The sequence below is a fragment of the Dermacentor variabilis genome, chromosome 4 (assembly GCF_050947875.1).
Source record: "Dermacentor variabilis isolate Ectoservices chromosome 4, ASM5094787v1, whole genome shotgun sequence".
Lineage (NCBI taxonomy): Eukaryota > Metazoa > Arthropoda > Arachnida > Ixodida > Ixodidae > Dermacentor > Dermacentor variabilis.
The window spans coordinates 164,481,967-164,626,145 of record NC_134571.1 but is presented as its reverse complement, the minus strand read 5'-3'; the positions used below and the strand labels follow the sequence as shown (position 1 = coordinate 164,626,145).

The following is a 144,179-nucleotide window of genomic DNA, read 5'->3' as shown; positions in this document are numbered from 1 at the left end:
CTGCGCTGCTGATGGAGGCAAGGTTGCCGGACAATCTGCGTCTCTGCAAAATACTCCTCTGCCTATTGTGATGTTGAAGAACACGGTGCGTGTGTTTGGGCATAGTATGCCTGCAAATGTATTAGTGGATACTGGTGCCACCGCTTCTGTCAAGAGCGTGATTTGAAAGAAAGGTTGGGTCGAAAATTATGTTTCCATGGAATGATGGTGTGACGTGTCGTGGTGTTCGTGGACAGTGTCTTAATCTTCTTGGTATTCGTTGTGCCAGAGTGTTATCAAAGGAAGCCTTAAAACAGAATTTCTCGTACTGCCGCAGTGAACTCATGATGTGATTCTTGGTATTGACTTTCATGAGGTTGGTGGTGCTTCCGGCAACTTTAGCACAGACAAAAGTATGTTAAATAGCGCGCTTCCCTCCTCCCTCGCCAACACATCCTTGCAGAGAAAAACTATTTTGTGTTTCGAATAACTTGCTGCTATCGCCTTAATCGTGGTCGCGTGTCCCTGTCATTGTCGCTGCTACCGACCTCTTATCGTTTTAAGCGCAAATCCAACCATTTTCATCGACTTGCGCGAAGAAATATGTACTTGTGGCACGCTATCTGGGGACAGTAGTGAATGACGCCTCCAATTTGTGGACTTTCAATTGTTATTCTGTCCCTGCTGTTCTCCAGCACGATATGGAGCTCGCTCAATTTGACGAAAACACGTACAGCTCCATTAGAGTTCTAAGCGACGAGCACTCACCTACTAGCTATCCCCACCGAAGCACTTCTGGAGAGCGGATCCTACAGAGAATTAATAAGTCGCTGCCCTCACGTGAGGGCCACGCTCTCAGAAGTGTTTTCCCGGCACATATTTCTCTGTGCCATTTGACGCAAGATGACAAGCAGGCTTCGCTCCCGCGTTCTCCTGCTTACCGCAAAATTGACATCGGATGTGCCCATCCCATTGTGCAAAAGTCTTACCGCGTGTATTGTGCAGATAGGTCGATAATCCCTAAACAGGTGAAAGACATGCTACGGAAAAAGGTTTAAGAATCACCTAGTCCCGGGGCAGCACCACTAACCTTATTAAGAAAGAATGATGGATCGTGGCGGTGCTGTGCTATAACAGGAAGGCAAATGCAGTCACCAAAAAGGAGGCGTATCCGCTTCATTGCATTCATATCATCGCCGATTGCCTAAATTCCGCCGCCTATTTTCATCACAGTGTCTCCGATCAGGGTATTGGCAGACACCCATGCATCGAGACGATAAGGAGAAAACGGCCTTCGCGACACGGCACCGCCTTTATAAATTTAATGATACGCCGTTCGGCGTTTATAACGCGTCAGCAACATTCGAACGATTTATGGACACTGTCCTACGGTGAAATTAAAAAAAAATTCGATTGCACTACCTCGCTGACTCGGTGATTTTTGGCATCACTTCGAGTCACCATGCCAGACCTCTCAGTCGTGTTCTGTATTCTATCGAAAAAGCCAGCTTGATCCTAAATTCCAAGAACTGGTGATTCGTCGAAACAGGGGCGTTAGAACTTGGGCATCTGGTCAACAAAACCCGTATGAGGCCAAATCCACGAAATATTGAGCCAGTGAGCTCCTACGAAGCACCCAAAATAAGCGCGACAGCTGAGTAGTTTCATAGGCCTTTGCTCGTATTTTTGTTGTTTCGTTCTTCACTTGATTCCCTATGCTTATGAAACTGCAAAGCATGAGACGACTAGTGCGTCATTTTTATCTCCTTTGCGCCCGCTCACCTCCAAGCTGCATTGATACAACACTACTGTTTGACTTTCAAAGCGAATACTCTGTTCCCAAGACGCTGTGTTTTGCCGAAGAAGGCAAGCGTATTGCTCGTCTTCGTACTGTGGCATCGTAACACCGATCGAAAGAGCGATGTGACGGCCGACATCAGTCTGCTTCGTACGATAAAGCAGGCTGTTTGCGGTTGTGGACCCCGCAATGCGAACGTGGCTTATGCGAAAGGTTTTCGCCCCCTACCCGGGCCCTTTCATCACTGTAGATTGCTTGAGCGACTTCAGGTACGTGGTAGAACGCTTGAAGTTAACTGGTCGGCGTTCTACCGCACCCAATTGGTCCATGTTTCTCGTGTTAAGCGGTTTCACCCTCTAATTTCCCAGCGATTTGCACTTTCCCAGTGGCCTTCGTCTGGGAACTGTGGATTGCTACGCCATAAGCAGGGCAAGGCTGAGAGGACGAAGAGGTTAGCTCACGAAGCCTATTCACGAGATTTTTACTTGACCATCAACCTCGTCCTGGTAATAAACATATTTCAAACGTAACCATAACAGTATGATAGATGATAATTCCACGACTGCTAAAAATTATTACAATGTGTTGATAACCGCAGTCTATTTTCCGTGGTGATCTGGAAAATGTGGGACTATACATACAACTTACGCGTCAAGGGGCAACCAAATGTCTGGTCGCCAAAAATGTTTCTGAGATGCCTTCTTCATCTCTCCTCAATCCTAGTTATCAGAAAAATGAACCATTGCACTTTTTTCAAGAGTTTTGTAGATCGCTGGCTAATAGATGTCTTGAATAGCTGCTGAATATGAAAAGTATTAAATATCCCAGTTGTCGTAAGAACACTCAAAATGGGCCTAACTGTTGAAGTTATTTCATCGGTACCGAGAGTTGCGCTAGTAAAGTATTTTACTTTGCTGTTACCCGGCACTTTAGCTTAGTCCACACTGCCAAACACGGCTTACTATTGCCCTGTATATACAGTATTCTATAAATGTGAGTGCGGCGAGTTGTAGTTAGTGTCGACAAGGTGATACGCTGCCCTAAAAGCAGGTTTTCTTATAGTGAAGCGATAGAATCTTTTTCTGCTACATTGAAAAGGTGCGCTATAATGTAAAAATAATAGGCGCGTACTTATTGTTTACATTAGGGTGCCTAAGTGTGTCTGCCCTGCTAGGAGTCTCAAATGTTTCAACATGAATTTTTGCGTTAAGGAAACAAGCGTGCAACTTGTCAATCTGGCAAACCTTGTGAGAAAAGTTATTCCTGAAATCGGTGCAGAGACAATCTGACACAAGCGTGGAGAGGTGATTTTTTATGCGAAATAATCAAATGGCTCTTTGAGCGAAAAAGCCAGCGTTCGCAGCAGCGAAGCGACACCAAAATTCCCTTGGCTGCGACTCAACGTCAGGAGCCGGCCTCCACTGTGCAGAGCGGGTGATTCGGAACACCTTCGAGAATAGCGCGCCAGGTGTTGCGGCGTGAGGGAAAAGCGAATCGCTCTGACGCACGTCTCCAGCGCGCCTTGCCGCCACGGTGATGCGACGCCGCGGCGCGAGATAGGTTGTAATCGGCGAGGTACTCGAGTGACGCGCGCGTGGCTGCCGCCGTCTCTCTGGGGTCCTGCTGTCTCTTTCTCACCCACACTGGGCTGAGCTACTGCGCACACCTGCCGGCCTTCGTGGCCGCTCTTGCTTCCGAGGTTACTCATCATCCAAGACGTCAGTGGCATGTGCGCGCCTGATTTCCCATCAATATCGTCCAAATGATTCCGGTCTACAGTCAACGTGCTAATGTAGAAACAACGCAAAAAAGTAACCCGCCCCAATTTAAGGCCACAACTCGATTTGGTAGCCCGTTGCAAAACTCAATAACATTACTCACCGGGCAAAACACCAAAGGCCGCTCAGCGGCATTCAAGTGCACTTTGGTGGTTTTGCATTGTTTCGCTGCCGGCGAAAATGACAATGCTGGAGCGAGGCCGAATACTGACTTGTTCCTCAAGTATTATTCATAAAAAATCTTTAGGTGTCGTCGGATTTTATTTTCCGTTCCATTTGTGGTCTAGCTCTTAGTGACCTACTGCAATAAATTAGGTAAACCGACAGTTCGTGCTTCGGAGTAGAGATGTAAGAGGTTGAATGAAACGTTCAAAATTTACGGATCTCTTTCGTTTTTTTTTTTCAATTAGGATAAAATTGAAAAAATAAGGTTCCCCGCAGTGTTATTTTGTTGTGATGAGACACCTTTCCACGTATCTAACAGTTTGGTGAAAAGAAGAAGTTTGGGAGTCTGCAAAGAACCTGGGTCCAAGCACGTGGTGGTAATGACTTTTACTCAAGGAACCCTTGAGCCCCCTTACCTGTCCCGTACTTCTGATTCCCCCTTCTTCTGCAAAGTACAAAAAAACTTGTCCTAGTTTGGAAATGGGCACGCCAAGCTACACAAAAAGGCTCGCAGGTGATCACCTGCAAAAACTTTTGTGCGGAAGGCTTTGTCCGATGCACAGCAAAGCGTTTACGCGGAAAGCAGAAATGAAACGAGCACAAATTGATACAAATCGATCACAATGTCAACATATTCTTACATAAGAAAGCTTGCGACAAAGACAGAAACAGGTAAAAAACGCATTTGTCTTGCCTCTTTTCCGCAGTTCGAGACAGAAAGGGTAAATGGCTAAACAAGCTGCACCTTTTGAGGGTCTTTGTGGGCTGCTGATACGTCTTACGTGCATTTGGTTTATTTCTGAATGAAGTTAACTCCTGAGTAGCGCTTTCCCATTCTTCCGAGAGCTGCCTCCTATGTTTTCTCGTGCTCTTTTGCGCACTGATTTTCTAACATTGGTTGGCTTTCTTTTGTGTCTTTGTTTTATAATACGAAGAAGTTAAAGCTGTCTCGAGCGCCTCATGATGGAGGAAAAACTTCTTGGGTCCGCAGATGCTGACGTTTATGGCACCATGCTAGTTAGGTGGCAAACTTTTGAGCCATCCTACATGACGAATTCTTATACGAATGGAGCTCTATATCTTTTGAAGGTTGCTTTCAGGCGCTTGAGTAGCGTCCAATCTATTTCATATTTCGCGTATTTCGCTGGAATTGGCTTTTCCTTTGAAAAACAATCGGGCACACTTCAGCACAAAAAACTGCTTGACTCAAATGCTAGCTAAGGTGCCATCCAACTATGCAATTGACACGTTTGCGATTCGAGCAACATTTAAAAATTTCAGTAATTAAAAGCAATTATTCTTGATTTCTTGATGATAAAGAAATACTGGCTGTAACTGCAAACGAGAGCCATTACTATGCAGTCGGTACGACTTCTCTAAAGCTCATTTTTTAAATCTTGGTCGAAGTTAACTGGGACAGCCGGTATACTGCTTTTCTATCTTTGAAAATAAAGATGTGCGCCTGATCAATGTTGGATCCGCATTGCCTGGTATTTTTCTGTGCCACGATACGGATAAAAATACTTCAAGAAGCCGCTTGCCTTTCCAAGATACTTCGGCGTTCACTTATTGAGGACATCAATGACTTCTAAATGTGGAGGTGTGAAATCTACTTTTGCCCTTTGCACCATATGGTACAAACAAACACAAGGAGTCATGGCGAAGTGCTGTGTACCTCAACGACCAGGCAATAATCTCATTAGCTACCTGGCGCTTGTGTTCAGCTACCTTCACTACAGCGTCGGCATGACTGAACCTTTTATGAAGTAAATTATTAATTACGTCACCTATGTACTCCAATATATGATGACTCTGTAGACCTTCTTATGCAAACTGCTTCCTGTCGACATTGTGAAAGGCAACATTACGTAAAACGTTATCAGATGCAAGGATTAGGATGACTGAATTGGCTTAAGCCCACTTTCGTGCACACGTAACCACGCCGTGACTTGTTATTAATCTACACAGCAGAGAACGGGATGCTGTGTGGCTTTCATTCCGCAAAATTTTGACTTCGTATTCAATGGCGGTTTTTCTGCACTTTTACAATCTTAATGACCACATATTATTCGCCATGCCGCGTTCACGCCAATGGACACATTGGCTTTTAACTGTTATATTTTGGTCTGTTATTAGTAATGTGAATGACAACCCTTTCTTGTTTTTGCAGTTGTGTGAAGCGAAGAGCAACGCCACAGCTACGTAGTTCTACATCGCCGCTGCTGCAATCTCAGCTGAAGACCATGTTAACACGTGTGGATTCGGAGCGTTGAGACGGCTGCGCATGCTCTCAGCTCTCTCGCATTTATTTGCGTACAGCTACACCTCAGCTGCGCAAAAGTCAGTATGCCTCCTGGTCAACCCTTCGAGCAAGACTAACAAGTCCCTTCGCATTGTCTACAAGCTGCGCTGCCATTAGTTTTTTTTCTGCAATTGTTAAGAAAACCGGCTGCGGTTTTTCATGCCCAGATCGGTAAGCAATACAATTTCTTGAAGAGATACGAATCTTGTCAGCACTTATGGGAGCAGCCTTATTTGGCGAATGGCGCGACATGAGCTTCTGCGTTGCACCATCTCCTAGGAAAGTGCTTTTCGTCCTATATCACTGGTGCGTGCCAAGCCTCTTGCGATTAGAAGAGACGCTTTAGGATGCAACATACCGCTATTTCTTTGTAGTTATAGGTGAACAAAAACCACAACAAATGATTGCGAATCACTTCGAAAACGCAATCGAGTGTCATATCTACTGTGCATTGCAAGACGATTCCTAGTTAGTCAATTCTATATAATAATAATAATAATATTCGGGGTTTTACGTGCCAAAACCACTTTCTGATTATGAGGCACGCCGTAGTGAAGGACTCCGGAAAATTTTGACCACCTGGGGTTCTTTAACGTGCACCTAAATCTAAGTACACGGGTGTTTTCGCATTTCGCCCCCATCGAATTGCGGCCGCCGTGGCCGGGATACCATTCTATATAATGATGAATTAATGATAGTATTTAATACTAAGTGTGGTGGTTGTGGTATTTTAGTACTATCAGCATGCGACTGAGAAATAGAAAATAAGTCCGCTTCATACTAAAGCATCGTAAACAATATTAAACGTTAATTTTAAACCATCAAACTCGTAATGCCATAAATAGGCGAGTTTTACTGCCATATTACCTCGAATATAAGTCAATTACTATCTTGGAAACGTAGAGTGATAAAATTTGAATGTAAGTCAAGCCATATATTTTTTAGAAGAACAGAAAACTGGAAATAAAATGCACCTTTATTTACTGTAAACTCGGTCAACTAAACCTTTCTTCTCGATACCACAAGTGACATCCTCGTCGAATGCTTCAAAGGTGTCATCAGCACCCTAAACGACGTTGGCCTCTGCGCCGTCGATTGCATTAGACAGCTGCTGCTAGCTAGTGCGCATAAAGACGCGCACACGTGCGGAAACGATACATCTTCCTTCCTTACAGAAAATTGCTGAAGCTGGTTCAACGTATGTTAATTTGTTTAACGTTAGCGTCATAAGTTAATCGCTTGGGAGGTCTTGACTGCCGTTGGGAGCTTGTAAGCGCCGGGATGGGCGGGCTTTGTCCCGTTGTAGCTTCTGAGTATGTAGTCCCTGACGGTGCCGATGGAAGAACTTGGTTGTGATCACGCTCGTCGTCATTATCGCTGAGCGGCCCGTCTGGACATAGATTCCCTTGTTTCCAAATGGTGGCGCTCATTTTGTCCAATGGTCTTACCGTTATTCATTTGAACGAAAAAGGACAGTGGATCCGCTGGCAATACAGCCGCGGCTTTTTGCAGCCACGATTTTTTCTTTGACTCACGCGACACCGTCACGTTTGAGGGGTGGCAGTGGCTGGTGGTTTCTAATGGTCTGGCTGTGTTTCGTAGCTTAAATGGCTGGACGATACTTGAAATCGGGAAGCAGGGCCCGCAGCCGTCCCCCTTGGAACAATTCGTCAGGAGACCGCCCATGTACTAAAGGAGTTGTGGCTACTATTCAGCAGACGTAGCCAAAAGTGCTCTTTTGCGTCTGTGGTCTTTTAAGATTAATTTTTGTCAATTTTCCTGCCCTCCTCGGCTAAACCGTCTGATCACGGGTATTGCTTACTTGACGTCACGTGCTCGAAGACATACCGTACGGGAAACAGTAAATTCCTGACCTGCGAACTGTGGGCCGCTGTCGGTGCATACTTGTGATTCCATGCCATATCTTGCAAACATGGTGCTGATCTTATCGATGACGGATGTTTTAGACAGGTCACGCAGCTGATCCACATCTGGGAAATTGGACGTCGCATCATAAGCACGCAGATGGTGTTTTCCGCGCTACTGAACAATATCAGCTCCCATGCGATGCCACGCCTGCGATGGCGTTGCGATGGCGTTGACCGGAGCACCAGTGGCTCTGCTGATTGATTGTAGGCATGTCATCTACAGACAGCGTAGTTATGTACAAGTGATTCTATATCAAAGGTCATACTACGCTAGCAGACTAAGTGCATCGCCCTCGCCTTGCATTTTCCTGTGCTCAGAGGCCCTTCATGGGTTCTTTCTTAGTAACATTTCTGCTCGCATTGTTGCTGGCATTAGGACCTTCATGCCCTTGATAAGTGCACCATTTACTACTGACAGCTCAGAAGCCGTTGAAGCTAATGGCTTTTCCACCGATTCTCCTTGCACGACCCTTTGCAGCACTAATTCAAGACATGGGTCATTCGCCGTTTCACTTACAAGGCGTCGAGCAGTCCTCTCGGAGACGAGTGACGACACCACGCTGATGGCATGCAGCTCGACATCCGTAGTGTCGACAGCGGTACCACCTCCAGGAGCAGGCGATTTGGGAGCGTATCCGCCAAGACCAGCTGTTTCCCGGGAACGAAAGTTTGTAGTCATACCGCAAAAACCCCAGAAAAAATAGCTACTCCCGCGGAGGCTGATGACGAAATGATGAAATCTTTTGCGGCCGAACGCCAAAGCAAGCGCTTCTTTTTCGATTTGGTAATACCGTTGTTCGGACACTGCCCAAGCTTTAGAAGCATAGGCTACCGGCTTCCAACCATCATCATGTCGCCGCAACAGAGATGAACCTACGTCGTCCTGTGAAGCATCTGACGTCATCTTTGTTTCTCTATTTGGGTCGAAAATAGCCAAAAGTGGAGCTGCACTCAATGACGTGCATGCATCCCGTGATTCGTTTTCATGCTCGTGCGTCCATTTAAAGCGCACCTCGTGCTTAATCGGAGATCGCAAAAGCGTAGTTCGCCGGGAAAGGCTCGGCACCTATTTGCCGTAATAGTTCGAAGCACCGAACATTCTTTCGACAGCCTGTTTATTTCGTGGTGCCGCCAACAAAAATACGCTAGCAATTAATGATGGGTCTGGCTTGATGCCATAACCATTAATTATGTATTCCAATAACTTAATCTTTTGTACTGCAAACACCCACTTTGCGGGGTTAAATGTTAGACCCGCAGTTTCGGATGCGTTTAGAATGGCTTGCAGCTGCTGGTCGTGCTCTTGTCGCTCACCAGATAAGCACGCTGTCGACATACATTTGAGCACCCGACAGGCGATCAAATATTTCATTTAGAGCTTTCTGGAGCACCTCACTGGCCGATGCTATACAGAATTGTAGCCTAAGGAAGCAATAACGGCCAAACGGGGTCGAAAATTCGCAAAGTATGATGACTCCTCGCTTAGAGGATTTTGATGAAACCTTGCATTAGCGTCTAGACGAGAAAAGAACATTACGCCTGCTAAATCTGCTTCGATGTCCTAAAACCCCGGCATTTTTAATGTTCCCTTTTCAAGCTCTCGTTAATTTTTTGATGGGATCAAGATATATTCCGAGTCTCCTGGCTCTCTTTTTGTATATATGGTTGCTGACTAGGGGCCCAGCCCTTTTGGTCTGTCTTTCATGCGCTCACTGGCACCCAGATTTTCAGATCTTTGAAAGAGCACATGAGGATGGAGATAGATGGGAAGGAATGAAACAAAAGCGTTGTTCTCTCGCTGTCTTCTCTGTCTCGTCGTACTCATTCTATTGGTCCTTATCGTGCCTAACTGTCAGACACTTCAGCAACCACAGAACCCTGACTGGCCCAATGTCGCACCCATGGGCATTTTAGCGTCAAATTGTAGAATTTTTTTACGGAAATATTTTTCAATATGTGAATAATCACTCTGGGAGACCGTCGGTCCCTCAAGTTCAGAAAAACCTCTCTCGAACAGCTCTTCTTATTGAAATTGAGAAACAAATGTTTTATTGCTTAACTCCAGGTTGCATTCTTGTAACTGTAATAAAAACCCCAACGGTAAGTGTTAGTATTGTTTCTACAGTGATTACTGCAGTGATTCTCAGGAAGCAAGGAAGACGTGCGCTCTATCCTGTCACCTTCTTCCTTCCGTCCTACGAATTGAGTCTTAAAACGAGTTTTACTTTCATGTTTAAGCAATGCTTCACCACCCCACCCAAGCAACCACAGTTTCTAAGTATTAGTAATGCCGAGCCTTCTAAAGAAGAAAGGCAAAGAAATTTTAACGGAAATTTTGGGATTTCTATTGCAATATAAAATTGTTGTTATTCAGAAAGGAAAGAAAACTATGACTAGAAATGAACTAGAATATTACTCGCCAAAACTCGGATCCAAACCTAGACCTTATACATTGTGTGTGCGGTGCTTTACAATTAGGCCACGGGACGATGGCGTCTCTCCGAGTATGAATAATAAAACGCTAAGTGCGCCGCAAAGTACGTGTGTTATTCCATCTACGGAAATTTATCTTTACATGAGCTTTCATTTTCCTTTGGACATCATTTTCTTGTTTGGTATGCCCTACAATCAATTTTGCCTGTGCATTTTCTTGCTGAGTAATCTCTTTCACTGTATGATCGTGGCTATCCAAATATTAACCCTTTCTAACCCCCTTGTTCTCTCCATTTATAATATGTTTTAGCGTACAAGTAGCACTTCAATAAACTGTTCTCTTAAAAGCGAATACATCACGATCGTTAAACTTTTCTGACCACATAGCTAGGCAACAGTATATAGTCAGACGATGGGTATGAGTACGGTGACTGCCGAACGCTTCCTGATCGCAACGTGTTTCTGATACCTGTTACAGCCTAATATATCCCTGATTATATAACATGAACAGACCACAGGAAGAACGGGAACAGTTTCAGGAACTCAAAAACACAGTTTTATTGGCTTTTTTTTCTTGCGGGCAGCAACTTTCGACGTGTGGCATTTGAGACTACACTCGAGCAGTTCGGGATGAAACAAGCAACAAATTCTCAGGATGCGAATGAACGCGCGATAGTAGACAGAAGAGAGATGACAGAGCACTCTGGTGGCATAATTGTATGCGCTTCCTTTCGTGCTCTACTACGTACAGGCTGAAGGCGTCGTACCAATGACTGCCCGTTTATAGTTCCAAGAAACATCGTGGCCTCTTTCGGGAGCTAATGTGCCTCGTGAAAAATTTTACGAATTTGCGATCACAATATCTAATTTACCTAGTCTACCCAGCTATGTCATATCGCAGCTGCAGAAACCATCACGGCTTTCATTTCGTAAAGACTAATACTTTATGGGTTGGTGAACTTGAAATTCCAATTTCCAAGAAAGGCCAATACTGGCCTTTCTTTCGGAAAAATTGGTGTTGGATTCTCCGATAACAAAGGCTCATCCATTTTAAAGTCTCGTGGCAAAGACGATCTTGTACCTGGTCAATACTCCGAACAGTGGTTGCTACAATCCGATTCTGCAAAGCGCTTTTCAAGTCCAAGTAGTGTTCTGGCGGGAGTGAGACTGGAACCGTGACCAAACCCAAACAACCTCGTGACCCATACGTAGAAGGGCATCGGGAACGAAATTTCAAAAATGGATGCCTTCAAAAATGGGGGAGGTTATTGCAAATGTAGTGAAAAGAAGGACGAAAAAAAACGCTCTTGTGTCAGCTGTGTGCGCAATCAGCGTTCGTGTATGGCCGGTGCAACTAGCCTGTACCTAGTGTCTTATAATAAATCCTCATATTACATTTGGTGGCAGATGCTGCCCTCCCCGACCTCACCCTGGAACATCGCAGCCGAAGTTTGACAACTGCTCCAACGGCTACCATGAACGAGGCTCCCAATAATCCGGTTGGAGCATCCGCCGCTCCTATTATGTGCGACGCCGTCCAGCGGCAGCCGGACCATTCTGTTTTTAGCAGATCGGGTGAGATTGGCGTGCAAGATTGGCTCTCCACCTTCGAGCGCGTCATTCGCGGAAGTCATCGGTCGCCCGGCCTTGCGAAAACTCCGTGCTGAGCAGCGCATCTGCCAGCGCGCTCAACAGCCCGGCGAGACTTACACCAGCTACATAGAGGACGTCATGAAGATTTGCGCCTGCGTCGATTCCACCGTGAGTGAAGAGGAGAAATGTTATACAAGGCGTCGCTGCCTACCGCAGTGCCATGAGAAGGCGCGTGTTTGGAGCCGTCCAAGGGGGAGGAAAAAGGAGGATGGAATAAAGGCAGAGAATGAGTAATGCCTCCATTGCGGTCGTACTGAGATATGCACGATATAACATATTCGGTGACGAGGATTTAACAAACCATGTGCTACCGGCTAGCCCTTCATCTGTGCCCTCGATCACTGCATATCATCCTCTACGAGGAGTATTTAGGGGCTACAATCACCACCCCCGTTCTTGTCGTCACCTGGAGAACCGGTTATCCCTTGGGAGCAATGGATTCAAGCGTTTGAAAACTACATGGTGGCGTCAGGTGTCTCTGACCTACCTGCCAGGCGTCGGAAGGCTATTCTGCTCAACTGCTTGGGCTTGGAAGGGCAGCGTATCTTCCACAGTCTTACGTCGGAGGATGACCCGCGCTTTTTGGCTTCGAGTGCCACCGGAGGGACGTTAACGACTCCTGCCCCACATGAGTTCGACTGCGCCATTGCGACGCTTGAAGGTCACTACAAGAGCTCTGTCAATGTCACTGCAGCGCGTCACCGTTTCCGTCGACGTACACAAGCCCCTGGTGAGGCTGCGGTCGATTACGTCACCGCGCTGCGAGGTCTCGTAGGAGCGTGCAACTTCTGTAACTTGGCGCACGACATCATGCGCGACCAGCTTATAGAAAAAACTACTAGCGGATATTTGCGTGAACGTCTTTTACTGGAAGAGTCTCTTACGCTTTCCCGGGCCCTTACCATTGCGAGACAGCATGATCAGGCGACTAGAGAAGCGAGAGAACTTGCACGACATGAAGCACACGTGCATTACGTTAAAAACACAGACACTTTAAATATGAGAGAAAAGCACTGTGGCACGTGCACGAGCTGTACGACGCCAACTGATAGTCGTCGAGCTCTGAAAGAGTAAGAATGTGATCACTGTGGCTCTTTGGACTATCTGGCGAATATTGCTCACTGCAATGCTAAGACACATCAGTGTCGCAGATGAGGCAAGACTAGCCATCTGGAAAGGGTGTGCAAGTCTATTCGAAAGTCTGGCAAACAAATTCAGCATGTCATAGAAGGCGACACTGATACAGCTGATACAAACGATCACATAAGTGTTTGTCACATCTGGAGCCGTAAGAAGGGAATTTATGCAGTGTTGGAAATTGAAAGAATTGCCGTGTCGTTCCTGATTGACACTGGATCATTGGTTTCACTCCTAACCGAAGAGCTTGACCGACGTCATTTCGATACTGTTTTTCCTCTGACATCAACATCCGTCCAGCTCCTTGATTATTCTAAGCCAGCAATACCTATAAAAGGATGTTTCATTGCTCCAGTTTCATTTCACGGCCGATGCACTCCTGTCCTTCTGTACGTTGTGTCGGGAGGAAGAGCCATTCTTGGTTTATGCTCTGAATATGAAGATTCAAGGGTCACCTCTCAGGTGTCTGCCGATGACGCAAGGAACTCCTGTGCTCCCTCCTGAATTACGATCCGAGTTCAAGCACTTGTTTGAAAAACAGCTAAGAACTGTCAAAGGCTTCACTCACAAGGTCAGAGTTCGCGCATCTATTCAACCAGTGGCCAGCAAACTGAGACGACTACCACTCGTCATTCGTGAACAAGTCTGGGAAAAGTACAAAAATTAGAAGCTCAGGACATCATTGAGCGCGTCGATTCTTCAGAGTCGGTCTCACCAATTGTCGTAGCCAGAAAAAAGGATGGCTCGATCGAGCCATCCTTTTTTCTCCCAGGCCCCCGTCTTGGATCGAGTCATCCAAGACGGGGGCCTGGGAGCGCGTTGGGGAGGCGATAGGTTAGGAAGCATTCAGGAGTATCGTCGGTGGCATGTTCCTTTGGCATTAGAAGAGCCGGTCAGGCAGTCAGTGCGCGAGTAACGCAAAAGACAAAAAGAACATGAGTTGAAAGAGTCACTGGAGTAGCATAGCAGCAATACGTCGGGTAGTTTTTAAGTAGTTAAGTTGGCGACGAGGAGTCAGCGATGCAATGTATGGGGTGACTGATAGGCAGCGGCATGGTCTTTCAAGGGGCATTGCCCCAGTCGCTCAACGTAGGTGTCGTTACGGCGGCATCGAGTAGAATCTTTAAAAGCGGCAACTTAAATCTGAAATTCACATATCATCAACCAAAACACAAAACACGTTATGCCAAGAGCTAACCTTAATACTTAACCACAGCTACTCTTCCATTTCGAAAATTGTTTCCTGCCTACTACTCAATTTAATGTGCTATTTCAGGTTTTTACGTTTATATTATCTGTACGACCCCCTTCTCCCATGTACACTTGCCCCCGCCCGCTTCTGCGCACGTCACCCTCCTATTTGTTACTCCGGTTTTGGTTCCCCTCTTCTCTTTTCTCTTTTATATATATTTTTTGAAACACCTTCACCAACACTTGTTGTTTGTAGTTTGTTTGGAAGTTTGTTTGTAGTATATAGAGCTTTGCTTTGTCAAATATATGACCATCTTCATTAAAGTGGCTCGCTACTGCTTTAGGCAAATTGTATTTTGTGTCCGCGCCGTGATCGTTGAGTCTAGTATGAATTTGTTGTTCAGTCTCACCTATGTATTGTTTGCTACAAGCGGCGCATTCTAGACAGTAGACTACGTTGCTTGATGTGCAGGTGAAACCCGAAGTTACCTTGTGTGCGTAATTCGACGCTGTACATTTACTGTAGTAGTAAATTGAATATGTTTGCATGTAGAGCACCTGGGGCGCCCACAGGGACTGGTTCCCAACTTCCTCTTTGTCTTTAGTTTGGCGTTCACAAGAACATCTTTAACACAGGTGTTACGTCTGTAGGCTACTCTGGGAGCGTCGGCAAAAATCTTATTAAATTTCTGGTTGCTCGTGAGAATTGGGTAGTATTTGCTAAGGATGTTATTCACGTTTGGGAGTGCGTTTGAAAATTTAGTAGTAAGAAGAGAAGGTGTTGTTCCTGTGATCCTCGGGCGAGGCTTGAGGACTTCGGCTCGATCTAGTTCGGTTGAAGCGGTTTAGGCTGTTTGAAGGTCGCTGTTTGGGTGCTTCCTGTTTGATAGCGTTGCTTTAAAGTTATCGACTCTATCTATGTAATCTTGGTTTTCAACGCAAATGCGATGCAGTCGTGTGGCTTGGCCTTAAAGATGCCTTGTTTGCAATATCTCTGATGATGGCTGGTATATTCTAGGTATTGTTATCTGTCGAAAGGTTTCCTATACAGCGTTTCATCTAGACTGTCTTGACCATGACAAGGTATTATGAGCACGTTGTCCATGTATCGTAGGTATGTGTGGGGCTTGTCAGTAGAGTGCGATAGGAAATATGTTTCTAGAATCCCCATAAATATGTTCGCGTAGGTTGGGGCAATAGGCGTACCTATGCTATCCAGGCGTACTGAGGCGTACCCAAGGCTCTATATACTATAAACAAACTTCCGTGCGCCTCGCGAAAGGAAATACATGGAATCATACTTCATACACAAGTTTATTTGTCTACAGCCAACGGGAAATAATTTTGCACGTAGCAACTTAGAATCCTTAATAGCGGTAACTTAAATCTGAAAGTCTCATATCATCAACCAAGACACAAAACATATTATGCCACCAGCTAACCTTATTTCTTAACCTCACCTAATCTTCCATTTTGAAAATTTTTTCCTGCCTACTACTCAATTTAATATGCTATTTCAGGTTTTTACCTTTATATCATCTGTACGACCCCCCTCCCCCATGTAGACTTGCCCCCGCCCGCTTCTGCGCTCGTCACCCTCCTATTTGTTATTCCGGTTTCGGTCCCCCCCCCTTCTGTTTGCCCCTTTTATGAATATTTTTTGAAACGCCCTCAGCAACACATTCCGAAGTCAATAAGCCTTTCTCGGCGCCTCAACCCAGGGTATCGTCCTTTCTGGATGCCGCCGTAACGACACCTTCTTTCAGCGACAGGGGCAATGCCCCTTGAAAGACCATGCCGCTGCCTATCAGCCACCCCATACATTGCACCGCAGACTCGTCGTCGCCATCTTAACTGCTTCAAGGTTACTCGACGTATTGCTGTTATGTTACTCAAGTCACTCTTTCAACTGATGTTTTTTTTCTTTTGCGTACTCGCGCACTGACGGCCTGACCGGCAGTTCTAATGCCGCAAGAACATGCCGCCGACGACACCCCTGAGTGTTTCCTAACCGCTCGCCTCCCCAACGCGCTCTCAGGCCCCCGTCTTTCTTAAATTTTGTTCTCTTTCTTGTTCTTTCTCTCTTCTTTTTTATTGCCTTGGTGTGGCCCAGTATTTTTTCTCTGATTTTCTTTTCTTTTCTCCCAGCGTTTCCACTCTCCTGTTGTCCCCTCGTCTTGGGAACGAAGCTCATAGACGTCAGACGACAGCGCTCGTTACCTCTGAAGTCTCTCCCTTTAAATCCAGCCGCCAGCGACAACACCCGCACCTGACGTCACTGCACTAACACTTAAAAACTAACATGCCGAGGATGACGAGGCCGCCTTTGACGAAACGTTGGCCAGCCTTTCTGAGGCGCCTTATCCCTGTTTACAAACTTTATACCTAGTACAACAGGTGTGTCATCAAACTTATGCGACTAATCAAACGGCTTCGCAAGCGCCGGAACTCCCCACTGAACAGACAGCATCAGTTTTTTCTATGTGGTATGTGAATGCCACGCTTAAAGGACTTGTCGCAATCTGTTGATCCATCCGCAATTTCTGTGATCACTCAGCAGCAAAAAAAATTATTATCATTTGCAAGAACTCATTAGCACGTCACATTGTAATACTGCAGCTGTAACATGATAACTATGATGATTGCATAACTCTCACTTCGAGCTTACACGACGGCCTGAGGTGTTATGTTAAGATGTGGTTCTGACGCCACGAGGGTGAATTTATTTTGTTTATCAAGCAAGCCACATACCTTTGTCTTTTGACTCGCTGCTACTGTAGGAAAACTAAAATAGCGAAACATTAGGACCATATGTCACGGCAATCAGCAAACGCAGGGCGTCAGAATACTAAGCTGAAGGGCCGGTCGCAATAAGTTCCTATCGCTCAGCTGGACAGAAAGCAACGGTGAATATGTAAAGAGTATAGCCTCTTAAGTAATTTCTACTTAGCGTGTAACCATGCAATAGTATCTTTGTAGATAAATGACGCGTTTTCAGTCCTAGTGCGATAAAAATATTCTCATCTCAATCAACCTGGTAATTCTGCTAGAGTGCTGTCACTCACAGTAGCCTGGCTTGCCTAATTGAGCTCATTAACTCGGCGTTTCGCAGCGAAAAAAAAGCGGACGCTGATCCTTAGTCATGAAAATGTAAATTGCGCATTACCTTATTGTTCGTTGTACATAGATGCTGACATTTCTTTATGCCCACTTCAAGAGTCGCAGAGAGAGTGGTAATAGTTAAGTTGCACAGCAATTTTAGTACAGCAGATTGAGCGCCAGCGAATCATGCACAAAAAGCGACAAGAAAAAGCCGAAACACATTGTTTTGCTGACTGCCGGTCCCCGGTTCAATTAAGGAAGCCAATAGCGAGAGCGCAAATGTGGCAATGCAGTGCTTCCTTCGAAGTCACAGAAACGCAGAGCAAGATTACTTTTGACACGAATGAAAATAAATGGGTAGATGAAGTGCCGAACACAAGTATATCTACCTAATAAGCACGGGCACTAAATGCAGGAAAAGAAAAAGATAGATGGCAACTAAGTACGGCGTAAATGAAATTGTATATACACAACCAGAAGTCATCAAGAATGATGTGGAAGGCACAAAGACAGTGAATTCGATGTCAAGAATGGCAGCGAAAAACGCCATTGAGGTATAGAAGAATGGGAAGAAAGAAATTAGAAGGATAACATTTGTAACCTTACAGATAGGTTAATGCCTTGCTATTTCCGGATGGAGCTGTTGCCTAAGGACCAAAAGATACGAACGCAAATATTCGTAACAAGGTGAGGCCTGTGTCTGATGCACAAATATTTCGGAGACGACTCAGCACATCCTAATTGAATGCGAAAGTATTCACACAGTGAGTCCCTACACCTTTCGAAGCGCTTAGATTTAAAATGGTGGAAAGCACCAACTGATCTGGAGTGGAGATATGCAAGAGACCGCTAATATTTTGGTGGCCAAAAAAGCGCGGAAGAAATTGATGCGATCGAATCCGTTATAGGCATAGCTAGTGGTACACTGTAGATACAGAGGTGCTAATGAAGAGGGAATATTTTAGGGAGAACTATACACTCATGCTAGAATGGATAGCATCTACAGCATACCTGAATAACTCTAGCAGACTAAGTTACCATTTGCTTCGATGGGGATGCCAAGGAATCGTCATGATCAAAATTTTTCTTGTTAGGTCTTGCAGCGTTCGAAATTAAACTCCTACACGTTGTCCATATTGCACTGCCGTCGAAGCAGTTAGATACAAAGTGAAAGCGGTTCTACGCACTAATTTGCTGCGAACGAAGTGAATTCTCCAACAGCAACGCCAGATTCAGCTCGAAGCGGGTGGTCGAGATAGCAGCCAACTTGCCGCGCTTTGTTGTAAACCACGCAAAGGGGGTAACGCTTCCAGCTACCTCGTGTGCTCAAGTTTCCGAGCAAGGTCTGGGAAGAAGGCCATACTAGGTGTTCGTCATGGAGTAGTTTAGGAACTTCCGGTTTCCTGCAAAGCCTCTACCACTGGGAGGCTGCAGCTCCTGGTCTGCCGCATTTTTCCGAGTTGTACATCCGGGAAGCCAGGCAGGCTGTTGGACCTCAAGGTTCGTGGAATACCTTGGCGACTCCCCGTTCGGTGCAGTATGGTGCAAGGTTTAGTGCGCCTACGCCGGTGCTATGTCGACGCTATGCATGGCACCATTGACCAGCGCTATCATCGCCTTTGATCAGAGAGGGGCAATATGGGAGCGCCGCCGTCATCGATATCAAAGAGCCATTGGTGCGAGCAGTAGTGCAAGCCGCGGCTTGGCGTTCTTGTGTATGCCTGTCATGGGCACCCGAATGCGTGGGGCGCCGGTTCGTGCGAACGCTTGACAACTCGCCATGCGGCCACCTGGGTCCTTTCTCTCTCATTTCTGCACACGCAGTGAAAGCTAGTGACAGTGCTGAGAAGCTTATGTGGCCTCTGAGACAACAAGGGCTGCGCTCCGCAGGCTGCAAATGCTGAAAATTGTTTCCTCGCTCTGCTACATTTCGTAGCGCTTAATCAGTGGCCGATGTTGGCGAGACGTTGATTGTAGCGCACCATATACAAACTGATCGCGCAAGTCGCTGAAGCGCTGGCGTGAAGGAGTTCATTGAATGGCCAGTGCATTTGTTATGCCCACGGCTCATGCGTCGAGATGGTGTCCTTGAAGAACCCTTTTGACGTGGGTTTGATTAGAATAGAATTGGAGGGATTTAAGGGGATCTTTTTGGTCCTTCTAGAGCTGCACATTCCCAGTGGCCCCGACAATGTTAGTCATGTTGGCGTCAAAAACGTTCATTGCAGAGCGGAACACACCGACTTGATCTAGGTTGGTATCAGAGAGGTTCATTGGACGCCCAGCTCGGATCGAGTGGCAAATACCGGGTACTCCAAGTTGACGTCATTTTTTTAACAGCGGCATCTACCGAGCCACGCGTCTACGTTGACCTATGTCAGCGCGAAAGGAGTTCGTTCAAGGAAGGCACGTATATACTCATGGCCAGAAATTCAGTGACCCAAGTTGAGCCAAAGAGCGGTTTTGAATCCTGTTCACTCAGCGCAGGAGCACGTTGTGCTATTTATTTGACTACGGACTACCCAGTGACCCACGCAGGTCGGAAGATGGTTCGATACAAACAGTAGGGAGATAGGCCCTGCAAAGTGCTTGAGATACCCTAACAGTTCTGACGCATTTAAAAGATATTTCAAATTTATTCGGTGCTGCGCAGAATCAAGCCCACGTCACAAGATATGTGCGAGCGTCTCATCGCTTTTGCATGGGCCGCACATGGGGTGGTTGGCCGTTCTAGTAAGGAAAACATATGCGTTCGTAAACACAACGCCTAGCCACAGACGATACAGCATGGCCTGTTCACGTCGTTGTAACCCAGGCGATAAGTGCTTCCGTATCTCTGGAGACAACGAAAGCAAACGACATATGGTGAAAACGTTCGAGTGCCACATGGCAAAAGATCCCAGAAGGTATACTAACCTTTTCTGGGGGCGAAAGTGCAGAAATACAACGCAAGTGTTTGGGCATGATAGACGACGTGACCGTATTACAGTTACCTTGCCGTCTTCTTTCCGTGAGGTGTGACACAGAGTACAATGGGGAAGGCCTTGCCGAGCAGGTAATTACACTTTTTTTAACTCAAGGTGTTGCCAAACCCCGAATTTCGTCAAAGTAATGCATGGGCAAACAGGAATACTGCTGACAAACTACAGCAAGGAACGATCACACATTGCAGAAGACGGAGTAGTTGCTTACATCGACGACATTACGGAATTCGGCGAATGCTTTACATAACAACAGGGAGAGCAAGACTCTTCGGCACCGGTACCTATTCTTGATGTGAGCGCGAGCTTATCACAAGCGGAAAGGCAGGGCCTGATGCACCTGCTGCACGAGTTTCGCGATTGCTTCTCTTCGACATCCAGAGTTGATCAGACGCCACAGACGAAGCACTGGATTATAACGGAGGAGACAGCGGGACCAGTCCGACAAGACTCGTACCCTGTAGCACCAAAAGTACGCCAAGCGATCGAAAAGCACGTGGAGAAAATGCTCGACAACGGCCTTATCCAACCATCAAAAAGCCCATGGATATCACCGGTAGTGGTGGTCAAAGCGAAAGACGGCAGTCTACGTTGTTTTGTCGACTACCGTAAGCTGAAACAGGTGACAATGAAAGAGGTATACCCAACCATTACCGCGTATAGACGATTCTCTGGACAGGCTGAGACATGCGCGCTGCTTTTCGTCGATGGACCTAAAAAGTGGCTATTGGCAAATCGAGGTTGACGAGTGACACAGAGAAAAGACTGCTTTCGTGACGCCTGATGGCTTTATGAATTCAATGTCCTGCCATTCGGTTTACGCTCAGCTCAAGCAACTTTTCAGTGACTCATGGATACGGTTCTGTCAGGCCTGAAGTAGCATACATGCCTTGTATACCTCGACGACGTCAATGTTTTTCGGAAACGTTCGAGGAACACCTGAGGCGGCTGCTGGCGGTTCTAAAAACGATACCATCCACCGGCCTAACACTGAAAGCAGAAAAGTGTCACTTTGGTTTCGAGGAACTCCAGTTCGTAGGTAATGTTGTAAGTCATCAAGGTGTCCGCCCTGACCAGGACAATATACGGCCGTCGTAAAGATTCCGGCGCCAACGAACAAGAAGGCAGTGAGGCGTTTCCTAGGTCTGTGCGCGTATTACCGAAGCTTTATTGCCAAATTTTCACATATAGCTTCAACGTTAACGCGCCTTACAATAGAAGATGGTGTCTTCGTAAGGGGCGAAGATGATGAAGTAGTGTTTAATGATTTCCGACAGTGCCTGCAAACACCTCCTATACTGGCTCACTTTGACGAAGGCGCTCCTACCTTGATTTATTCGGACGCTAGCAGTAGGTCTAGGCGCTGTGCTCGTGCACTGGGAAGACATCCGAGAGAGCCATTGCATAGCAAGCAGGACGCTATCACGTGCTGCGCTAATTACTGTGGTATGGGCAGTCTTACGGTGGTATGGGCAGTCTTGAAGTTTAGCCCATATCTCTGCGGCCGTTCCTTCAGTGTTCTCAACGATTATCACTCACTTTGCTGGCTGACGAACTTGAAGCATCCGTCCAATCGACTAACGCATTGGAGGCTAAGGCTTCAAGAATTATATATGGAAGTGGTGTACAAGACTGGTCGACGGCACTGTGACGCCGACTGCCTTTCAGAGGACACCGATTGAGCACGAAGTCACAGAAGATGACGAACACATGGCTTTGTAAGAGTTCTAGACGCGGCCACCATTGTTCGTCAGCAGCAGGAAGACAGTGAACTAATTCGGCTAATTGATTCTTTAGAAGGCCGGATTACAAGCACGGTCAAAACATTTGCAAGAAGCTTGCATCATTCTGCTTCCGTAATGATGTTCTCTAGAAGAAGAACTCTGCTAGCGGAAGCGGCCGCTTACTGGTCGTCCCAACGTCGTTCCGTCATGAGGTCATGCAAGCCTGCCACGATGAACCGACATCTGGCCAACTCGGCTACACGCCAACACTGGCCCGAGTCAAAGAGAAATATTACTGCCCAGTGATTGCCACTTTTGTGAAACATTGCGTGTGCACGTGCCTCAATTGTCAACGACGCAAACCACCACATGTGAAACCAGCTGGCTACTACAACCAGTCTAAGAGCCCACCAACCCATTTGCCGAAACGGAATGAATCTTCTAGGACCATTCCCGACTTCACATACTCGCAATAAGTGGGTAATAGTTGCAACCGATTAACTTGACACGCTATGCAGAAACCAAGGCCCTTCGAAGCAGCAGCGCAATCGAAACAGCACGATTCTTTATTGAAAACGTGGTTCTGAGGTACGGTGCGCCAAGGGTGCTAATAACGGACAGAGGGACTCACTTTACGAATAGACTCCTAAAGACAGTGCTTAGCCTCAGCGTCAGGGCTCACTGAAAGACCTCAGCCTATTACCCGTAAACGAACGGCCTAACAGAACGCTTGAGCATTGCTGACATGCTGAGTATGTACGTAGGCGTGGAACACAAAAATCGGGATGATATTCTACTGTACACCTCATTGTACATTGTGAACCTCATTATCAGACATTGTTTGGGATATTATCTGCCTTAGTGAGACTAGAAGGACAGATCATGCTTACACATTGCTAAATAACGGCCATGTTCTCTGCTATAGAGGTGTCCCTGATAAAAGGCAATACGGGGTAGGATTCCTAATCCATAAGGACATAGCGAGCAACATTGACAAACTCTACAGCATTAACCAGAGGGTAGCAGTAGTTGTAATCAAATTTAATAAGAGGTATAGATGAAAGGTAGTGCAAGCCTACGCTCCAACATCCAGTCACAACGGTGAGGAAGTAGATCAGTTTTATAAAGCTATAGAATTAGCGATGAGAAAAGTGTAAACTTGGTATACACTAGTAATGGGTGACTTCAACGCAAAAATAGGGGAAAAGCAGGTGGGTGAACAGGCAATCGGCAACTATGGCTTCGATTCTAGAAGCGCTAGAGGAGAGATGGTGGTAGAATTCGCAGAAAGGAATAAGCTGAGAATAATGAACATCTTTTTCAGGAAACGGTACAACAGAAAGTGGACCTGGAAGAGTCCTAATTGTGAAACAAGAAAAAAGATGTTTTCATACATTCTGCCTATCCCAACATAGTGCAGCATGTAGAAGTGATAGGTCAGGTAAAGTGTTGTGACGATAGGTTAGGGCGGGTTAGGATTCACCTCAATTTGAAGAGACAGAGAGTAAAATTGGTCAAGAAAAAGCAGGTCAACTTAGAGGCAGTAATGGTAAAAGGAGACACATTTAGGCTGGTACTTGCAAACAAATGTGCAGCATTACAACAGAGAGATGATTATGATGACTTACAGGTAATGAATGAAACCGTAACGAGGCTGGTTTCAAAGGCAGCAATTGCAGTGGGAGGGAATGCACCAAGGCAACAAGTAGGCAAGCGCTCCCGAGTAACAATGTTCCTAATAAAGAAACGACAAAAAATGAAAGTGTACCACTCAAATGATAAGATATAATTCGCGGAACTGTCAAAACTGATCTACAAAGCGAAAATTAGTGATCTTATAATTTATAACGTGAGAAAGAGTGAAGAAGCCATAAAAAATCGACGCAGACTGAAATCAGTGAGACGAAAACTTGGCATAGAAAAAACCAAGATGTATGCACTGAAAGATAAGCAGGGTAATATCATGAGTAATCTGAAAGGTATATTAAAAGCAGCTGTAGTATTCTATACTGACTTGTACAGCACCCTGAGGACTCAGGAGTATTCTATTCGAAACAATAATGAACAGTATGCTATGATGCATAACTAGAAATGATCTATAGATCCTATAAGTAGATATGAGGTCAGAAGGGCCTTGCAAGGCATGAAACGGGGAAAGCTGCAGGAGGGCATGGAATAACGGTCGATTTAATCAAAGATGGAGAAGAAACAATGCCAGTAAAACTGTTTGCCTCTCTATACGAAGTGTCTCTCGACTGCAAGGGTCCCAGAAAACTTGAAGAATGCAAATATTATACTAAACCGCAAAAAAAGGTGACATTAAAGAACAGAGAAATTATAGGCCTCATTTACATAGCTTACTCCCAGTATTATATAAAGCATTTAGCAAAATAATCTCCAATAGAATAAGGGCAACATTACACTTTAGTCGACCAAGGGAACAGGCTGGCTTCAGGAAAGGATACTCTACAATGGATCACATTCATGTCATTATTCATGTTATCGAGAAATCCGTAGAATATAATGAGCCTCTCTATATGGCTTTCATCGATTACGAAGAAGCATTTGACTCAATAGAAATACCAGCAGTCATGGAGCCATTGCAAAATCAAGGAGTACATACCGCCAGCGTCAATACCCTGAAAAATATCTACAGAGATTACACAGCACCTTTATTCTACCCAAGAAAAGTAGGCAGATACCTATAAAGAAAGGGCTCAGACAAGGAGACACAATGTCTCCAATGCTGTTCACTGCGTGCTCGGAAGAAGTATTTCATGTATTAAACAGGGAAGGTTTAGGAGTAAGGGTCGTCGGCGAATACCTCAGTAACCTTCGGTTTGCCGGTGACATTGTTCTATAAAGCAACACTGCGGAAGAGTTACAACAAATGATTCAGGACCTTAACAGGGAGAGTGTAAGAGTGGGGCTGAAGGTTAATATGCAGAAGACAAAGCTAATGATAATTAACCGGGCAAAGGAACAAGAGTTCAAGATCGCAAGTCAGCTTCTAGAGTCTGTGAAGGAGTATGTTTACCTAGGTCAACTAATTACAGGGAAACCTGAAAATGAGAAGGAAATTCACAGAAGAATAAAAACGGGTTGCATCGCATACGGGAGACGTTGTCAGCTCCTGACTGGGAGCCTACCGTTATCGTTGAAATGGAAAGAATACAATCAGTGCATTTTACCGGCGCTGAAATATGGCGCAGAGACTTGAAGACTGACAAAGAAGCTTGAGAACAAGTTAAATACCGCTCAGAGTCCGATGGAACGAAGACTGCTAGGCATAACTGAAGGGACAGAAAGAGAGTGGTTTGGATGAGAGAGCGAACGGGTATAGACGGTATTCTAATAGACACTAGGAAAAAAATGGCGCTGGGCAGGTCATCTAATCCGCAGATTAGATAACCATATGGCCATTAGAGTGACAGAATGGGTATCAAGAGAAGGGAAGCGCAGCAGAGGACGGCAGAATACCAGGTGGTGCGACAAAATTAGGGAATTTGCGGGTGCTAGTCGGAATCGATTGGCGCAGGACAGGGGTAATTGGAGATCACAGGGAGAGGCCATCGTCCTGCAGCGGACATAAAGAGGCTGCTACTGATGAGGATGATGTGCCAAAATTACTGTAGCAACAAAGAGCAGATATAAAAAACTGGAGTTCTGCAAACTATACATTAGAAATGCGTTGATACAACGGAACATACAAATGCGAAGATACAGCTTGATAAAGGACAAGAAAGTGCCACTGGAAAGAAAGTTTATGGTATGTGTACAAAAGCTTCGCAACATATTAATATATGCGCATAAGTCTCCAATGAATCTACGCATCTAAGCAAAAATCTCTGCATATAATGTCTCAAACAAGGCGAATAAAGATGTTCCACGTTGACAGATCCGCAGACTGAAGAATCCTAAGGCCTGCCCTCCCCCCACTCACTGCACACCTTCCGATCCCTCGCGCCTGACGGAAGGCCGTGCGCTTCTTCCCCGTTTTTCTCCCTCGCGGGCACAAGACCAAGCCACCATAGTAGGCTCACACATCTACCCCCCCCCCCACTACGCTTTCACTCGTACGTACAGCATGTAGCGGCTGTGACGACGTTATCGCCTTTGGACTTTGGCGGAGCATGGTGCTGACGGTGAGGGCACGAATGCGGCTGTAGTGTCCATACAATTGTTATCGCAATAATATAATGAGAGAATGCGGCAACTGCAGAGTCCCGTGGCTCATTACTTTCCACCAAAGAAGAAGTAACAAAATGAAAATATTATGATCCAAGAATTTGCTGCGCCGCAACAATCTTTTTTTTTTCTTTTGCTGGGAGGGGGCACCGAAATGAAGAAACGCAAAGGAAAGCATGTTGGCTACAACCCAATGCCTTCTTTTGCCACCTAATGGGGCTACCGAAGGTATATCGAAGGTATACACTTTGGCGTGGAATGTTTATAAGAACATTTGGCCAACAAAGTTTAGGAATTGAAAATGTGAAGCACGACTTTGGAAATGTCAGTGCACCTTCTGCATCAAAATTTATGAGGACTTTGTACCTATATAGTTGCGAAATTAAAATTCATGAGCTATGTAGGTTCCGCGGCCTCCACGAGATGCCGCGACGAGCCCGCACACCATCGAAACGCCCTTGAAACTTTATGCTCGGATGGGGCTCCCTGCTTTATTTCACTCCAGATGCATGGGCGTTGCCGCGAAATACAGCCCCAGTTCCCATTCTTCCAGCCGAAATGTCTTTTGGAGCGTGAAAAAGACATTCTTGACAAAATCCAGAATTAGTTCCGGCGCCGGGGCTTGTTTTCGTCAGCAGTGCATGACAGCACGATAAAGATTTCGAGAAGGAGGGGTTGGGGCTGTAGCCCTATATGCCCCTGGTTGCCATCCTTGTGCTTCGAGTGTAACTTGCGGTTCTAGGCACAAGTTCAGCCAATAAAAAGTGAGTTTCGTCATTCGTAGCTTTGGTACTTAGTTCCTGACGTTCACTTCAATATGACGTATAAAGAAATCATGGTTGTGTTCAACTGTAGCCAAAGCATTCCAAACTCCCGGGTTGCCGAGATGATTTTCTACGCTCGGCAAAAAAGCGATAGAGGCCAGAAAACTTTAACGCCTACTTTATAGGTTGGTATATTCCTAATTGCAATAATTACAGGTATTTATAAACATAAGTTAAGTTCTTGTTGGATATAATTCTGGGCCTATCAAACACACGCCATATTAGGTTTGCCGGTTTTACTGCGGCAGGTGCTAAATGTTTCTTTGCCTTGCCTCTCAGTTTATTCTAAAACGCTGATGGACGGCTATTTTTACCATGTCGCCTCCTCATTTTTAGTTCCATAATCGCCAGAGGACAAAGCTTTATTCAGAATCACCGTCACAAAGATTAGAGCAAATATCACTATACAAATGGCCATTTGGGAGCTGACCATGCTCACCACTGCACTACCACCTCGACAAGCAACCTTCTATAAAAACCATCTGTACCACCTGTTAGATGTGCTTGTTACGGGCTATGTTGTCTCTGGAATTGCTCAATCAAACTACTGAACAAACTGTAGCTATATATTCTTATTGCAAGAAATTTGAAATGCCTAATTCCTTGATTACAGTGGACATTTCTACACCTACATTTCCACCATTTCGTACGTTCGGTCGGTTGGCTTCTTGCTAAATATGGCAAGCCAATCCTGGATATAGTACAATGGTCAACTTGGGCGATTCTGAAGACGCTGTAATCCACACTCATGTGAATCACGTCAGTCGCTTGGTGGGTGGTTCCTCATTTTATCACACAATCTACACGTGCGCTTGTGGCGTCAATTTGGGGGTCTTTGTCCTTTTTCTCCTCCTTTCGTGGAGCTATTTCGAATTTTATATATATTCGCCAACTAGCCGAACTTTCAGAAGCATTTCCACCGACATGGAAAGCACACTAAACTCTGACCCTTTCGACTCTGTTTTGATCCCGGGAACTCGCCTCACGGGATAATTAACACGATCATTTATGTTCACAAAAGCACGAGCGGAAATGTTTCTACATTCCTTAGCGCACCTTCGGTGATCGACCATGATCACAATCTTCTGGTATTTTTCGCCACTGTGCGGTGCCTGTACTAGTGGTGTTTGACGAGTGCCTAACAGGAATCGGTCTCTGTAAAACGCTCCTGACGAAACGCTCGCAACGATACCGAGTTAGATATTACATGAACAGGAAGAATTAAGAGACATGTGGGCATTTCACGTAGCAAAGAACCCTGTGAGCGTGCTATAGGCGCAGAGTGTGGACATCACCAACCACGTTTAATTGTAAAACTAGTTTTACTACTTTCGTTGTGGCTATATCGCTCACTTTCCTCACATGCTGAGGTCGGCTAGTTATGGTCTCTAATAGAATAGTGTTATAGGTATAAATAACCGCTGTGGACAATCAAGTACCACATGTGGAGTTTCTTCCAGCCGCTCTTCTCAGGCGCAACAGTACTTCGGGTTAGCGATTACGCTTATCTGCCCCTCGTGTCGAGCATGCAAAGCGTCTTTGTCAATATACTGTTGTTAGTTTCATCTGTTACATCGCTGGTAAACTATTTAGGCACGCGTATTATTGCGATGCATGCATTTACTTCGACCGATTTCTTCCGCAATAGAGGCACAGGAATGCTGCGATACATTTGCCCACTTTCCTTTCTTTGCTTCCTATTTTTTGCTTACTATTTGCTTTCTTTTGTTTAAACATAACTGTCTCTTTTCATTCAAACATTATAACGGCTTGCGACAGTTCCATGCTGTGTTCAGGCATGTACACTGAGCTTCTGCATGGTATGGCATGTATTGCGGACACGCCCTGTCAACCTATATAGCGCATCAAACACATCGCTGTTGCATTGTTATTTTACATGTCATAGCATGCTTGCGAATTCCAAACAATTTTGCAGCCTTTCCACTTAAGGTACAAAAAGGCATGCCCTTACGGCAGCCAGCTTTTCAAGGTAAATTAAAGTTGCAGTTACACATTTCTACATAAGAGCTAAATTCGGAATTGGCCAAAGCTGTGTAAGTTCGACTTTTACATAAAGAATATATTACCCGGCAATGAGTTTGACGTCTAGTTGTTAGCTGAGGGAAACAACGTTAGCTTGCAATAAGAGCGAAGGACAACGTTCGCAACTAGAGTTCTTTTGCTTCGTTTTAGGCTTGTTGATTTCTGAAGTAATATTCAGCGGAATTTTCTCATTTTAGTTGGTGTGCTCTTGTTCGAAGATATGAATGTGAGAAAGAGCGTACATGCCAGAGAGTCGCCCAAGAAACGCCTCGTCAAAGTTAGCTTTGGTGGGCCAACGAGACAATGAGTCCATTAGGAAAATGCTGACTACGTGTTGTATGTGCTCGAGCCTTACCTTGTTGGGCGGTCTTGAAACTTGGGAACAACATTAGCATCCAATGCTGCTTCAGAATAATTCGTTGCAAAACTGCTGCAACAATGCATAGTCGATACACAACACTTTGTGGCAACTCGGCAAACAACTAGCCGTCCTTGCGGTCATTTGCCAAGACAATCTTTGGCCATACCTCTCCTTGCACCAATACACCACTTATATAATCATCATTATCATCGTTGGGTATTTATTTAGGTACAGTACCTCCTTTTCCAGAACGGATGGTATTATTCTAAATGCACGTTTTCCTCTTTAGATAGTAGAAAAATAAGCACTAAACAAACAATATTCCGAAATCTGTTGACCTTTCAAGAGTTATCCACTGATTGAGAGATCCATTTACGCTCGTACAAAACAATCGACAGAAAGTTCGAAGCTTCTTGCTAATCAAGGAAATGAGTTTGTTCATGCCAAATATACGGACAAGACTATTTCCCTGGAATTGTTTATTTACAGCTCCACCAAGGGGAAGAATCGCACTGTCATTACTCAGCACCACTTGAGTACGAAGAACAAGCTGGAAAATGTGCAGTGTCAAAACTTTAGAAAGGCGAATATATCGCCAAATGTTCTCAGAAAATGCGCCGGAAGATCGCAGTTCAACCAACAAATCACGTGTAGAAATTTTTTACGCCTAAGAACAGTTCTTTGTATGTTGTATTAGAATAAAAAAGCATTGACATGACATGACAATAACTTTATTTGAGTTCTGAGGACTGAGATCTGGGGAAGCTTAAGGCTCCCAACATCAAGTCGGTGGGTCCGCCCACGATGGCTCCGGCAGGTGAAGTTCCGCCGCAATGTCTTGAGCCCTCTGGACTGTCTGGAGTTGAATGTGGAGATTGGTGCTCTTGAGGAATTACTCCCATTGCTCTTTCGTGATGAGTGGAGAGGCGTTAAGGGCTGGGCACAGCCCGAGCATTTGATAAAAAGAGCGTGAATCATGACCCCGTTCGAGGCACGACGGCGAGTGGTCAGGGTCTATCCTGTTAAGGGACCGAGGAGTGGGATACGAACGGGTTTAGAGAAGTCTGAGTACGCCAGCCTAAGGTTTGTTCAATGTGCGGTAGGGGTGGAATTTTGCTCCTTCCCAGACTATACTGGGAAAGGATTTCGTGGAAAATACATAATGGATCTTTCTGGATGTTGACCTCGTTCCAAACCTGACTACCCGCGACAGCGCGGTACGTGAAATCGCGCTCTCTCCGGTGGGCTTGCTCGTTCGGAACAAGTATATGTGTTTGATATAAGGTTCTACGTGAAATATGTGTGCGTTATCATGAGCGTAAATGACAACTTTTGATGACGTTAGTGTGGATGGGAAGTCATAAACCTATAACGAGAAAACTATAGAGCCCAAGAGAGATCTTTGCGGTACGTCTGTAAGAATAGTGGTGTACTGATGTGAAAATGAGTCAACACGTACACATTTCTTTGGAGTACTTATAAGCTCAAAAGAGGTGAGCATAAGTTTCGCTAAAAGCCATGCATTTGCAATTTTTTTAGTAGTATGGAATGAGTTACTGCGTTGAAGGCTTTCTTTAAGTCTAAGAATACGGCTACTGAAAGTATTTTATACAGATATGTGTATATACATTAGGTTAGCTCAAACAATACTGATAACGTTGATCAATAGGCTCGGAAGCTATGATGTGACTCAGTTAAAAGCTTGTGTGCTTTTATGTACTGTTTCAAATGAGCCAGCATTGCCTTCTCAAATACGGTATTTAGAACGCTAAGCACAGGAATAAGCCGAAAGCTACAAGGGTTATTGATGTGCCAAGTTGTATACATCAAAATCTCTACACATTTTAAATATTAGGGGATGTAGGCCTCTCCTTAAACACCTATTTTTTTATTTTTGAATGTACTCGCGCAACAGTCTCAATCTTATCGCTCAATGCTTTTTTACGGTAATGCCATCATGACCAGCTGCATTGTTGAAAGGCAAATCCGATATAATCGCGGGTATATTGAGTTCGTTAGCAGCTGGAACCTAAAGGTACTAGGCATCACTGCACATTTGACATTACATTGACTAACAGGAATGCGGTCAGCTAGCTCTAGGCGAATGCTACCAAATACTTGTTAAAAGTGTCGGCACATTTGGCAATATACCTGTTCACGACTGATTTCCTCCCAAGCTTCCTCATTTTTAAGTGTTGCCTCGAGGATCTCCAATTAAAAAAATATTTTGCTAGCTTTACCGTCTTCTGAGAAGAGCTATTATACCACTGCAAGAGATCAAGAATTCTGGCAGGTAATAATAACTGGTATTCTTCTCGTTTTCCCATTTCGGTACCACCAATCCTTTTCCTTCATAGCTGTGAGCATGGCGCTTGTCATCCATGGGCATAAAGGTTTCTTGTAATTCCTGTGCCTGTATAGGGTAAATTTAAATATCATAATATCATAAACGTTAAGGCGTTCACCAAGTTTGCGCAGACGATGTGAGTGACATTGTTTAATACTGTTTTCTATCTGTCTGTGTATCTAACAGGTTATCTGCCAACTTGAATCACTGGGTAGTCCATGGTCTAATGGGCAACGCATCGGGGTGCTGTGTAGAGGGCCCAAACCAAATGGCAGAATAATTTAGGTCAGTGAGTATATGGCAGTAGATATGGGCCGCTTTTCAATGAATCTCTTTCACACCAACTTGGGCAACTCCTCGGTCACATGTCATTAAATATGCAGTGCTCTTTAATCACAATAATAATCCTTCAAAATATGTCCGGTTCTCGGTAGACTTGAACCCACGCCACAGGTAGGCTTCATGGTGGGGCCACTCGGTGGCGCAGCGTCTGCCGTGGGAAGCGCAAGAGGGTATCTGTGCTGCATACGCGTTTAGGCATTTGCATGCGGTGTGTCGTTGAATTGCGTTAATGGCAATCCCACAAATGCTGATATTCGTTGCGAGTTTTTCTGCGAGATATTATTTCAGATATGTGTAATTTGTTTTTATTGTAGTTAGAAAAATCTCCCTTGTTACAGGACTTCCTTAGCCCCAAAAACTGCAGTGCTTACTTTTACCTCTCAAGAAATATATACTTGCACTTCTTATATATAACTTGTAATTTGATGGCGCAGACGCCGAACAGCAAAAAGCAAATCCGCGGGGGGGAAACAACGATCACTTACCAGAGGAGTTGCAGGGGCGTACGCACCAAGGAAGCCGCGTTACAAATTCACATAGATGGGCTCGGCCAGAAACCGGATATGATCCCGTTGCAAGAGACACACGGCAGACCCAGACTCCCGGGTTACATGACCTACACGGATCCGACGGAAGGCGGGATGGAGTTACTGGTGCGCACCAACATAGCAGCCGGAGCAAAAAGGCTGCGAACACACATAGCAGACGGAGCAAAAAGGCTGCGAACACACGCTGGTCGAGGTCCACACAAGGACAATTGCCAGTGGCGGAAACCTGTTTGTGATGAGCGCATACTGCAGGCCGTTACAAAGGCAGTACAACTTTGAAACAACAGTGAGCCAGGCGTAGTGGTTGGCGGGAACAGGCCGCTCCTAGTCCTAGGCGACTTCAACGCCCCTCACACTACATGGGGTTACAAATACCAATCTAAACGCGGCAAGGCTCTAGCAAAATCAATGGAGGACCAAGAAATGGCGCTCCTTAATGAACCAGTCGTCGTCACCCGAAAGGGAAACAGCGTCAACAGGGACACCAACCCTGACTTGTCGTGGATGGCGGGCTTCCTAGAAGTGGCCTGGCGGAACGGAGACGTAGACCTGGGCTCCGACCATAGCATCATAAGTGTAACGATCAAGAGACCAAGGTTCCGGGGGGCCCTCGGCAAAGCCCGGATCACCGACTGGGACCGAATTCGCAAACACACGGACGAAGCAAACGAGACCTACGGAGAAAACGCGGAGGAGGGCAGACATTAAACGTACGCAGAATGGGCGCGAGAACAAAGGACCGCGCGCGACAGATTTACTCAAGAAGTTGTGACAATGATGCAGACGCCCTTCGTCGACGCCATGCTAGCACACATGTGGGCGGCGCGGCACTCGCTCACGCGAAGATGGAAGCGTCAACGTCGAAACAAGGAGCTCGTCAAACGCATCGCGCTCCTCAAAAAACAGATCGCTGAATACGCAACCAAGCTGTGCCGAGAGAACTGGATGAGTACGTGCGAGGTGCTGCAGGGAAAGCTGTCGGCGTGCAAGACCTGGTGCCTGCTCAGACACCTGATCGACCCGTTGAGCAGCAAGGCCGCAACCAACCGCAACCTCACCAAAGTTCTGAACGCTTACGGTGGCAACGGCCAAAGGCTCATTGAAGACCTCGAGGCGATCCAGCTCAAGACGGAGAGAGGGCAATTTTCGATACCGTAGGAGAACGGGGGACCGGATCATCCGCCATTGGATGCACCGTTCCCCATCACGGAGCTATTAACAACCATAGAGGAAAGTAATAAGACGAGCGCACCCGGAATGGTCGCCATTACATACAAGCTGCTCAATAACATGAGTGATGCGGCGGCACGCGGGTTCCTGGGTCACATCAACAAAACCTGGGAAAGCTCGAAGTTGTCCGCAGAATGGAAAGAAGCCGAGGTACCGTTCATACCTAAACCCGGCAAATCTCTGACGATCGAGAACGTGCGCCCTATCTCGCTCACGTCCTGTGTGGGCAAGGTCATAGAACGTACGGTTCTCAAAAGACTTCAAGCACACCTGGACGAGATGAATCAGATGCCGGGGACCATGTATGGATTCCGCCAGCACCTGAGCACCCAAGACATCCTGATCTAATTACACGAAATAGTGGTTAAAGAGCAACGAGGCACGCGCCCCGGGGTATACTGACTTGGGACCTCAAGGGGGCCTTCGACAACGTGTCCCTCGCCAGCGTGCTCGAGAACCTGTGCAGGACGGGGTGTGGCCGCAAGACCTACGGCTTTATTAAAGATTTCCTAACCAACAGAACGGCAACTATCCGGATATGAACGGAAGGGTCAGAGCCTGTGGAGCTCGGACACAGGGGTGCCCCACAGGGGTCGGTCCTGTCAGCTCTGCTTTTCAACCTGGCCCTCCTGCCCCTGCCCGAACTACTAAATCAGATCGAGGGCGTGGAGCACGCGTTCTATGCCGACGATATAACGGTGTGGACGAACCGCGCGGGGTCTGATGCCTGAGCGAAGGGAGCCCTGGAGAGAGCGGCAGTGACCGTCTCTGAGTATGCCAGGACCTGCGGCCTGAGCTGCGCTCCACAGAAATCGGAGCTGCTCATGGTACAGCCCGGAAGACCAAAGAAAGAGCCGCCGCCGAACATAATTATCACCATCGATGGCACAGAGATCAAGCCAACGCAGCAGATCCGGATACTGGGCCTGCTGTTGCGCAGCGACGGCAAGGCGCACGCAGTCGTGAACAAAATCAAGACCACATCAGAGCAGGTCCTGAGCATGATCCGGAGAGCCAGCAACTGGAACAGAGGAATCAAAGAAGAAGACGCACTGCGCCTGGTGCAGGCATTCGTCGTGTCACGCGTAACGTACTCCGCCCCGTACCTCCAGCTTGTGAAGGTGAACCGCGAGACGCTGAACACGACCATAAGGAAAGCAGTCAAACCCGCCATGAGCATCCCAGTCTACTCGTCAACGCAGAAGCTGCTGGAAATGGGGGCGCACAAAGCGTTGGAAGAGCTGGTGGAAGCACACCTATACCACCAGAGAGTAAGGCTGAGCCGGACAGAGCATGGTCGGGCCGTCCTACGCAACATAGGATGTCAAATTGAACAGCTACCGACAACGGGTCCACTCCCCACAACGTGGAGAGACATTATTAAGACCAAGCCCCTCCCCCGGAACATGCAGCCGGGGAGGAACGACGAGAGACGCTCTGCGCGGGCCAAGGCACTGGCTCGACAGCTGGAAGAGGACCCCGAGGTTCTCTACGCGGACGCCTCGCTTCCCAAGCACGGAATCAGAGCAACGGCGGTAGTCACCACCATCGATAAACTGGTCACAGACGCGTCGATACGGACGACGAATACAGCCGAAGCAGAAGAAATGGCCGTGGCCCTCGCACTCGTACAACCAGGAGTGAGAACCGTAGTCACAGACTCCAAGACCGCCTACGCAAGCTACCGCAAGGGGAACATCTCTCCCGCGGCACTTGCGATCCTCACCAAATGCAAATCACCGGGACGGGCCATTGAGCTCGTGTGGGTCCCCGCTCATTCGCAAGTGGAAGGCAACGAACTCGCCGACCACTATGCCCGAGAACTGTCAATCGGGGCCGAGGACGAGCCAGAGCTCCCGCACCTCGTGACAAGTTACAAGGAAATCACACAAATGTACAGAAGCGGCAGATGTAGGCTTCCCCGTCCGCATCCGCAACTCTGTCGAATGCAGCAAACGATCGTGCGACGTACGCAAGTGGGGTCGCTAGCGCATCCCGTGCTCTTGCAAAAGATGTTCCCAACAGAGCATGACACTTCATGCCCGTTTTGCAGACGATCAAAAGGCACTCTAGCACACATCCTTGGAGAGTGCACTAAGCCTAAGAACCCCCCACCATCCCAACCCCCACCCTCCCCAGCCCCAACCCACCCGAGCGATGGGAAACCTTGTTGTCCAGCCCCGACCTACCGACCCAGCTCGCGCTGGCGGCTAGGGGCCAGGAACTGTGGACACATGTGCGGCCTGAGAAGAAGGTTCCACCCTATCTGGTGCCAGCGCGCACCAACCGTTACTAAGGGCTCAGTATAAAAGTGGATTCTCTCTCTCTCTCTCGCTTAAGACCCGAACATATATTATTTCAAGACTCCTAGTATCTTACGTACACAAAAGTGTTGAGTTCCTGGTGGAAGAATTTCCAATACTGAGAGCGACGGCACTCTTCACAAGTTTGGCAATGCAGTCTTTGCTTGCTGCCTCAGCCTCTGTGCGGCTGCCAACAGGACTAAGTGCAAGAGCAGCAGACGTTGCATTCGTATGGTTCTAAGCCTGCAACTTTTAGCATACTTGAAGAAAAACAGCGCTAAGGAGACGAGGACGAAAATATGATGTACGATGGACAGGCGCCAACTTCGAAATAAATTTTGTTTCAAGAAATAGAGTTTGTATAGATCAAAAACACCAGTACCTCTGTGACGTCAAGAACTCTCTATCGCATCAGAAATTCAATCTCTTTGTTAGAAAGTGGCACTGACGGGCAACTAATGTACGTTCCCTAGACCCTAGCAATGTTGAAGGCTTCTAATATCTAGTTTTCTAGTCTGTCTCCAGAACGTGCCAGAAACTTGGTGTCATCATGGTACGGAGGGCATTTGCGACGTTGTCTTTGTTCAGCCAGATGACGCCCCTTATTATTCCACCGTCACTTTCGAAAACCAATAGTATGTACGCAAAAGGGTATTTGCATTCATCCATCACTACCTCCCATTCTATCGGTTATCTTTGCAGCATTGACAAAGCAGTAAATAACATTCTGCTTCAGTCGTGTGCTCCTACAATACTGAGGTACGTCGATGACTACATGGTGGTCGCTAGCGAAGTACCATGGTCGTGGCTAGATGACACAGCAGAAGTGTTTATGAGCACAAATAGAAATGCATCGCATGCTCCAAACTGTACGTGCGACGGGCCAAACAAGAATTGCATTCGTTTTCTGGACCTGAATCTCACTTTAATGATCACGCATGTTCGGAATGCCTGCCATGGTTGAGCAAGCACCTGGTAACATGTGACAGTGCCCACTCCATAATAGTAAGAAGAGTAAGAGTTGCACCGTTTTACGATGGGGTTTTACGTGCCAAAACCGATTTGTGATTGAGGCACGCAGTAGTGGGGGACTCCAGAAATTTCGACCACCTATGGTTTTTTATTGTTCACCTAAATCTAAGTTCACGAGTGTTTTCGCATTTCGCCCCCATCGAAATGCGGCCGCCATGGCCGGGATTCGAGCCCTCGACCTCGTGCTAAACCACTAAACCACTAAACCCTAGCCACTAAACAACCACGGTGGGCTAGAGGAGTTGTAATGACTTCACTATAGGAACCTCCAAATAAACCTTGCATCCACAAGGCCGAAAACAACTATCACAACGAGAGTACAGGATTGCACCTAGCTGGTTTTCCGTCTTATTTAGTTTCTAGCGCCTGCAATAAGCGTTTTCAAAAGATCAAATGACTAAGGAAGGGAATTCCCAAAGAGAAGCCAGACGACAGGAAGAGAATTCAAGTGATTCCATATTAGCACAAGGTGTCGCACAACATCAGGAAGGTTCCACATAGGCACAATGTCAATCTTGTCTTTAGCGCACCAAGTAAATTGGTCAAGATATGCCCTATGCTGACGAAAGCAAAACCAATCCCATGCTCTCAGAATCATGCAGCGCAGTCCATGCAATACGCAAGAAATGTTATGAAGTACCCGGTAGTTTCAACTAGGTATATGTGGGGTAAACGCGACGGCGTTGCAAGGAAAGGTCGCGGGAGAACAATCGGGCCGTAAATAACAATGTGAGGGGTCATCTGGCTGAACATTGTAAACGTAAGAAATGCCGTCCGTGCCTTCATGAAACCAAGTTTCTGGCACGTTCCGGGAGAAGACTAGAAACGGAGATATTAGGAGTGTTTTACATTGCTACGGCTGAAGATATGTGAATTAGTTCCCGTTAGTGGCACTCGCTGACAAAGAGAGTGCATTTCTGACGAGATAGAGAATTCTTGATGTCAAAGTGGTACTCGTGCTTTTACATGCATATAAATTCCGTTACTTCAAATAAAATTTACTTGGAAGTTAGCGCCTTCCTGTCGTACATCTCATTTTCGTCGTCGCATCTTTAGCGCTTTTTTCTTCAAGTATGTTACAGCAACTCGTCCAAATCGAGCTGATGCTCCAAGTTTTAAGACTTTCTTCAAGCTGTGCCTTACATCATTCCTTGGCGAAAGTAAAGATGAGAAGTTAGTCCACTAAGGTGTGCACTTCAGAAAAGCTGCCGTATCACTTTCAAAGTAAGCCCGCGATTCTAATCACATACACCTTCACTGGTAGTGTACAGGAGAAGGGCGGTGCTCAAATTAAGCAAGCTGCGAATTTTGGCAACCTCCTCAGGTGCGTTGAATTTACAAATTCACCAGGTGCGCAATGTTAAGTTAGTTTGACAAGTTCACGCGCTCGGGTAATTATTAGAAATATTGACAATTATGTGTTACACGTCGTGCGCTGTAAGTGGACTGAAATATCAATGGCGTGATTCGTCAACAGCAATCGGGACTCCAAGTAAGACAGCCGTGTGTAGCACGCGTGCGGGTGCCGCCGTCTCATACACTGTTTGTTTCTGAGCTGTCTGATTCCACGAACAGTTGGTGGCAGAGATGCGATTGCACTGCCATCAAGCAATGGGCAGATGCCACGACATAGTATTTCAGTAGCGACCTGGGGCACTTCAGCATTACTGGCAATGAAAGTGCCGACAATGGTGACCGTCAGGCCCAGGAAGAATGAGAAAGGACCTCGGTACCACAATAGAGAAGGAATGTAGCACGGCAACTCAGCAGTGTTGTCCATTATATCTGTCTACCAAAATATACTACACCCGAGTTCACCAACTCAGATTACAACTTTTACGCTGTTTTATTACATGCGAAGAAACATAACGGTGCCGCCTGCGCCTAGGAGTTTCTTTCACCTTCGCCCACTTATTCCTATTTAGAATGGCGGACAGTGGCTATTCGAGCACATGTGGTGTAAAAGAACCAATAAAACATCGCAACACAGAGAGATGAAAGGATTGGCCACCAGACAGCTTTAGGCCACTTATATGACTGCCCTTTCACAGAAGAGAAGGTCTTCGGTCCATGGTCTCCTGCGTCTGCTATGTACAAAGCTACTAAACACTGCCCCGTTTCTTGAAATGCACTAGCCTATACTACCACTTCTGATGAACTGAGCGATGAACGCTGGATTGTCTGAGTAACAGTGCAACGTGTGAATTTTTGTCTTCCTTCTAATTTTTCAATCCGCTTTCCTCATAGCGGGGTAGCCTACCGGGATCAACCTAGTCAGCCTCTCTGCCTTTTCCTTATGACTTCTCTTTCTCGCTCGCTCACAATAAAAAATGGCGCATAGAAAAACGGCACCGCATAGCCGAAGAATTCATGTGATGCGCACGAAATATTGCAGTTTCAGATGGTCGTAAGTTTGCAAATTCACGCTATTGACTACTGGTAATTTTCGATTTTTCTATTCTTGGCTGAAAAATAGCAAGGAAACATTGACGATCTAGGAAAGCTTCGGTTATGTACGATTAGAGTGCTTCATTGCTTCAAGACCTGTAGAAGAATCGAGGAGTTCGAAAAATGGCATAGTCTGACGATGAGTCCCAATGGCTGTTTACAAGTGACGGCGCTGATTTCATTCCATTTAAAGCACATAGCGTGTAACATGTCTTACAACTGTTTAGGCAAAGGCTCAATGACTAATGAAACGCTTCGCATTGATAGAGAATACGCACAGCGTCTGCTGATATAAAGAGCCGGCAGTGATCATTCACTCTTTACCAACGCCTTGCCTTAAAGGTGCCCTGAACCACCCCTCGGGCTTCGTGAAATAACATATTCCGCGAGTAGCATACGCAGTTGTGAACATCTCAGCCAAGTTCTCCTGTCGTACGTGGTCCGTGGAGCTCGCAAACGGAGCGCGAAGTCACCTTTTTCTTGAACACTCTCGTTTCAAAAACTCCATGATCTTCGCTCTTTTCTGTGTGCTCTATTTCGTTATTAAGCACGCTCCAAGACGCGGCTGCAATTGGTCGCGGCGGTCGGCTACACCGCGGCCGCCGCGAGGTCCCGTCACGAGTCAAGTGGCTAAGTGCACTTCGGCTCTCCGGGGACAGCCTCGTTTGGCTCCCGTTTAGCGCGGCATAGGCACCAAGTCGGAAATTTGAACTGCGCGCCATGGTGACATCTCTACCGTAGCCTTCGCAGTTCAAGGCAGTGGAGGAGGAAGGGGAGCACAGCTGAGGCCGTGTTTGATTGTCGATAACTCCGCTTCTGCTGAATGCATTGAACTACCTTTTGTGGGAAAGTGGTTCTTAAATAGCCTGCCTTCATTTCAAATATCTTTCTCCACTTCGACAAAAAGTGCTTCAATGCCCCTTTAAGTACAAGGCGCGCACAAATTATCAAGTTTGAATAGAAGCTGCTACAGAAGAATTGCACCTAAATTAAGCGAGAGGGGCGGAACGTTTGACTGCAACGCAGTGACGACTACTTTTTCGGGAACGACAAAAAACACAGAACGGCCGCCTCTGGCGGCCGCTGATGACAAATGCACTCTCACTCAATGAGGCTCGCCAAGCGGCCGTCGCTGACGTATATGAAACTAATTCGAACATATTGTGACCATAGCAGAGGTAATGAACGATCCTCGCAAAAAAATGGTTTCTTGTATAACACACCTAAGAGGTATGATTGCGATGTGGGGAAGTAGCAGAAATACCTTGTCTATGTTCTACCATATTAAAGAGAAACAGGAGTGGGCTCTGTCTTGACTCTCTTTCCGACTTTATTCATGTGTTTTGCCCTATGAGTTACCCATTTGGCAAGACGCACTATGGAATGTGGACAACGATTTGATTATGAGAGAATACACAGGCAAATAGAAACAGAAGTTTAATTACATCGAACAAGTAAGAACGGACGGGTAATTACAGCAAACATGGGGAAATTCCGAGTATTACTTGAATGTTGTCCGGTATCACATTGTCATCGAGGTGTTTAAGTGAGGCCTACGAAGTGGGGCGAAAAAAGGGACCTGTGTACAGTAAACGGAAAACATCTGCGATGGGTTGTGCCCATGCGTACTGTACTGCGTACTAAAGTACTGTAAGTGCGCTTAATCCGGCTTTGTTCTTGACAGTTCGGTGAACAGTGCAAATTTCAAACCTCCATCAATTTAAGAAAACCGGCAGGCATTAAACAGGGTGTCTCTGAAGCCATTCCCTGATTACAAACATGCAGCAGGAAGAAAATTTGACACATAGACTCGTGTCTTTCATCTTGAGCTGCAATGGCATATTGTAGTTTTACGTGCACATACACGCTCACTGTTACTTCCATTGTTGCAAGGCCACGTGGGGTGGCAGCCGTATCGGACACCATCCGCGAATAGCATGCACTCAAACCAGGGGAAAACCCAATGTGTCCTCTGGTTCACGATACACAAACACCAAAGAAGTCCAGAGACAATCCAGGCGGCGGACCATAGACACCCACCAGATGTTAAAATTATCATGATGGGGTATGCAAAGTTTAAGGCAACAGGGAGCATCTATAACCTCCAGGCCTGATCTTTCTCGTCCAGGTATCAGACCTGGACCTAATGCGCTGACAATTAAGACAGTAAGAGACGCCTTCGCGAGAAGTCCCAAAAAGTCCGTCCGCAGAGCCTTACGTCAGTTGTAGATTCTGAAAACAGCAGTGCATGGCATTACATGCTGACCAACACATGTGTGGAATTGGAACTGGATATTCTTCAGGAATCTATTGAAGCACACGCCGAAATTTAAGAATTGTGTGTGTGCACACAAAAACTTCATTATGTTACTTAAATTGAAGATAAAATATTTGGGTCTATCTGTCATATTTTCTTTCTTCGGTGTGTTTGTAATCAGGGAAAGACTTCTGGGAGGCCTGTAAATTTCTGTTCAAGTAAGCGAGTGTGCTTGTCCAAAGAATGCAAGGTGTTGGTGCTGCTCCCAGCTTGCGTGTGGTCTTCGACACTCTGACCTGCATTTTCGCACGTTACCGTACACGTACTTCACGTACACTTTATATGATGTTTAGTCGGAGTGTAGTTTGGACCTCCCGTTTCTCTACTGGCTGTGTCCATAATTTAATCCAAAAAAGGGGTATGAATTAACGCTGGAAGGTCGAAGGCAAATTATCTGTCGCTAATACTTATTTAACTTGTAGCGCAGAGAAGTCCCAATTTTCTGTCAAAAGAAAGGCAGTGTTAGTTGTAGTAACCTTATGAAACAAACCCCCGCAAGCTAGTAAGGTACTTTTATTTACGAACTTGCTGACTAGGTAACAATGTCGCTTTCAAGCATGAAGTGCTTAACTTTGCGGGCCCTTCTGCCGTTCGTTATTGTGACGTGAAGGATTAGAGTTCGCATACCAACATTCCAAAGACAGGCCATTTAACACGCAGGTGTGCTCGCTGCACCTGCCAACAGGACAGATATATCCCAGGAATGGTTGCATCTTTTGCGCAGTCTCAGATGAAATATTCTGCAGAAATAAAAGAAAGAAGATGTAAAAGCAGAGTAGCCACGATCGGCTCTTAATATAATAAAAGTATGGGCACTTTACATAGAAAAATGCACTGCTCAAATAACTGATGAGCGCGAGAAAATCGAGGCATGGACAAGCGCAAAATTTCATCAAAATCTTATTTCAAAGTTCCGAATATAACAATATTTAACTCATGCGCACTGAGTCAGCCACATTCATTGTGAAAAAAACTGAGCCTCAATTACGCTCCTGCAAAAGTAGATTTCCAGCCAAACTGCTGAAAATCGCCACTACAAGTTCTTATGAGGGTACGCAATACTTCATTGCTCAATTCCTCCTCCGGGGCGTTATTCAACCACACAAAAATGTGTACGTACGGATATCCCCTGTTCTGGAATGCCGCGGCAATAAAACCAGGGGCAGCATGCCACCACTGGTTGCATTTTCCCTGAACCGCTGCTCCTCGGGAGCCCTGACTGTGCTTTTCCCACCCATAGTGGTGCTGCAACAACAATGAAATCGGTCGCTAGGCGGTTTTGTTTATATATAAAGGGCTGGTGACGTCACTCGCTACGTCGGAAGCTATATTCGCCGCGGCAGCTTGTACAAGACTAATATTTACCGGAAAAGCATGTGGGGAGTGTCGGATGCTTCGTATTGTCAATTACACTGTTTGAATGTTTGTTTTGTGCTTATTCTTTATTGAAACGAATGCTGTGCTGTATGGTATATGCGTGACATCAAAAATTGTATGCACTTCTTGCTTGAATTGCTGAAAGTATTTTTTTATTTTTTCGTGAGTATTGCGTCGAGAAAAATCCTGACCAACTAGAGGCTAACAGCTTCGCTGTAAAAGCTGTTAACTATGGGCAAAATGATTGCGTCACCACAACATGTCACTCTAATACCTACGCATGGACTACTTTTGGAGGCAATATAAAACGAATTCAATCAGGTCCCTCGCAGTAGAATAGTCTCTTCGAACAGTCTTGATCCTGAGAAGTCGCGAAATGCTCATCTAAACAGTACAATGCGCAATGCCCTTGTTTCTTATCGAAATTTCACGACCGCTGAACAACCAATAAAGCTGAGGCCAGTTTGCCTCATATATGAAACTGCGCTTTTCTGTGCGCATTATGAAATTCGCACGTGTGCCGCGCGAATTCAGGTGATCAAGATTATTGGAAGAAGGAAATATTCTACGACCAGAGCACTTATGAGAGCATTACATATTTCCGCTAAAGGTAATGCATGCGTAAGCTATAGGCCTGTTTATTTACTTGGTAGAAAGCAGAGGTATTTGGTACATCATACGGCAGCGACAGAATCATTTTTCACATTTTCACCGGGTTTATATACAATATGCGCTTCCTCATTACACCATTGTTTGAATATTCATATTGAATATTACTGTATTAAGTTATTATAATGTTGTGGTCTTTCGCCTGTGGACATTCGTGAACAAGTTTCTGCTATGTATGTTGTTTTTGCTATGTTGAACCCTTTGCCTGAATGTATTTCATTTGTCTCAATAGTTTAACGTACAGGCTTGTATACCCGCCTGCAATGGTCTTCAGTTAAAACTTCAAAATTCATGAATAAATAAATAAGATAATATAACTAGATACTTTGAAGACTGCATGAAAGAAAACTGAAAGTTTGCGCTTGTCCTTGCCTCTACTCTCTCGTGCTCGTCTACTTTCCTGGCGCAGTACCTTTTCGTCAGCTATATGAAGCAACTGGCTGAACAGCAAACTTTTAGGCACATTGCTGTGAACGAGGCGGCCACATAATACACATTCCCACACGGAAAATTGCACATTCCTCTTTTCTCCATTTTGCGATTTTCAGCAAAATTCGAACGTTATTGCAAGAATGAGATACAGCGCGGTGATAATTAAAATTGGGCATAACTTAAGATGTCAAGTCAATTAAAAATAATTACAATCAAAGGCAAACTATATCTTTGAATTTTATTTGCATAGATCATTCAATTAGTATTGCATCGCTGGTTTTCTTGTACGGCGAAGATAGATACAGCAATGCTACGCGCATACATGGTCATGCAAACGGGGTTATGTCGTGTTCTCTCACTTCTATTCGCTGTTGCAAGCGGCACAAGGGACCCACTGTAAGTCCACGAATAACCTGATTTTATTTTTGAGAAATAGGCACAAGAAAGTCGCATGATTAACTCAAAATTGTCAACCTAAAGAGTGGCTTATTCAGACGATGTTGCTGACTGGGGGCTACTCTTAGCACACAGCAGTAGCATTTGCCTTACATCTCGTTCCCTCGTGCCTTTACTGCAACTAGATAAACGAACCTCCATTAGCCACACGCTAAACATAATAATAGGCTTCTTTAGAGTAGGCAGCCCCAAAGATTAAGCGGCCAAAATGCTTACCGTCTTGCCACAGTGCATGCACCGACCCCGAACGGCATCTTTGGGTTTGAGTTATCCCATACTCATGAAGCTAAATTTGAACATTGCCCCAGAATGCCCCAAACCGGTTTTCAGTCGTTTCAAGGTCACCGCGAGCATCTCAAGAAACACGCTATAAAATAATAAACGCTCAGAGATGCTTTTCATCCTGTAAAACATAATTACGAATTGCATTGTTTCATGCTTTCTTTTTGTCTGGCATTATGTTTCATGTTCGTTCCCCGTACAGCAAGGGTGCTGCAATCGCGTGACTCTAACGGAAGCTAGGGGACCCTATACTAAACCAAGTTCCCGGCAGGGCAGATCATGAACGCAAAGCGGCCCCTCGTTAGGGCACCATGTTATCTAGGCCCCTATTCCGAACCTCATTAATAATAGGGTAAGCAAACCAGCCAGTTCTCTTTAGGTGTAGGCTGTGGCTCCGATAGGATTCTATTTCACCGGGGCTGTGCTTCTTAAGGCACATGATTGCGATGATACTTCCGTCCACACATCCAACCACTTCCGAAGAGAGAAAGAAACAACTTCATTTGACCAAAAAATTTGAGGCACGCATATCCTTGGGTCCCCGCAAGCACGACCCCACTGCACTACATATTTATGAGTCCATGGAGTTCCATGACGGGGGCTGCCCAGTCTGTGGCAACCTGGCCTGGTCCGTCCACAGCAGCAGCGCCTCCCATTCCGGCCAGGTGGTCCGGAGCTTCGTGTGGGTAACGTGGATCTGGATGCATTCGGTGGAGGAAGTGGTGTACGCTCCCGTTGTATGGTATGCCTGAATGCAGGGAGTTAAGATCGCCTCCTATGAGTAGGCAATTTTGGTCTGTGATACGGGGAATTTTCTGGAGTAGTGCGTAAAGGGTGGCCGAAGTCGTGGCGAGTGTGGTGGCTATAAATATCGGAGGTGTGTTATGTTTCGTAGGCATGATTTCAATGAGAACACATAGGGTGAAGGAGGTAATTGTGTGTTCTTCGTAGATAATGGTGTGGACACTCGGCGGGTCTTGCGGGTGTCTGGTGGGAGTGTACTGCATATTACCTAGGTAGTTCGGCTTGGTGTTGCGTGTCGCGTAATAGAAGAAGTTTAGGTATGACAGGGAGGGTGAATATTAGGAACTGCAATGGCGCTTGCTTGCCTCGGAAACCGCGGCAGTTTCATTTGATTTGTGATATATGGGCCAAAGAATTATTCCGACCCGCTATACCGGAGCATGGGGGGAGCTCGAGGTTACTTTGTTGTGGTGGTAGTTAAAGGGGGATAGGGGCACAGGAGTTGGGAATTGAAGTATGAGACCCCTTATGACACAAGTTTACAATTGCTTCTAGCCTCTGAAAGGAGGTTTCAAACTGTCTAAACTTATGCTCTGCAGTTTAGACCAGGCGCGCGAATCATCTATCCGTCTTTTGTTTAAGGCGAGTAGGTAGCTGGCCCGCGATTGTTCTGAATTTGTCTTCTAGGCGCGCCTCTAGGGTTACCGATTTAGTGTGAAATTTCGCTTATAAGTTTTTTAAAGCTTCCTGGTAATCGTCTATTGGGTCAGAAGGGCGTGTATTCTTAACGGGGGGGGGGGGGTAGTGAGTGTTAGGCTAGTGTGGAGCGTTGCTGGATGACTTTTCAGTGGATGGAACGCTTAATTCTGAGGAGATATGCACAGTAGCGGACCAAGGGGTCACAAGGGGCCTGTTAAAGGGGTCGTGAGGAGGCTTAACACGGCACGCATAACCCGCTGTTACTGGTCACAGGGTCCGGAGTAGGCGGGATGTGTCTTGCCGGTGTTGTGGTCGCACTGAGCGTCTTGAACTTGTCGACCCATATCAAGTGGTCCGAGCTCTTGTAGCGTTCTAGTGGTTGCCCGGCACAACGTGGTTCTGTGCGTTTGCTGCCTGCATTGCATCGTGAGCGGCATTCCACGTGTAGCCGAGATCCGGCTTGGCGTTCGGAGATGAGCTAGGTTGCCTTTGGGGGGTGTCGGTACTTGCATTCCTGGATCCCAGAAATGTACGGGCCATTGTGCAAATGTTGGATGCGGCTCCTTGGAGTGTGACTGCCCGCATCATGGGCACTTCTCGGTTTGAGGATGGACACCGACATCAGTTCGGTGGCCGATGGCTCGGCAGTTACTGCAGATCTCGGCCTTGAGTGGATAGGGCATGCATGGATCCAGTCCTCCACCAAAAACAATTGGTCGGCTGACGGTGCTTGACCAAAAGTGCTAATCATGGATCATTTGAATCCCATCCGTCGGGGGTCTAATACATTTTCATGGGGTTTGTGAGCGATTATAAGTCTGTTAGGAGTCCTTGTGAGGATTGCTCTTATTAAGGGTCCGTAATAACTACCCTTATTTAGCCATGCGGAAGTTCAATATATGGCGTGATGGTATACTCGTAAGGGTCATAGGGTATAAGAGTTTTAGTACCCTGAGTGGCCGTCTTGGTTCGCGGCAGACAATGTGTATTTGTTATTGAGGAGGTGACTCCGAAGTTGCAGCGAGATGGTCCGATCAGCAAGGCGACGGGCATAAGAGCCGTGAGAATGTAGCGTGACTGGAGCGTCGTCAGGTCAAGCCCTTCTCGGGAGGGGAAGACGACACTATATCCTTCTATGGGTAGTGGTGGCAGTTGCTTGGTCTTTTCTGCAGATATGTTGAGCGAGCGCAGTTGCGTCAAGATCTCTACTGCGTGAGTTATGGCAGTGTCCTTCGAATGAATTCGCTTCGCCCGCAAAGCAGGATTTGTGCGTGTGCCCTGGGTCCCGTATAGGGTTTAATAAAATATAGGGTTTGGTAGTGGTTTGTCTGGGCTCTCACGAATGAGATCCTGCCCCGAGGGTGATAGTGACGAGCATCCATGTCCGTATTATGCCCCTGAACCTCCATGCTAGCCACAGTCTTTGACCATTGAATCTTCGTGGTCCGAGAGATTTTTCTAGCGTGTCGGAAAGCCATAGAAATGTGTCTTCGGAGAGCATGCAGTCCATTCGGAACACACCCTAACTCAGGAAAACTTGCTGCGACGTTAGTTGGTACATGATACTGGTGCGCAATATACGTGCAACAACCGTGGAAGGAAGTTGAGAAATCGCCATTTGCCTTGTCGTCTTCTATCCGTGGTTCTTGCATGTCTATTTCGCATGAGTGAGTTTTCCATAACTCATGTCGACCGTGTGTCGCGCCGTTGCCTCCTAATACCATCTCCGCCACGGCGGCCGCATTTAGATGGGAGCGAAATGCGAAAACGGCCATGTAGTTAGATTTAGGTGCACGTTAAAGAACCTCTGGTGGTCAAAATTTCCGGAGTCCCCACTACGGCGTGCCTCATTATCAGGGCGTAGTTTTGGCACGTAAAGCCTCATGATTTTTCTTTAACTCTTTTTTTTCTCTCTCCACTGCCGACCCTCACCAGGTATGCAACCGAAGGAGCCACCATTGGCGTCTATATCTCGTCATATGAGCCAACGGGAGACTACGGGGTGCCTAAAGTTGGCTTAGCAACCCTCTAGATTATGGTCGCGACCACGCGCTGCCATCGAGTGACCCACTTCTCCGTGGTTTGGCTTGTAGCGACAGACCGGTTCACTCTGCTGATTATTGGCCACCTGGGCGACGACAGCAGAATTTGTAGTTACACACATCAGTGAAGACAACAAAGCGCCGGTCATTGGCGTTCGTGGCCGTGAACCGATTCCAAAGCGAACCGTTAAATAATCCTGCTCCTGTGCTAACATTGCTTACCGGCCTGGTATCGACTACAGCTCTCGCCTTTGCAGTGGCAGGCCAAATAATCTTGGTGATATTACGAACGTCTTTAGCTTTATGAATAGGCTGTTTCCGCAAAGTTCTCATGGCAAAGATTTTTAGTCAGATGACATTGCCTATTCATCCGCAAACCTTTATAACTGCTAACTTACGGAACACTTTCCCTTTACTGATAAAGAGATATATTAGCACACAGGAATACATAACTGATGAGGAGAGAAAAATTCTAGCATTGTCAAAATTAGCAAACATACAGTGCACTCTGCGTCTGTTTGGGTGACTTTTGCCACTTGATGACCGTTCGAACAGGTATGGCTGCATCCTACATGGATCTGTAAAAAAGAAGACATGCTATGAGAAAAACAAAAGTTTAATCTCGCCAACACTAAAACAACTATTGTTGCTGCTTTCTCCCATGACCTCGTGCATCAGAATGTTTGCACCCTAATTAGAATTATTGACTTAAAGCCACTTAGTAAACGAGGCGAGCAGGTTCTAGTGAGACGCCGAAAATATTCGAGTTGTATTTTGCCACTTTTCTCTATTCGTGTATCTTGAACAAACCGTACACATAAAATTTCAGACAATACCTAATTTTTTTGGGTGACATTATTAGCAGTAAACCATTGTTCGCGGCACGTACAACATTTTCTGGCCTCTTGAATTGGGCATCTGGGAGTCACCATAATTGGGCGATATTCAGCGTATTCAAACTTAGCATCTTTTTAATTTTGCGATGTAATGGATGCTACTAGGATCTTCTATGTTTTGGAAGAAATTAGGGCACATGAAGGCAGGTTATCGAAGGAAGAAGCAAATTCAATATGAGCGTTCTGCACCATACTACTTCTTTCGAAAGACAGGGAAGGCAAAAAGAACCTGCGCAGGCCTTGCGCTGATGGATTCGGGTTATGCGATTCTTTATTGGTGTTTGCGAAGAACACTGTTTCTCCTTAGCGATCATATTCAAGCTGAGGCAACACGATCCAGATGGACAAATTACCACTAGGAAGCGCATCGCTCAAAAGCGACCCACTGCTTTTGATCATGCACGTGCCACACATAAAGATGACTAAAGATCAGATGGAGCTGAATATGGCTTCGACGCAACGACAATTGCATGGCACTGATGTCATGACTACAATGGCACTAGGGAGACTACATGACAACGATGCCAGTGAAGATGTGATGCTGATGGTATGATGACCGTGAATGAGGACGCTAGACTGACGACGATGGCGACACGACAGCGCTCTCGGTTCGCTAGAATGGTGCCGATGGTATTTCGACAAAGGCAATACCATAACGGTTTGACGAAAGGATTCATACAGGTGGACTATCCAAAACTATGTTCCGACAGTACGACGACAATTCTAAAATAATTACAACAATATAGTGACGACGGTGGTACGATGATGCTTGAATGATGACGGCCCCATGTGACAATGAGAATCAATACAAGAAAATGACGACAATGCAAAGGCCTTGACAGGAGGACGACCACTATGTGATGACAATTGGTTGGCAACGCCGGTATGATGACGATGGCATGACGATGGCGCAATGCCGAAACCGGAATGTTCCTGATCATGGCGACGAAGGCATGATGACGCTGGTGCGACGAACAGAATAGCGCAGCTGGGATGACAATGAAGCATTGCGACAACAGCATGAAATCACGATTTTTAAAGGACTACCATCATATGATTACGCTGAAGTATCAACAATGGCATGACGATGTTGGAATTGCGATGACTGTATGACGAAGTCACCGCGTCAACGATGGCATAACGACAATGAGGTGGCAAAGGCGGAATGACGAAGATGTAGTGATGACGTTTCATTCATTGGTACATGAGTACCTTAGGATTGCGCGGCTAATTCGGGTGTCTTGCGGTAAAGGACTAATCATCAATGAAATTGCAGATTCTCCGGCCAAGGCACTGACAAGCGGCCTCATTCGCGTCTATTGTTCTTTGACTGCTCACTTCATCATCATCATCATCAGGCTGGCTACGCCCACTGCAGGGCAAAGGCCTCTCCCATATTTCTCCAACTGCTCCGGCCATGTACTAATTGTGGCCATGTCGTCCCTGCAAACTTTTTAATCTCATCAGCCCACCTAACCTTCTGCCGCCGCTGGCTACGCTTCTCGTCCCTTGAAATCCAGTCCGTAACCTTTAATGACCATCGGTTATATTCCCTCCTCATTACACGTCCTGCTCATGCCCATTTTTTTCTTGATTTCCACTAAGATGTCATTAACTCGAGTTTGTTCCCTCACCCAATCTGCTCTTTTCTTATCCCTTAATGTCACACCCATCATTCTTCTTTCCATAGCTCGTTGCGTCGTCCTCAATTTCAGCAGAACCCTTTTCGTAAGTCTCCAGGTTTCTGCCCCATATGTGAGTACTGGTAACACACAGCTGTTATACACTTTCCTTTTGAGGGATAGTGGCATCCTGCTGTTCATGATTTGAGAATGCCTGCCAAACGCACCCCAGCCCATTCTTATTCTTCTGGTTATTTCAGTCTCATGATCCGGATCCGTGGTCACTACCTGCCCTAAGTAGATGTAGTCCCTTACCCCTTCCAGTGCTTCGCTACCTATCGTAAACTGCTGTTCTCTTCCGAGCCTGTTAAACATTACTTTAGTTTTCTGCAGATTAATTTTCAGACCCACCCTTCTGCTTTGCCTCTCCAGGTCAGTGAGCATGCATTGCAATTGGTCTCCTGAGTTACTAAGCAAGGCAATATCATCAGCGAATCGCAAGTTGCTAAGGTATTCTCCATCAACTTTTATCCCCAATTCTTCCCAATCCAGGTCTCTGAATACCTCCTGTAAACGCGCTGTGAATAGCATCGGAGAGATCGTATCTCCCTGTCTGACGCCTTTCTTTATTGGGATTTTGTTGCTTTCTTTATGGAGGACTACGGTGGCTGTGGAGCCGCTATAGATATCTTTCAGTATTTTTACATACGGCTCGTCTACACCCTGATTCCGTAATGCCTCCATGACTGCTGAGGTTTCGACAGAATCAAACGCTTTCTCGTAATCAACGAAAGCTAAATATAAGGGTTGGTTATATTCCGCACATTTCTCTATCACCTGATTGATAGTGTGAATATGGTCTATTGTTGAGTAGCCTTTACGGAATCCTGCCTGGTCCTGTAGCCTTTACCGAATACGTCACTGCCGCTAGATTTCTCATGCATCGTCAAAATCCGCAGAACCTAACTGCGTTGATTAACGACATCTTCTGTACTCTTGCGGAGACTTTTCCAAACGCGAAATAGTGATGTGTCCATCACGAGGCTTGCGCTGCCGTATGCCTATGTCGAATTGCTTCCTCCACAGGATTCGTCTAGTCCCTTAATTATTATGCTCATTCTGTGGCAAAGCAGACACCATAGATCATTTCTTGTCTTGTAGATATTTCATATATTAATAAAAAATTACTGCCAATTCCGTTTCGCCCTATTAGCCTACATCTATCGGTGCTTGTGATCCTACCTTTTGGCGTCTGTATAACAGTGTTCAGCCACAGAAATGTTTTTTGGCAGTCTATAATTACCAAGTTGAATTCAATCCATTACCATGCTGAACTGATCGTCAACCTCCCCAACATAGTTTTCGTTTGTGTATTTATTTATTTTCCTAATATTTGCGTTTTTAATTTTAATTATTGGTTTTCTTCAGGCTGTTTCCTTTCTCTTACAGTGATTTTCATTTTTATGTTCCGAAGCTCAAATTATTAATTCATTTGGTTTTTTATCTATCAAATTCACCCACCCGATTCATGCGCAATCCCCCCGTGTGGATGTGCCCCACAACCACTCAGGACAGCAATAGCAACAGCGCTCGAGACAGCGATGGCGGATGTTTTGTATTCTGAGTATGGCCCCTGATTATTACTAATAATTGTATGGTCAATAGAGTGATATCTGAGATTTCTAAGGCTCTATACTCACCTTATTTCGCAGCGCTAGATTCTTGACGTATATAAAACTCACTTCTAAATTTGTTCGTGTTCTTCCTGTGTGTTAGAAAATATTACGACAGAAGCTGCTCGATATTTCATAGTATACATACATAGAAAGAATTATTTCATAGCGGGACTATTTCAGACGATGCAAAAGCCATGCAAGAAGATTACAAATTACATTACAAACTCATTACAAACCGGCTTTCCATGCGTATTGAGCAAAAGTGGAGTGCAGACATCTGTAATGCAGAGAAAGCAGAAAGCGGTAATATTATTATTACAGTTATTGTCTTTAAATTTTTAGGCGCGACACCTGCAGCTGTGGAAGAAAAAAGTACACACAAATAGGATAAGAAGGGAAGAATACGAAATACCCAATAAAATATGAAAGCAGGCCGTGAGGGAATAGAAGAGATAATTGAAGAGGTAATTATGAGGAAAGAAATATAATACACATAAAATTGTGCGCACAACACACAAATGTACGTTACACATTACATTGCGGGCCCTAACAGCCCGCAGTTGAAGGTTGGTTGAAGGTTCATTTCCGCAACTGGTGTTGCGAGGACAGCCACGGAAAAAGCTGTATAGACAGCTTGAGAGGTCCTGGCTTCCTCTTACAGTGCAGTATTGACGGCGGCGGAGTACAACAAACAAAACGTGAGGAGAAAAACAAAAAAAAAACAAAAAAACACGTACGTTCGGTACAGAGAATGAGACATGCACGTTCAGTACGCAGTACATTGTACTTGTACAGTACAAAACTACACGAACATTTGGGGCAATTCTTTGAGAGAAATATTAGACAAATCAATATTCTCGTAGCAGTACAAATGGTTCAGAAGTGTCGGTAAGGTATGCTGCAACATTTGTTTGCCATAGTTTGTGCGGCATTTCTTAACATTCCAAGGTTCTGTTGTGCGGGTATCATACACAGTTCTGCTCTGCTCTAACCCAGCAAGTCTAAGCAAGGAGTCATCATTTTTCATCATGGCGAGTTTATATTTATAGCACAGTCTGTAGTTATACATGGACTTCATCTGTTTAATGTTGTGTTGATGGAAAAGGCCTGCAGTGTGGAAGAAATACGGCACTTTACATGCAATGCGTATAATACGTTTTTGTAAGACAGTGAGTTTGTTAATGTTTCCAGCTGTTGTTGTTGCCCACACCATACATCCGTAGTTGGCTATGGAAGAGAACAAAGAGTGGTAAAGTAACAAGTTAACTGATGTAGGAAAATTAAAGCAATTGCGGCGCATGATACCAACTGTTCTGGAAAGTCTCTGAACTACGTAATTAATATGATCATTCCACGACATATCTGCTGCAAAGTAAACGCCCAGAGTTTTCACAGACTGCACAAATTCTATTCTGGTATTGTTTAATTCAATTAGAGGAGGTTCAAAGTGTTTGTGACGTGGGTGAAACATGACTGCTGCAGTTTCGCTAACGTTAATTCTTAAGTGATTATCAGCCGCCCAAGTATTTATTTCTTTTAAGGTTTTATTAGCTCGATTTGCGAGATCAGCAGTTGAAGTGCCCGAAAAAAACAAGCTGGTGTCATCTGCGTAAATTATGTACTTAGCAGTGCTGTCGATGTGGACAATATCATTGACATAAAGAACAAAAATAAACGGACCCAAAATGCTCCCTTGCGGAACGCCGGAAGCTGCCGCTTTCAACTGGGAGCATTCACCGGCAATACTAACAAACTGAGACCTATGTCGCAAGTAGGAGGCAATCAGCGTATGGGCTATGCCTCTAATACCGTAATGATCCAATTTTTTAAGCAGCACAGAGTGATTAACAAGGTCGAACGCCTTTGAAAAATCTAGAAATAATCCTAGTACCATGTTTATTGATTCAAAATTTTCTAGTATGAATTCTTTTTGAGCAAGGAGAGCTAACTCAGTAGATCTGTTTTTACGAAAGCCATATTGAGCTGAAGTGATAATGTTGTATCTTTCACTAAAACAAGATAGCCGTTTAAGAACAACTTTTTCGAGGCCTTTAGAAAACACAGGTAAGATGGACATCGGGCGACAGTTTCCCACTACATTTTTGTTCCCTTTTTTATATATTACTATAACTTTTGCCCTTTGCATAAGACGCGGGAAAACGCCGGAAACTAAAGATAAGTTGAAGATATGGGCAAGGCAAGGTGCAAGAATGTCGATAGTAAATTTTATGGGCTGTATCTGGAAACCTGACGCATCTGTAGCTTTACTATTATTGAGTGATAAAAATTCTGTAATTACTTCATTTACTGTAACCGGCATTAGAAATATTGTTTCGCTATTTCGGGCACTCATATTAGACAGATTTACATCGCTGTTTGATGTGTCCGCAAAAGAAAGAAAGTAGTCATTAAAGGCATCTGCTAGGTCAGCACCTTTTAATTCAATCCCTTCATGAATAATTTTTGTGGTCGGTTCGGAAGAATTACAAAAGATAGATTTTAGAACCTTCCAAACTTTTTCGGACTGTCCACCAGTTGAATTGAATCGGTTATAAATATATTGCTTTTTAGCGATGCGAAGTTGCTTTGTAACGAAGTTCCTAAATTTTTTGAACGTTTTCAGCGCTTCAGGACACCTACTTTTTAAAAACAGTCTGTAAAGTTTATCTCGTTTTCTTATCAATTGCAACATATCTTTGTTGACCCATGGTTTTCTACTTTTCTTTAATTGGGAGAATTTCTTCAGTCGAAAGAAAGCATTATAAATGTCAGTAAATATTTCTAAAAATTTTTCGTATGCTTCATCAGGGTCGATTTCCTCAAAAACTTGTTCCCAGTTAAGAATAGATAAGCGTTCCTTGAACTCGCATAACGTCTGATCATTTATAACTCGATAAAATGACGTTTGGTCCGGTTGTCGTTGGGAATTCGGAGTGAGATTGACAGATATGAAAATTGGCATATGATCACTCAGAGCATAAGCGATGGTGCCAGATTTCAAGCTATCTGTTTTGAAGTTTGTTATGAAGAGATCTAAAAGTGTTTCTGATTCTGTCGTAATCCGTGTAGGTGACATGATGACATTTTCACAGGAGTGAACGTTAAGTAAAGTATTGAACTCGATTGTTGTGTTATTATTGGCCAGCATATCAATGTTAAAATCGCCACCTAAAATTAACTGATATTGGTTCATGTTAACAAATTCTAGGAATGAATCAAGAAATAAAGAAAGCTCAGCAGAACTGCTACCCGGTGGACGGTAGCAGACACAAAATATCCTTGTGCCAGACTTGACTGCCAAGACTTCGCAATGGGGCGTGATACAAGAAAATTCAGGCAGCATTTCCGATTCCATAAGATTCGAAACTAACATTGCAACACCACCTCCCCTTCTTATGGATCGGTTCATATAGAAACACTTATACGTCGGTACAACATAAACGTCACCTTCACAAGTAAACCACGTTTCCGAAAACATAACAACATTGAAACGAGTTTCCACTTCGCCGAAAAAACAGTCAAGTTCTTCTTGCTTATTTCGGCCAGATCTGAGATTAACGTGAATACAAGAGCAGCAATGAGGATTATCAAGCTTAATGGAACTATGGAGGTCAGAAAGAGGAACTAATTCAGTAAAAAGAGACATTGAAGAAAGAGTGCCGCGTACTACCGCACATTACTGGCCTCACAACTGGTCTAAATCTGCTGCACAACGAATGACAATCGCAGGATCGTATTGTTTCCTTCTAATGAACACTTTTCCATTCCGGTGCCAAGCATAGTGGTACTCATTTTCACCTGCCCAAGCCTTTGCATAGCGCAACAGCTCACGGCTTTGACGCGTCATGTTTTCAGTAACTGAAACATCCGATTGAGCATCTCTTAAGGCTGTCCGCTTTTGAAACCACATGTCACGAGTTAAGAGCTTTGAAAACCGTACGATAATCCCGGGCACCTTTCCTGGCTTTGAAGGAAGTCTGTGCACAACATCGACGTCGTTCGAAGTGAGCTCTGGTAAATTCACAGATTTTGCTACATCATTTATCTTTTCCATCAGATTCTCATCATTGGTCACAGGTATGCCATGCACCTCAAGATTCAGCTTCCTATTTCGCCACTCAAGATCGTTCACAGTCATTTTCAACGACTCCACATCATCAGCGTCGACTCTGGTCTCAAGGGCACTGACACGTTTCTTTAAGGAACAAATTTCTTTATCATGTTTCACTTGTTGCTCAAGTATATCATCGTATTTTTTTGACATTAGTTCGATGGATTTCTTCACTTCATTGACTTGGTCAGGCAGGCCAGCAGGAGCATCAAGTTTTTGAACTATGCCGGCTAAACAGCTAGCTAGGTCAGGCTGCGTACTGGGTGCGTCAGAACTTCCTGCGTTTGTTTTACGACAGTCTGGACATCGCCACGCTTTGCGACCTTTCTCGCCTTTTCCCTTATATGTTGACGGAGAGACACCAGAGCAATTGCCGAGATAGTAGGTGTACTCACATTCGGTGCACTTGATGGCGAGTCCGTCACTTGGCAGACATTCTTTGCAGGCAGGGCATGTCTCCGGCATATTAGCCTTGGTATAGCTTATGCACACTACAACAACTACAACACTACACTACACAACACAACACTACAACACTACAACTGAGAGCACGGTAAAAAACAAGGCAGCAGCGAGCAACACGGCAGCAGCAGCGGTGGTGAAAGAAAATGGCAAGTAGGAAGGTAGGTTTTTCACCAACCTGTAAGGCGAAAACAAAGCAGATAATGGGGCGAATTTCCCACTTAGCTGGGAAATTCGCAAATATCTTTCCACACCGGTCGTCTAAAGGCAGAAACTAAACAGGGAATTTAAGTTTTTCGCAATTAGCAACAATAGAAGTATGCTTCATCACCTCTTTACTCGCTCCTAAGTTTCCGCATATGCAAGACGTTGCATTCCTTTTGATCATCCCCTTCCCCACGCTTAAGGTAGCGAGCTGGACTCAGTCTCGTTAACCTCCCTGCCTTTCGTTCCTTCCCTCTCTCTATCTCTCTTGAGCATCCGCTAGAAAATAAATGTCATCCACGTACGATAACGTGGACCACGCTACTCCAGGGTATCACGGTGAAGGAGCCTCCAATGTCTTCCAATAAAATATCAGCACTAAATATAAAATGCCATCTCTTACTTTTCAAAATGTACCATGGAAATAAGGTGCAAAAAAGAAAACTGCGAGAACGTTTCCATCGTGTCAAAATAAGAGGGGCGACAGAAACAAAGAAAATGTATTTGTTCACTATAGAAAATTCAACTGGAAATCATTTTATATGAAGAAAAAAAAGGATAGCTTTGCGGTTATATCCCTCACTAAGTGTACACTAAAAAACCTTCTGTATACTCTTGAGAGTTGGACAACCCCATATCCTCAAAAATTAACCATGTCGCGCATGCGCAGTACGCCTCAATTGAAGGCAAACACGCCGCAAGCAGTACTGTGGCAATCACACCGGTCGGCGGAGGGCTATGGAACTGTACCTTGCGGAATATTTATTGATTATTATATTGTTATCACGATGTATTCACTGTGAAGGATTGAGCACTGCCAACTCGGAAGTAAAATATTCATGCACAAACTGCTCTGGGAGTTAGTTGTCTACGTATGCATGTACAGGCATTGTGCCATAAGGTCATTTCCACGCAGCACGGTGTCATTAAGAATGTTATGAAACGAAATCCCCCCAGTATAAACGACAGCAACGACACAGACTGCTTCGGAACACTGTGCAAGGCGGAATGATGACGTAAGAAAAGTACTGCAGCTGGCGGCTAAAGGTGCGCTGATACCATTCGGATCAATATAAGCTGTTATCGCTCTTTTGCGCCTTACCCGCGCGCGTCGACCCATTTTCAACCATGATTAACTGTATTCCGGCAGAGGCTATGTATGGCGCGGCTACGCAAGGGAGGAAGGAGGGGAGGTAGCGTTCGTGTTCCTTGAAGGGGGCATTCTACACTGGCAGCAACGGACTATGGTGCGGCCGCGCAGGCCCTATCTTGAAAACGATCTTCAATGAGGCACTGTGTGGCAAATTCAGATAGCTACGTGAGCGAGGTGTTCTCGCCGGTTTGTTTCCATTAAATTTAGAGGCAGAACGAAGGTGAATTTGTTCGCTGTTGCGGAGCTTATCTTGAAAGCGATCGCCTAACGTGACGCACGAACCAACGGTTTTCCTTATTCAATAAGCATAGGTATGAGGCGCTACAACGTTAAACTATTCCAAACTTTTCTATTACAATTCTGCCGTCAGCCCTCCACAATTGGTCAAAAAAATTTTTGGACCAGTCCCACATCACCTGTCTGTCACGCGACGTCACAAAAACCGCAATAGCTCCCTAACTGATATGACATGTGCACACTGATTGTGATTGATTTGGACGAGCAAAAGAAAAATAGTTATTTCTAATTCGACGCCTTTTCGCCATTAGTCCCGGGCTATTGCTCAAATGTTTTCATGCTGCACCCACTTAACCTGCCTGTCACGCGACGTCACAAAACCGCAAAAACTCACCGCGTCAAAATGACGTCTACGCGTTAAAGATGCAATAATATGCCGAAGAAAACTGAATTTTCTGCAGAGTAGCCGCAGGCTGCCCCGTTAGGAAAGGAATAAAAATTGGCTGCCCCCAAACGCTCAGGCACTGGCAACTCGCACCTGCCAAATAGCATGGGTTTATTTGTGTATAATAAATCTTTTTGCGTGGCCGTGTAACGTTTTTGAGCACATTTGGAACGTTCACCACCTAATTTTGCCAACTCTTCTTTGCTGAGGATCCGTTTTAGCATCATTCTTAAGCTTCCGTTGCATGCCGCCGCGATTTTCGACAAGCCAACGCAAGCGAAGTAAAAGAATGCGGACTAATTGCAGACGTCGGCACCGCCCTCTTCATCTGGTTATCGATCTTCAGTGCAGTGGGTCAGCCCCGTCGAATCCCTCTCCACATGAGCGTTCTCCTCGCCTTTTGTCAGCCAATTAGATAAGACAAGCCGCTCAGCGTAGACAATCTTATTCGTTTTTCAAGCAAACAAAAGTGACCTTCTATGAACGAGGAGAGCGTTTCATTGGTCTGTCCAGACAACCCTGCGGGTGACCGCCCGATACTTGCGTCGGCGGTTACACAAATTTGACGTCAGGAGATTGGAATAAAAGTTTATTGGAATAGTTTTACGTTATAGGGCCTATGCTTCGGTATTTAACATTTACCACTTCACTGGGTCGTCTAGTGAGAAGCCACAATCGAAGTGCAATAGCACCGAGCACAGTCGTTCATCACACGTCGTCCATCTGTTGTACATTGGCATACATGCATATACATGCATGTAAAACCGCAGATACATGCGTAATAGCTCAATTTGATTGCGTTAACCTGGTGGCATAAAGATGATACGTTCAACGGCAAAAATGAAACACTGTATGGGTGACAATGCCCTCCTCCTGATATCCGCCTAAGTAGACGCGACAGCAGCGGGCAAGCCGTGCTATCGTTCTTACATTTGTTTAGGAAGGCGAAGGTGCTGCGGAGTGGAGGCATAGGGGGAGGGGGGGGAGGCGACCAGCCCGAGTCTGAGCAAGAGTGCGTTCGGCTAGTGGCTGCTTCGTCGTTCCTTCCTGAGACCCCCTCTTTGCGCACTCCGTGATGACAAAAGATGCATTAACTGTTACAAGCAAAATTAAAGTGCACTCTTAATTAGAATCAAATTATGGGGTTTTACACGCCACAACCACTTTCTGATTATGAGGCACGTCGTAGTGCAAGACTCTGGAAATGTCGACCTCTTGGGGTTCTTTAAGATGCACCTAAATCTAAGTACACGTGTGTTTTCGCATTTCGCCCCCATCGAAAACGGCCGCCGTGGCCGGGATTCGATCCCGCAGCCTCGTGCTCAGTTGCCCAACACCATAGCCACCAAGCAACCACGGCGGGTGAAGTGCACGATTGCAGCAAGGAGACGAGTACATTGCATTTACATTTCCGAATACCCAGTGTTCGCATGAAGGCTGGTACAGGTATCACATTCGATGCTTGAACTGAATAGGCGTCCTTAAACGCATCAATAAAGTTTGTGTGTTCGCAGCTGCGACCATACCACGGATTGAGAGACACCACGCAACGGCTGTTTAGAGATCAGCGAGCATAGTTGACGAAGTACTGGTGGGGAAGAAAGCCAGGCACACCAGTCGGCACCGCGTGAAAACAGATACATAGGGGTCGTTTCAGCCTGTCTCATATAGACGCCGCTGTGCGACGCTGTGTGTGGCTATTTCCAGAGACCAACACCGTGAAACGACAATGAGAGTGATTGTTGCAGGAAGAGCTTTACGGTGTATATAGTCCCGTCAACCTTGTTTGCAAAACAGCACTCTAGGCTCCGACTGCTAGCACACGACGCTAGCAGGACGTCGAAGATGTTAGTGCGGGTGTCGTTGTAGGAGCAACGATGACTGCCGCAGAGGACGGCGTTTGCGAAGCAGCATGCAGGAGTCCGCCTGTCAGGTCACGAACTTGCGTTGCAGGTCGATGTTCCGCGCTCTATCAGGAATCGAAGACGGTCTGTTGCAGCTGACAACGCGGTGAATCGTGAGTGGCCTACAGGTTTGCCGCACAGAAATAGGCTAACGCTCGTAGCATGGTCTGGGCGTTGAACGATTGGCGCGTGAGGCAATTTAGCCTGCATTCTTACATCATAAAACCAGGAAGAGGGTGAGAGCTTGAAAGGCACAGCGACGGGTTGCAAAAGTACCGAGGTAGCCCAGACGAAGTGTTAGCACGGCTCGCTAGGTTGAGTGCCTTTGCTTACGGCGTAGGGGACTGTACTGCCTTTGATGATATTGGCACGCGCTAAGGCAAGAATAAGCAGCAGTATCAGCAGCCAGACACGAAAATGTCAGACACAAGGAGGATGGTTCACCAGCTGGCGCAAGATCCTTGACTTCATCGTCTTCAATCACCGTGTTTGCTGGGCACGCAACGCTGGCTCAAAACACCAGGTGGCATTATTCCCCCTCCTAATGGAGCATCGACTCGATGCTCAAACAAACACAAAACGTACATGGAAACTAGAAAAAGTAGGTAAAACAAAAAAAGTGGGGGGAGGGGAACGCGCTAGCACACATACGGAAATACACACGGAAAAATGTGTTCTGTGGTCGGGAACAAAAAAAAACGCTTCAAAGTTCTTTGGAGGAAGACGCGACGACAGCAGAAAAAAAAGGTTGTTTCACTAGTATACTTCATGTAAAATACGGCTTGAGACGGACCACATGTACAGTCTCTGCGCGTGGTAAACAGCGCTTGGGCGATGGCAGGTATCCATCTGGAATAACTTCATAGTTCACGTCGCTTACACGCCTTAGTACTGTGTATGGTCCGAAGTACTTGCTGAGGAGTTTCTCGCTGAGGCCTCACCGTCTAATGGGTGTCCAAACCCAAAGTTGGTCACAAGGCTCATAGGTCACTTGTCGATGGTGGAGATTGTACCTTATTGCATCGGTACACTGCTGCTGTCTTATGTGCACGCGGGCCAGTTGACGCGCTTCCTCGGTGCGCTGAATGTACTCCTCAACGTCAGGAGCTAACTGGTCGAGCTGATCAGTATCTTCATATGGAATCATGGCGTCTAGCATAGTTTGGACATCTCGACCATAAACGAGGCGGGATGGCGGGAAGCGTGTAGTTTCCTGCGTGGCAGTGTTGAACGTTACGTACGGTAGGATTTCGTCCCACGTTTTGTGCTGCACATCCATGTACATAGCGATCATGTCTGCCAATGTTTTGTTTAGTCTTTCTGTCAAGCCGTTAGTCTGAGGGTGGTATGCAGTGGCCTTTCGATGACTCGTGTAACTCAGCTTGAAAATGTCGTCCAGAAGCTTTGCCGTATATGCCGTCCCTCGGTGAGTGATGATGATCGACGGTGCACCATGCCGAAGCAAAATGTGATGCATAAAAACTGGGCAACTTCAGATGCTGTCGCGCGTGGTAGTGCCTTCGTCTCAGCGTAACGCGTCAAGTAGTCAGTTGCGACAATGATCCACTTATTGCCGGATGAAGACAAGGGAAATGGTCCAAGAAGGTCCATTCCAACTTGATCAAACGGCGTACGCGGAGAGTCGATGGGATGTAGAAGGCCTGCAGGCTTGAAGGGTGGTGACTTGCGGCGCTGGCATTCACGGCACCCTTTCACGTAGCGTTTGACGCAAGCAGTCAGTCTAGGCCAGTAGTACAGTTGGCGTACCCTGTCCAGAGTCCTTGAGTAGCCGAAGTGACCAGACGTCGGCTCGTCGTGGCAGGCTAATAGGATGTCGTACGAAGGGCTTGAGGTACTACTAGCAGATGTGGTTTGTCGCCGGCACCTCTGTGTTTTTTGTATAAGGTGCCTCCTCGTAGGCAAAATGACGACAACCGTCGCGAAAGTGGGCGAGGAATGGACGCGGTGCCGCCTTCTAAGTGATCGATGACGGGTCTTAACTCAGCGTCCGATCACTGTTTAACGAGGAGATCTGGCCCGCTCAGGGCTCCCAGAAAGGCGCTGTCGTCTTTCTCATCAGGATTTTGAGATTTAACAGGTGCCCGTGATAACGTGTCAGCCTCTTCATGTTTCCTGCCTGACTTGTACACGATGGTGATGTTAAATTCCTGGAGTCGCAGACTCCAACGTGCCAATCGTCCAGAAGGGACTCGGAGGTTGGTCAACCAGCACAAAGCGTGATGGTCGGTCACAACTTTAAATGGCCACCCGTAGAGATACGGCCTAAACTGTGTGGTAGCCCAAATAACCGCGAGGCACTACTTCTCTGTGGTGGAATAATTTGACTCTGCGCGTGACAGAGTGCGGCTCGCGTAGGCAATAACTCGTTCAGTCCCGTCTTGTTGTTGCACCAGAATAGCTCCGAGACCGATATTGCTAGCGTCAGTGCGTACTTCTGTGTTGGCATCCTCATCAAAATGACCGAGCACGGGAGGAGAAGACAAGCGACGCTGTAGCTCTGCAAAGGCGGTCTGTTGTGCATCAGTCCAGAGGAATGGCGTGTCGTCACGCGTAAGGCGAAATAGTGGATCTGCAATCTTCGAAAAATTTTCAATGAAGCGTCGATAATGTGCACACAAGCCAAAAATCGTCTCACACTTTTCTTATTGGTTGGAGCGGGAAAAGCTGCTACGGCAGCAGTCTTCTCGGGATCGGGCCGAGCACCTGCCGCGCTTACGACGTGACCAAGGAACTTGAGTTCCTCGTAACCGAAATGGCATTTCTCTGGCTTGAGTGTAAGGTCAGCCGATCAAATGGCTTCGAATACATTCCGAAGGCGTCGAAGGTGCTCGTCAAAAGTTTCCGAAAAGACAACGACATCGTCGAGATAGACGAGGCAGCTTTTCCATTTGAGGTCAGCGAGAACGCTATCCATCGTTCGCTGGAATGTGGCTGGAGTGGAACAGAGGCCGAAAGGGAGTACTCTAAATTCGTAAAGGCCGTCCGGAGTTACGAAAGCAGTTTTCTCGCGGTCACGCTCATCTACATCAATTTGGCAGTAGCCACTTTTCAGATCGATAGAGGAGAAATACTTCGCGTGCCTCAGCCTGTCCAGAGAATCGTCGACACGAGGCAACGGGTACACGTCTTTCTTTGTGGCGTTGTTTAGCTTCCGGTAGCCTACACAAAATCGAAGCGTGCCACCTTTCTTTTTAACAAGAACGACTGGCGCTGACCAGGGACAGCATGAAGGCTGGATTACGCCGTCTTGAAGCATTTTCTTCACCTGCGTTTGAATAGCATGTCGTTCGGTCGGGGAAACACGATGAGGCTGTTGCCGTATGGGGGGCACGTCGTCATAGGTGATAATACGGTGTTTCGTAATCGATGTTTGACGTACCTTCGACGACCGTGCAAAGCAAGAGTGGAACTCAAGCAACAGATCGCGCAGGGGTTGTCTGTTCTCTTCAGGAAGCGTTGGACTAATGTCGACGTTGCGTAGAGGTGCGTCAGCAGTGCCGACTGCCTCGGAAACAAAACACTCAGTGACATCGGCGATCGGGTCGGCGTAGGCGACGACAGTACCGGGGAAAAGGTGCCGGTGCTCGCAGCTGAAGTTGGTGACAAGAACCTCACAGTGGCCATTGTGGAGATCGACAAGGCTTCTTGCTACGCAAACACCATGAGAAAGCAGGAGAGAGCGATTGCTTTCTACGACCGCTTCACCATACATGAGTTTGTCACATGCCACTTGAACCACGACACTTGCACGCGGTGGTAACGTGACAGCGTCATCGATGACACGAAGAGATGCTCGAGGGTGGATGGTGTTGGTCGCCGCTGTGGCGCTCTTTGTCGAGAAAGTGACGAGGCGTTGTCGAATGTTGATGATAGCGCCGTGCTCCCTGACAAAGTCCATGCCGGTGATTAGGTCTCGAGAACACTGAGGGAGAATGCTCAAACTGGCAACAAACGTAGAGCTACGAATCAGTATTCGTGCCGTGCACATGCCGAGTGGTGTGACGATGTGCCCGCCAGCTGTACGAGCTGGCATTTGATTCCAAGGCGTGGTCACTTTCTTCAGAAGGGTGGCCAGTTTTTCGCTGATTATAGAATAATCCGCTCCAGTGTCCACTAAAGCAGTCAATTCACGACCGTCAAGCTGTACAAGAATGTCTAACGAAATTCTTCCGTAATCAGCAGTTACTGTCGTCGCCGATGTATCGTCGGTCCGCGTACGCGTCAGTAGGGGTTCTTGAGCACGTCCAGACTGAGCGGCCTCGCCCCAAAGTTCGCTGAGGTTAGTTTTCCCGTCGTGGGCTGGGCGACCAACCCTGCACCACGCTTGAATACGTACGGCAAGTCGGAGAAAACCGCCGCGGCGAAGGGGAGCTGATGGATATCCGCGCTGCTGGGCAAAGTATTTTTCTATTTCAGGAGGACGCTGGCCGAACCTAGGTCACGGCGAGTTCGCTGAGAATCCGAGTAGTCCGAGCTCTCGATAGGAGCACTGTCGGTAGACATGCCCAGCTTCGCCGCAGTGAAAGCAAAGGGGATGGCGATTAGGTGCCCGCCACACGTCTGATTTCCTCGGGGCCTGTCGGTGGTCCTGGTAATACGAGGCAGCTTCGACGGGCTCTAGCACGGCCGGGCGCGCGGCGCCAAGTGGGGAGGCAGGTGGGGCAGGTTGCCTCAAGGCTTGCGAATATGACATATGTGTGCTGTCATTTCTTAGCGGTCGAGCTTCTGTGTTGAAGGGTGGTTCTCTTAGCGCATGCTGGACTTCGTCACGGAGAACGCTGGACAAGGAGCTGAGCGTCGGCTGTGAAGGTACCGACAGCTTCTGGAGTTCTTCGCGGATCACGGAACGAATGAGCTCTCGAAAGAAATCGACGTGACCCCAGAGAGCTCCGAAGAAGTCCGTAGGCGACGCAGTGTTCACTTGGCGTTCGTATGATGGTGTCCGCTGGCGAAGAGTCGGCTCCATGGTGATGGCCTCGGAAAGAAATTCTGACACAGTCTTGAGAGGACTGCGCACGAGACCGCCGAACAGCTGCTCTTTCACTCCGCGCATTAGGTACCGCACCTTCTTTTCTTCCGACATGCTGGGGTCGACTCGTCTAAAGAGATGAGTCATGTCCTCGACGTACATTGCGACACCCTCGTTCGGCATTTGTATACGGGACTGGAGATCACGCTCAGCTCGCTCTCGGCGATCAGGGCTCGCATACGTCTCAAGAATCCGGTGTTTGAATTCTGCCCATGAAGTTGAGGCATCTGCACGGTTCTCGTACCAAACACGTGCGCCATCGTTAAGGCTGAAATAGGCGTTTTTCAGTTTGTCTGCGTCATCCCACTTGTTGAACGCGGCAACACGTTCATAGCGCACCAGCCAACCTTCAACGTCCTCATGTATGGCGCAGTGGAAGGGATTCGGCGTTCGTGGATTGAATAGCGTACAATGAATCGGCGTTGTGCCTTCCATACCGGATGGGGTGGTCGGAGCTGCCATTTTCTCTGGGAGGAGTCCAAACTCAGGGGCTTGTCCACGGATGCTTCTGCTGGCGCGGTGTACAGGCGTAACCACCGGTACGGGGCTGGAGCTCCTGCTGCCCGGAGGAGTGTGGTGCATAGATTAGAATACCCAGCACCTCCACCAGTTGGTCACGCGCTAAGGCAAGAATAAGCAGCAGTATCAGCAGCCAGACACGAAAATGTCCGACACAAGGACGGTTCACCAGCTGGCGCAAGATCCTTGACTTCATCGTCTTCAATCACCGTTTTTGCTGGGCACGCAACGCGGGCTCAAAACACCAGGTGGCAATATAGTGTATTTAATGTAGCGCGTTGTAGAAGATCATGATATCAGAGGCCGCAAAGTCGGCAGGCAAGACTGTGCACGCGATGACTGATACCCACAGGACCAAAATAACCTCTGGACATCGCGATTAGATCCGAACGTCCAAGTCCCAGTAAGGATGTCGAGTGGATAATATGAGGACATTATGTCGGGATGTCCTATATAAGGCATCCGTCGGACATCCGCCGGTTTGAACGTCTGTAATCTAAACAAATCCTAAAACTTCGATTCTGTAGATTTCCGAAGGACGCTTTCAACGGGACGTCCCATACCGGGCAGATGTACTACGAACGCACAATCAAAACGTACTGTGTGATGATATCACGGAATGTTATCTCTCCTCCGCAGCTGTTTTGAGCACATGCTATTCCGAAAAACAAGTTGGACAGCAACATCAAGCTTCCACGTTCAGATAAAACTTTCAATGAAAATAATGAATGACCGAAACTGACAGAAAGCGTTAGATAGAGCACGGAACAAATGCTCATTGTCACGTACCGCAAGGCGTAACCGAATCAATCCTGTCCTACAATCTTTGAGTATACCGGCAAAGCCGATTACTGCAAGGACTGGAACCCCTGCCGTATAATAGACCAGTGACTGCCTTTAGCCAGTCGAATAGCCACTGTCTGAGGCATGCACGCTTTGTGCCGCATGGCACGTGGTTGGTCACATGACTTAACACCGATGTTTTATTGGATTTCTTCGTTTTTCTCTATAGGCTTGGAATGCGTGAAAGTTGGGGTGCTCCACCCTCATACACGCACAGTTCGCGCGTTTTCCCTGAACGTGGGGGTCGTGTCACGTGCTCATCAGTACGAGTATGAATTTTGTCAGTTACAGGTTAACGTTTTCGTCATGTGTTTTCGAGCTCCATTTCTACAGCGCCTTTACATCTTCAAGCTGTTTCACATGATACAATTTTCCTCGCACCCCAACCAGCTTTTCGGCTGCCACAAACCGGTTGGTAGGGGCGTCGCACTGTCGCAGCGAGCCCTGCAATTTTGGGCCAAATTTGCGTGGAAAGCTATTTCGCGGTTTGTTTTCGAAAATTGCGTCTCATTCAGCAAGTGCAATGCGCGGACACATGGACTGCCAAATCCGGTACGTACGTGAAGGGAGAATAAAGAGCTCCCGCTGATTGTATTCTCACATTTCAGCGCGTTCATTGACATGCCGCGTAGCAACTGCAGTGCATTTTGAAATCTGCTTCGTATGCTATGGACACACCTTTGCGAGTTACCAATAATACGAGGTGTTGAATCTCCAGGAGGCGACACGGCCATTTGGGGTCATGAAAAATTTATTTCCTATAGTGGCACACAAAAGTCGCATGTACCAAACAGTTTATAATATTGGCAACTTCGGGAGGGGCATATGACAAGCCAGCAAAGTAACCGAAGTTTCAACTTTATGTTGAACACGGGACCGTCTACTTGGATTCTTTTCCTGTCATTTTTCAAGAACGAATTCCTCAATTCATCTTAAAAGGTTATTTTACCTAACTTACTTATTGAATGGGGTGCGCCATACATGTAGGCCATCGTAATGAATTTTCCATGATAGCATATTTAACTTCATGCCTTGAAGAAAGCGCGTCCACATATGACCAACTTTGTCGTGTTCAAAACTGGCAGGAGCACCGGCGACCGACAACAGCGCAACCATTCACCTTCACAGCCTCGCAGCGCAACTGAAAATTTGCCGCGGAAATTGTGCTGGGACCACAGTCGCTTTCACGAGCAAGCAAGTCGCTCCACCCAGCCCTGTTCATGAATGCGAAACGCACCGGTCAGTCACTAATGGCGGCCTGCCAACCGGCCCTCGCACAAGTCGCCTATTCTTCGTAGCCGAGCGCACACCGGCCCCCACCTCCTCGTTGACGCCGCAGCCGAGCTATCTATGGTTGCCGCCACCGCCGCAGATCGCTAACGCAGCAAGTCCACACCGACGCTCCACGCAGGGAACAACACTGCCAACGCGTCGAACGAGCTGTGGTTAATAACGCTGGACATCGAACTCCGGTGCCAGCAGACGTGGTTGTTTGTGGTCACCGACGTCAACTTCGCCTTACTGGGAGCGGACTTCCTCAGTCATTTCAACTTAGATGTGACTGTCCATGATGGGTCCTGCAGTCGAACCTCACCTCATATGGCATCCATACGCTTCGGGCGGTCCCAACGTACGACAGCATTTTGCTGAGTACTGGCAACTCACGAAGCCCCGCAACGATGCTCTGCCCGTGAAACGCATGGTTACGCTTCATATCACTATCACTGGCCCACCTGTCGCCGCCCCATCACGGAGGATCATCGAAGGAGGTTGGACGTCACCCGCCTTGAGTTCAAACGTGTGCTTTAGCTCGGCGCTATCCGAGCTTCCTCCAGCAATCGATCTTCACATCTGCATCTGGTCCCAAAGCAGGACAGTGGTGACTTGGGGCCTTGTGGTGGTTACTGAGCTTTCAATGCCATCATTACTCCGGATCAATATTTTCTTCCTGGCATACCTGATTTTGGCACTCGTTTCGCAGGAACCAAATTTACGTAGAGATTGATTTGACGAGTGTGTACCAGCAGATTTCTGTCGAACCCAGCCACACTCGGACGACAGGAATCACTACTTCATTTTGCCATCTTGATCTTTCTTGTAAGTCCTATAGTTTGAAAAATGCAGTGCAAAATTTTCCAAAGGTTCATGGAGGAAATTACGCACAGCATCCCGTTCATTTTCGTCTACCTTGAGGACATTCTCGTTCCGATTCGCACAGACGAAGAGTATAAAGAGCACTTAACCTTCTGTTTGAGTGAATGGACGAACGCGGCCGTGTACTCAAGCCTCGAAAATGCTTTTCTGAGTATGAACCGTCAATTTTCTCCGCCATCACATTTCACCCCAAGGCATGAATCCGCCGGAATCACGGGTGCAGGTAATCAAGGACTTCCTTTCTCCAACCTACTTCCGAATGTTGCGGGAGTATCTTGAGCTTCATACCAACATGTGCGCAAGGAGTTCAGCCGCTTACGGGCCCGCTGCGTCGGGACCCGAAAAAATGCCTACTTTTCACTGCTCCTCGGAGCACCAACACTCTTTGCAGGAAGCCAAACGCGTTTGGCGACTGCAGTGTTGCTGATTCATCCGTTTCCCGGTGTGCCAACGCGCCTTAAAGCAAACGTGTCGACCACGGCAGTCGGGGCAGTGCTGCAGCAGCATGATGACACAGACTGGAAGCTGCAGGGCTTCTTCTAAATGTGCTTCAAACCTGCAGAAGCTCGCTGCAGCGACTTCAGTACGAAGATCTTTGTACATTTATTGCGCACTCAAGCATTTCTGTCTTTTTTTCTGGTAGCTTTTTTAATTGTAACCGACGACAAGCCATTAACCTTCGGTATCGAAAAGAACATTTCTTCGTACTCAAAAGGTGACCTTCGGCAACTTTCCTTTTTCTCCGAATTTTCTACGGACATTCGCCATATCTCTGAGACCGAAAATCGGAGAACTGACGCACTGTTACGAATCGGTACTGTGTGTGCTTGGACAACGACTCCGAACGGCGCCAATTGTGGGAAAAAAGGCTCGTCGCTCCATCTTGTGGAGCTGCCGCTTTCCTACAGGACAGCATTGGTCACGTGCGACACATCACAGTCAGTTCCTCGCCTGCTCGCTCCCCATCAGTTTCGGCAGCCAATATTTGATTCTCTGCACTGGCAAAGCCATCCCGGGACCAGAGCAACACAGAGGCTTATCACCGACCACCGCTTCGTCAGGCGAGAGACCAACATCGACGTTCTTAGCTCGGATAAAAGCTGCTAAGCCTATCAAGCAGGAAAAGTGACCCAGCACACGCGTTCAGTGGTGCAGCCGTTTCTACTGCCAGACAGCCGTTTCGATCACGTTCATCTAGACCTGGTGGAGACTCTTCCGCCCTGCCAAGGTTTTAGGTAGCTCCTGAAGCTTGTCAACAGGTATTCAAAGTTGCCTGAGGCGACCTCACGGCCAGAACAGTGTCGGGAGCATTTGTTGCTGCGTGGGTGGCGCGGTGCGATTACCGTGTGCGAACAACTACTGACCCAAGCCGACAGTTCCAAAGCTCGGTTTTTTCCCCTAGGCGAGACTGCTCGGCAGGCGCCTTCATGACACCATGGCTTACCACCCACAGAGGGACGACATAGTGGAGCTTCTCCACCGACAACTGAAGGTGTCATTGACCGCCACTTTCGACGGGCAGCGCTTACTGGAGAGGGAAGCCCCAATACTAGGTAGGCCCTAGTACTACTGGATCTCGGCTCCTGCTCTCTTGAATGATTTTGGCAAGATTTTCGCCTCTAATCTCCATCATGTTGTGACCAACGCACGTCTAAGGGGAAGAGGATCACATCGATATCGGAATTTCTCCGGTGGGTGGCCTCTTCCATTTTATGAACGTTTTTGTGCTCGGACTACGTCGCCGCCTTTCTCGCCCTAACGACAAGCCTAGCCCGGCGTAGCGCCCATTGCCGTCGCCAAGTGTAGCTGGAGCAAGAATTCTGAGATCTCAGTAACTATGCAGATGACGGTGGAAGGGCAGGATCTTCCTCCTGAAGAATTTTCAGCAGAATTTGGATGGCAGTCGGCAGTTTCGAAGCGTATGTCCGCCAAGGCGGACTCTGCCAACCGGCCTAGCGGCGACATATGGGGGAATAGGCGTAACGCCGGCGCCTCATTCAGAACTCAGGAAAATGGAGATAAGCTTAAGAGCAAAATCATCAGGGCGTCACGGATGCCTCCCATGCCCAAGGAGCATGCCAAAATTATTATACGGCCCCGCGGAGGGCTGAATATTGCCAAGACAGGACCGACCGTGATCGGCAAGGCGATCGTGGAAGCGGCGGGTCTTACCCCTACGCAGATAAGCTCGGACATCATTTGTCCTAACATACTACAAAACATTCTGGGGGCCAGCACGCCCAACCGAGACAACGCTTCAAAATACACAAGAATCAGGGCAATTCATGTGGCTGGAAGAATGTTTGAAGTCAGTGCATACGAGGCCGCCCCCCACACCACGTGTAAAGGGGTAATCAGACACATCGACCTCAACGACAGTCCATCGGACCTGGAACGTAACATCATCAACGAGAGAAACCCGCTGGCCTTGGCGGTCAAGAGAATTAAGAACACAGGCACAATCATCATTGCTTTCGACGGACTCAAGGTTCCGAACTTCGTACGCTATGGCCCAGTCCTTGTGAAATGCTTTCTTTATCGCAAACAAGTTGACATCTGCTACGCGTGCGGCAAACTCGGCCATCGTGCCGACGTTTGCCCGACTCCCGAAGAGTCCACCTGCAGAGGATGTGGGGCAGTCAACCCGGACGATCAACACCAGTGCACGCCAAAGTGTGGGTTGTGCGGAGGCCCACACCCTACGGCGGACAAAACGTGCAAGGAGAGATTCCAGATCCCATACAACGTCAGAAGGAGGCGATGGGAGAGTGCGACGGTGGAAGCTTCAACAAGTGGGGCTTCGTCAACACCACATAGCAGCGACATCAAGAATCACTTCGAGCAACTTCCACCGCAAGAGCCTAGGGGGCGCTCCCGATCCAGGGGACGCTCTGGCTCCAGAGGGAGCCCACGGAGTCGCTCTCGATCCAGAGGGCGCTCTTGTTCCAGAACCAGGACCAGATCACGCTCCAGGGGTCGTTCCGGATCCTGGCGCCGAGGCAGTCAAGTCCGGTTCAGGTCCTGCTCGAGGTCCTGCTCCAGGGATCGCCGACCCGAGTGCTACCCAACCTGGGCCGACCGAGTTCGAGGAACGCCGGAAAAGGTAACGCGGGGCTCACCGCCAGAGCATGATAGAGGTAACAACAGACTAGCACAACTTGAGCGCGAAAACGAGATGATGAACACCATAGCTCGATTGATGACAGAAATTGCCGAAATTAAGAAGGGTAGTCAACCCGTCATGGCTGACAAGCAGCCAGCCACTCCCCAGCCAATGGAAGTCCCCATGGTTAAGAAGAGCGATTCGGATAAGCAACCGGCAGCTCCTCAGCCAATGGAAGTCCCCATGGTTGAGATGATCGATACAGAGAGGCCCGCTAAGAAGAGGGCAATCGCTAACGAGCAAGACAGAGCACCAGGCAGGGCCAAATCGGAGATTCGCGAGTTGCTCTCCGCTCTAAGTGACAGCATAAAGCAGATAAATGAAAAGTTCTCGCTCTTCCACAGCAACATGGCGTCCATGGAGGAGCGCACTAATCAGCGGATCAGCAAAATTGAATCCTTCTTAGAAAACGTTGTAACACCTGTGCTGGTACCTAAAGCTCCTACACTCCCAGCAACAGCATCGACTAGTAACAGCTCGGGGGCGATCGGCCCTCGAAAGGTTAGCACAGCACCTCAAGAGCAATACGATGGCCACTCAAACTAGCTCATTCAGAATGTGGCAATGCAATTGCAGGGGTTTCCTTTCCAAGAGGGCTCCCGTGCAACAATATATTCGCTCACACGCAGAGAAGCCAAATGTTATCGTTTTACAAGAAACATTAACATCTAACGTCACGCTGTCTGGCTACAAGCCCGTAGCAAAACATGAAGAAGGACGGGGGATCGCCGTACTGATTAGCAACAAGCTGACCCACATCACTCACGACCTTAATATGACCGCAAGTACAGTCGAATACATGATGATAGAGATAATTCCTAGCCCAACTAACCGCGAAAGCATATTCATCCTGAATGTCTACAGTAGTCCCAAAGCTCCACGACAACGCTTCAAAGCCCTAATCACCAAGGCCACGCAACTAGCACGCGACTCCCCTTTGATCATAGCTGGTGATTTCAACGCGCCGTACCACACCTGGGGCTACCCATATAACACTAACAAGGGGGAGGAACTCTGGCGTGAGGCCATAAACCTAAACTTGATGCTAGTCACGGACCCAGCGTTCCCCACCAGATGTGGAACATCGTCGAGCCGTGACACGACACCGGATCTCACCTTTGTCAGGAGCAATGCAGCCGTCAAGTGGACGAACCTCGGGGTAGACTTTGGTAGCGACCATTACATCTTGGCCACGCACCTCCAAGTCGAGCAGAAAAGACAGCGTATGTTCCAGTACACAGACTGGGACAAATTTCGCAAAATTAGGGAAGAGCGAACGGAGTGTGCGGAGAAGCCTAGCCTCGAACAATGGGTTGCACAGGTTAAACAAGACATCAAAGCTACTACCAAAGAGGTTTGTACCGATCTTCCAGTGGAAAAGATGGACAGCCGTCTGGCTCACCTGTTGGAGGCGAAGCAGTCGCTCCTCGCCAGGTGGAAAGGACAACGGCTCAACCGTAGGCTAAGAAAAAAGATATCGGAAATCAATAGAACTATAGAGGAACACTGCAGAGCCCTTTCTAAGCAACAATGGGATGAGGTGTGTAACTCGATCGACGGGCAGCTGCGCAACGGGGGCACCTGGAACCTCCTAAAGCATCTCCTCGACGAGACAAACACTAAAACCAACCAACGCAACACACTGGCGCGCACCCTACACACAGCAAAGCGAAAATATTCGAACAATGAAATTTTATCCAAACTAGTGAAGAAGTACCTATCAGTCGCATCGGGCCCTACACCACCTTCCCCTGACTACGAAGGCTCCGACAACCCTGAGCTCGACGCAGAATTCGGGATTGAGGAGATCAGGCAGGCGCTCCATGCCCTCAACGGCAGATCGGCTCCGGGTCCGGACAAGATCACAAACAAAGCTCTACGGAACCTGGACGAAAAGTCCATCGAATACCTAACGGACATCATTAACCAAACATGGAGCAGCGGTAAAGTCCCGGAAATGTGGAAATCGGCCAACACCATTCTTATCCCCAAGCCAGGCAAGCCGCCCAGCCTCGATAACCTCCGCCCAATTTCGCTCACATCGTGCGTAGGGAAGGTTGCTGAGCACGCAATCCTAAACAGGCTTTCACGCTACCTGGAGGACCACGACATTTACCCGCACAACATGATCGGCTTCAGGGTCGGACTGTCGACGCAGGACGCGATGAAGCTCATCAAGCATCACATTATTGACTGTACTACGCGGGACACGAGAGCCATACTAGGTCTAGATCTGGAAAAGGCCTTCGATAACGTTCTTCACTCGTTCGTTTTGAACACAATCTCGAGTCTTAACCTGGGGAAGCACTTTCATTCCTACACGAGATCTTTCCTGTCAAACAGAGAAGCCACCCTTAAGATCGGGGACCTGACTTCAGACATGATCAAGCTGGGGTCTAAGGGGACGCCACAAGGGGCAGTCATATCCCCAACTCTCTTTAACCTCGTCATGATTGGGCTATCCAGGACACTCTCTGCTATCGACGGTATCAGTCATACCATATACGCAGACGACGTTACCATCTGGTGTACGGGAGGTAGTGACGGACAGGTAGAGACGGCCCTGCAAGAGGCGATTGATGCTACCCAGAGATACCTTGAGTCCACGGGCCTTCGGTGCTCACCGCACAAGTCGGAACTGCTACTTTATCGACCCAAGCGAAGAGGCCCGAAACCAAAGGGGTGGAAACCACTCGCCGATTGCGACATAAACCTGCGCACAAACGACGGAGGATATATTCCGAGGGTGGATGCTATCCGGATTCTCGGCATGATGGTAGAGTCGAATGGTTCAAACAACCAGACAGTGCTGCGACTCACTAAGAAGACGGACAATGCCATCAGGCTAATCAGAAGAGTGGCCAACCGGCAGCAAGGCCTCGGAGAAGATAACCTCGTGAGATTGGTACATGCGTTCGTAATGTGTCATTTCACTTACGTCGCGGCTATGCACAACTGGCAAAGATCGGAGCGGGATAAGCTCAACGCATTAATCAGAAAAGGAATAAAGAGAGCTCTTGGCCTCCCCATATACACTCACACGGGACGCTTACTTCAACTTGGCATGCATAACACGCTAGAGGAAATAGCGGAAGCACAGGAGAGGGCCCAGTTCGTCAGGCTATCTACCACACAAGCTGGAAGACACATCTTACAGGAGCTGGGCGTTTCCCCCACAGTAATCAAAACAAAATTCTGTAGCATCCCTCGAGAGCAGCGGGACCGCATCATTGTCGCCCCGATCCCACGAAACGTCCATCCAGAGCACAACGTGGGAAGACGTCGGGCGCGCGCGAAGGCTCTCCTGGAAAAGGCTCGTGAACGGGCTTCGGAGAACAGTTTCGTAGACGCAGCGCGATACGTCGACGGACAGGCCTTCGCTGTAGTTAGCGTAGATCATGAAAGGCAAATAACAAACGCAATCTCGATTCGGACGACGTCCTCTGAGATCGCAGAGCAGGCTGCAATAGCGATGGCCTTATTGGACGACAAGAGGACATCAATCTACAGTGACTCCATATCAGCTGTTAAGGCGTTTGCCAAAGGAACCATATCCGAGCTGGCCCTAAGGATACTAGGAAGCAAGGAGATCAAGCTACACACATTGATATGGTTTCCAGCCCACATGGGACAGATCGAGGGTGCCCCGCCCAACCTCAACGAGTCGGCACACGGAGCTGCGCGAGGGATCATCAACCGCGTAGCTACCGGGCAGCGTGACGCTGGGGCTACTGACAATCGGGACTCTCCTTCCTCCTACACGGAAATCACTAAGCACTTTTATTTGGCTCGGAGGATCTACCCCCTCCCACATTGCAAACTCAATAGACCTCAAGCTTTGACACTAAGGCTTCTACAGACGGGGGCTTACCCAAACCCCCTACTTCTTCACAAGGTGTACCCCGAAATTCAGACAACAAATGCATGTGCACTATGCAATGATTTAGCGAATTTACCTCACATGCTCTGGCGATGTCCCGCGTTACACAGCGATAAAAACAACACTTCTTCACGTTGGGATGCGGTCCTACACAGCCCCAACCTCGAAGAACAGTTATGGGCTGTCCAACGGTCCCGCGACGCGGCGGAGAGACTCGGCCTCTCTGTCCCGACGTGGGAGCGGCCCGCTGCGCGCTAGTGCGCGCCCTAAAGGACCCTAATAAAGTTTTTCATCCATCCATCCATCCATCCTAGTACTACTGGGGCTGCGAACAACAATCAAGAATGACCTCTGAGTCAGCGTAGCCAAGATACTCTATGGGTCCGTCATCCGCGTTCCAGGTCAGTTTTTCGGCACCCAGCGAGCCACTGTGCCAGCGACTCCGCAGCACTTAGGCTACATTCCTGGCTCGACCAACTTCGACCTACACACCCACATATCAACTGCGGACCAACGTGCGTTTAGTTTTCCTACCATAGACACAACCAAGCACGCCTTTCTGTGGTGCGACTCTAGCAAGTCACTCTTGACTCCTTCGTAGTGGTTTCGCGCTCAGAGAAAACCTTGGAGAGTAATGTTTGCGGCAAAGAGACAGTGTCGTATGACCGCGTGAATCGAGCTTATCTGGAGCATCAACTCTTCATTCTTTCCGCGATTCACACCTATGCCTCCGGCATTCCGTGTGTGTGTGCGGGGGCGGGGGGGGCGTGAGCCCTTGTAGCGATTGTCCGCCACTTCGTTGCCCCCGAGGTGGAGGTAATTGCCCTTTGCTCCTGAAATTCAGTTTGCCTCGTCATGGGGGTCACTGCCCCCTGCTCTGTCTTGGAAGAAAATCGACTTACCCGAATGGGGCGCTACCACTGGCACTCGGCAAACCTGCTTTTACTTTTGAATAAAGCCAGTGGGCTCTACGTTGGCAAGCTGTCAAAACGTTTATCCCTTGCCACCGACCAAACCTAGCTCCCAAAACTGTCATTCGGGCCAGCGTATGTCTTCGCTTGTGTGCGCGACGTGCTCCACAAAATTACAAGACTTCGGGCTCCCCTTATTGTCACTGTAGTCTTAGTGAATCTATTGAGTTGTTATTTGCCAGCGGTTTCTTTAAAGTCATTATTGTGATTGAAATTGTATGGACACTGTGACGAGATTCCGCTGATGCGGACGGGCACCGCGGTGGGTTGTGGCTTGGTGAGTGCTGCTCTCGCGCAACTGTAGTGTTTAAGGTAGCGTAATCTGAGCTCTGCAAGCTTTGGAAAGGTGTTGTAGCTGGACGCAGCAAGAAGCAATCGCTTGCCGCTGCTACCATGCTTCATGACGCCAGCGCTGCGAAAGCGGGTTCACCGTCATCGAGTGAGGTGTGTTCATGTTAGGCTTTGCACACGACATAGAGATTGTTAATTTACGTAGGAAGCAAAAGTTTACTATATTTCACACGGGCGATAACACGTACGTTAAGACATGGTTTGGTTACCTAATATAGCTGTCTTGTAATTTTCTGTAGCAATCACTGCTCCGCTTTCCGGCCGAAAAATTTTTTTGTTTACTGTTATCAGTTCATTTTACATAGATATGCTGATGTAGAGACTACGAGTATTGATTTTATCTCTACATAGAGTTGAAACTTTTGTCTTTTCTGGTGACGATTATCTCAGCAAGTGCTTATTTGTATAAAGCGACAATGACGCAAACTTGCTGTAGGAAGCAGCAGATCGCTGTTAAAACCTCAGCTTGTTAACACACACATGGTGGGCAGTAAGTTTGGTACATACCTCTAGCATTTTTTTCTTCCATGCTTTGCAGCCACGCTATGTGCCTGCCATCAGCCTGGGGTCACTTGGCGTTGGCAGCATTTTTCGTTGCTTATCACTACCGAAACAAGTACATAAAAATCTCTTGCTAACTTTCTTAACACCTTCAATCTCAACAATGCATTTTCGTGTCTGCGATAGCTGGAACAATCCTGCACTATGCCTAGTCAATTGTGTAGTCGCCAACGTACCCTGCATCTCTTCTGTTCCGCATCTGTAAACATGGATGAAACTCTGCACACAGGAAGTGGTAACTTCCTTTGGGCCGATGTACCTGTGAACTCAGGGTTATTTTTTGTCTCTGTGGCTGTTGAAGCAAGCCCAAAGAAAGGCCCCGCTAAGTTTCTTAGTACCTGTGCACTGCAGTGCAGTGGCATCCACGACGATAATGGAAGAGAAAATAGTCTAGAGGAATTCGAAATCCCGAAGGTAACGCCGGAAGAAGTAAAGAAAGCCTTAGGAGATATGCAAAGGGGGAAGGCAGCTGGGGAGGATCAGGTAACGGCAGATTTGTTCAAGGATGGTGGACAGATTGTTCTAGAGAAACTGGCCACCTGTATACGCAATGACTCATGACCTGGAGCGTACCGGAATCTTGGAAGAACGCTAACATAATCCTAATGCCTAAGAAAGGGGACGCCAAAGACTTGAAAAATTATAGACCGATCAGCTTACTGTCCGTTGCCTACAAAGTATTTACTAAGATAATTGCAAATAGAATCAGGAACACCTTAGACTTCTGTCAACCAAAGGACCAGGCAGGATTCCGTAAAGGCTACTCAACAATAGACCATATTCACACTATCAATCAAGTGATAGAGAAATGTGCAGAATATAACCAACCCTTACATATAGCTTTCATTGATTACGAGAAAGCGTTTGATTCAGTCGAAACCTAAGCAGTCATGGAGGCATTACGGAATCAGGGTGTAGATGAGCCATATGTAAAAATACTGGAAGATATCTATAGCGGCTCCACAGCCACCGTAGTCCTCCATAAAGCAAGCAACAAAATCCCAATAAAGAAAGGCGTTAGGCAGGGAGATACGATGTCTCCAATGCTATTCACAGCGTGTGTACAGGGGGTATTCAGAGACCTGGATTGGGAAGAATTGGGGATAAAAGTTAATGGAGAATACCTTAGTAACTTGCGATTCGCTGATGGTATTGCCTTGCTTAGTAACTCAGGGGACCAATTGCAATGCATGCTCACTGACCTGGAGAGGCAAAGCAGAAGAGTGGGTCTAAAAATTAATCTGCAGAAAACTAAAGTAATGCTTAACAGTCTCGGGAGAGAACAGCAATTTACAATAGGCAGCGAGGCACTGGAAGTCGTAAGGGAATACATCTACTTAGGGCAGGTAGTGACGGCGGATCCGGATCATGAGGCGGAAATAATCAGAAGAATAAGAATGGGCTGGGGTGCGTTTGGCAGGCATTCCCAAATCATGAACAGCAGGTTGCCATTATCCCTCAAGAGAAAAGTATATAATAGCTGTGTCTTACCAATACTCACCTACGGGGCAGAAACCTGGAGGCTTACTAAAAGGGTTCTACTCAAATTGAGGACGACACAACGAGCTATGGAAAGAAGAATGATAGGTGTAACGTTAAGGGATAAGAAAAGAGCAGATTGGGTGAGGGAACAAACGCGAGTTAATGACATCTTAGTTGAAATCAAGAAAAGGAAATGGACATGGGCAGGACATGTAATGAGGAGGGAAGATAACCGATGGTCATTAAGGGTTACGGACTGTATCCCAAGGGAAGGGAAGCGTAGCAGGGGGCGGCAGAAAGTTAGGTGGGCGGATGAGATTAAGAAGTTTGCAGGGACGGCATGGCCACAATTAGTACATGACCGGGGTTGTTGGAGAAGTATGAGAGAGGCCTTTGCCCTGCAGTGGGCGTAACCAGGCTGATGATGATGATGATGACTGCAGTGCATTTTGTGTCTGCAATGGCTGAATGCAGCCTGCAGCAGGATTTAGTAAATGGTGTAGTCACTAAAATATCTGTGATTTCAGAAGTAATTTTCTCTGCAGCCATGGAAGGAGAGCCCGAATCAGCCTCTGGTCACTTCCTTTGAGCTGCCTCTTTTTAGGCCTAACTGTCTAAAATAACAGTTGTTTCAAGGACGCCGGTTCAAGTGGTGGCTCAGTCTGCAGAGTCCATACGTAGAGCAGTCTTGCTTTTGTTTTTATTTTGTATGTGACGTACCTTCGATTCGCACAGGATTCGCACAGGAAAACCGCCTTCAGCCGGTTTTCTTCTTCTAGCTTGGAAGCGTTCATATGGACCATTACACAGTATGCCATGGTAGTGTGTGCCATTGCGAACATCCACTATACCTATTTTTTAATTTGTGCCTAGTATCACCTCCAACCAATATGCTTTGCCGGTTGCCATTTCATGTTTAAATCTACTCTCTATTACGGGAGAGCCCGTAATTTTTATGGCTTTGACTTATTCATTCATCAGAATTTTGGCACTTGCAGAGCGCAAGAAACAGGTATAAACATTTAATTCGGTGTTTATGCCTTTTCTCCTAGATTAATAAACACTACAAATCAATAGTAGGGTTCAAATTTGATAGTGATGCACTTTCCCATTCGCCGACTCCAGTGCTCTTTAATGTGCTAATATTTCATTCGGGACTACTGATACCGACGGTTTCCCGTAAGTCTCACCTCGGGCAGCGGCGACGCGTCTTGCCTGCAAAGCCAATATCAGTGTTCATGAAGCTAGCCTTATGAGATGCCTGGTAGCGAACAGGGCACTCTTCCTTGTGTCTAACAGAGGCTAACTGTCATGCTGCTTCGAACCCTATTGCTCTCACATATTGCTGCAACACCGTCTGAAGAGGGTTATCGGGGCTCTAAACCTTCCTATTCTGTGAATGATCGTTCGGGCAAAACTGCCAGCATTTTTCTTAAATACGTAAGCATTTATATGCCGACTCACTGAGGGAAACCGTTGCCGACTCGTGACGCTAAGAAGCTGAGGGTCTTACCGACCAGGCTATACACCCACGCTTTCAGAAGTTGAATATATCTGTACATAGGAATGTGTTCTACCGCAACGTCTGTGTTGTCGCGCAACCGAGGCAGATAAGCAATCAATAAGCTGACAAGGATGATAAAGAGTGATCAGGGATTATACGAATTTTCTGGCGCTTGATAGCGGTTCAAAGCGAAGCGATAAGGGGTTAAAAAGCACTAAAGGCTTATAATGGCCTGTACAATTTAGGTAAGGTTTACAAAGACCGATCATTGGTGGTAAGGGTCGGATGAAGTCCTATAAGATTGATAAGGACCAAAAACGGTTGATACTGATCGGGTCACGTGCGATAAGCTTAATAAGGATAGATAAGTTTGCGAAGGGTTGGATCCATTCTGATAAGGTTCATCACGATCCATAAGGCTTGATACAGGTTAGATCGCGTCCGATGAACTTGACAACAACTGTAAGGGTTTGTAAGCGTTAGATCACATCCGATACAATGTCAAATACAGATAAACTTTGATAAAGGTCAGGGTGGCGCCGATAAAAATGACAATGACCGATAAGTAGTAATACAGGTCGGATCAATTTCACTAGAAATTGATAAGGGTCGATAACGGCTAGATCGACTACGATCAGGTTCCTAGTGACCTATTTATTTATTTATTTCTTTATTTATAAATACTGCGATCTGAAATCAGATCATAGCAGGGTGGGTATACATAGAAATATACAAGCATGTAAACACATACAAACCTATCACATATGCAGGCATTTTCAGACATTGGTGAAGAATACATAACATACAAGAAAAAAAAAACACACTAGCAGATAACACACACGAATTCATAACATTTTCAAGCATTTTTCAAACATTGATAAGGAATTCTGGGTAACAGTATGAGAATTAAGATTATTCCAGTCTGTTATTGTCCTAGGAAAAAAGGAATATTTGAAACAGTTATTCCGTGCGTTGATGGGGGTTATGGATAAAGCATGCCTTCGTCTCGTGTTACAACCTGATGAGTAAGTAAAGAACTTGGAAGTGTTAACCTTATAATGGCCGTTTACAAGTTGAAAGAGGAACTTTATTCGACAGATACGGTTGCGCACAGTCACCGGAGGTAATCCACTGCGCCTTACGAGCTCACCAACAGACGCGCGGCCGTATGAACTAAAAACAAACCTAACTCCCTTATGCTGTACACGTTCCAGATTTTTAATATTGGTTAAAGTGAATGGGTCCCAAATAATTACGGCATATTCCAACAACGGACGAATGTGGGAATGGTACGCCAGTAAACGAACACCAGACGTACATGATTTCAGTGAGCGCCTCAAGAAAAACAGTTTACGCAAAGAATTCGCAACAACAGTATCTATGTGCTTCGTCCAGGAAAGCTCATTGGTTATCCATAGGCCCAAATATTTGTACTCTCTTACCTCTGATAGAGATACGTTGTCAAAATTATATGCAAATTGAAGAGGTTCTTTCTTATGTGTGATTCTCATAAAAACAGTTTTTTCAAAATTAATAGACATTTGCCATTGTTCGCACCAAGCAGTCACCTTTGCCAGGTCATTATTTAGACGCACCTGAATATCAACAGAGATATCTTTTCATACAAAATACAGTCATCTGCGTAAAGTTTCACGGAAACTGAAAGTTCTGCGACTATGTCATTTATAAATAACAGAAATAAAAGTGGTCCCAAAACTGATCCCTGGGAGACTCCAGACGCAACCTCTGTATTGTTAGAAGAAGTATTGTTTAAGGTGACAAATTGGTGTCTGTTAGTAAGATAGGCTCTGATCCATGTAAGTATCTGTACATTTTTTATACGAAAATCCATGAACACAATATCTGTTTGCTTCCCTTCATTAATTGCCTGTGCGAGATCGTGAACAGTCTCAACTAATTGAGTACATGTAGAAAACCTATGCCTGAAACCATGTTGGACATCTGTAAGTACCTTGTGCTCTTCTAAGAAACTTAATATATGTTTATGAATTATATGCTCTAAAATTTTGCATGATGTAGATGTAAGAGATACTGGTCGGTAATTGTCTATGTGTGTTTTGTTCCCGGATTTATGTAAAGGTTTGATTTCGGCCGTCCTCCAGTCATCCGGTAGGGAACCATCGCGTAAAGATCTGGTGAATACGACATACAGGTACTTGGCACACCATTCCGCACAACGCTTTAAAAACGCGTTTGGTATTTTATCTGGTCCTGGTGACTTTTTAGTATCAACGTTCAATAGCAAATTAAAAACGCCGCTCTCAGAAATGACAACGTCAGATATAACAGGAAGCGATATAGAAAAGTTGGGAAGGCAACCACTATCTTTGGTAAATACCGACTGGAAGAATTTGTTAAAAGCAGAACAAACGACAGTCTCATCACTTACACATTTGCCGTCTATCATGAACCCACTGGTAGAAGAAGATTTAGGTGTGATTTGGCGCCAGAATCTCTCGGGAGACGTTTTAATAAATGAAGGCAGGATCGTTCCGTAATATTTTTCTTTGTCGCACATTATTTTCTGTTTTAGTTTTTCTGAAGTGCCTTCTACACTAGATTTTAAGGTTACATTTGTTCTTGCTTTCACTTTTAACCTTTTAAGCCTTCGCTGTAAGCGTAACGTCTCGCGAGAAATCCATGGGTTACGGTGGACAGAAGATTTTGCAATTGTGGGAACGAATCGTTGGATACATTCAGAGACAATTCCCCTAAAAGAAAACCACAAGTCATTTACATTGCAAGTGCTGTTTCTGAAGTCATCAAAGTAGAATGCAAGCATATCCAGAATAGATTCATCATCAGCACGAGAAAAAATTGGGAAACAAACAAACACCGTTTTTGTGATCAGGGTAGACATTTGACAAGCTCAACAAGATGCTTTGTGATCAGAAATCCCGTTTGTGACTTCACAGGTTATCGCATTTTGGATGGCGCCACTTACAAAAAATAAGTCCAGAATTGAGCATACGGCTCCCTGTACTCTAGTGAAATTATTTACCATTTGCAGTAAATCAAACGTGAATACAATATCAAAGATTGTGTTATCAATACTGTGAGCAGAATGCAATGGAAAGGTGTGCCAATCAATGTTTGGCAAATTAAAGTCCCCTGCCAGTAGTATTCTGTCATCTGATTTTACATGGCAGTGCATATATTCCCTTAAGTTTTCAAGTACCGCAGCAGAAGAGTTTGGAGGCCTATAAAAAACACCAAGGATGAAGCGGGCCTTGTTGATGTATGCTTTGCAAAAGACAGCTTCAATATCTTGCGCATCGGGCGTACTAAAAAGTTGCAGTGATGATTTGTACAAAATGGCCACTCCTCCACCTCTTCTGTCACGGTCACCCCGAAATACCTTATAGCCCTTAGGAACAAACTCGCTGTCAAATATTTCACTGCTCAACCACGTCTCTGTAAGCATGGCAACGTCTGCATCATGCGAGAACAGCATGCCCTCAAGTTCTGCAGCTTTATTGACCACACTACGACAGTTTATGTTTAAGATTTTGAATGCAGGGCTGGTCTCTTTGTGGTGTCATTTATGGTTCTTCGGGATTTTATACCGTTTGTTTTTTGCATTATCCCATCCAAACATATCACCGTTAATGCTTAACTTATCAAAAACCAGCTTAACGTTAGCACCATTAACCTTTTCCTGTGATGCGCTTTCCCATACTTTCTTTCTGACATCAGGAATTCTTTTCGAGTAGTCTTCGCTGATTGAATATTCTGAACCTTTCAATTTCGGGCATGCCTTCATTATTAAAGTCTTCTCTTGGTAGTCATGTAGATTTATGATGACAGGACGATTCCTGTTTGATTTCCTACCTATCCGATGGCATCTTTGCATGCTCTTTATCGAAACTCCAAGTTTTTCGCTAAGAATGTCCTTTGTTATTTTGTCCGTAAGTTTCGTCTCTGTTTCCCTTTCCTCTTCTTTTATGCCGTAAATAAGTAAGTTATTCCTACGGCTGCGATTTTCCAAGTCGTCAGTTTTAGTTAACAGGTGTGATACAGTGGCTTCCAGTTTATTAATAGTTGACCTCACGTGCTCTACTTCTGCTTTTACGGTCTTGATAGTTGCCACCTCGTCTTCCAAATGTTTGATTCGCTCGGTCAAACCATATATTTTTTTCTCAAATGAGCCCTGTTTTGCAAGCATATCACTGACAGATGATTTCAGGGAACTTTGACCTAATAGAATCTGCTGGAGCATTTCCCTTTCAGTCGTGTCTGGGCCTGGGTTTGATTCAATATCACCGCATTTTAAAAGATCGTCGTGGGAAGAAAAAAGGTATCCACAAACACTCTTTATACATAGTGGGCTGGGCAGCAGCAACAAAAAGCGGTTGTCGCTACGATAGCAGTAGGCCGATAAGTAGTTACTAACCTGCGCAATGAAGCAAAATGGGTTCTTGAGCATTGTGCCTGAGGTGCTGCTGCCAAGCCCACTGGTTGCAACCGGCGATGGGAAGCTTCTTATATAGGGCATGGTGTCCCCGTGATGTGACGTCACCGTTGACAGCGCAGGCGCAGACACGTTGGTGGAAGTCATCATGAGGTCGTTGATCAAGCAAAAATCAGCTCGTGCTGGATGCTCGAAGCCAACGTCATTTGCCTGGTAAGAGGGAGATCGGGCGAATCCTTCACCGAGATAAAGCGGTTGTGCGGGCAGCAAGAGGGTCAAGACCTGCGCAATGAAGCAAAATGGGTTCTTTAGCATTGTGCCTGAGGTGCTGCTGCCAAGCCCACTGGTTGCAACCGGCGATGGGAAGCTTCTTATATAGGGCATGGTGTCCCCGTGATGTGACGTCACCGTTGACAGCGCAGGCGCAGACACGTTGGTGGAAGTCATGATGAGGTCGTTGATCAAGCAAAAATCAGCTCGTGCTGGATGCTCGAAGCCAACGTCATTTGCCTCGTAAGAGGGAGATCGGGCGAATCCTTCACCGAGATAAAGCGGTTGTGCGGGCAGCAAGAGGGTCAAAACCTGCGCAATGAAGCAAAATGGGTTCTTGAGCATTGTGCCTGAGGTGCTGCTGCCAAGCCCACTGGTTGCAACCGGCGATGGGAAGCTTCTTATAGAGGGCATGGTGTCCCCGTGGTGTGACGTCACCGTTGACAGCGCAGGCGCAGACACGTTTGTGGAAGTCATGATGAGGTCGTTGATCAAGCAAAAATCAGCTCGTGCTGGATGCTCGAAGCCAACGTCAATTGCCTGGTAAGAGGGAGATCGGGCGAATCCTTCACCGAGATAAAGCGGTTTCTACTGGTGGAATCAAAAGCCATAACAGATTATAAAGTCAAAAAGCCATACATTTAATAAACCGTCTGCTGCTTTATCACACATACTCGACAACATACGTCGCGTCCTATCTGTGGCGATGAGCAACTGGCACAATGTTTACGCGCGCTTAGACAACTCCATCGGAATTCCTGCACTATTATGTTACGATGCAGGTTTCGCAGAAACTGCGTTTACAGAACGTTGTAAATGGCTTCAACCTTCGGCAATCTATTATCTCACCATTCTAATATCGGACGAACGTAAGAACTTCATAAAAAATTCGTTAGGAAATAAATAAAGAATTCATTTCTTGCGCAGCTATAATCAGCAAATTTGATGGTGGCCGGTGTTTGTACTTTTTTTACAATTTTACTTGGATGAAATGGCCCTACCGTGTATGCTAGTTTTCTAACGACAGTTGTAATAAATGCTACTGGTTTGGGCCACCGTATACTTTCGCCCCAGCGCCCAACAGGAACATTGATCGTAATAAACTTTTGCCTAATGTAACAAATAAAATGCAAGACTAAGATGCAATGGTAGATGCAATAAAATGCTACTCTGAAATATCTGAAAGAAATCATGGCGTTCAACTTGCCTATTCTCTCGCCCTCGAATGTTCTTCGTGGAAAAATACTTGAAGTGGAAATCCTTGATGTTGCAGTAACCTTGCATATAGGATGAATACCGTTATCGTGATGCTTAAGATGAAAAAAGCAAGGACTCTCGCGCTTAGTTGAAAGAGCAGGCTTTCCTTGTGGCGCTGAAAAAGCGCAAATGATATGGTCTTTTAAGCAGTGTACGCGCGCTCAAATTACTGGGTTACCAAGATGAAAAACTTTGCGTTATTCCGCAAAGTTGAGCAGTGTGTTTCGTCACCACGAGGACTGCCGTTCCTCTTTTGCTCACACTTTCCACCACGTCAAATGCACTAAGTCGGTGACATCATGAAAATCCTCTTCAACAGCTGATAGCATGGTCCGCAACCATTTATAATCACCTTGTCCAAGCAAGGTCAGTCCCTACAACAAAACACACCTCCTGCAAGGACATCTAACGAATCAGCTCTGGTCAGCAAGGCGGCAGCATTTTACAAACCAGCACGACGCCGCGAGTAGTATTTTGGGTCGTAGACGCTATATTATGTTTTGAGGTGCGGCTCTTAACGAACTAAAGCCAAACCGAGTGATGGTAGAGTTGGTTGGCACGAACGAAGGTCATCTATATAAAACTGAAGCGTACAATTGCTGTGAATTTCAAAGCACTCTGCTGACTGTCAGTGCCCTCATTAATTGGAGGAGTGGTAAATAGAGTGGTTTAAATTGAGCCAATCTTGATTTCCCATAACTTAGAGCGGTTGTTATGCAGCCGCCAGCTAACTCTACAGAAGCATACGCGCAAGCTCTGTAGGTTTTCATGACGGAGTGCACAAATACGTGCAGCGTAATGTGACATCGGTTTTACCAGTTTCTTAATCAATTTTGCAGGGAACAGTGACATCGCGAAGGCCAACTAGTTTTTATATGCGAACGCTTAGCGAAATTTTGCTATTTTCACACTATCTATCTATCTATCTATCTATCTATCTATCTATCTATCTATCTATCTATCTATCTATCTATCTATCTATCTATCTATCTATCTATCTATCTATCTATCTATCTATCTATCTATCTATCTAGCCGCCTACGTCTTGGTACTCTCATGGTCGTTTTGTTAACTTTGTATTCACCAAAATTGGGATAGTATGAAAAGACTGATTGACGAACGTAAAAGATCGCTCATGACGTGGATATCATGAGATGTGTGCCATGTACGTCAAGAAACAGCCGCCTGCGTCTTGGTGCTCTCCTGGTCGTTTTGCTAATTTAGTCGGCACCAAATTTCGCATTGTATAACAAGAGTGTATGACGAACATAAATGGTAGTTATGAGATGAATGTCATTACATGCGTCATGACATTCAGCTCATTCATCTCAGGTCATGAAACAGGCGTCTACTTCTTGGTATGTAGCGAAATTGCCATAGTATGACAAGAGTGTATGATGAACAAAAATGTTCCGTCATGACATGAATATAATCACATGCATGTCATGCAAGTCTTGTAACAGCCGCCTATGTCTTAGTGCTCTCGCAGTCATTTCGTTATCTTGGTAGGCTACCCACAAACTGCATCGCATAACATCGATTTGTACAGGGTGCGGGGCATACTGGCTTGTTTTTTGTCTACTTGTGCCACATCTCTGCGATGTCCTTCCGCAGTTCTTTACTTATTCATACCAGTTCATTATGCGGGACCACAGTTGCTGAAATAGCATCGCGTCTCGCACACTGAAAGTATAATAACTTGTTCAAATCGGTCGTAATGTCTGGATACTCTGTGCGAAACAAAGCACCTTAGGGCTTGTGCAGAAAAAAACATATATATTTAGGAATATAAGTGAACCAGTCGCTGGCACTTTTCGTCTTCCATGTCATTCCGCGTACTATATTATTCAATGATGCCTCTCAAGTGCAGTTAGGTATTGCTGGCTCATAACTTACATCGCTCTTGACAAGTCATTGCCTGAGTGGATTCCTGCGCGATTCTCTAGTATAATTTTCGTTTATTTGTGCGGTGGCGAACAGCTAGACAGCCGCTTATTATTTTTCATCGCCAAACTGCAGCCCTTCCATCCAAGAGGAATTCGTCAAACAGTAGGCTGAGTACTGTCGGCTAAGGTGCGACGGTTCGCCTAAGACAGTGCGGAATGGCAACGGCAAGCATGAACAAAGTTGACGTTTAGTCGAATGCTACTCTGTTCATATAGCAAATCCACGTGTTGTTGCCCTTAAAACGTAACGTAGGCCTTTGAGGAAACCACAAAATCTGTACGGATATTTGTTTGTTTCAGCGCCCCAACATGCAAAAGCTCTTTCTCGATACCTGCAGTCACTGGCATGCTCCACCACAGGAATTCGAAGCACTTGCGGTAGTTGAAGCTTCAATTTCGGGCCTGTTTCTAGGCAGCCATTCTGAGAGTTCCGCTCTCTTGAATTCGACGAAGTGTCAATGACTGCCCCCAGCTTTCTTGAGAGTGAGTCCTCAGGGATTTCCTCCCTGTGGTTTATTCATTTATTATTTCACAAATCTGCAGCCTAGTTGTGACCCATGCAGGAGGTGCTATACAATTCATGAAAAATGCAATGCCACAAGAAATGGCGCTCAAGTGTGTCCAAAGGCATTAATAAAGTGATATATATATATATATATATATATATATATATATATATATATATATATATATATATATATATATATATATATATATATATATTACAAGACCGAGACCGACCAAGCTGTCAAGTGCTAAGCGCTTTTTATTCAAAAAAAAGGAAACGCCTCAGCTGATGCGCAAAGAAGTAGAAGAACAAGGAAGATGATGGTGGCTATGTACAAATGAACACGACGAAGTACGCGCAACCACATGGCACAACCATCAGTTTTGATGCGTTATGTAGCTGCAGAAGTTTGGCTCAACACAAGAAAACAGTTATCGAAACAGTTCTTTGTGCTTCGCCAAGACCACTGGTAAGGCTTCAGACTGTTAGGTCAGAATCAGGAACGGTTGGGAGAATCAAAGCTGAGGTTGGTGCTGCCGATGAAGAAGGGCAAAGCATGATTAAAGAGATACATTGAGTGTCGGCGAGGGTTGCCACAGTCATCCCTGTGGGCAGCATCACAGGATCTGGGCCATATGGCAAGCAGACAGAAAGGCGCGGCCACTGGAAAACTGGACGAGACAGGTGGCAATGAGAATTCCGCGAGAAGTACAGCGGGAAGAAGGGGCGACTAGAGCGTCTCCGTCGGCGAACTGACTGGATGTTGCTGCTACAAGGTACTCGTGACCAGGACGCAGGACGTAATCTACAGCGATGACCAAGTTAACGCATGAAGGTGACGAGTCTGTAACGGGGGCGAACGCTGTATTCGTGATAAGGACAACTTCCTCTCTACATGAAATGACGGCTGAAGCAGAATGTACGAAGCCCCAACCCAGTATAAGTTCATGGATACACGTGGAAGGATGATAAACTCGATGTGGTGGCGAATGTGGTCGATGAGAACACTACCAATCGAGGTGAAGGAATGCATTATTAGCACCACGCAAAATAGGTCCAAGGTAAGGCGTTTTTATTTCCCGGAGCCGTGAACAGAAATCACTACAAAGAACAGAAACGGCGGCTTTGGTATCGATGAGAGCTGACGCGGGAAAACCTTCAACAGTTACATAAAGAACGTTGGGCGGGCGAACAGGAGCAATTTTTGAAGACCGATAGGAAGCAGTTTCCCCTCCAAAAACTGAAACAGTTAGTTTTCCGACTGCTCATCGGCAAGATGAAAAGTGGGGCGAAGCGGTGATGTAGAGCGCCGGTAAGGCGAAAGAGAACGACGTTTGGGCGAACGGGAACTATGAGGCATATTGGGATAAGCTGGAGGAGACGGAAAACAATGGTGAAAGAACGAGTAAGATCCGGGACAGTAGGCATCTGGTCGGCGAGTACGGTTTCCGTCGTGCTCAGCATAGCCTCATATTTCATCCTGCTGGCGACGGTGGCAGAAGCGATATATAGGGCCGCATATACCGCAGCAAAAACAAAGAGCACGAGGTCGACGCCACTGAGGGTAGGATGGTGCAGCAAGTGCTCTGGTTCCCATCGAAACAAAATGGTCATAGGTAACGTCAGTAGGCATGGAGGTCACGGTAGGGGTGGGTATCGAAGCAGCATCCGCGTAGTTAGGTGTGGGGCGCGCTACCGGAGCAAGATGCCTCGTGGGTGTAGTCAACGCTGTCAACTCTTGCTTTACGACATCGCGCAAGTCAAAGGTGGGGGTTGGGGCGCAGGCGGCAGCTGAACGCCCCAGGTATTGTATTTGAAGCTCTTCGCGGATGATGGTGCGGATGAGGGCACGCAAATCTGAAGAATGGGGAACCTGAGGATCGCTGCTGTCATGTTGAAGATGGAGACTGCACTTCGTCTAGGTTCTGACACGTGGAAATGACGTCTTGGGCGGAAGCCGGATTTTGCACCATTAGGGCATTCAACGTGACAGACCCAATGCATTTTAATATATGTCGAACGCGTTCGGCTTCCATCATGTTAGGGTTCGCACGGCGGCACAGAGCCAAGACATTCTCTGTGTATGACGTGGACTCAATGCGGACCTAACCATGGTGTGGCATTCGTGGTTGAAATACCACGTCTTCTTTGCAACACAGGTCAAGTAGAATGCTACGTGTCTCAACTTGTCGGTGTTGTTCCACTTATTGCACGAACTAATGAGGTCGTAGTAGTCAATACAATCGTCGATGTCATCACTGCAGAGTCCCACAATGACAGGGGAAAGCGTTAAGGGCTTGTCACAGTCAAAGAGGGCACAGCAGGTGGAGTTGTCTGTGTAGCAGGGTTAGAGGCACCGGAAGAACGGGGTTGGAAGTGTCCATCGCTGTAGGGGTAGCTGGGCGCAGGCGGCGAACGGAACCTAGCTCTAGGGAGGACAGGAATGCGAGAGGACGTCGGGGACTTGACGTACCTCCACCACTTTATAAGACCGAGGCCGACCAAGCTGTCAAGCGCTCTTTATTTCAAAAAAGAAAACGCCCCGGCTCATGCGCTAAGTAGAACAGGGCAGATGATGATGGCTATTTTCAAATGAAAGCGACGAGGCACGTTAATAGAGCTTGCGATATATATCTATATATATATATATATATATATATATATATGTATATATGTTGTAATGGGGGAAGATAGCAAACACGTTACTATGGCCACATGGCTCCTGAAGCAAGGAAGATGAAATACAAAAGGATCGGTGTCGCTGCTTTGGCTCGCGCTGTCATTTTGGCACAACTGGGCATTTGCTCAGTTGTGGTGCCAACGGACGGAATGGCTCTACATTGATCGCTATCCTCTGCTTTTGCAGTTACTGCGTTGGAACACTTCACTGTCTTTAAGATCGCCGCTTGCCTACTGCAGCTTCCCGATAGCGGCCACTAACGTGTGTCAGCTACAGCTCTATGTCATGAGCCGCGTCACCGCCATGCTGAAATAAAGACGACGGCAAGATTTCGACGAGCGCATTTGCTCAGTGGTGGTGGTAACGGACGGAACGGCTCTACAGTGATCGCTATCTTCTGTTTTTTGCAGGTTGGTTTAATTTCTCACTATTTTAACGTACTATATTGCTTCTGCCACCACCACTGCTGCGCATACTTCCTTTACATTTTGGCGCTGAAGTGCTTTGTAGCTTTTGTTCTGTGAACCGAAATGTCGCAGTTCTGTCTGGTCTGTAATGAGCTGCTCCCAGATGATAATTGTGTGAATCCAACGTGTTCTGAATGTAACTACAGTTACCATTTGGGAACATGCTCGGGCATAAGCAAAACTGCCTTCAAAGCCAAAGATGACACGTCAAAAAGAACATGGAAATGCCAAACATGTCTTGTCTTAGCCACCCGTGGCACTCAATGTGCAAGTGGTAACTTGCGGGAAGAAAAAGCACTGAAGAAGGTGCTTATTGAAATTGATCGAAAATTGCCTCAGTTTCCTGCCATTCAGAGTAGGGTGGATGCAATTTTTTCGATTAAGGAAACGGTCGACAAAATGGAACACTCCATTGAGCATCTGTCTGAACAGTATGACAAGGTACTTGCAGAAGTGGAAAAAAAACACAAGTCTGAAGGAATCCTAACCCTTGGGAAATGAATCGATATGGTAGAATCCGCTAGCAACAATCAGGAAGTGTCTCACTTAAAGAACTAGGTCGCCGCCCTCGAACAGTACAGTATAAGACAGAATCTGGAAATTCAGAGACTGCCAGATGTTGAAAACGAAAATCTGCTCGCTAGGGTGAATGAACTGGCAAATAAACTTCACCTTCCTCATTTGACCCGTACTGAATTTGAGGCCTTACACAGACTGCCTGCCAAGCCTAGCAAAACCTCGGTAATATTAGTTCGTTTCACATCACGTGTCATGTGCAATCAATGGATGGCAAAAAAAACTAACTTACAACTGCTCAATTGGCGATACATTTCAGAGACAATTTGACACCGCAGAATGAGAAACTTCTGTGGTAGGTGAAGGCAAAGGTGCGGGAAATGCACTACGACTTCGCATGGCAAAATTCTGGACAGCTTTTCATACGTAGGGCATCTGGCCAGAAGGCAGTATGCATCAATTGTGAAGCTGATCTTGATAAGATTCGTTGAGCGGCCACAAGATTACACCGCTTATAATTTTCCTTGTTATCATTGCTGCTTTCAATGGCTGATTTCACTAAAGTTATGTATCACGATTTTTCTTCTTTTAAATCCCTAGTACATACCCTGCGCAGAAAAAGCGATAACATGTCAGTTTTCCACGCAAATATAAGATCTTTGAAGAACAAGCAACATGAATTAGAGGCATCTTTCAAATCCCTTGATTACAATTTTAAATTTATTGCATTTACGGGAACTTGGTTTCAGAATGTTCCAGATGTTGTACACTTTTCCGGCTATAGGTCTTAGGGGTGTTTATAGATCAGATCGTAGAGGTGGAGGAACTTCATTGTATATTAAAGATGACATTGCCTATGATGTCTCGTCGCAGTTTTCTGATATTACCGCGCAATACGAATTAATCGTTGTTAAGAGTGCTGGAACAGTCATTGCTTCAATTTATCGCCCACCTTCTGGTTAAGCTAAAGCATTCTTTGAATATCTTACGTCTGTTTTTGAATATGTGTCCTGTGCAACGCTTCTATTGTCCTGCTCAGCGATATTAACATTGACTTACTAAAAGACACTTCATAATCTGGACACTTTTTAGGCATAAATGAGTCATTCTCTTGTACAAATGTTATACGCTCGCCGACAAGAATAACAGGATTAAATGAAACTCTGATTGATCTATGTGTAATTAGTTATGAAGAAAGTGATGTTATACCTGGCAGCTACTCCAATTATTTTCGTTGCTAACCTTTGATCAGCACCTTTGCAGCATATTTGCAACAGAGCATCATAAACAGGAATTTTTCCAGTTAATGTAAAAACAGCTAGGCTTGCGGTCTTGCAAAAAGGAGGTCTTTTCAATAACCTTAATAATTGTCGACCGATTTCTGGTTTACCCTTATTCTCAAATGTTTTGGAGCACATAATAAAAACAACACTAACGAAGTTTCTTGATGAACATGAATTGCTTATCAAGGAACAATACGGCTTTCGCGAAAAAAATCTACAGAGACAGCTTTATTTAGTATCAAAGAAAAATTAGCAAAGGATATTGACAGCAAGGTGTTCACCCTAGGTAGAGTGTATAAGCGCGACTGAACAAGGACGTAGGAAGAAACATACACAGACACAGTGCTAACATCCACTACCATGGATTCTAACCTACAAGCCCGCCAACGCGTTTTGGCCAAGTTTACCCTAGGAATTTTTTAGGCTTCAGAAAGCATTTGACTCGGTTAAGCACGATATACTGTTTGAAAAATTACTACATTAAGGCATTCGAGGGATAGCTCTACAATTATTACGCAGTTATTTAACAGACAGGCTGCAGTATACGTTTCTTCACGGATATAAATCTCAGCTACAGCCTTTGAAATTCGGTGTACCACAAGGTTCTATACTCGCTCCACTATTTTTATTAGCTACATAAATGATATCGTTCCGTTGCCACAAACTTCCTCTATAGTATTGTATGCGGATGATACCAGCTTGTTTTTCTCTGGTAGCCGTTTAAGAGATTTAGAAATGGAGGCGATCGAGTAGTTCATCTCGCTTTCATCCTGGCTTGAGTGCAACCAGCTAGAATTAAACGTTAGTAAAACTAAATAAATTTCGTTCAAAGGCATAAATAGGCGCGAACATTACACCATTTCTGTTCGATTTAAAAACATTGACATCGAGCGTGCCCCGTTGTTTAAATTCTTATGTGTACTTTTTCATGAAAACCTCAGTGGACACCACAAATCAACAAAGTAGATGCCAGTATGTCTATATCAATTTCTGTTTTATATAAAGTTAGGTCTCTCGTAACAAAATGGCTAAAGCTCCTGCTATATAAATCACTAGTTCATTCTCATCTCCATTACTGTCTCTTAATCTGGGATACGACTTCAGGAACGAACAGTGAAAGGTTCAAAAGTGTACAAATGCAGCTGTTCGCTGCATAGAAAATCTGCAACCAACTGAACATATTGCGCAATTTTTAACAAGCTTAAATGACTTACTGTTATCGAACTTTATAACCTGAAGCTCGCCTTGTATATTCGCAAGGAAATTGGAAATGGATTGTGTAGTTATATTGCTCAGTGCTACCCTACTAATGTTTCCTATGATCTCCAACACGAGCAACTAAGTTATACATTGCTAGGAATGGTTATGTTACATTTTGTATAACGCTTGCACAAATTTTGTTCTCTTTAATATGTGTCCATTGATGTACACGTTCGTTCTTGTGTGGGTTATTGCTGTTCTATTATTGTGTCATTCTGTTACTCAATTTAAGATGCCAAATCGCGTTGTTACTTCTGTTCATCATATATTTTTTTCGTGGTGCTTTATTGTACACAGCCATTGTTTTTCTTTGTTTTATTCTCACTGCTTCTGGGCAAAATGTACAGGTGGAGGGACCTTTGTCAGGCAGAGTTCATCTGCCTTTAGTCCTTTAAAACTAGGCAATGTATGTCTGCATAAACATCTAAAACTGAAAACTGCTCGGCTGCTCTCTGCGCTCGACCCGGTAACCGTCAACAAACCTCGTAGCAATATATATATATATATATATATATATATATATATATATATATATATATATATATATATATATATATAGCACTCATCCACTCAAAACAGAGTTTTTTGGGCCTACGTAGTATCTATGTTTCTCATTCGAACACTCTGAAGACTACTTTGGCCTGTTCTCAAGCAGCATATTAAGAGATCGAGAGACTGTAGCGCTTGAGCAGCTCCTCCTTCGCAGTTTCGTTGAATTAGGCTCTGCACAGGTTTACATGCACGAATTCAGCTCTCCGCTACAAGCTCACTGTAATATCCTCGGCGCGGTACTGTCACTTCCAACCGCTGATGCCATTTCCGTTTGGGCTTTGGCGCCGCGGTGCTCGCTGTGCATGTTCACGGCGTCACTTCTTTGCATGTGTAGCACTTGCGCTTTCCCTGTGGTAAACCAGGCGTCACACCGTCGAGGTCAGTCAAGCTGCCCGACCACGTTTGCACCCTTTCCTTTCATGCTTCGACGCCGTACTACTCGCTGTGCATGTTCGCTGTCTCTGCGCGCTTGAAACTAACTCGCAATCACGTAGTGAAACGTCACTGTAACGTTTCCTTCTACTCCGCGTGGAGGCTGTTGATTCGTTTGGATTCTCATCTAGCCTCATGCTGCAGCTTCGTGCCAACTTCGTTCTCGAGAAATTATTGTTGATGTACACGCGCCTACATTTTCCATAGTGATCGTCGTCTTCTTAGTGTGCACACCACACTGCACCAACGTACATCATAACAGAGTTCTAATATTGAGTACCTCGCAAGAATACTTTAGGAGAACGTCTTAACAGTGCTTTCCATAGAATTTTAGTCACTCAATATTACCCTGCCGGGTAAATAATGTGTAAAGGAATTGGGAAAACAGATTTATCCCTGCTTCAAAACATTATTTTAATTACCATGCCACGAAACCTTCCAGGTTAGCCTTCAGTGAATTGCTTTCTTCGAACACGACGTTATTGCCTGTAAGAGCGATACAATTCTTTTGGCATGTCATTCAATGAATTGCAAACTTTTCGTTAAAAAGCCTCACATTGGGGGATAACACTTCTCTTCTTCTCATGATGATCTACTACACTATATGTTTTCTATTTTCTTAGGATGCAAGAGCTCTGAAAAACCTGCGAGACTGTAGCTTGTAAGCACGTTTTAATTCTAAATCGACGCACATTTCTGTAAACATAAATGTGCGGAATGCAATGTGCTCTCACTGGAACTTTGCTCAACAGTTTGAATCAAATTTGTTACATTATAAACAGAGAACTACTTTCTAACGATTCCGGGAAACTTTTTAAAATCATATACCACATATGTATGAACAGTTCCAGAGTTTGTAAAATGGCTTACAATAATTTTAAACATATATCTCGCGCTACCGTCTATTCCAGTTTCTTTAGCGGGAGCGGTTATAAATAATTTAGGTAAATTAATTAATAAGAAGAAATTACATCTAGGACTCATTCAATAGAATATCTGGCTTCATTATGCAGTCTTTTGTCTTAGTCTGATCAAGACTCTTTAGAAATGGTTGTGCCATACCTGAACTAAAATCTAATTATTTATGTCACCATTACCTTATCGATAAAGGCGTAATATTCTGAAACTATTAATTACGCTAGTTATGCCACCCAGTCACCGATTTTGCGTGCAAGTGAAAAAGATCCACTTACTCGTCACCTGAATGGTATCAGCAAGCAGCACTTGAGTGGCTGAAAAACAGCAACGTTAGTCGATCACGGTATGTAAGTGATCCCAATTTATTCGGAAGTGCTATGCTAGCAGAAAAAACACTCCACAAAAAAGGGCAGATGAACTAGCGAATAAAACAAGAATGTCCCTCCTTGCTTGTGCTGTCTATATGAATATGCTTGTGAGTGGTGTAGTTTTGTGCATGAATTGTATGTACTGGAATTTCACCTGAATGTCTACGATATATACAATCGCTGAGCTTCACCAAAACATAAGCTTGGCGTAAATGTACACAAACTATGCACGAAAATTAGAACATAGTTAAGGAAACTCACACGAACAGTGCCTTTTGCGCCATGAACGACTCTTGCAGCAACATTAGAGACTAAGAGACTCGAAATATATTATACAGTGCATGCTACCGTTAGTTCGTTTTATGCGGGCCATCCCAGGTGCACATTTGCTTGCAAGTTAGGCGCCAGCTGCAATTCTCTCCTTAATCGCGGTTAGTATATTGAAGTCATTAAATTTTAGTAGCTCGGGCGCCCAGTGCTCGTCAAAATTGGCCATGTGCATGGCTGCGCCGCTTAAGGCACAATATAGCTTTACAGCCACGTTCGTTCAAATGGCGGATACAAGTTTTAAAGCCTGTATGTACATTGCTTGCACAGTTTTTGTTTTCCTTTCACCGACAAATTTGTGGCTTTTTCAACCGCGCTTTAATTGCGATGGAAACGATATGGACACTCCAAGAAAAATTAAGCCATCAGCGCCGGCATCTCGGGGATAGTTCGTGTAAAGATCAGACGCGATAACGTCATATCGCATTCCATTCACCTTATGTGGTCTTTGTGGCGAATATTGTGCGAGAATCAGCCGAAAACAGTAGTGACAACGTTGACTCTAAGACTGATGTCTGCCCACGCTTTCGTGTGCCCGTTGTTCGAGCTGACGTGATCAAGAAAAAGGGGAGGGAGCGCAGGTGGTAATTTTATTAGGCGCGTGTTAAGTGGGGCAGTCAGCCAGGAGTCTGTACAGGTGTATACCTATGGAGGTCTATTACTCACATGAGAAGAAAAATGTAAAAATAAATAAATAAAACGTTTTGGAGTGCATATGGCAGGCATTATCAAATCCTGACTGCAAGTCAACGACTATCGTTGAAAGGCAAAGAGCACAGTCATTGAACTCCACCGGTGCTAATATATTGGGCAGACACATAATGGTTAACAAAAACGCTCCAGAACAAGCAAAAGAACTACTTGAACGGTGGTGTAACGTTTGCAGACTGCTATTCCTTAGGAGCGATGTGGATCGCATAACACACGGCGATAGCCGATATTAAATTTGACATAAAAGAAAGAAATTATCTTGGCAAGCAATGCAAATGGTTGGGAGGATAACCGGACAATCGTTAGAGTTACAAAACGGGTGTGAAGGGAATGGAAGCGCAGTCGAGGACAGCACAAAATTAGGTGGGGCGCGTCTCTTCTAGCATTTTAGTGGCGGAGAGGGACGTGGCGGAGCCCTTACGCTACCCCTGCCCCCTAAGTCGAAGTAATCGATGGCTGGTGCAACGTTTCGCCGAACCGATGGCTGGTAACTTCGTGTCTTCCCACGGGCCTTGTGTTAGAGGTCACGTAATGTGAAGTTTGAAAAGTGTGTTCAAGCGCCAAGAAACACGAAGCGTTCACTTCCCCAAGCTTAGGTTTTTCATCACGCCAGCTTGTGACAGTGACTCTTGGCGATCATGAATTAATGTATGCTCGTGTTTTCCTGCACACACATGACGGCAGGCTTGGTAATTTAATTAGTATTTGAATATCTACAGCGTTAGTTCTTGTAGTTGGCTAATGCTTTGCGGAGATTCTATGCGCGACATTATCGCTTCACGATAATTGTCTTATTTTTTCAAACGAAATTACCAGCAAGCAAGCTGATGGGAACATGTCGGTCGTAGCAGCCAGCCTTCGTTCGAGCTTGTAATGATACCGACCTAATACAAGCAAGTCGCCCAGCGTCTGCTGAGCAACACATTGTCTTGGCAATCTGTCGCCTTATGATGTGAAAATAGCGGAATGATAGAACACTTTGCAGAGTGCGACGATAGAGCTTATAAAACAGTGAATACCAGGTGACGTATTGTTTGGCATTGTTGTAAGCATATGACCTGAAATATAGTATGTGATGCAAATTATTACGATCAGAATAGACATGTGTTGATAAGAGATGGAAGCGGATGTGGTCTTGGCGCTCGGTGAGGCGGTTGGCTTGAGGTGGTAAGTCGAATCGCGATTATCAGATTCGTTTAGGTGTAGGAGCTATTCAGCGACATCAGCCATGAATTGTTTTCATATATTCACAAATACCAACACAAAGCGCAGTTAAGTTATATTCTGGCTTTTAACGCGCCAAAAGGTAAATTTTCTTATAAGGCACACTGTTATAGTGCACTCCGTATTGCTGATACCTCTCAGAGATTGTTGATGTGCAGTTAAACTTCATGCACGCGTGTTTTTGCATTTAGCCCTAATTTTGGTCCGTTCTCCGACGTGTCAGCTCTGCGCACGCTAGTCATGCTCACACAAACGAGCACGACCAGCCATTGCTTGAATGTTGACACTTCGAAGTACTAAAACAGCCTTCTTCAGCGTATTCATATAATTAGGTGAAACTAGGTTATGGAAGAGACTCGTACGAACGCGTGATCATGAAAACCCCACAAACTCCACCTTCGCGGAGGCAAAAACACAAACTTGGTCGCAAAAGCTATTTGCTCCTGCGTGTCGCAAAATTCTTACGGCTTCGTTGTGTGCATTTCGCTGCGAAGAGAAGTCATTTAAGTAGGCCAATGCAGACTCGCACCTAAGTTAGACTGAATATACGTCATATAATGTGATGAGTGACACGTAGCTATACGGCATCCTCAGTACAAAACCATAGGTTTCTAGTGGTGACCGAAACTGAACAGACTCCTGTCGGGCACTACATGCGGTCGACTTTATGAAATGCAGCGATACCGTTCATTGAAAACATGTTTTAAGGCAATTATCAAATGCGGACCTCGTCACACAAGATGCAGGGCAGGCTCTGGTGCGAGTGGCACTACTAACACCATTTATTTAAAGACGTACTTTGTTCTTCGGCAAAACAGCACACAGCGGTTCTCCTCAAGATGATCGTCTTGCAGCAACATTGTCGTCGGTCGCACCAGGTAGTTAGCCAGCTACGATTGTGAACGGGAGAGGACGCTACGCGGTTATTGCGAGAAACGTTACTATGGCGGCGCCGGTGTGCGACTACGAAATGAGACAAGCGACTCAGGGCACATGAGGTGTTCTCGTTAATAACTTCGAAAGGTACGAGGTAATAACCCCGGTTAATGAACATAGGTGAACGGTTCACAGCCGGAAAACCATGGAATTCGCAGCTGACGACGGCGTCAGCACCTGGAGATGCGACCTGGAATTCCGCCGCTGCAGCACACATGCTTCGCATTGTTCCTTTGGAACAACGGAACATGGATGATGGTTGTAATTTGGAATAAATTGATGCACCAAAGAAACTTTTCTGCAGGGTTTTCTTTCGGCGATTTTGGCGGTTGAATTGGGGTGTGTCACAAAAGTGCGCATAATCAAATCGCGTGCCGTGCATATCACCCAAGCCAGCAAAGGGGCACGTTGGTCCTGCGAGCGCTTCGACACAGCGAGAGAGCGCTACGCCCCAGACAACCAACCCGATCAACAGGACCTAGAAGCTTCTTCTACAATATCATCATCATCATAATCATCTTCATTAGCCTGGTTACGCCCACTGCAGGGCAAAGTCCTCTCTGATACTTCTCCAACTACCTCGGTCGTGTGTTAATTGTGGCGATGATGTCCCTGCAAACTTCTGAATCTCATCCGGCCACCTAACCTTCTACTGCCACATGATATGCTTCCCTTCCTTTGGAATCCAGTGCGTAGCCTTTAATGACCATCGGTTATCTTCCCTCCTCATTACATGTCCTGCCCGTGCCCATTTCTTTTTCTTGATTTCTACTAAGATGTCATTAACTCGCGTTTGTTCGCTCCCCCAATCTGCTCTTTTTTATCCCTTAACGTTACACCCATCATTCTTCTTTCCATAGTTCGTTGCGTCGTCCTCAATTTAAATAGAACCCTTTTCGTAAGCCTCCAGGTTTCTGCCCCGTAGGTGAGTACTGGTAAGACACAGCTGTTATACGCTTTTCTCTTGAGGGATAATGGCAACCTGCTCTTCATGATCTGAGAATGCTTGCCAAACGCACCCCAGCCGATTCTTATTCTTCTGATTAATTCAGTCTTATGATCCGGATTCGCGGTCACTACCTCCGCCAAATAGATGTATTCCCTTACCACTTCCAGTGCCTCGCTACCTATCGTAAACTGATATTCTCTTCCGAGACTGTTAAACATTGCTTTAGTTTTCTGTAGATTAATTTTTTTGACCCACCCTTCTGCTTTGCCTGTGCAGGTCAGTGAGCATGCATTGCAATTGGTCCCCTGAGTTAATAAGCAAGGCAATATCATCAGCGAATCGCAAGTTACTAAGGTATTCTCCATTAAATCTTATCCCCAATTCTTCCAAATCCAGGTCTAAAAATACCTCCTGTAAGCACGCTGTGAATAGCATTGGAGAGATCGTATCTCTCTGCCTGTCGTCTTTCGTTATTGGGATTTTGTTGTTTCTTTATGGAGGACTACGGTGGCTGTGGAGCGGCTATAGATATCTCTCAGTATTTTCGCATAGGGCTCGTCTACATACTGGTTCCGTAATACCTCCATGACTGCTTAGGTTTCGACTGGATCAAACACATTGTCGTAATAAATAAAAGCTATATACAAGAGTTGGTCATATTCCGCACATTTCTATATCACCTGATTGATAGTGTGAATATGGTCTATTGTTGAGTAGCCTTTGTCAAATCTTGCCTGGTCCTTTGGTTGACAGAAGTATAAGGTGTTCTTGATTCTATTTGCGATTAACTAAGTAAATATTTGTAGGCAACGGACAGTAAGCTGGTCGGGCTATAATTTTTCAAGTCTCTGGCATCCCCTTACATATGGATTAGAATTATGTTGGCGTTCTTCTAAGATACCGGTACGCTCGAGGTCATGATCTATTGCGTGTACAGGGTGACCCGTTCTTGAAGAACAATCTGGCTAGCCTTCTTGAACAAATCTGCTGTTACCTGATCCTCCCCAGCTGCCTTCTTCCTTTGCTTAGCTCCCAAGGGTTTCTTTACTGCTTGCGGCGTTACTTGTACGATATAAAATTCCTCTAGACTATTCTCTCTTCCATTGCCGTCATGGGTGCCACTGGTACTATATAAATGCTAATAGAGCACCTCAGTGACTTGAACTATCTCATCCATATTAGTAATGATATTACCGGCTTTGTCCCTTAAGGTATACATCTCATTCCTGCCTATTCCTAGTTTCTTCTTCAATGCTTTTAGGCGTCCTCAGCAACTGAGAACTTGTTCAATTCTATCCATTTTATACTCTTTTATGTGAGCAGTCGCTTGTTGCTTATATAACTGTTGATTAAAATTGCTCTCGACTTCTATTGAACACTCCTTAATGATGCCCATAAGATTTCCGTTCATTGCTTCAACACTAAAGCCCTCTTCCTGAGTTAAAGCCGAATATCTCTTCTGTAGCTAGATCCGGAATTCCTCTATTTTACCTCTTACCGCTAACTCATTGATTGGCTTATTATGTACCAGATTCTTCCATTCCCTCCTCAAGTCTCAGCTAATCCAAGCTCTTACGATTTTATGGTCACTGCAGGGCACCTTGCAGAGGACGTCCACATCATGTATGATGCCAGGGTTGGCGTAGAGTATGACGTCTATTTAATTTCTTGTCTCGCTATTTCGGCTCCTCCACGTCTACTTTCAGCTATCCCGATTTCGGAAGGAGATATCGATTATCCGCATATTATTCCCTTCGGCACTCTACTAATAACTCTGCCCTGCTATTCCTAGAACCTATGCCATATTCCCCCAATGACCTGTATCCAGACTGCTTCTTGCCTACCCTGGCATTGAAGTCGCCCGCCAGTATAGCGCATTTTGTTTTGACTTTACCCATCGCGGATTCCGCGTCTTCATAGAAGCTTTCGACTTTCTGGTCATCATGACTGGATGTAGTGGCGTAGGCCTGTACGACCTTCAATTTACACCTCTTATTAAGTTTCTCAACAAGACCTGCCACCCTCTCGTTAATGCTATAGAATTCCTGTATGTTACCACCTATATCCTTATTAATCAGGAATCTGACTCCTAGTTCTCGTCTCTCCGTTAAGTCCGGGTAGCACAGGACGTGCCCGCTTTTTAGCACTATATAAGCTTGTTTTGTCCTCCTAAGCTCACTGAGCCCTAATAAATCCCATATATTGCCAGCTAATTCATCCAATAGCACTGCTAGAGTCGCCTCACTAGATAACGTTCTAGCGTTAAACGTTGCAAGGTTCACATTCCAATGGTGACCGGTCCCGACCCAGAAATTCTTAGCACCCTCTGCTGCGTCACAGGTCTTACCACCGCCGTGTCCAGTTGCTTCGCAGCTGCTGGAGACTGAGGGCCGGGCTTTGATTTTTGTATTCATGTACTAGAAGTTTTTGGCCTAGTACTGCACTAGGGTGGCCAATCGTGCTCTGGCAAGGGTGTGCATTGCCGTTTCTGGTCAGCCGGATCAGGCCGAACTCCATGCCTGTTTTTTGCAATTTTATCAACACGAGGATTTTTTTTATTCGGTGGAAAATTGCGTGGCACCGGGATTCGAACCACAGTCCTCTTGCATGCCAGGCGGATGCTCTACCTCTACGCCACCGCTGCACCTCTACAGTACAATACACGCGAAGTTTATGGTCTCGAAAGAGAGAGTGAGCAAAGCGATTAAAGCGAGAGGAGGGCAGCAGCCCGAGCGTGCTCCAACAGATGAGTCACCTACCTCTTCGAAGGCGTTTGAGTGGCCGCGGCCTAAAAGGCGAGAAATATTTATATTCCTAGGATTTCTTCATGCTATGGGAGCACGACTCCGTCACAAAGTCGGAGGATTCAGACCGCACCGGTGAAGAAACGTGTCACGCAGGTCGACCGTCTGTAGAAGAAGCAGATTCCCCGACAAACTAGGCGACGAGTTCCTCAGGCGTCTGCATTTCCAGAAGACTTGCTAGTTCGAGATTTGCTAGTTACGTCGAGGATGTCTTCCTCAAGACCAGCACGGGTGAATACGAGTGGACACTGGGTATTTGTGTTCATTCTGTGCGGTACGTGTAGAACTCTTAGTGCATCTGGTTAATTATTTTCCAGGGTTTTGTTATCACCCATATGAATTGCATTGTGATGCGCCTAGCTGAAGTGAACATGTGTGTGCCTAACCGCCTTACTTGAAAAATATATTTTGTTGAGTTTGGAGAAATGTGGTCTCTGTCTCAGTCTTTGCACCACGACAGGCGTTCGCTGACGCACCACAAGGTCTCTCATTAATTGTCCGCGCTTTCGTGGGGTTATTGTCGGAAGCTGATAACCCGACTTTGGAACTCTGCCTGGCGTTTCTTCCTTGTTCACGGGGTGTGTGAAAGGGTACAAGGCACACTGCATGCTCGCTCAGTCAGTGCGCACCTACAGAGGGGTTGGGTAGCAAAGGACCTGGAGACCTCTATGGGAAAGAGCGTCGGGCCGCGGACGAATTTTGTGTGCCCAACCAGAGCGAGCCTAGAGTGTCTTTTACAAAGCACCTTCCGTAAAAGCTGTGTTCTTGGTTGACCGGCCTGTAACTCCTTGTGCGAAGAGAAGGTCGATCTCTGAAAAGGCGAGAGTGGAGTGCGCAGGCCTCACCTCATGGCATTGCCACACCGAAGCCAGTAGATAAGAGAGCCTAGCCGGGGCCAGGTGTGTGTCGCCCAAGGACACCAGATGGAGCAACTTTATATTGAGCACATATTGAAGACATATCTAATGGCTAGCTTGAGTTAAATAATGTGGTAAATATATTCTCTACCAAGAAGTACATCGTCATCTTCGGCGACAATCAAAACGTTCTTTTTGTCAAGCCTCATTCAGTGGACCGAGGGAGCTCACCATTTCCGCACGGGTGGGAGCCTTAAAATCAAATTATGGTGTTTTATGCGACAAAACAATGCGGCACACCATAGTGGGAGTATCCAGAAATTTGAACTATCTGGGGCTGTTAAACGTGCAACTATGTCCACATCGCCCACATCAAAATGTGGCTGTCGTTGCCGACATGTGGTCCCGCGACCACGTGCTTAGCAGCGCAACACGATATCCACTAAGCAATTACGGCCGCTTAATGGGAGCCGTAAGTCAACCCACCAGACTGTGTGTATTTTACCTGAGGCTAAGGCTTCTTGCTTTCGACATGATCATCATTGGTCGTGCGACCCTCTCCCTCTGTAATTTCTACGAGTGCTTGCTTCCTTGCTCCGTTGACAGGCTTCTTGAACCCAAGTAATGCGTGCAGCTTCTCGCTGCCGTTATGTGCCTGGTAACTCTGTTTAACTGACCCCGCACCCGCTCTTTTTAAAACCAGCTCCAAAAGTTAGAGAAAAACGGGCTTAACAATATTTACATTTATTGTGGGAGACTGCAAACACCTTTGCTCTCTCTATATGAATAAGAAATACTTTGGTAAAATATTTCTGTATATCAGAACTTGTGAACAATGGTATTTATCACCGGCTTAGTATCAACATATTTATAATTTGTTGCTGACTAGGGATCCAAACCTGTCGGTCACAGTCTTTAATGCACTCACTGGCACCTAGCTGCTTTGATTTGTGAAAGAGCACATGAGGATGTGCAAAGGCAGGAACAAATGAAACACAAGCGTTGCTCATTCGCTTTTTCTGTCTTGTCTTACTCATCCTATCTGCCCTTGTCCTGCCCCACTCTCAGGCAGTTCAGAAGGCGTGGACGCGTCGCGCCATCCGTATTTCAGCGTCTTATCTTTACTATCTTTATAGAAATTCCTTTGCTTTACGCGAACATTCCGTCTTGGGTACCCATTGTTCCTTCAACCTCAAAGAAGTATCTCTCAGCCAACTCTTTTTATTAAAATGTAGAAACGAACATTTTCGTTGCTCAACTACAGACTACATTTTCGATACAGTAACAGAAGTCGTAGGGAAAGTGTTAGTATGGTTCAAAGAAGAACAAAGGCTTTTTTACTGAGAAACTAATAGGAACAAAGAAACAAGGATGCTCTCTCCTACCCCGTTCTTCCTTCCTTCCTGTGAATGGAGCGCTTAAATCAGTGTCTTTTTTGATATTAGAGCAATGTTTCGCTAGCCAGCCAAAGCAACCATCTTTTTCAAGTATTCGCAATGCCAAGGCTTCTAAGGAAGGAAGACAAAAAAAAATATGGAGGAAACTTTTGTCAATCCTATTGCAATGAAGAATTACTATTGTTCCTAAAGAAAAAGAAAGTGGACGAGAACACAACTTGATACAGCTGGGAGACAAACCCTGATCTTGTACATTGTTTGTGCGGTGCTTTACCAAATACGCCATGGCAGGATGGCTTCTCCACATGCCTAAATGGTAAAACACCACGTGCTCTGCACAAGAAGTGGTATTTCAATCTACGGAAAGATATCTTTACATCAACTTTCATTTTCGTTTTGCAATCATTTTCATGTTTCGAATAAGCCTTAACATGCATTTCTTCCGTGCCTTCTCTTGCTCAGTTGTATCTTTCATTTTATGATCGTGGCTATCCAAAAATACAGCCCTTCTGCTCCCCTTATTCTGTAGTTTTATTACGATAACTTTTTAGTGTACCAGTAGCAATTCACTAAGGTAGGCTCTTAAAACTGAATAAGTCAAAGTTGTTAAATCATTCTCACCACATAGGAAGACAAGAGCACACAAACAGGAGGTGGCCATCAGCATGGTGACGGTGGAACGCTCCTTGATGGCAATGTGTCTCTGATGCCCCTGACTGCCTATATATAACTGTTTAAAGAGCATGAGAACCCATCTTATTGTATGAACTCAACATCACATTTTTATTGTTTTTTTTTATTTTTCGCGGGCAATAACTTTTGATGTCTGACATTCTAGAGGTTTACATCCGAGCCTTTCGGAATAAAGAAAAGCACAAATACGTAGGAGGGGAATAAACGCGCGCTAGTAGACAGAAGGCAAATGACAGAGTACTCTGGCGCACAATTGTCTGTGCGTCCGTTTGTGCTTGACTAGCGTACAGGCTGAAAGACGTCAATCGAATGACGGCCTGTTTCGAATTCTAGAAGTTCTCGAAGTCTTCGTCGTCAGCTAACATGCCTTTGTGAAAGTTTATCGAGGGGTTAACAAAATAGTAAAGCAATCTATTGTATCCAGATGTCTGAATTTCCTGCTACAACTGCAGAAAACGTCACGGCTGTCATGTGATCAGTTAGCGAGACAATTTTATCAGGAATCCGGCGATTGCGAGACCCACGCCTAGGGCCACCTACATGTACCGCCTGCGTGGCTTGCTGGGCGGCAAAAGTTGCTCTTGGTTTTCTCAGCTGAGCAGCGTGGCCGACCACCGATTCCCTATATTTATAGGGGGGACTGCCATTTTACCTTGATATATTTTACATCCCCACAACATGTTTTGAATGGTGGCTCTAGCTGACTTGCATAGCTTGCACATATCTCTGTGGTATATCTCAAGATAGAGAGTCTTTAATTGCACGGTACTCCTATAGGTTGCTCGTTGTATTCGCCTCCAAGCAACGCACTCGGCTCTGTTCAGTTTAGTGTGACGCGGCGATAATATTCGCCTCCGATTTGATAGAAATCGGCAGTACCGCTAAATCTTGTCAATCTGCCTTTTGTCTCCACATCTCCTCCTCTGCGTTTTTTTGACAGGTGGAAGTCACTTAACTCGGCTAGTAAGACCTCGAGCTTCGCGCTGTGCCACCTTGTTGAAGTTGATTGCGGGAATGGTTGGAATCCTATGCGCTTGGAACCAGAGCAATGGCGTGTGTTCATCTCTGGGTTGGAGAATTTCGCTTCGTTGACTCTTATGACTTCCCACGCCTCAGGAGAGATCCTACCCTTAGCATAGTTTCTAATGGCCGCATGTGAATCGCTAATGATGTACTGAGCATTCGTGGAGACCACTGCTGGTGCAACGGATACCTCCTCTCCTGTCTAGGAATGTTTGTATTAACGGACGCCTTTGTTAGGGCTTTTTGGTGAGGTCTACGACTACTGCCACGAAGCTATTTCTGTGTGGGTATTCAGCATTGTCTATGAAGGTTCCTCTGTCGTCTGATCTACAGCTTTGGGTCATTCTTTGCTCTACTCGTGCGTCTACCCTCGTTTTAACCTGGATGCATTTTCTTGTGTATATTTGGTGCTAAGAGTTCCTCACGGATTTCACTCGTTATTGTCCTCTTTCCCAGTATACATTGTCGTAAATCATTCCTTGCTTGTGGTGTTTATGCTATCCCAGTTTGGTTTTGGCTGATCATTCTGCCTGAGATGTTGGTTGTGCTTCTATGAGATCGTGCAGTCTTTTGTGGATTCGTAACTTTAGCAAGAGATCCATGTACGTCCTATTGGGATGCCCTAGTGGTAGTTTTAGCCTTTTTGATCATGTTGGTAACTTTTGCCGTTTCATCTGCACACCATTTGTAGCAGGCTGCTATGTATGTGATCTGACTGATTAGGAATTGTTGCATAAGCCGTATGGTAGTTTGCTCCTTTTTATCATGGTGATTGTTAATAACCGTTTGACAATCTGATGGCGTTTGTTACCTTTGTACTTAATTCCCCTATGGTTTTGCCGTTTGTACCTTTGCTCTCCATTACTAGACCCAGCACCTTGAGCCTTTTGACTATGGGGATATTGCGTCCTTTCTTTGTGTGTAGCTTGATTTCCTCATGAGCCTCGTTTATTTCGGAAGAAGTGCACAACGAACATCCTTGTTCTTTAGTTCTTCGAAGATGTACGAGTCCTAGCTATTAGGAGCTTCAGCGGAGACGTCATCCTCAGGGATGTGGGAGGGAGAACCTCTGTGCTTTCCTGACAAGGCGAGTCCTACGGCTGTAGCCCAGCCTTTGGGAAACCGCGACATCATGAATTATAGGCTTCCGCGATTGTCGGATAGCTTATCAGCAGCAGATATGGACTAGGACATTCATTGTGCGGCAGCCCAATCATGCCTCTTGAAGCGCAAGCTTCTCAGGACGTAAACAGGCAGTGATTCCACTCATGAAAGCAGATGTAGCGAACGGGTCACCGCGCCCAACATGTGGTGAAATTTATCAGATGGTATTCTGTGCGACTGAAGCTATGAAATGTGCAAATTGTTCCGGAGCCCGTGAAGCGACATACAAAGACTGCCCCAAAATGGCTGAGGAGAGACAAATTCTAAGGAAAATGGTCAGAGAAAACTCGACGCACAAGGAGGCTGCCGGTTCCTTCCGCACGAAAAGGCGCTGGTTGTGGCAACGGCAACGTCGTCCTCACTCCTACATTAAGTGCCGGTTGAAAGAGCCACATCCTTTGCGTCCTTGGTTACAAATGATGTCACAGAGGGAGCAAGGCCCAAACACGCAAGGTGCGCCTTCCCCAGTATCTGCGCGCCCATCTTTGGCTGCTGATTTGGCTTTGGCTGCTTTGGCTGCTGACCCTCTTTGGCTGCTGATTGGCCTTCGCTAACTAAGAGGGCATCTAGTGGGAATATTCCTTTTGCATTTCCCATGAGCCAAGAGGGTAATAAAAGGCGTGCAAATTAAAGGGGATAATCATGCTTAAACATGCTTAAACAGCTAGTAAATACTATGCGAATATTGCTCTGCGGATTGGAAACTCCAGATGCGCTATCTGTCGTGAAGGCGTTAGATGCTTTGGAGCCGCTATTAGCGACTATAGAGTAAGGGAGGCTATTATGGCTCTCACGATAAAACACTGGATATTGCAACAGAAGGGGCATCATTCTCCTATAATACAATGGAATACTCGAGGTCTAAGTGGTTGCATGTCTGACTTTAGGCAACGGGTTTTCAAGTACCACTTCCAGTGATCATGATGTGTGAGCAAAATCTCTGAAGGCCACTTCACCTTTCCAGATACGCGCAACTAAGGTCACGTGAAGAAGTACATACGAGAAAATTGTTAATGTGTATACGTAACGATATGACGTTTGTTAGGCATACAGTCGCACCGCGTGACAGCAATAAGTATGTGCGCGAAACATTAAAACTTAAACTACACTTGCTTTCGATCACCGGTACCCAAATACCTTCAAGACAAAGACGTGACCTCTCATACCTATAGACTATATTACCGCGCTCTCCAGGTCCTCGTGTTATTATTGGAGACTCCAATGTTCACCTTCTTTACTGGGGAAGTGCCGCAATGAACTGTCCAGGTAGGAACTTGATGGATTTCATATACACTGAAGGTCTGTCTGTCATCAATGATGGGTCTGCCACCTTCATCCGCGGCACTTCCTGCGGCAGTTGCTTAGACCTCACGTTGGCGTCTCAGAGACTCCTGGCCTCTCTCCTTCCCTACTCATGAGTAGAAACGCATGGAAGCGATCATATGCCAACATATGTGCAGATGAAGTGGTTTGTGCAATCAACTGCGTGTGATGTATGCTGCACGTATGTGTCCACATTCTCGACTTGCGCCAGAAGAGTATTGGGGAGACATCAATTCACCATCTGATATAGAGGACAATATTGTATAGTCAGTGAAGAAGACAACAAAGTTTATCAGTACACCTACATCAAGAACTACAATTGATATGGAGTATCAACGGCTCCACGCAATACCTCGTTGAGCGTAAACAAAGCGTAGGGGTTATAAATCTTCGTTAGACCTTGTCTTATGTCGACGAGCTCAATGAAGAATAAGACGACACCTTCTAAAAATGGGAAATCAACGACATGGAAAATTCTGTTCGTCGCTGGAACCTCGAAAGCCACTTTCAAGTACCTGGCAGCTAGCATGAAGTCTTCGTGCTTCTCCTCAGTGAAAAACATCCTTTCCGTGCTCTAGCACTTCACTTATGTGTGATGGAAACGCAACTCGCCGAGGACTTCCGTAATACACTTACGAGTACAGATACGTGAAAATGTCTCACATTGGATCGACTACCCGCACCACCTCCTAAAGATGCTCGTGTCGAACTTCCTTTCACAATAACGGAATTGGTCGCTCCACTTGCTGCTGCGAAACGATACTCTGCACCTGGACCTGACGGCGTTTCATATACTTCTTAGTGCACCCTTGGCATGGAAGGAAAGAAAGTCCTGCTGTCGTACGATAACGCAATGTGGTTGTCCAGTATATTTCCGAAGCAGTTGAAAACCAGCCATTTGGTGGCCCTCCTAAAGCCATAAAACGCGCCTCACGAGCTGTCATCTTACCAACCAGTGGTTGTAGCTAGCTGTGTCTGTAAGGTCATGGAACAGACGGTGCTAACTAGACCAGAGTGGTCAATGGGAAAAAATGAGCTTCATCCTGAAATGATGATTGGATTGGCATTGATCTCGCGTCCACGATCGAACACGAAAAGGAGGCGCGGACTTTTAGGAGCAGTTTTCCTAGATATCAAAGGTGCCTATGACAATGTACTTCACGAAGCCATTCTTGCTGGCCTCATTAATTTGGAGATCGGCGGCCGTCTCTACATGTGGACTGTATGCTACCTAGGTAGTCGCACAGTCTTCATATCCACGAATGATGGCGAAAACAGAAGGCACGTTGTCGTCCGCGGAGTGCCTCAAGAGGAGTGCTCAGCGCAAGCCTTTTCAAGGTTGCCCTTATCGGCCTTGCGAAAATCCTGATACAGTGAGCATCAGTATCTACGCCGACGACAAACGCCATATGTGCGTCCGGAATCACGCGACCGAAACTTCGTGCAAGATTGCGGCCAGCTGTTTCCTTAGCATCTCGGTACCTGCATGGCCAAGGACTGCAAATGGCCACAGATAAGTGCGCAGCGATAGCGTTCACAGGAAAGCTCACGTGTCAGAAGGCCATTATTATGAACGGCAATGTCATTCCATATGTGACCCACTATAGATACCTGGGCGTTGTAATTGACCGCGGTGTTTCGTGGGCGAAGCATGTGGCAAAGGTACAGAAGGGAATAACTGGACTTGCTCACGTATTTTGCTTTCTGGCCGGTATGAAGTGATGCTCATCTGAGCACTCGCTACTCCGCCTGTACTAGGCTCTCTACGTTGGCTACATTCGGTAGAGCCTGCCAGTTTTATCCGGTATGAGACCATCATGTTTGCGTACACTGTGCTCAGGCACAGATGCTGAGAACATGTCTGGGAGTTCCACGTTGCACCTCAATTTATGGTTTAATTGAAGATGCTTGCGCAACCTGTCTTTCTACGATACGAACTTCATATATTATTCCTGCGGGTGCTGTGCCTACACCGACGCCACCCCTTATCAGCAATTTTCTTTATCGGCACATATGGCCAAACTTCACATTTTCTAGAGCCAGTAAATGCGAAGAATCTGACATGTCATCGTACTTTGCCCCAGCCCTTCGGACCTTCCACGTATGCCGCCGTAGGTAACTTCCAAAATACGAATACGCCTCTCAAATCCTGAAATTTGTAAAAAGTCGAGAATACCTAGTGTGGGCTTCAGACATCTGACACATAAATATAGGTCCAACGAATATGGATCAGCGGTTAACGTATATGCAGATGGATGAATCTCATCGTATGCGCCAGTCGCGGGTTTCGTCGTGCCTGCGCATCAAGTCATTCGACAGTTTCGTTTGCGTAACAAGACGACACCAACATCCACAGAACTAGTGGCAATCAGACAGCCAGTGCACTATATTTTGCGACAGCCTCCTCAAGTATGGGCTATCTTTACTGATGCGAAATCAGCTCTGCAGGTAGTTAAGTCGTTACAAAAGACAGCTTTGACAGAATATTGGCTCTTCAGACTGCAGAGCTATACACTCTACCGGACGAGAACGGCCACCACATTACATTTCTGTGGGTTCGCAGTCACTGTAGTGCACACGGCAATAAATTGGCCGATGCCTAAAGGAAAAAGGCGCTCGATGAACCAGAGCCACTGCTTGCGATTATTTTTCAAGAGCGCACGCCAACCGCCTTTTCTCAAGTATCGTCCGAAGAGAGACAGAAAAGCACTGGAACAATCCGGATGAAAGCCACAGATGACTCCAAAGACTGCACCCTGCCATGAATTTTAGGCTACGACCCAAAATTCATCGCAGATGTGCCAGCCCCCTGCATAGACAGGCTGGGGTGGCGTTTACGCGTGGATAGGTGCACCTTACGCGACACTCGGAGTCTGAAGACTGTTAACTTTGGAAAGTGATATAGAATATAGGCCATGTGCTGTGTGACTGCACTCAGTACGTGGAAGAGCGTCGAAAATTGAACAATGTCCGCACGCACATCGGCAGCCCACCTCTGTTGGAGGACCTTCTTTTAAGCCCCTAAATTTTGTTAAAACTACGGGCCTGTACTCGAAGCTTTAGGTAGTAAAAATAGCTTACTAAATCCTTTACATTTTTCTTTATCATCGCCACCTATCATGCGCCTTTTTCTTCCCTCTTTTTTTCCCACTTCTACCCCCACCCCCCAAAGTAAGTAGCTAGAGCAATGTACCTCAGGCCGACTTATCTGCATTTAGTATCATCAAACCATTCTCTCTCTGTCTTTCGTTCCTGTCGTATCGTTTGGGAGAGCGATCCCTAGGTGTGGGGCGATATAGTAGAAGTTCGGATTTATCCGCAGAGCATGTGAAGCCTGATCTGATGAGGTTTTCCTCTACTGTATATATTGAGGCCTGGAGTTGTTATATTTTGATCCGTCACTAGCATCCCAGACCCAGATAGTAATATCTTCTGCGTAGATTTTACAATTCAGCGACTCTATGTGATATAAATTTTTTGGGAGTCCCATCAAGACGAGATTGAACAGCACTGAGGAGAGGACAGCGCGTTGCGGCGTGCCGGTGACCCCTGTGCCAATCGCGGGCGACGTGTGCCCAACGGCGGAGAAGAGCGCTTTCCTTTCTGATAGGAAGTTCTTGATTTAGTTACAGGTTAGTTGCCCTAGTCCTATTCGTTCGATGGTTTTCAATACGGTTGCGTGGTTGGCATTATCAAAAGCCTTTTTAAGATCAAGACCCAATGTGGCCCTTGTAGAGCGTGACTTATAATCGATTAGCTGATGCTTACGTTGAAGCGTCGCATCTCATTCGAAAGGTTCTTGCGAATCTCTATTGTTGTATCTAGGTATATGGTATTATCTACTCTATTTTAAAATTACATGCTCCATTAGCATTCGACGCATGATGTTAGAGAGATTGGTCCGGGGTTGTAGACCTCAAGCTTCTTACTAGCTTCACTACTAGGATCGATACACAAGACGTCATAATTCTGAAGGAAACACAAGGGGTCGCAAATCTAGCAGGATACAAACCATTTGGCTATGCCGAAGCGGAGACAAGGACATTGCTTACTCTGGTAAAAAGAAATATAACGTGCGTGCAACGCAGAGCATATAGGCGCACATTGACAATATTAATTTGGAACTCATCCCGTAAAAGTAGACAGGACCTAGCTTATTTATTCTCAACATTTATATCAACGTCATGCTACATAAACACAAATTCAGGAACCTATTCCTAAAGAAAGCTCAAATTAGTTGAATAAAATGTGGTAGTTTTAGGAGGAGACTTTAATGCTCCACACACCACGTGGGCATATTTTATATCAGACCAAAAGCACTGTTCTTATGGAATGACTCCAAAGAATTAGGCCTAGCTTTTGTCACAGATCCCGGCACTCATACCAGAGTAGGCCCGTCGTTAAACAGGGACACAACTCTAGACCTAATCTTTACCAAGAAGGTTGAACTGGCGACGAGGTGCAACACAATGGAAGACTCGGGTAGAGACCACCACATGCCACAGTTACACGTCAGAAAAGGGCTGAATAGACGCAAAGAACGACAGATCAAATTGATAGACTGGGAACTAGTTCGTAGAACTCGAGACACGACACAGCAATGATCCATCACAGACACATACCAATGTACTAGGTAACGCAAACATGACGTCAAAGCTTCCACAAGAATGCCGCCACCTGAATTTACATTGGAGGTATGCAACAGGAGACTTCTACGCACGTGGGAAGCTAAGCGATCGCTTTGAAATAGGCTGAAGGGTCAGCCGCATAAACGACAGTTAGGAAAGCGCATAGCACTCCTCAACAAAGAAATAAAACGATATGCTAACGAATTGAAGAGGCAGCAATGGGACTAGAAATGTAATTCTAATAACGGGCAATTAGGCACCGGCAAAACGTGGCATACGCTCAGATTCCTGCTTGACCCTGAGAGTAACAGGAAAGGCCACAGTGAAGCCAGTAATAAATTAATACACGCATATGAGCTCACTGAAGAGGAATTTTTCAAAGAATTAAAGCAGAAGTACACAGCACAGGCGCCCCCTTTTAGCCTTCCTAGCTACAACGGGAATGTAGACGCAAAGTTGGACGAGGAGCGCACAGAGGAAGAAATACGCTCGTCCCTACAACAGTTTATTACCAAATCCGCCCCTGGAACGAATGGCTTAACCGACAAGACTCTCAGGAAATTCGATGATGAATCAATTGCGAGACTAGCAGAACACATCTACGAGTGTTGGATTAAAGGAGAATCACCAGCTGAACGGAAGAAATCGACAATAACTCTCATTGCAAAACCTGGTAGGGAGCTTGAGGACTACAAACTCCAGCCGATCTAACATCCTGCCCCGGAGGTTAATGAAAAATGTAATTTTAAACAGAGTACACAACTTTCTTAGAGGATAATAACATATACCTAGATACAACAATATAGTTTCGTAAGAGCTTTTAGACATAGGATGCGATGCTTCAAGTTAAGCATCAGATAATCGATTATAAGCCGCGCTCTGCAAGAGCAATGTTGGCGCTTGACTTTAAAAGGCTTTTGATAATGACATCCACGCAACCATATTGGAAAGCAACGACTGTATAGGACTAGGCCAGTGCACCTGTAACTAACTCAAGAACTTCCTATGAGATACGAAAGCAGTCTTCTCCACCGTAGGGCTCACGTCACCCGAAATCGAGACAGGGGTCGCCGGCACGCCGCAACGCGCTGTCATCTCCCGACGCTGTTCAATCTCGCCTTGATGACACTCCCAAAAACATTAGTCATATGAGTCGGTGAATTACACAATCTGCGCAAACAATATTAGTATCTGGGTCTCTGATGCTAGTGACCGATCAATGAGAAACAACTCCCGGCCACAACATGCACCTTAGAGGAACAACTCCTACGAAGTGGCCTCACATTCTTTGCAGAGAAATCCGAACTTCTATTATACCGCCCGACACATAGGGCGGTATAATAGAAACACACTCCCAAAAACACGATAAAAGCGAGGCTCATGAAGAAGTCGAGCTACACACCAAGAAAGGGCGGAATATCCCCATAGTCAACTAGCTCAAGTGTGGGGCCTAGTAAAGAAGCACGAAAGTAAAATAGGGAAAACCTAAGTAAGTTAGACACAAAAGAAACAAACACCATGAGATTAATTAAACTAATTACTAACAAGCTAATGAATATGAAGGAAGAAACTAAAATCAAGCACAGGGATTATCATCAGTACCGGCAGGGATTTCTTGCAGAACTTAGAATCCACATCACACTGGATGAACTCATAGAAACACAACAAACGTCTCAGGCGGAATGACCAACCAAAACTAAAACGGGACGACATATGGTAGGCAAGCTGGGAATGAATTAGCACATTCTATACGGGGAAAAGAGGACGATAACGAGAGAAATTTGACACCAACTCCTAATACCAAATATCCAAAGGACATGCATCCACGTTACAGCGAGGATAGACTCACAAGCAGGGCACATATAGTGATTCAAATATATAGGTGAGACGACAGAGCAACCTTCGTAGATGCGGCTGAATATCCATACAGAAATAGCTACCAGATAGCTCCTAGATCACACCAAAAAGCCCCTTACAACTGTATCAGTCAATACCAACCATTTCGAGACAGCAGAGAAAGTAGCCATTGCCCTATAATTCGTTTCCACGAATGTTTAATACATTTATTAGCAATTCCCAGGTGGCCATAAGAAACTATGTTAACCGTAGCATCTCTCCTGAGGCATGCTACATCATCAGAGTCACCGAAGCAAAATTCTCGACTGCAGAGGAGAACGCAGGCGACTGCTCTGGTCCACAGTGCATACGACTCCAGACATTCCCGCAATCAACTCGTATTGGGTAGCACACCGCAAAACCCGAGGTCTTTATGGCCGAGCTGAGTAAGGAGCGACTTCCGCCGTTCAGGAGAACGCGGAGGAGGAAATATGGAGAGAAAAATACAGAATAGCAAGATTTAGCAATGTGAACCGTGTATATCAATACTGGAGGCTAATATTACCGCCGCTACACGCTAAACAGAGATGAGGCCATTGCTTGGAGGCGAATACAAACAGAAAATTATACGAGTCCCGTGCAATTGTAGACTGTCTACTCTGAGATGTACGAGAGATGTTTTGGGGATATAAAATAAATCGAGCCAATATGACAGCCTCCCAGGAAAATTTACGCGCGGGGTGGTCGGCCACACTGCTCAGTTAAGAACGCCAATAGCAACTTTCTGCCGCCCAGCGAGCCATGGCAGCCGTATGAGAGCAACAGCGCCCAGTACCATCAAGGTGGTCCAAGGCCCGGGCCTCACAATCCTAGGATTCAAGAACAACCTCACTCACTCATCACATGATAGCCGTGACGTTTTCTGCAGTTGCGGTGTGACATTCAGACGTGTGGGTAGAATAGAGAGCTTCACTATTTTGTTTAAAATCTCATTCAACTTTCACAAAGGCATGTTAGCTGACGACGAAGACCACAAGAACTTCGAGAACTCTAAACAGGCCGTCATTCAATTGACGTCTTTTAGCCTGTAGGAAAGCAAAGCACGAAAAAAAGCGCAGACAATTATCCGCCAGAGTGCTGTTGCATTTTTCTTCTGTCTACCATCGCGCGTTCATTCCCCTACTATGAATTTTAATTTTCTTCATTGCGAAGAGGCCAGATGTAAACCTCTGGAATGTCAGACATCGAAAGTTGTTCCCCGGAAGAAAAAGAATTATTGTTTCTGGCATGTTGAGTTCCTGGAATGAGGTTCTTAGTTCATGCTATTGATTCAGCTATATAAAAGAAAATCACATGTATCAAAAAGACATTGTGATCAAGGAGCGTTCGCCAGTGACCGCGCTTATGGCCACCGTCCGTTCATACGCTGTGGTCCTCCTATGCTGTGAAAACCATTTACCAACCTTGATCTATTTAGCTTTACCAGCCTGCGTCATTGAGGTGCTACTCGTACACTAAAACTTATCTTAATCAAAAGAAAGAACAAGCGGATTTGCAGTGCTGTATATTTGGATAGCCATGATCATAGAATGAAAGAGACCTCTGGGAGAGAGAGTGCACACGGGAAAATTGATTTTCAGGCATATTCTAAACAACAAACAAAAATGAAAGTTCATGTAAACATTTCTTTCCGTAGATCGAATAACCCACCTTTTGTGCAGAGCACATGGTATTTCACCATTTTGGCCTGGGCAGAAGCCATCCCCTTGTGGTGTAATTCGTAAAGCACCGCACATAGAATGTCGATCTGGGTTTGGTTCGAAGCTGCCGCAAGTACTGTTCTCGTAGACTATCATTTTCTTTATCAATAATAATTAATAATAGATTTCATTACAAATCGCAAAATATTCCTCTACGCTTTCATCGGCTTCCTTCTTTAGAAGGCTCGGCATTACTAACACTTAAAAAGGGTGTTTGCCTGGGCTGGCTAGTGAAACACTCCTTAAACTTCAACAAAACAATATTTTGGGGCACAATTCTTAGGAGAAAGAAGTAAAGCGAAAGTACAGGGCATGTTTCCTTGGTTTACAATAAATTGCGCAGCAAATAAAGCTTTTCTCTTGTTTCAACAATACTAGTACTTTCCCTTGGGGCTTCTACTGCAGTAAAGAAAATGCAATTTGGAGTTAGGCAATGAAAATATTTGTTTGTTCATTTTAATGAAAAGAGTTGGCTCAGATATGCTGTTCTGATGTTGACGAAGCAATGGCAACCCATACTTTATATTTGCTTGCAGCAAAGCGATTTCCGTAAAAAATAAAGCAAGATCAGAGGATGAAATTCCAAAGTACGTGATGTTAGGCAAGTTTGGGTTCCATGGTTGTTGAAGTGTGTGATAGATATGGTAAGGGCAGATAGGATGATTAAGGCAAGACAGAGCAGACCGCGAGAGAACAGAGCTCGTGTTTCATTTGATTCTTATCTTAGTATGGCTTGATGCGCTGTTTCACAAATGAGAACACCTAGGTGCCAGTGAGTAGGCTAAAAACTGTTGCCTAAAGGTCTAGTCAGCAACAAAATATAGATATCTCGATACTAAGCCGGAGAGAAACAGCATTGCTCGCGAGAGATGATATGATCTATAAAAAGCGTTTAAACCTAATAATATTTACCGCAGTATTTTTTATTCGTGTTGAGAAAGGGTAACGCGTTTTTGGCCTCCCACAATGAATACAAATATAAATAAGCACCGTGTGTCTGTCTTTTTTGGCTCTGAGCTTTTAACAACCCCCCCCCCCCACAAGAAGAGAAGGAGGAGGTCAGTGAAAGTAGATTTACCAGAGAGATACGGCATCCATCTTCTACAGATGCGTCATTCCAAGATCCATATACAGGTGCTGTCGTAGCCGTAAGCGGCGAACTCCACGGTGTTCCAGCTGGCAACCACTTACGCTGATGCACTAGCCTGGGTCACTACCTCGTCTCTTTCGAAGTTATTAAAAGAACACCACCGGCTCTGAGTTGCTTGTTTCATTTTGTAGCCTCAAGATGCCAACGACCTGGCAATGTTCTTATCAATCACAGTCTTGCCTTCTCTTTCGTTTGCAGTCGAACATGTGTGCAGAAAAAGAAGTAATACGCGGAATAATGATAGGGCCGAACGTACTTTGCATCCTAGAAAATCTCATAAGCGGATCAGTCACAGGGGACGTGCCCTATTCGTATTGAATTCTGAGTGTTACGTGCCAAAACCATGGTTTCATGACGAGGTACGCCATAGTGGGAAATTCCGGATTAATATTTACCACAAGGGGTTCGTTAACGTACCCTCAATGCAGATGACAGGGGCGATGTTGCATTTCGCCCCCATCGAAATGCGGCCGCCGCCGGCGTTTAATCCAGCGACCTCGTCCTTAGCAGCGTAACTCAAGGGCCTATGAGGCATCGAGGTGGGCAGTACACTATACGTGTCGAGCTTACCGTCTCATTAAGAAGTTCGGCGACAAGAAATGCGGCAAATTAAATAGGCTACTATAATTATTAATTTTCTAATACATACAGGCGGCGTCTTGCGCAGAGTGATAACCCTTAACAATTATTAGCCGCTGAAATTTGGTTCCCGGAAAAAGACAAAGTACGCCTGTTTGGTATCGTCGTTAGCTTTATTGTACCTAACTAACCGTTAGATTAAACTGCACCTTCAGAGACATTTTAGCACAGGCGCGAGTTTTGCATACGTTCTCGAATTTAGAACAAGAAAATGTATTGTTAGAAGAACGCGTTCTTAATATCTAAGATGAAGTATGTTGCTGTGCCATTAGTGTAAAAAATGCTAACGTCCTTACGACACTCAACATAGGTGGCATGTTTTGCCTTCAAAATGCGAATGTATCTCTATGCAATATTTATGCCATTCAGCTGCAAAACTAAGGAAGTGCGGCTTGCGTTTGTGCATGACTTGTTGACACATTGGTACTCCAGAAAAATAGTAGCGATTCATTGAATTCCCGAAACGTAACCCAGTCCTGTTTGAACCATTTATTGTTGAATGGATTTAGTGCACGGCAATGGCAGTAGGCAGGGTTGCAGCCTGACTTCCACCGGAACGCAACTTGGAGTTGAAAAGCTCTTTGCATAATCTGATTTTAGCAACCACTGTTCGGACGAAAGGCCATGCACAAAATCATCTTTGCCGCAAGAATTTAAAAAGTATTAGCATTTCCTATCGTTGAAAAGAAAACTAATCTTTCAAAAAATCTAGAAGGGGGGAAGTTACATCATCAGTACTCCTGGTAATAAGCCCACCAACCCAGACAGTTTTGATTGTAACTATATGGAGATGTATGTCTCTGTCGCAACCCCAACAGTAAGATTTGTGCGGGATGTGGAAGAACAAATCCAGATATAGACCATAGGTACCAGTCTTAATTTCTGGTTATGTGGCCAGGCCCAACCGACCAGATATAGGACGGGCAAAGCTAAATTCAAGAAGCCTTTCATCGTTATACAGCGAAAAATGCACATAGTACAATGAGAACGGCAAAGCTAGACGCTACATCAGGAGAAGACAGCGCAGTCTCGTGGAAGGCCCGGCCTCCTAAAGGCAAGAAAATGACGCTTCACATCTAGAACAAGATCTCCACCGAGCCCGAGCTCCTTATCTTGGTCCGGCTTCAGGACACCGGGGACATGACCTAGATGCAGGTCCAGGTTCAGAAGTAGGCCATCCTCTTCAGCAAACCAGACAACCATGGTAAGCTCGGCAGACGTGGGCGTTGACGAGCGCCAGGGAGCTGGCAGGGACACTGCCAATAATAAAGAGATAAAGGAACTTAAACATGGGAGCGCGCAGTGGAGGATTATGCTAGCACGTACGTGCGATGAAATAAAAAGTGTCAAGGAAGGAAAGAGCCAAATAAATCCCTTATTTCCAGCTACACACTCGAGCACGCAAGAGTCAACTGAAATCCCGGACAAGAAGATAGACGAAGGGGATGATCCACTACACTCAAACGCAAGTGCCAAGAGTAGTAGTAGTACTCTACTCTTGGGACTGTAGTAGCGCCTGTAGTAGGTACACATGCCAAGGAATATACGCACTGCCATCTTTTCGCTGGGCTGCTGGAACTTTGCAATGGCGGCTCTCTTCTGTGGGTCGGGGCGGACTCCAGATTTGCTAATGACTTCGCTCAGAAACAGAAACTCATCGGGAGCGAAGTGGCACGTTTCCGGTTTCAGAGTGAGCCCTGATGACTTGATGGTCTCTAGTTCTGTCGAAAGACACCTAAGGTGATCGTCGAAATTTACGGTGAAGAAGACAATGTCATCAAAGTAAACAAGACAGGTCTACAACTTCAATCCTGCTATCATTGTGTCCATGACATGGTGCTAACGATTTTTTTCTTTCCCATTACGTCTTCCCTCCAAACACAGTCGCGCTTTCGGGAATTGTTGGCTTCTTATGTTATGGAAGTAAATAAGCTACGTGCTGTCTTTTTTTTGCAGGATGAGTTCCGAAAGAATATTGTGAATGTGCGCCGTACCTGTGGTGTGTTGCACGCACGTTATGTTTATTTTTATTAGCGTATGTAATGTCCTGGTCTCCGCTTCGGCTCAGCCATATGATTTGTATCCTGCTAGCTCTGCCACCCCGTGTGTTTCCTTCAGAAATATGACATCCAGTGCATCCATGTCTTATGAATACAGCTCCAAAACTGATCTTTTGTTTTCGTGACTTCTACAGCTACATTGCCATATTCTGAACCCTTCTTTAACGTGCCTCATTTCGGGTGTGGCCATGGGAGGGAGACAGGAGGATTCATAGAAGCTGATCTTATATTATTATGCAGTCGAGAAGTGGGTAAGGATAGTGGCGCTTCTGATGCACCAGAGGGGAGTCTATTTCCTCGTGACTCTTTCGCCTCGTGTATATCAGGCTACTCATATTGGTTGCTATTGCCTTAGCCATACAGTTCACCATATCGTCCTTTTTTTCATTTGCCCTTTGTATCTCCCCTAGTGTCTTTTGGATAATGGCTAGTGTTTAAACTACCACCGTGTTATTATGTTTACCACTTCTGTCTTGGGAATTTCGTTTGAATAAAGGGGGAGGGGGCATTCCCTTCGTCGCACTTGTTGTCCGGCATTGGAGTTGGCCTCTCGGGCTCGTCAATATAGGGGAGTTACCTGATTTATTTGGCTGTTGCCTTCTTTGGCACTTTTTTTCATTGCTCGTACGTGCAAGCATAATCCTCAACTGAGCGTTCTGGTGTTTTAGTTCCTTTTGTGTCGTTAATAATGGAAATGTCCCCTCCAGATCCCGGGCGCACGCGATCCACCATGTCTACTCATCTCACCAGGACTGTCTGGTTTTGCTGAAGAGGATGGCCTAGTTCTGGACCTAGACCTGGGTTCTGTCCTCGGTGACCTCTCGCTGCATCAGCAAAATCATCTGGCGGTAGATGGAGACCTTGTTCTCGATTTGGAGCGTCATGTCCTAGTGCTTGGGAGGCCAGGCGTTTCAGGAGACTCTGCCTTGTTTTCTCTTGATGCAGCGCCTTCATGTTTTCCTTGTCGTTCTTCTTGCAGTTTGTGGAATTTGCTCTATTTAACCATCAAGGGCTTCTTGTATTTGACTTTGTGCGTCTTATCTGCGGTCGGATGTTCCTCGCCGCATGACTGGTATTTAAGTTGGCACCTTTCGTCTTTGTCTGGCTTTCGGTGTTCCACATCCCGCAGAAATATTATTTTCGGGGTTGGAACATACATCACCGTGTGATAAAGACCAAATCTTAATGGCTTTGTTTACTTGATAGTACAAGAGCCAATGACGTATTCATTTCCCCACTTCAAATTCTAATTTCTGAAGCATTCGTTATGTTTTCCAGGATAGCAAAGGCAAATTTTTTTCAAAGTCTCGCGACAAGGATGCTTTTGTACATGGTCTGTAGCCTAAACAGTGGTTGCTGAAATTCGAGCCTGCACAGCGCTTTTGAACTCCATGTGGTACTCTGGTGGGAGTGAGACTGCAAACATACCTGCTGGAATTGTCATGCACTACGGCAGTTGAACAATATATGGCTCAAACAGTACTGGGTTACGTTTCAGGTATTTAATGAATAGGTACTATACTTCTGAAGTACGACTGTGTCAAGAAGATATTGCAGAAAAACAAGTGGCACTACCTTAGTCTTCCAAGTGAATGGCATAAATATTTAGTTGCGTTCGCATTTCATACGAAAAATATGCGGGCAATTCTGGGTGTCCTAATGAAGTTAGAGTTTTTCATTATAATGGCAAAGGAAAATATTTCATCTTTTATATTAACAGCACATTCTTCTCAGAATACTTTTCCATTTTCTAAATTCCGAAGCCTATGCAGAACTCGCGCCTGTGCTAACGTCTGTCTGAAGCTGCGGCTTAATCAAGCGGTTGTTAAGGTGCTATAAATCTAACGGTGAAACTCACACGTTTAATTTATTTGTCTTTTTCCGGGGACCACATATCACGGGCTAGCAAATATTAAGCGATATCGGTTCGCCCATGCATGCATCGGCAAATTATCCATTATAGTAGCCGATTCAATATGTGGGCTGTGTTGTCACTGAAATCCCTAATCAGGCTTTTTGCGCCACATGAATAATGACTACCGACAATGGTGGGTTATAGGCTATAGTGGCTCTCTGCTAAGCATGAAGTCGCGGCATCAAATCCCGGCCACAGAGCCCGTGGTATGATGGGGTCGAAATGCACAAACGCCCATGTCATCTGCATTGGGGGTACATTAACGTTCCCTGGCGGTAAAAATTAATCGGGCGCCCCCACTACGGTGTGTCTCGTACTAAAATGATGGTATTGGCCCATAAAACCCGTGATTTTCATTCGAACAGTGCATGACCCCCATGCGATTGACCAGCTGATGAGATTTTCTAGGGTGCATCGTTTTTCCGCGCATTACTTGTTTTGCTGTGCACAGGTTCGATTGAGACGGGAGAGGAGGTAACGCTGTGATTCCTAGAAACGTTGCCATGTCGGTGTAGCGTGCGAATACGAAATGAGTCAAGCGACTAAGGGCACATGAGGTGTTCCTTTAATAACTTCGAAATGAACAAGGTCGTGAACCAGGCTAATGCACCCCCATGGGCGCGTGGCAGATGGAAAACCGTGGAGTTCGCTGCTGACGGCAGCGCCAGCACTTGGAGATGCGTCCTGGAATGCCGCAGCTGTACCAAACAAATGCTTGCGGACACTGCAAATACTGTAACAAAAACTGTAATACTGAGGCTGGTTGTAATTTCTAGGAAATGAATGCGCCAAGGAAACCTTACTGCAGGGTCACATTCAGACGTGACAAATGCCTCTCGGCGTTTGTGACAGCTGAATTAGGTTAGGTTAGGTTAGGTTAGGTTGGGTTGGGGTTGTGCATTGAGCACGTGCATTGGGGTTGAGTAGCAAAGGCCCTTTGACCAATACGTGATAGGACATTGGGAAACGGTTTACTTCTGTGTGCACAAACAGAGCTTGCAGAGAAGGCCTTGTACAAAGCACTTTCTCTAGAGATTGTGTTCTTGACTCTTGGTGGAGCAGCCTTAAGCTTGTTTGACGAGTAAAAAAGAATAAAATTACCTACGATTATGTTACTTCCTAATGCGAAATTTGAGCGCAGCAAATAAGCTGTTTCACCTTTTGGATAGATTGAGGCAAAGAAATCGAGCAACACATGTATGCGCTATCACATATTTTTTTTTTATTTTTCACACGTATTCCTTTAACAAAGACTCCACTAACAGTTCTTGACAGGCATGAAGGAAGCTTTGTGGTCGGAGAAATAGACTGATATATGTTCGACTTGGTACACCAATGCTTGATTCTCAAAGACGAGATCTATACAAGTGCCTCGCGAGGTTGTCACAGCCGTGGGGGAAGCAGAGGCTAAGCGCCGCCGCCGAGAAGACCCTGCCGTTCGCGCCGCCGAAGCGGAGGCTCATTGCCGCCGTCGAGAGCAACCAGCAGTAAGCGAGGCTGAAGCAGAAGCTCATCGCCGCCGCCGAGAAGACCCTGCAGTTCGCGCCGCCGAAGCGGAGGCTCATCGCCGCCGTCGAGAGCAACCAGCAGTAAGCGGAAGCGGAGGGGGGCGGCGTGTACACCCAGCGGCAAACGATGGGGGCAGAAGCGCGCGCAGCAAGCGGACAACACGATAAAGGGAGGAGGGAAGAGATAGCAGCGACTGACTGATGCCGCTGACGGCGATAGTGAGTCAACCCCAGCTATCCGCCACACAAGAACAGGGGGGGGGGGGACCCTTTCCTCCTCTTTCTGCATGGCGGCGACGGTGTTCTATGCAGTCACGTTATCTTGACTCTCTAGCGGCGTCAGCGGCATCCAGCGGTATCAGTCGGTCGCTGCTAGCGCTGGGGGGATGAAAGGGGAGCGGAGCTGGTTACGAGGCCGACGACGACGCCGACGACGACGACGACGCGAAACCCAGGAACGGACGCCAAAGAGCTGCGCTCTAAAACGCGAGAGTGGGGTACCCACGCCTCAGCCCGCGCGCAATGCCACGCTGAGGCCAGTAGATAAGAGAGTCTAGCCAGTGCCAGGTGTCTGCGCCGCAAGATCTTTGATCAGCAACCATCCGATATGGAGGTTTCCATTATGGATCCCGCCAAATGCGAGTTTCATTCCGTAGTTCGCTTTTTGCACGCCAAAGGGACTCCACCTGTGGATATACATCGCCAGTTGACAGAGGTGTATGGCGACAAATGTATGTCGATTCAACATGTTCATAAGTGGTGCAGAGAGTTTAAGCCAGTCGGAAGGAAGTTCACGATGAAGAACGGCGTGGAAAACCGTCAGTTTCGGAGGCGGTTACCGAGATGGCGCAAAGCGAAGAGCTTCAAAACAGGAGGATCGTCGTCCGTTAACTTCTTGCACAGATTCCTGGGAGTCCTTACTGCACAGTGGCAAGAGCTTTTACTGGAAAATTGGGGTATCACAAGTGTTGTGCTCAATTGGTACCACGGCTAGTGACATCAGTCCACAAGGAGAAGTGACTCGACTATGGTCACCCGTTTCTTCAAAACTGTCAAGGAGACAAAGAAGCATTGTCTGACTCCATTGTTACGGGAGACAAAATGTGGGTGTTTCATTCCTCTCCCAAAACGAAGCAAAAATCCAAACAGTGACCTGACCCAGAGTTGCCAGCCGCAAAGAACTCCAAACAAGCTCCTTCTGCTCTCAAATACATGAGCAGTGTATTTGAGGATCATAGGAAAATGCTGCTGATCAATTTCATGGAACGTGGTACAACCATTACCTCAGACAGTTAATGTGCAACACTATGAAAACTCAGGCGAGCTATCCAGAACCGCTGTCGAGGACGATTGGCAGCCGGTGTAGCGCTGCTTCACGACAACGGCCGACCTCACGTCTGCCGTCAAACCCCCGAATTTCCTACAAACTTTGGGCCGACTGTCATGCCCCACCCACCTTACAGTCCGGACTTCGCGCCTATTGATTATCACTTGTTCTCAAATTCAAGGAACACTTAAGTGGCCAACGCTTCTGGAGCGACGATGAAGTGAAAGAAGAGGTGAAAACGCTTCCACAACGGGTTAGCGGCGGAGTTCTACGACATTGGGATACAGAAATTGGAGCACTTTCTACAAGGATGCGTAGAAAAAGATGGCGATTATGTATAAAAATAAAGCAAGGTTTCGTTTTTCCGATGATGTAAATTTCCATGAGAATAAGCAATGTTATCTATTTCTAAAATTGATGGGAACCTTATTTCTGGACCTGCCGTGGTTGCTCAGTGGCTATGGTGTTGGGCTGCTGAGCACGAGGTCGTGGGATCACGACCTCGTGCTCTGAGCAAGAGGTGCTGCTGAGCACGAGGTCGAAGCCCGGCTACGGCGGCCACATTTCGATGGGGGTGGAATGGGAACACCCCCGTGTACTTAGATTTAGGTGCACGTTAAAGAACCCAAGGTGGTCGAAATTTCCGGAGTCCTCCACTACAGCGTGGCGGATAATCAGAAAGTGTTTTTGGCACGTAAAACCCCCAATTCAATTCTTATTTCTGGATCAGCCCTCGTATATTTATTTCTTATGGGATAGCGAATACGTTTTACCCTCTCTACACGAATAAGAAATGCTGCGGTAATTACCATTATGTTTATATAGGTTTGAAAGATTGTATGCTGTCTAGCGGCTAATGGTACTTCTATTCGGATTATTATGGACATTTAAATTTCGTTCCTGACCAGGGACGCAACACTGCAGACGACCGCCTTTAATGTGCCCACTGGCTCCTAGATGATCTGATTTGTGAAAAAGCGCCTGACAATTAACAAAGAGAGAAAGAATGAAACACAAGCGCTGTTCTTTCGCTCTCTTCTCTGTCTTGTCTTACTCATCCTGTTTGTCCGGATCATGTCTAACTGTCAGACATTTTAGTATTCATGAAACCCTGACTACCACAATGTCTGGCGCTGTAGCATTTCCGCGTGTGCATTCTTTATATTTTTAATGAAAATTGCTTTGTCATGCCTGAATAATCAGTCTATGAGACCAATGCTCCCTCAACCTCAAATAAGCATCCCCCAGCCAACTTTATTTTAATAAAACAGAGCAACAAATAGTTTCATCGCCTAATTCAAAATTCCATTTTCGTAAGTGTAAGAAAAGCTGCTGGGAAACATATTAATGTTGTTTAAACAAGCAAAAAAAGCTTTTTGAGTGCGCAAGTCATTGGAACCCAGGAAGAAGTGCGCCCTGTCTTTCGCCTTAATTTTTCCTTCCTACTAATTCCGCCCTAAAACAGGTTTTTTTCTTTCGTGTTTAAGCAAAGGTTAACCAGCCAGCCCAAGAGCAGCCATCCTATTAATTCAAGTGTTAGTAAAGTCGAGCCTGCTAAAAAATTATGCCAGAGAAAGTATAGGGGAAATTATTGCGATGTTTACTGCGCTGTATAATATTGTTAATAAAGAGAATGAAAGGGGAAGAGGTCATTACTTACTGCAGCCATTACAGCCAAACCCACTTTTCCCATATTGCGTGCGGGGTGCTTTACCAATTGCGTCATGGGAGAATGGCTTCGGACCAAGCCATATCACGACAGACTCTGCACGTGGTGTAGGTTATTCTATCTAGGGGAGGTTATCTTTACATGAACTTTAATTTCCGTTTAGCTTATCATTTATATGTTTAGAATAAGCTCAGGGTTTCTACAAACCGGGAAAGCCGGGAATTCTCAGGGATATTGAGTAGTCTGGAAAAACTCAGGAAAACTCAGGGAATTTGTGCTTCTGTCCGGGAAATTTGCTGTAATTTTATTGAAAGGGAACGAAAGTCGTGGTAATGCTGGCTCGAGTAACAGACAGGAATCCTAACGAATCGTCTTTGATGCCCCATCCTCGGCTGGAGGAGTTGCCAGTGTACAGTGAAGGACTCATTTTCGAACGGCTTCGTGTTACCACCACGTAGCTCATAGTCAATGTGTAAGAACATCTGAAATTTCGGACGCAAGAACTCTTCGCCGTACGATTTTCCCGCGCTGTTTGCTGGGACCGCCGGTCCGAAACGGCATTAATCAAAGCCACCACCGCGGATGTTTTGATTACGTCACTGCCTCCAGCCGTCTCTCTCGCAAGCAGATCCTGCGGCAACGGTAGGCCTAGCTGCTTCGACGTTCGCCATTAAGCTTCTTGCTGTTGGGTGCAGTGTTTTTCCTTGAATTCGCCGCTGTCAGCAATGGCACCGACTGCGCATTTGTGGTCCTCACGATTGGCTTCGGAGCTCGGAAGGAACGGCGCATTGCATAATGCCGGTTGCCGAAAGTCAGCTTCGTCTCGGGACAGAAAGATTACTTCGTGAAGCATACGCAAAAGTACTGCGGCGAAGCATAACAAGCGTGTGAAGAAGCCATTGTCACGAGACACAATATGTATTCCTTCATTGTAGACGCGTGCACCCGGTATCTCCTGTCAGTATTAGTGATATATCACACATATGACTAATACGTGCAATGACAGACCTTCGAAGATTTTTGAATGTGCCCGTGGCGGTTCGAGTACTTTAAGGGCAGCAAAAGACATTCATTCATTTCCAACTGGCCAATTTTTTGGCTGTTTTCTCGGCCTCTAGGAAGTTCGAAAAATCGGACATTGACTGTAACACTAATTAAAAAGATACTTAAATGGTCCGTGGGACAAACCAGCGGCGGAATGACGACGAGTACGTAAAGGACCTACGCATTCATGAATGAACACGAAAGGAAGCGTGCTGCCAGCGTTGAAAGGAGCTTGAGCTCAAAAAAGAAAGTGTTGGCTGATACCGAGATGCAGTTGTCCCACATCCAAACCAAAATAAACTTTTCAAAGCAGTGAAACACAACACTGGGACATCGTGCGTCGGCTGAGAGTATTTCAGGACAGTTGAAGTTGACTCACAAGCTGTTGAGAGAATCTCAATCGTGACAAAGTTCGGGCCGCATACCACTAAGCTTGCTATCGGTTGATAGAAATAGCTCACATTCGAAAATATTTGCGTCTTTATGTATCTCCTTTTTATTCGTATTTGAGAATGTCGGACTCTATTTGCAATTTTTCTCTAAAACGTTTTATTTGCTGTGTATTTTACTAACCCCTCCCTTATATTCTTGTTTTGAATAAAATAAACACTACTCCTTAGTATTAAACTGGATCAAGTTGTTTCTTTTTAGTTTTTTTTCACATGCTTACTAGAGAGTGACAGCATCTGGCCACATGGTTTCAGCCCATCTCGACATAAAACATAGTTATGCGTCACTCAGGGAAAACCTCGAAAAGTCAGGTAATTTGGAAATGTCAACTTGCTGGACACCATGAAGCTTTAATATCATCTTAATTTTATGTTTCATTGTATGATCGTGGCTGTCTTTCGTTATCCTCCTATGTTCTACTATCGTGATCAGCTTTAGTCTACAAGTTGCAGTTGAAGAAAGTAGGCTAATGCTACCGAATAAATTATTGCCCATAAATTATTCTCACAGCTCGCTCTGAAAACAGCAAAGTAGACGGTGGCCATAAGCACGGTGGCTGCAGAGCGCTCCGTGTTCTTAATGTATTTCGTATACTTGTGACTGCCTGCTATGCAGGATGATCGTTTTTAGTTTTCATGGAATTCTTCAGAATTGGCTGCTGTAGAGAAGAGACTTCCCGTCCTTCAGTTGGACTATTCAATCGCGTGGTCATTACAGATAGAATTGAAAATACATATTCAAATAAATGATGAAGATTCACAAGCTTCCTAAATTATCACATTAGGAAGGGGTTTATTAGCGGCTCGTTGTGCAAAGGGCACAATGACCAGGAACGGCAAGGTAGCCTGAAGCACCGTCCAAAAAGACTCAAGCAACCAGTAAAAAAATTATGGGGTTTTACGTGCCAAAACCACTTTCTGATAATGAGGCATGCCGTAGTGGAGGACTCCGCAAATTTCGACCACCTCGGGTTCTTTAATGTGCACTTAAATATAAGTGCACGGGTGTTTTCGCATTTCGCCCCCATCGAAATGTGGCCGTCGGGGCAGGGATTCGATCCAGCGACTACGTGCTTAGCAGCCCAACACCATAGCCAATGAGCAAGCAACCAGTAGCGTGAGCAGAGACGAGCCACGCGTTGGCGATGCGACTGTACAGCGAGACGCGTCTTCTGCTTCGCAGTCTTCCCCCGAGCAAAACGAGCCATGCTGGTGACTTAAGAATCCGGAGGCAGATTATCGTGGTGGACCTTGACACGCGAGGCGTGGACAATGTCCCGAAGCTTAATCGCGTCAACAGAACAGCTGGCTACGAATGGCGAAATGAACTGCTTGGAGTTGGAGGGTTCCGGAAACATGGGGAGGTCGATATTCTAGGTAGGTAGTCGAAAAGAAAAGCAATCCACAGGTCACGACGTTGTGCCGTGGCATGGGAGTCCATGTCTAGAAATGACATGGAGTGTGCGCAAGTTGTTCGGCAGGCCGGGTCTGGAGGTAAAAGTAAACGGGACAGGGCGGCTGAGTCTGACTGTGTGCGGCCACGGCGGTATACGACGTGAATATCTTTCTCCTGGATGTGCAGTGCCCAACGGGCTTGGCGGACAGTGAGATCTTTCAAGCCGAGGAGCCAACAAAGCGCGTGGTGATCTATGACCAAGTCGAATCAACGACCCTATAGGCATGGCCGGAACTTGCCATGCACCCATACTAAAGCCAAGCACTCTTCTTCGGTCCTTCTGTGATTGGCCTCAGGCTAAGTAATGGAGCGACTGGCATAGGCGACTACGTATTCGGAGTAACCGGGCTTCCGTTGGGCAAGGACGGCGGCGAGACCAACCCCGCTGGCCTCTCTACGCACCTCAGTTTCAGCTTACGCGTCGAAATGGCAAATAGGTGGGGAGGTGATAAGACGACGCAGCCTAGCAGACGCCGAGTCACATGCAGGAGGAGAGGTCGACGACACCGCGCAGAAGGTGAGTCAATGGCGCCATGACCATCCGAACAAAGCATCTGAAATAAAAAGCATAGGCCCACAAATCTTAGAAGTTCTTTGATAATTTCAGGCCTGGGAAACTCAGCGGCTGCTTGACGCATATCGGGATCGGGTATATGGCGTGTTTGGACAAAACGTGACCTACGATGGTGAGATCCCGCGCGGCGAAGGGGCACTCTTTCAGGTTGAGTTGGATGCCTGCGTTCGTCAAAGAGGCCGAAACATGTCTGAGGCGGAGCAGGTGAGTCAGGAAATTAGGCGAGAAAACAACGAGATCGTCGATACAATACAGACTCATAGACCACTTGAGGCCTTGCCGCGCGTTATCCATGAGTCATTCAAACTTGGCAGGGACGTTATCAAGCCCAAAAGTATCCCCGCTAAATAGTATAAGCCGTCAGACTTTGAAAATACTCCGAAGTTTAAATTTGTTTTTGAGGGCGCAACAACGGCTCCTGAATTTTAGTGAAAGGGGATAGGGCGGATGTAAACAGGTGTTTGCAGCTTCTAATTCAGCGCTGTGTGTTGTCTCATGTGCCTTGTATGTCCGTGTCGTTCTGCCTGCGTTACGACAAACTACAAAATGAGCTATCCACAAGCGCATATACCTAGCCTCACCACCCCTTCTGAAAAGACCCTTTATTTCCCATAGCCCCAATATCTGATTATACCCTAAGACATATCGGAAAGACGGGTCCTTCTGTGGGATCCTGTATGCTACGTATCGAATAATTAGATACGAGACTTGTGGGGCTTATGTGCCTTTCTACAGGATATACGCTGTATTCGGAATTCGGGTGCAGCAAAGTTGTGTCAGTGCAACGAGATCCTCGCGCTGTCACTAACTGCTCAGCGTCAGCTTCTGGAGAATGATATGTATATTTCCTGCGATTCCGCTTTAGCCGTGCCTGTTCCTAGCCACATTCTTGCACAATACGCAGCACCAAGCACAAACCATAAAGCCCACGTCTGCTCCTGTACGAAGCCGCGAATTATCTGTGTGTGACTCCGTAATATAGAATGTAATTTGTGTTGAGAAATTCAATCTTATCATAGACGTAGCACATTCTAGTACATTCTATTGTAGACGTCTGAGCGCTAAATGTTGATTGTGTTAAAGCCTTCTGCAACATAATGCAGAACATCTCCACCTCTGGAATGAAAGCAATCGCCCTTGATTGATCTGTGATCACCTGTACAGAAGAATTTCTTTAAAGGCACTTTGAGTACATTGTAAGCAACAGCAGAGCATTCTCTCGTGTTTCAATGCATTAACTAGTTCCTCCGACAATAATGCTGATTGTTTTCCTGATATATTAATAATCTCACGATCGCATTTCATTTACTGTACCGCATTTTACCTATGAATATGTGATATATAGAAAGTTTATTGTGCAATGACATATCATGGTGCGCGTATTGCTTTGATTACTGTATGATTCATCGGTAAGTTGCCATTTGACGGTGCTTTACAACAAAATGGTGACAAAGTCCAAAGTGCATTATATTGTTTGTAATTATGAATACTTCGGCGAGCAAGCACTCAGCTCCTCTGCGACGAGGAAAATCTCTCCAGGGGTAATGTATGAACTCTGTTCCTTTCATACATATTTGGTTTTGACCTCTCGTGTTTGCCATGCGATACCTAACAGCGTGTGAAATATACATTGGGTTCTTATAGCCATCCTTTGTCTTCCTCGTAACATTGAAAGTCAAGGAGTCGCTTACACAAATTTAATTAGTTCCAAGGTTGAGTATGTATCCATATTAGAAATTCTCATTCAATTATCCTGGCAAATTGTGTGCAACCTTTTGAAAACAAAGCATCTCGTCTGATCTTTCAATGAAAATTAATTTATATTCTGCTCTTTTACGTGTCAGAGCCATGATCTAATTATGAGGCACTTCATAGTAAGGCACTCTGGATTACCAACGCCAACTTGTGGTTTCTTGACGTGCACTCAATGCACTGTACACTCCAGCTTTTGCAGTTCGCCCTCAATAAAATGTGGTCGCGGCGGCCGAGATTGCAAACCGCGACTGGATTATTATCAGCGCAGCGCCATAACCGCTAAGCCTCCACGACACCTACCATTTCAATCACTCCTTTTAGATCCCAGAAGGCAGTGGCTGCTGTACAGGATGCTCTCTCTCTCTCTTTACAAAATATTGCTGGTAGGTAGTCTGTTCATTCTTTCTTAAGCGGTATTATACAACGCCACAAATTATTACACAAATAAATTTCTGCTGCTTACCGCCCTGTAACATATGCAGAAGGGACAACTCTTGAACAAGGCTTTCTTTCTGCTTTGTGCATCATGTAGTGTCAGCATTCATGTCCTTGGTCATTTATACATCTGCAGAACCAGGTACCTGATAAAGTATTTGCTAGGTCTGATTATGCTTGTTTGTCCAGCGCTGCTGAATAATAAATCTTGACACAGTGAATGTTTTGAAGATTTGAAGTATCGGAAAGATGCTTGTTTTACGATTGTGTCCTTTGCTTTCGGCAGGTGTTACTACAATTTGATTTTGCATATGCATGCGCCTCTTATGTAAAAGGCTTTGGAAATATACGAGTTCGAGAAATGATGACAAAGTGAATCTTATTACAAGCGCTTGTTTTGCACGTGACTCCCATCAAATGCGGCTGCTACGGCTAGCAATCCAACCCCTCAATTTGTGTTGGAATAAGAACGCCATAGCCACAATGCGAGGTGAATAAATTGAAGAACAATTTTGTTGTCGACATATGTTTGTTTCTGTCTTGCCTTTATGTAGGTAAAAATTGCTACAAACGAGTGCACCATCGCAAAAAGCTGTTTGTGGCTGTTAATGAAGTGCGTATTGTGAATGCTTAAAATGCGCATTTCAAAAAAATATCAGTGGGCATTGTTCTTGCAAGTAGCATGGCAATTCATTACTTATAAAAGTAGCAATCACAGAGGATTTCTTATATGGGTTTACACACTTAAAAATGTGACCGCAAACTTATTGGAAATGATATTTCTGCACACTTGAATAGTGGTGGACGTACAAGAACCGGTTGTACTCAAATGGTGCGGCTCCTCGTCGGAGTTCCAGTTGTTGAATGCTGTGATGCTTTCGCATGTTTCCAGCCAGTTTTCCGGGCCTTCAAAGGCTGATTCATAGGAAGCTCGCTGGCTCCTTGGGATGTTGCAGCGCGATGGCGAACGCTGGGGCTGCCATTGCGATTGTCGAGTCGGCCATAATCCTCTTGGTCGTCTTAGGTAGAAGTCCGTACTCCGGGGCCAGGTCTTCTAGCCTGCGGCTTGCTCGATGGTCTGGGACCAGGTTCGTACAGTCTTCGGGTTGCGGGAGTGGATCTGGGCTTTGCGGGGGCGTTGGGTACAAGAGCGCAGTAGCACCTCTACCAGATGTCACGTAGCAGCGACTGTGAAGAAAGCAGCAAAAATATGAATGATGAAACAAGTGTTTTATTCGGCGACCCTGTGCCCTCAAACAGGCAACACTCAAATAATAATGATAGCAGTGAACACAGTCGGCAATCGTCGAATATCTGATCAGCCGGTCACGTGTGTCGGCTTTTGTACATGAGTCTTCAAACTTTCTAGAGCAATCGCTGGTGCCCGCGTGTCTTCCAGAATGAAATGCACTATTCGAGTCGCGTATAAAATTGGATTACACAAGCTTTGCTGGCAACAGACAACGCATAGGACCTTCAATTACATTCTAGTATATTCGAACAGCGCAAGCATGTTTGCGCTGAGGGATAACATGAAGCTTTTGGTGGGTGAAATGCAGTCCCCTATAAAAAGAAAAAGTACACGTGTAACTATCACAGAAAACTCATCCGATAGCCGACACGTTCGGCATGTCAAATTTAATAATAACGTGAGGTAAGGTAACCTTTCAAGGCGCATCAAGAAATTTACGTGCCACAAGAAAATAATGGAACAAAACCGTCGCGCGTTTTGTACAACGTTGAGACTTCGGATACATCGTTTTCTTGTCGTTTTAGCTTCCGGTGATTGCAATTAATTAACCGGCTCCGTATGCGCGATTTTTGATTGCTACTGAACAAGTAAAAGAATTGTGACGCCCTCAAAAGGCCACTTCGCCTCATGGGGATATAACAACTAGTAGTATTGGCAACTGTATAAAAGTAATGAAACTCTAGCATCCTAAACTAACGTGAAACTGCACTTTATTTGCTATGTAGCGTATGAACGAACGCGTAGGAATGGAAGAATAGAATCTGCGGTAGAATTTTTTTGATCTTGCTTCGCGCGCATACCGAGTTCAGCATCCACGTCTCCTAGCTTTGCACATGTTGAGCAAGACGCCATGTCTCCTCCCCCCCCCAAAAAAAAAAACAAAGGTATGCTCCACGAAACAGCTCCGGGTGCAATTTCGAAGAAAAATCACAGTGATCGGCGCAACGTACGACAAACTGGCTGGTCCTTTTGATAAAGAAAGTCAGGGAGGTCAGCAATACGACTCCGATTACCATAGCACTTCCGGTACGATGAAAATCGCATCATGTGAAACATGCTTCACGCGTGCGTGGCACTACCACTTGGTCACTTGTGCTACGGCGACGAATATCAGTCCACCCACTAGCTTCAGTATTTTCTATAAACGATCTAGCCCTGGGAGTGCGAGCCAGTGCCTACACGAAGCCACGTTGACGCAAATAGGAACATACCTCGTTTTACCCGAAGGCATCACTCAACAGGGGAACTGACGAGAGCAGGAATGTGGCTAAAAATGCTCCTATGCTACATAATGATATCAAGGCCACCAGATTCGCGACTGTCGCTATGAATAACGCGAAAAAAGGAACACCGAAGGTCTCGATTTTCGTTCAGCGGACGCGTCAGGGAGCCTTGCCTTTCACGTGCCTTGGCCGATTTCCACGAAGCTTTCCTTTTCTTCATTGGCTGTTGTCTTTATTTGGACAGACAGACACACAAACCACACACGCAAACCTCAGACAAGCAAACAAACAGACACACACACACACACACACACACGCACACATATATATATATATATATATATATATATATATATATATATATATATATATATATATATATATATATATATATATATATATACCAACATCATCAGCCTGGTTACGCGCACTGCAGGGAAAAGGCCTCTCCCATACTTCTCCAACTGCCCCCGGTCATGTACTAATTGCGGCCATGTTCTCCCTGCAAACTTCTTTATCTCATCCGTCTACCTAACTTTCTGCCACCCCCGGCTAGGCTTCGCTTCCCTTGGAATCCAGTCCGTAACCCTTAATGATCATCTGTTATCTTTCCTCCTGATTACATGTCCTGCTGAAGCCCATATCTTTTTCTTTATTTTAACTAAGATGTCATAAACTCGCGTTTGTTTCCTCACCCAATCTGCCCTTTTCTTATCCCTTAACGTTACACCCATCATTCTTCTATCCATAGCTCGTTGCGTCGTCCTCAATTTAAGTACAGCCCTTTTTGTAAGCCTCCAGGTTTCTGCCCCGTACGTGAGTACTGGTAAGACACAGCTCTTGTACACTTTCCTCTTGAGGGATAATGGCAACCTGCTGTTCATGATCTCAGAATGCCTGCCAAACGCACCCCAGTCTATTCTTATTCTTCTGATTTTTTTGTCTCATGATACGGATACGGGGTCGCTACCTGCGCTACGTAGATGTATTCCCTTGCCACTTCCAGTGGCTCGGTACCTATTGCAAAATGCTGTTCTCTTCCGAGACGGTTAAACATTACTTTTCTGCAGATTAATTTTTAGACCCACCCTTCTGCTTTGCCTATCCAGGACAGTGAACATGCATTGCAATTGCTCGCCTGAGTTGCTAAGCAAGGCAATATCATAAGCGAATCGCAGGTTACCAAGGTATTCTCTATTACCTCTTATCCCCAATTCGTCCCAATACCTCTGAATACCTCCTGTAAACATGCTGTGAATAGCATGGGAGAGATCGTATGTCTTTGCCTGACGCCTTTATCTATTGGGATTTTGTTTCTTTCTTTATGGAGGACTACGGTGGCTGTGGAGCCGCTATAGATGTCTTTCAGTATTTTTGTGTACGGCTCGTCTACACCCTGATATCGTAATGTCTCGATGACTGCTGAGCTTTCGACTGAATCAAACGCTTTCTCGTAATTAATGAAAGCTGTATATAAGGGTTGGTTATATACCGCGCATTTCTCTATAACCTGATTGATGGTGTAAATATGGTCTATAGTTGAGTAGCCTTTACGGAATCCTGCCTGGTCCTTTGGTTGACAGAAGTCTGAGGTGCTCTTGATTCCATTTGCAATTACCTTTGTAAATACTTTCTAAGCAACGGACAGTAAGCTGAGTGGTCGATAATTATTCAAGTCTTTTGCGTCCTCTTTCTTATGGATTAGGGTTATGTTAGAGTTCTTCCAAGATTCCGGTACAGTCGAGGTCATGAGGCATTATGTGTACAGGGTGGCCACTTTTTCTAGAACAATCTGCTCACCGTCCTCCAACAAATCTGCTCTTACCTGAAGCTTCCCAGCTACCTTCCCCCTTTGCACAGCTCCCAAGGCTTTCTTTCCTTCTTCCGGTGTTACTTGTGAGACTTCCAATTCCTCAAGACTATTCTCTCTTCCATTATTGTCATTGGTGCCACTAGGACTGTATAAATATCTAGAACACCTCAGCCACTTGAACTATTACATCCATATTCGTTATGATATTGTCGACCTTGCCTCTTAACGCATACATCTGACTCTTGCCTATTCCTTGCTTCTTCTTCACTGCTTTTAGGCTTCCTCCATTCATGAGAGCATGTTCAATTATATCCATATTATAATTCCTTATGTAACCTGTCTTACGCTTGTCGATTAACTTCGAAAGTTCTGCCAGTTTTATTCTAGCTTTAGGGTTAGAGGCTTTCATACATTGGCATTCCTTGATTAGATCTTTCGTCTCCTGTGGTAGCTTACTGGTATCCTGTCTAACTGTCTATCCTGTCTACTGGGATCATGTCCTCTTCCGCTTGCAGAAAAGGTATTCATTATCCGCATATTATTCTGTTCTGCAAACTCGACTAATAAATCTCCCCTGCTATTCCTAGAGCCTATGCCATATTCCCCCACTAGCTTTTCTCCAGCCTGCTTCTTGCCTACCGTAGCATTGAAGCAGCCCATCAGTATAGTGTATCTTGTTTTGACTTTACCCATCGCTGATTCCACGTCTTCAAAGAAGCTTTCGACTTGCTGGTCATCATGAAAGGATGGAGAAGGGTAGACCTGGACGACCTTCTATTTGTACCTCTTATTAAGTTTCACAACAAGACCTGCCACCCTCTCGTTAATGCTATGGAATTCCTGTATGCTACCAGCTGTATCCTTAATAATCAGGAATCCGACTCCTACTTCTTGTCTCTCCGCTAAGCCCCGGTAGCACAGGACGTGCCCGCTTTCTAGCACTGTATATGCTTTTTTTGTCCTCCAAACTACACTGAGCCCTATTATATCCTATTTACTGCCCTCTAACTCCTCTAATAGCACTGCTAGACTCGCTTCACTATGTAACGTTCTAGTGTTAAACGTTGCCAAGTTCAGATTCCAATGACGGCCGGTTCGGACCCAGGTATATTTAGCGCCCTCTGCTGCGTCAAAGGTCTGACCGCCGCCGTGGTCAGTTGTTTCGCAGCTGCTGGGGACTGAGGGCCGGGGTTTGATTGTTGTATTAATATAGGAGATTGTGGCCAAGTACTGCACCAGGGTGGCTAATCCTGCTCTAGTGAGGGAGTGCGCTACCGGTTCTGGTCACCGGGATCGGCCCACACTCCAGGCCTGTTCATGCAATTTTATCAACACGAGGATTTTTTTTGATCCGGTGGAAAACTGCGTGGCACCGAGATTCGAGCCACCGGCCTCTTGCACGCGAAGCGGATACTGTACCTCTACATCACCGCGGCTACGCTATGCATATATATTGTTACGCATTAAGAAAACGAAGACCAGTGAACCTGCTTGCGGTCTTGAGTGGGGGAAGGAAGAAGAGAACGACGCTGAGTTGATCAACTAGCCGGCCGCTCTTGCGCTCACCTTCGTGACCTAAAGTAAACGGTCTCCTTCGCGTGTAACAAAGTGGTGGAGTTGCTGAGTACCGCTCACAACAACAGAACCATCACTGCCGCAGCTTCGTCGAAGCCGTCGACTTGCCTGCCTCCCGCCATCAGCCTGACCGTCTTCGAGATGCCAGAAGAAGTAGCCGCTCCGAGGGCAGGGCCTACCAGTCCCCTGCCATACTACCCAGTTCCACCCACCTTCGGAGGCAAAGCGGGGGAAGTTGCCGACGAGTGGCTTGTCCACTACTAACGAGTGAGCAAGTCCAACGGGTGGGATGCAGCCGCTCAGCTCACCAATGTGGTGTTCTCTCTGACCGATACCATCCTCGTGTGGTACAAGAACCACGAGGACGCGCTTACGACGTGGGAACATTTTGTTGACGAGTTAAAGGCGTGTTTTGGGGACTCAGTCGCCAAAAATAAGCGTGCGGAGCAGAGACTGTCGCAACGGGTGCAGCTACCAGGTGAGACATGCACAACATGTATCGAAAAAGTGTTAAAGCTGTGCAAGGTGGCCTGTGATCGCATGTCAGAAGAAGATAAAGGACGACAAATTTTAAATGGAGTGGCTGACGATGTGTACAATTTTCTAATTGGAAAGGAGAGCCTCAGTTCTGTGTCCGACGCCATTCGGCACTGCAGAACTTTTGAAACGCTTAAGATGCGACGCAATGGGCCAAAGTTTGGTCGGTTGGCAAACGTTACGACGGCTGCCAGTCTGGACAGGAGTCCTTGCCTCGACCTACCTTCGACGATCCGACAGGTTGTCCGCGAGGAACTTTCCCGCCGCGGAGAGTTGTTACATTCAACTGCTCACCACCATGGTGTGTACACGTCGCGTGAGGCTATGACGGCGCCACAATCGGCCCCTTGACAACCGATGGTTACCGCTGCAGCCGTAGAGTACAGCGCAACCCCACAGTCGAGGATGACAACAAGCCCTCCAACCCCGCGCTATGACCAACGCGCTCAGCGCCCGCCTTCTCGACGCCCGATGTATCGTCGTGAGACAAGCCACGAACCAATCCACTACAGGCGGAAAAATGATAATATACGCTTCATCGAAGAACAACCAAGGTTTCGACCTCTCCCGGTGTGTTATTCCTGCGGTGTCCCAGGTCATATATCGAGGTTTTGTAACGAGCGTATGACCACCTGGTATGGCCAGTCCTCAGAGTTTTCTCGGCGCTCAGAACGGCCACACGGTGCCCCGTGGCCAGCTCACGAATCATCTGGCGACGATTATTGGCCGAGAGGCTCCCAGAATCGCTCCCCGTCATCTGACAGGAGTTTGACACCCCCACCGCAACGTCATGCTCCTCGTTCCCTCACCGCTGCACCGCACCACGTCCCCTTCGTCACCGAAAACTAGCTAGCGCGGCCGATGGAGGTGAGGTCGCTGGAGACGTGCTACTGACAGAAATGCCTCCTGTGTTGATGCTGAAAAACAAAGTGCGCGTTTTTGTAGATAATGTGCCTGTGAGGGCTCTGGTGGACACACGTGCAACAGTTTCGGTCATGAGTGCCTCTTTCAAACACGTGTTATTTATTTATTTATTTATTTATTTCACGTACTTTCAAGGCCCGAAGGCGTTACAGAAAGGAGTGGAGTCAAAACAAAAAGTAATTCAGTAAAAAATACAAACAAAAAGTATTAACAAAAAATATTAACAAAAGACATTCTGAACGGCGGTCTTGAAGTTAGTAGGGTCGGTGATGAGTGCGATTGAGGCGGGAAGGCGATTCCAGTCCGTGCT

General features: G+C 46.0%; 1 protein-coding gene across 1 annotated transcript; it reads right to left on the bottom strand.

The window, feature by feature from the left end:
- Positions 1–42,660: 42,660 nt before the first annotated feature.
- Positions 42,661–108,835, bottom strand: LOC142578041 (evasin P1181-like). The gene is made up of 5 exons (XM_075687460.1): positions 108,759–108,835; positions 98,840–98,878; positions 53,286–53,326; positions 49,356–49,433; positions 42,661–42,894 (listed from the first exon to the last, which is right to left on the bottom strand). The coding sequence occupies exons 1-5, from the start codon at positions 108,802–108,804 to the stop codon at positions 42,721–42,723; spliced, it is 378 nt and encodes a 125-aa protein (XP_075543575.1). The 5' UTR covers positions 108,805–108,835; the 3' UTR covers positions 42,661–42,720.
- Positions 108,836–144,179: the final 35,344 nt, after the last annotated feature.

What these genes read in the sequence shown, in the direction of transcription:
- LOC142578041 (XM_075687460.1), bottom strand. Translation starts at nt 108,804, where the DNA reads ATGCTGATGGCCACCTCCTGTTTGTGTGCTCTTGTCTTCCTATGTG. An exon ending in TGCTCTTGTCTTCCTATGTG is followed by an intron (nt 98,879 to 108,758) that starts GTGAGAATGATT and finishes GCTGTTTTTCAG; the next exon opens with CCACTCAAGTGCTGCTTGCT. An exon ending in TCAATACGCATGGAAAGCCG is followed by an intron (nt 49,434 to 53,285) that starts GTTTGTAATGAG and finishes TCTTTTTTACAG; the next exon opens with ATCCATGTAGGATGCAGCCA.